Consider the following 144179-nt stretch of genomic DNA (forward strand, 5'->3'; position numbering starts at 1 on the left):
CAAAGGGGGGGAGACCACACACGCCAGCCTGCCTGAGACCCAGCTAAGGGAGAGACCCCACGCCTACTTCGGACTCCAACAGGTACCTGTGTCATACTATCCTACCCCAGGGAGACCGGACACCCTGTCGGATCCGTGAGTATATGCTTTCCACTGTTTTGCCTGAACTGCTCCTGAGCTGCCCCCTACCCCCCCGTTGGATTACAATCTTCTGCAGAGACTTTACCTTTGCACCATGGGGCAGGACTACAAGTGTTTTGACCCTCTACCTGCTGTTCCACTATTGGCGAGGTCACGCTCCCTGCAATTTCCCCATTGAGTGACTGTGAGTTTGTCTCAATAAAGCTTTGTGTGTTTGTCATCTGCTCCGTGTGTTCTGTCCTGCCTAGCCTCCGTCACAGGCGACAACTGAAAAGACCCTTATTAGTAGATTTTGTATTCTTATGTTTCTATAAAGAGTGCAATATTCCTAGGCAATGTGCATCAGCACATAAGCTTAATATTTAATATTTTCCTTATGAAAGCAAAGAGGCAGGAGATTGTGGGAGGCAGGAGCAGAGTTTTGTCACCTCATAACACAAAGTGCCCAAACAAGGACCTTTTTATTAGTATCACGAGCAGTAGCTTATATTACATTTTAGTGGTTGGGTTTATATCTACAAACTATGCATGATTTCTTTGAATTGCAATGCTTGAGAACATTTCCTTTTGTGTCCTGCCTCTGTGACCAGATCTGTACACCTAAAATCCTTTTTATCTGTCTGTATCAACTGATTGATAGCTAGCTCTTACCTTTACCATTATTTTTCTCTGTTTAAATTTTTGTTTAAATTATAACTTTAAGTTTAGGGTGGTTAAATTACATCATGCAGTTGATGCTGACACTCTGTTCAGGAGTTTTTGGGGGTTTTTTTTGCATTGTTTGAAAGAAAACAAAATAAGGGCAAGTGCACTTAAAACTCTTCACATGCTATCACTCACATTCACTACACTCCCCATCCCCATAATAAAATAAACGTTAGGCATACACTGGTTAGTCCTATTGTTCCTGTTTAAAACTGTCCTGCTGCTGGCCAGTTTTACATGCTTGTATTCTGTATTGCTGTATTTTCATGTTTTTAAATATATAAACATTATGCTATTTCTAATAGGTGAATGAGACTTATTTAGTAGCTGCCTAAACATACTTAGGCCTTCCACAATAAGCTACATAAGCAGAGAAAATATTTTTCCACAACAAAAAAAATGATGCTGCCTTAAGGATTGGATTATTTAACCACTTTCCCTCTATCATTTTTTTAATCTTTCACACATATGTAAAAAATCTGCACTTTTGGCTATAAAATTACTTAAAATCCCCATATTTTGTAAAAACAGGGGTCCTGTAGAATAAAAGAATGGTGGGGTTTTTTTTACGTCGCAATGTTGCACAATATTTGCGCAACTGTTTATCAAATCTATATTTTTAGGAAAAAATACACTAAAATTTTTTTTAGTACAAACAATCACAATTGAATCCCCTTTTTTGTATGAAATAAATTACGAGGTAGTGTCAAGTAATCATAGACCCAATGTAGGCCAAGCCTTAAATCGCATGCTCCTTGAAAATAGCAAAAAATTATGGTACTCACTTTACACTGGAGATAACCATAAAAGAAGAATTATTTCTGTCACTCCAATGTGCACGGCGATACCCAATATGTGTTGGGCAATCATATACACGCATGCGCTCCCTGCATTTGCCTTTATCATAGTTGCCAACTGTCACGGATTGCCCAGGACAGTCACAGATTTTAAAGCAATGTCCTGAAAAATCTTTGTCCTGGAAATGACACTGGGTCCTGACCAGTCACACAACTGTGGGGGTGCAGTATGGTGGCACATACAGTAATATTTATGGTGGCGCATCCTGTGATATTTATGGTGGAGCATCCTGTCATATTTATAGTGGAGCATGCTGTGATATTTATGGTGGAGCATACTGTACTCTGACTATCTCTTGTGCCATGTCTTCAGTCTCTGGCCATCTCTTGGACTATGTCTGCAGTCTCTGACCATGTCCTGTACTACTCCTGCAGTCTCTGACCCTCCCCTGTACTAATGGTAGTAACCTCTAGCAACCAATCAGTGATAGGTAACGTGCTGTAACCTCTAGCAACCAATCAGTGAATGTGGACCAGTTCTTTATGTTTAAATTATTAAAGTTTTTTTTTTTTTAGATAAGTCTATGTGTGTTTATTTGTTTTTTGGGCTGTTGGGGTAGAGAGCAAAATTGTATGGGGGAGCCCAAAAAATATCAGACTCAATTTAACTACACCACCTTTAACATTTAAGCCACGCCCAACATTTAGAGAAATTTAGGCCACACCCACTTTTTGACCCTCCACGCACCACCATATTTTTATCTGCTAGCCACACCCACAATTTATTTCCCCACCCCTAATTTACATATTGCTCCACCTCCACTGCCTTTCTGGGCATACAATATAAAAAAATGTCCCTAAAATTTTTTTTTTAAACGTTGGCAATTATGATTTATGTATGTGTGTGTATGGGAGGGTGGTGACTGGTTGTTTTGAACTTTTCTGTTATTTTATTTTACTTTAACAGTTTTTATTTACTTTATTGTTATTACAGGGAAGCTATCAAGTTCCAGGAGCTGTGCTTGATCCACTATTTACTCAGGTTTTCAGCTTTGAATCCAGAAATGCTCGGAGAGGAACACGTTTGGGTCCATACTGAACAAAGGAGATTAGAGAACAGATGTTCCCTGATCTCCTCATGTTCACCATCCTGACACTGTTTGTAGTGGTCCTGGGTTCCTGGGAGGTGCAGGAGAGCAAGGCAACATGAAACGGGTTGGGTGCAGCCACATGAGTCATGTATGCATGATTGGGAAACTACACAGCATTCCAGATCACTTTTTCAGTGAAGCCCAGAGCCTGCTGCAAAAAAAAAACAAAACAAATTTGTATCTTCTACTGCATCCTTGAGTTTGTTTTAAGCTTCTCCAGGCTCTAGCTGTTCTAGATATGTCCAACAAGCTGCAGAGGTTAAGCAAAGCCAGCTGGTGCATTCTCATCAAACTTTTCAACTTTGTCCTCAGTGTGTCCTCCACTTAGCCTCCTTGCAATCACCACTACAAAGTAACCAGGATAGGAGACCTTTAGCTTTGACATTAACATCAATACTCTTTAGAACACGAGTTCTATTTGGTTTGAGTAGAAAATCTTACTGATGTAGAGCCATAGCAAAATAATTTCATCAGTATACACATCTGTGGCAGCAGAATTAAATTATTGAATTTAATTTGTGGCTTTGCAGTCCCTTTCCATCATGTTTTATTAAAAAAGACAGGGGCAGCCTTATGAATAAAAAAATATAATTGATAAAAGGACAGTATTAATTAAAAAAATAAGAAATGTTATATTGTAAAGTGTAAAAAAATAAACATAAAAACGTAGTAGTGGAGGGTGGGAAAATGGCTAGGTCTGGACCCCTTTGACTCTCGTCACAATCAAAATTCTGTTTCTGCCCTTTCTATTATATTTAAAAGACTGTTGGCCTTTCACTTCTTTTATTAGGACCTAATCTGTGTCACAGACCAGCAGTAAAGCAGATATGCTACTTGTGGTTCTATTAGTATTACCTCTGCTTGATATGAATCCCGTAATGAGTATGAGGATGGAGAAGGAAAGGGCACAATTGTAACACTTGCAGGCAAGTGGCTGTCTGCACTTTGAAGGAACCCTCTTCCTGCTGTACAGTTTTATTTATTTGTTTTTCTTTTTTTTCATTGGTACATATCCCAATGCAGGGACCAGCTGTCCTTCATTTGATTATCCCTTGCCTATTTGACTTTAAAATGGCCTAAATTGATTTTCAAGATTCACCCCTTCTCCCCCCACCCTGAAGAAATCAGTGAGGTTCAGATTTAAAACAGGCCATATACCAGTGGAAATTTGTTAGAACATCTGTACAGGAACTCTGAAAAATAATTTGACGGAGCTTTTGATCTTGCCATAGATGAGTCAACTAATTTTGTACAAAGGCACTAAAATTACACCCAGAAGTGCTGCTTCGAAGGAATACCACTTATAATGTAAAACATATTTATTTGATTCTTTAAGTATGCAATTTTAAGACTTTAGAATGGGTATGATGAATTGTTCCTTGACTGCAAAGCAAAGCTTCACACCTGCAGCATCACACCTGTAGTGTACAACTTCCTCCAGTGGCCATGTTATTTCAAGGTCTGGCGGCAGTAAAACCAAGGTTCAAACACTTATTTTTATGGGCCTTTGAGCCCAAGAGTAAACAAGCTTGAGGGAAAAAGATGTTATTTCAAACTATATCTTTCTAAATAAAGCTCCATATGGCTTGGCTGTACAGAATAAAAACTGCTCTGACTCATTTACCATGTGCATACATTTTAACTTCAGTTATAGAGTTCTATATACAACACCAAGAACAAATACACAAAAGTGTATAGATTGCTGTATGTGTTCTGCTGGGGAGAATCACCCCTCTGATTATCACTGAGAGAGAAAGTAAGCAGAAGTCCTAAATTTTAGAGTCATGACAGCAAAAAGTGAGAAAAAATTCTCCAATAGGGACATTTGTCCCTATGACAATTCTCTTAAGACAAGATTTCCCCTCTTCTTGTTATGTTTTCAGAAAAGAAAGTAAAGGGAAACCTGCTCAGCAGTACACAAGCAGAGAAAAAATAAATGATAGGGGTTTAGTTCTTATCTAAGCTATCTAAAATCAAAAAAGTTCTTTTAGCTTTATAAACACTTCAAAGTTACTGCTAAAACTTTCAAAATAAACAAACCAATAATTATACAATGCAGCACTTCAAATGTCCACTGGTGCAGGCAGTGCAATCTCCACCTTTTACCTGAACCTCACACTCCCCAGGTCAAAGACATTAAAGCGGCCAATATACACGTATGAATATGGTTTGGCAGGATGTCTATAGATTCATTCACCATCCATCTGTTTGATCTTTGAACCCAGTATTAGCTACCAAGGTGTCAATGGAGAGAAGAATAGTAGAAAGAGAAAAAAAAAATTCTAATGTGCTGCCACCCAACGTGCAAAAACACTTAAATTAAAACGCAACTTAATATAAGCTGCTACAAGCACCAAAATGTGTTCCCACATCAAACACAAATGTAAATAATAAAAACAGTGCTGTGCTGCTAATACATTGAAAATTTGGTCAGAAATAATAATAAATACAAGCACTGGTATAATGTACCAAAACATCCAACTATAATTAATCAAAGTGCCACCTAATCCCACAACAGAATTAGTAAACATACCACAACATTAAAAATAAATTATGAAAATATAATGACTAAAAATTTAATGACTAAAGACAAAAGTGGCTTTTAAAGTATCCTACTGCACTAAACTCTGATAATAAACAATAACACAATACTGCCCTACTAACACAGTGTTCATATACTGTACTGTCTATGTTATATATATATATATATATATATATATATATATATATATATATATATATATATATATATATATACAGTTGTGTCCAAAATTATTCAACCCCCAATGCTGTAAAGGGGTTTAGGGACTATAGTGTACATTTGGAATTGTATTCAGAATCAAATCCTACAAGGACGTTGTAACTACCCAAATGCAACTAAAATGACATCAATTGTTTATGTAATACAGTAGTAAATGGTTCTTATGTGGTTTCTTCATTGCCACAATTATTCAACCCCTTAAAGACTACCACTCTGAAGAACAGAGGTTCATACAGGTGCTTTCCATCAGGTATTGAAAACACCTGTGGATGTCACCGAGCAGCAATCAAGCATAATAAGCACCAATTAGGCAGCTTTAAAATGACTGTGATACTCAGCTCCTTCTAGACATTTACTGGTGTGGTTACAAACATGGTGAAGGCAAGAGAATGGTCCAGGAAGACAAGAGAAGAGGTGATTTCTCTTCACAGGAAGGGCAATGGCTATAAGAAGATTGCAAAGATGTTAAACATACCAAGAGACACCTTAGGAAGCATCATTCGCAAATTCAAGGCAAAGGGCACTGTTGAAACGCTACCTGGTCGTGGCAGAAAGAAGATGCTGACTTCGACTGCTGTGCGCTACCTGAAGCGTAGAGTGGAGAGAAGTCCCCGTGTGACTGCTGAGGAACTGAGAAAAGATTTGTCAGATGTGGGTACAGAAGTTTCAGCCCAGACAATAAGACGCACACTGCGTAATGAAGGCCTCCGTGCCAGAACTCCCAGGCGTACCCCCTTGCTGTCTCCAAAGAATAAGAAGAGTCGACTGCAGTATGCCAAAAGCCATGTGGACAAACCACAAAAGTTGTGGGATAGTGTTCTGTGGACTGATGAAACAAAATTAGAACTGTTTGGGCCCATGGATCAACGCTATGTTTGGAGGAGGAAGAACAAGGCCTATGATGAAAAGAACACCTTGCCTACTGTGAAGCATGGTGGAGGGTCAATCATGCTTTGGGGCTGTTTTGCTTCTGCAGGTACAGGGAAGCTTCAGCGTGTGCAAGGTACCATGAATTCTCTTCAGTACCAGGAGATATTGGATGGAAACGTGATGCAGTCCGTCACACACCTGAGGCTTGGGAGACGTTGGACCTTTCAACAGGACAATGATCCCAAGCATACCTCCAAGTCCACTAGAGCATGGTTGCAGAGGAAAGGCTGGAACATTTTGGAGTGGCCATCGCAGTCACCAGACTTAAATCCGATTGAGAACCTCTGGTGGGACTTAAAGAAAGCAGTTGCAGTGCGCAAGCCTAAGAATGTGACTGAACTGGAGGCCTTTGCCCATGAAGAATGGGCGAAGATACCCGTAGATCGCTGCAAGACACTTGTGTCAAGCTATGCTTCACGTTTAAAAGCTGTTATAACTGTAAAAGGATGCTGTACTAAGTACTAAGATTGAATGTCACTTGGGGGTTGAATAAAACTGATAATGCTGTGAGCACAGAAAAGACATTTGTGGTTATTTCATTATAACTGTTATGTTATATTTGTCTGACCTACAAGTGCCTCTTTAATGTAAATGTAAGCAAGATGACTGAATGATCAAAAGCAATGTCAAACTGGCCAAAACACTCAATTTCAGTGGGGGTTGAATAATTTTGGACACAACTGTATATAGTTATAGTAAGTATATAATGAATAAAGACAAAAGTATCTCACAAAGTCTCCTACTGCAATAATTACTGCTAATAAATACAATACTGTCCTGTTAACAGAGTGTGCATGTATTGTATATTGTATATCATCTAATACCAAAATTGTGCTAACCTCGAATGAATAATCAGTGCATAAATAAATAAAAGTGTAAATTTTGCTTTTTTTGTTTAAAAGTCCAAAAATAGGTCCAGTCAGAAAGTGCTGTATAGTAGTGCAAACAAAATGTCCCACTTCACTCTATTAGGCACTTGGAACATGTATAGACACCTTTGCGCCTCAATTAATAACAAAAACAAAGAAAACAAATGGTACAAGTAAAAATACAGGCCAAAAAGCCACTGGCCACCATAATAGTGGAGACTACAGACCCTGCTATATTGTATTCAAATAAAGCGCATCCAATGATATAAAGAAAGGGGGAAAATTATACTGCACCAATAAAAAGAAAAGAAAAACAATAACCATATATTTACCAAAAATTTAAAAAAGAACCAAGGGGCAAGAGTAATGAAAATAGCATAAAAACATAAGGATAAAAATAGAAAATAGCTGCAAACAAACAAGGAAATAGATAACATTAAAAACACACAAGAAGGAACAGCGGTCACCATCAAAACGTGGCATTTTGGGATAGTCCCAACAAAAGTGCTAGTGACCATCGTAGAGATAGGTGGTTATGGGATGACGGTGAGTGTACATCCATGTGGGGCACCAGTCGGAGCACAGTGGAGCTCCTGTACCTTTAATACAGAGTTCACAATCAAGAATCCAGCACAATTGCACTTTAATTTCACGTATTGGGATTGCACCCTAAACCAGTTTATAGATGTGTGTTGTTTAATACTATAACTCTGGATATAGATTTTTATTGTTTATATCATTTATGCGCGGTCTAAATGGTATTTTGTTTTAAGGGGTGATTATGATCCCAGGACAGGAACCCGCACATTTTCTGGTACGAAAATTTGTTCACCCTTCCACAGTAGACCATCTTTGACTTGCAATGTGACCCCGGGAGGGCTGGGTGTTCCTGCTGAGGCTTGTTGTAATCGTGACAAGAGGCTGGTTCATAGAAGCAGAAAGTTTCCTGCTGGTGGTGTCCAATGCTGGAGTGTCTTTAGGATTCTCAAACATGTGTGGCAATGCGTTAGGTTTGGTATTCTTGAACCCAGGCCTATAGGTGATATGGAAGGCAAATCTTGAAAAGAACAGTGCCCATCGGGCCTGACGTGGCTTGAGACATTTTGCGGTCCTAAATATTCGAGATTCTTATGGTCCGTATATATCAAAATTAGGTGTGTGGCTCCTTCCAACAGATTTCTCCATTCTTCCAGGGCTGTTTTAATTGCAAATATTTCCCAGTCACCTACATCATAATTTCTTTCGGCTGAGACAATTGAGTACTGTCCGTGATACTTTTTTTATTTGCACTAACATACAATTTTGAGGACAAGCTTTCGGGGTATGTCCCCTTCTTCAAGGTCTAAGCAGTACTATTACAGATCACAAAGTTTAGGCAGAATGTTAGAAGGGATTGAGAGAAAAAAAAAAGGCTACAGATAAGATACATCAAAAGCGAGGGGGGGAGGGGGGATACAACACTCACACAGAGGGGGTCAAGTTTTAGCTAATAGATAGTCATAAAGCTGTCGGATAATGATTGAGGAATCCCATGTCCAAATTAAGACCGTTATCTTTTGTGTCAAATAGAATTATCATTCTTAGTTCAAATGTTTTTCTTTCCTGGATGGATTTAAATTTTCCTTTCAGAACTAAAATATTGAGGTCTTCCATATTGTGGCCTGGTTGTGAGAAATGGTGTCCTACAGGTGTGCAGAGGTCATCTTCTTTATGTTCCTTGATGGTATGTCTATGCAAATTCATCTGTGTTTGCAACCTCTGTCCTGTTTCCCCAACATAAGATCCTTTGCTGCATTTTCTGCACTGGATAAGGTATACAACATTACTGGAGGTGCAGCTGTATGATCCGGAAATATTGAAGATTCCTTTTGAGTGTCTGACACTTTTTGATGGATTGATTTGGTTGCACAGCTTGCAGCGTTTCTTATTGCAGGGTTTGCTTCCATTATTTGTGGCATCATAATCAGAAGGGAGTTTCCTACTGATTAGTTTATTTCTGAGGTTGGGGGTTGTCTGAAAGCCAGTATTGGGGGTTGCTGGAATATTTCTTTCAGAGTTCCATCCTCTGTTATGATGGGTTGTAAATCTTTGATTATTTTTCTTATCCCTTCTAGTGCTGGGTTGTATGTAGTTACTAGAGGTACACGGTTGTTTGTTTTTTTCTCTTTGTACTGAAGCAGATTTTCCCTTCGGGTTCTCAAGGCTGTGTTTATGCTGGTGTTGATAGTTTTGTCCTTGTAACCTTTCTTATGGAAGGCGTCTGCTAGTGTCCCAAGATGTTTATCTCTGTCTCTTGGGTCAGAACATACTCGGTGGTATCTGATGGCCTGACTGTGTATGATGGCACGTTTCGTGTGTTGGGGGTGGAAGCTAGAACTGTGGAGGTAGCTGCATCTGTCAGTGGGTTTCCTGTATATTGAGGTGTGAAGCGTATCATCCCTGATGTATACTGTGGTGTCTAGGAAGTTGACGTGTGTGTTTGAGTATTCCATTTTTAGTTTGATTGATGGATGAAAAGTGTTCATCAATGAGTAAAATTGTTTTAGATTTTCTTCACCTTCTGTCCATATGATGAAAATATCATCAATATAGCAAAAGTATCTGTATGGTTTTTGTTCCATGCTGTTCAGGAATTGTTCCTCCAGGTCAGCCATAAATAAATTGGCATATTGGGGTGCCATTTTACTTCCCATCGCAGTGCCCATACATTGAAGATAGATGTCCTTATTGAAAGCAAAGTAGTTGTGTGTAAGTATGAATTCAATGAGCTGTGTAACATCCTCAGCAGTGTATTTGTTGTTTGGTGAGGATGATAAGGATCTGTGACATGCAGCTAATCCATCCTTGTGAGGGATATTACTATACAGGGATACTACATCCATAGTCACTAGAAGTGTATTAGATGGTAATTTCTGGATGTTGTTGATCTTGTTCAGAAAGTCAGTTGTGTCTTGCAGGAAACTAGCAGTATTCATGACTAACGGTTTTAAAAATTTTTCTACAAAGCCTGAGATTTGTTCAGTGAGTGTATTCATACCTGTTATGATGGGTCTGCCTGGATTTCCTGGCTTGTGGACTTTGGGCAGCATGTAGAAGTCCCCGATTTCTGGATGATCCGGAATCGCATTTATAAGTTCTGAATGTAGGTGGGCTGGAAGTGTTTTAATGAGACCTTTTAATTGCTTTGTAAAGTCCTGGGTTGGATCATAATCCAGTTTATTATAGTAAATGGCATTTTCCAGCTGCCTCTGGCCTTCTTGTATGTATTTTTTTGTATCCATCACAACAACTGCTCCCCCTTTGTCCGCTGGTTTGATGGTGATGGCCTGATTGTTGCGCAAATCGTGTATAGCCCTTCGCTCTAGTGGTGAAAGATTGTACAGAATTTTCTTTTGCTGGATGGATATCAGGGATGTAGCTCGCAATCTAAAGCTATCAATATAGGTGTCCAGTTTGGGGTTGCGTCCTTGTGGAGGTGTGAAGCAGCTGTTCTTTTTCTTTGTGTAGCACTCCATTGTCCTAGGATTCCTTTCATTATTGTGGAAATATGCTTTGAGCCTTAGTCTCCTGAAGAAATCCTCCATATCTGACAATACTTGTAAATGATCCAATTTGGTGGTTGGGCAGAATGTAAGGCCTTTGGAGAGGATAGTTAATTCTGGTTCGGAAAGTTTATGATTTGACAAGTTGATGATTCCAAGTTCCTCTGTTATATCCACATTTTCAGTCGGGTCAGCATTTACACAAGGGATCCCAGGTCACTGATGGTAAGAGGTATAGATGTTGGGTTGCTTTTATGTTTAGGTTGTATCCAAAAGGTCTGCTCTTGGTGCAGCTTCTGAAGTTTTTTTTGTTTCCCATTCATGGCAAGTTTTTGTGTTTGTCTTTGTAAAGTTTCCAATTCATTCTTGATTTGGTTAATGTTGGTAGGGTCCAATGATGTTAGGGTTTCAAACAAAGACTGCTTCTGTATCTTGATAGTTACCCTTTTTCCATACAGTTTGTGAATGAGGTGATTCCTTAATCTCTCACTGGTGCGTCTGCAAAGTCCTTCTGCATAAGGAGAGTTGATTGTATTTACGCAAGGATTTTTAATCCGCAGGCCTTGTGGTATGAGATTCCTCTTTTTGCATCTTGAGAGAAAGAAAATATCACTGTTGATCCGTGTTTCCTTTGTGATTAGGTTGGTTAACTGCTTCTTTATGCGGCTATATGCAGTATCTTCCATTTTGCTTGAGGTGATTGTAGCCGTATTAGTGCATTTGCGACAGAAACAATTGAGTACTGTCCGTGATACTTTTTTTATTTGCACTAACATACAATTTTGAGGACAAGCTTTCGGGGTATGTCCCCTTCTTCAAGGTCTAAGCAGTACTATTACAGATCACAAAGTTTAGGCAGAATGTTAGAAGGGATTGAGAGAAAAAAAAAAGGCTACAGATAAGATACATCAAAAGCGAGGGGGGGAGGGGGGATACAACACTCACACAGAGGGGGTCAAGTTTTAGCTAATAGATAGTCATAAAGCTGTCGGATAATGATTGAGGAATCCCATGTCCAAATTAAGACCGTTATCTTTTGTGTCAAATAGAATTATCATTCTTAGTTCAAATGTTTTTCTTTCCTGGATGGATTAAAATTTTCCTTTCAGAACTAAAATATTGAGGTCTTCCATATTGTGGCCTGGTTTCGGCTGAGGAAAGTTTTCGTGAGAAGAATGCGAGTGGATGGATCAGGTCCTTGAGTCCTTGGTGTTGGGAGAGGACTCCCCCAGCTGCTTTTTCTGATGAACCTACTTCTAGAATGTAGGGTAGAGTAGGATCTAGATGGCTTAAGAAAGGAGCAGCTGTAAATAGCTTATTCAGTTTCAAAAGTGGACTGAGCCTCAGAAGTGCAGTGGAAATGGAAACCTTGCTTGGTGAGTTGCATGCTGGGCGTGATGATAGCTGAGAAATTCTTAATAAACTTGCAGTGAAAATTAGCGAATCCCACAAATCACTGAATTCCTTTCTTATCTGTGGGAGTTGGCCATTCCAGAATTGCTGATACTTTCTGTGGATCCATTCTAATCCCGGCTGTGGAAATGATCAAGAAATGGAATGCTCTGTTGCTCGAAATCGCATTTTTCAGCCTTGGTATTGAGTCCGTACTGACGGAGCCTTCTCAGAGCACTTTTATCATGCTCCCAATGTGTCTCTAATGATATGGAAAATATCAAAATATCATCTAGATACACTATGACAAAAATATCTAGAAAGTCTCTAAAGATGTCATTGATGAAATGCTGAATGGTGGCTGGCGCATTACATAATCCAAAGGGCATGACCAAATACTCGAAATGGCCAAATTGAGTATGAAAGGCCATCTTTCATTCATCCCCTTCCTAGATACGGACCAAAGGAAATCTCAGCTCCAGGCAGAAGTTCAATGGGGCAGTCGTACGGTCTGTGAGGGGGAAGGGTATCTGCTCCCCATTTTCTGAAGACATCCAAGTATTCATGGCAAGCCTGTGGGATGGCTTGAGCAAGCTCAACATCTGAGTCCATGCATAGGAAAGTGGTGGGTGGCAGAGATGACACTGGAAGGCAATGTTTCTGGCAGTAGGCAGATAGGAACTGAATTTCTCCAGAGTTCCAGTCAATTTGTGGATTATGGGCCTGTAACCGTGGTAGGCCCAAGATGACAGGAAATAAGGGTGAGGCAATTGTGTCTAAACGCAGCAGTTCTTGGTGGTGAGTAGATGTAGTAGTCAGGAGAGAAGGGGTCTCTTTAGTTACAAGTCCAGATTTGATACATGACCCAACAGCCAGAAAAACTTTAAGTCCTTGTTCCTTGAGTTGTAGTGGGATGTGTTGCTGGGCTGTGAAGTACAGATCGATGAAACAGCTACAGGCCCTGTAATCAATAATTGTGGTCACTGATACAACTGGAAGGAAACAGGTATAGCCATATGAGCGAAGTTGGCAGACAAGGGTGACTGGTTGGCTGAAGAAAGAGAGACACTTACGCAGCTTGACCAGCTTCAATACAGGCATAGGTTGTTCAGATGACGGCGTTGACGTTCCTCTGGAATCAGTGATGGGCAAAGTAGTCCAAGTTGCATAAGCTCAGGCGCTTCTGGTGGAAGGCAGATGCAAAGTCAGACGAGCCAGGTCGGTAACAGATCAAGCAGATGGCAGAGAAGTCAGGTCACAGGCCAAGTCAGCAGCAGAGGTTCAATCGGACAAGATCAGGAGGCAGAAGAGTAGTCAAGACAATCTGGGGTTGGGGCAGGTAGCAGACAAGTGAAGATCAGGAACAAGCCGGGTAATATCAGGGGTCGGGCACAAGGATCAGGAACACACTCAGAAGCTGCAGACCAAACAGCAATGAGACAAGACTGCAGCTAGTTTAAATAGCCCTTTTGGCACCAGCATTAGTGACAGGCATGCGCCTGGATGTGCATACGCTTTTGCCCAAATCCATGCACATCTGTGTGGCCCGTTATTGTTCTGCACATGCGCATATTTATGCACCGCGAACCCTCACTTGCACTATGGAAAAGCCTTTCCTGACAAGCACTGTATAATCCCTGGCATGTCTCACCTTGTTTCCTCTTCCTGAAGGGGGATGATGCCATGCATGAAAATGGAAGCCGAGTGATGTCACTTCTGGTCTGGAGCCATTACCGGAGGTGGTGCTCTCTACATATACTGAATGCTGTTTAAGAATCTGTGATGCTCCACATTATTGGGAGTTCAATATTTATACATTTTATTGTTGTTTATTAAATGTATTACACTATGGGAAGCATATTTTTCTTTTGGGCAAACACTTTAGCCCAGGCTTTTATAATGGTTGGCATTTAAATCGAACATACACCTTATTCTTCCGAGTGACTAACACTTATCAGGAGATTGACGGATGACACTGGATGATTGGCGATATCAAGTGTATATAGACCTGTATTTGACATAAGTGTAACAGGAAGGTGAGCACTCATTACTGGAAGTGGAAGTGCATGGTGTGACTGAACCAGGATCCACAGATATAAAGAGAAAAAAAACTTGCAGTGCACACCACCATGGTATGCTTAAAAAAAATTAAAATTATATAAATATATATATATATATATATATATATATATATATATATATATATATACAGTTTTTAATATATACACTATATTGGAAAAAGTATTGGGAAGCCTGCCTTTACGCATACATGAACTTTAATGGCATCTCAGTCTTAGTTTGTGGGGTTCAATATTGCATTAGCCCATTTTTTGCAGCTATAATCAACTGAGAAGGCTGTCCACAAGGTTTAGGAGTGTGTCTGTGGGAATGCTTGACCACTCTTCCAGAAGCGTATTTGTGAGGTCAGGCACTGATGTCAGATGAAAAGGCCTGGCTTGCAGTCTCCGCTCTAATTCACCTCAAAGATGTTCCATCGGGTTGAGGTCAGGACTCTGCGCAGGCCAGTCAAGTTCCTCCACCCCAAACCTGCTCATCCATGTCTTTATGGACCTTGCTTTGTGCACTGGTGTGCAGTCCTGTTGGAACAGGAAGGGGCCATGCCCAAACTGTTCCCGCAAAGTTGAGAAATGATCCAAAATGTCTTTGTATGCTGAAGCTTTAAGAGATCCCTTCACTGGAACTATTGGGCCAAGCCCAACCCCTGAAAAACAACCCCAAACCATAATCCCCCCTCCACCAAACTTTACACTTTGCACAATGCAGTTAGGCAAGTATCATTCTCCCGTCAACCGCCAAACCCAGACACGTTCATCGGAATGTCAGGCAGAGAACCGTGATAACATCACTCCAGAGAACACGTCTCCACCTCTCTAAAGTGCAATGGCTGTGTGTTTTACACCACTGCATCCGGCGCTTTGCATTGCACTTGCTGATGTGAGGCTTGGATGCAGCTGCTTGGCCATAGAAACCCATTCCATGAAGCTCTCTACACACTGTTGTGCTAATCTGAAGGCCACATGAAGTTTGGAGGTCTTTAGCTATTGACTCTGCAGACAGTTGGCGACACTGCGCACTGTGCGCTTCAGCATACGCTGACCCCGCTCTGTCATTTTACATGGCCTACCACTTGGTGACTGAGTTTCTGTTGTTCCCAGTTGCTTCCACTTTGTTATAATACAACCTTTCTTTAACAAATGTATTGTAGAACTATATATATATCTAAATATACTGTATATATATACAGTATATATTTACACATACACTGCTCAAAACATTAAAGGAACACTTTTTAATCAGAGTATAGCAAGCCAGTTAAACTCTTGGGATATTGATCTGGTCAGTTAAGTAGCAGAGGGGGTTGCTAATCAATTTCAGCTGCTTTGGTTTTTAATAAAATAACAACAGGTGCTCTAGATGGGCAGTAATGAGACAACCTCTAAAACAGAAATGGTTTTACAGGTGCAGGCCATTGCCATTCTTTTCCTTACTCATCTTTTCTGACTGTTTTTCACTAGTTTTGCATTTGGCTAGGGTCAGTGTCACCACTGGTAGCATAAGGCAATACCTGGATCCTTCAGAGGTTGCACAGGCAGTCCAACTCCTCCAGGATGGCATATCAATATGTGCCATTGCCAGAAGGTTTGCTTTGTCTCCCAGCATAGTCTCAAGTGCATGGAGGAGATTCCAGGAGAAAGAATATATATATATATATTTATTTATTATAGTAGCAAACTCACAGAGAAGAAGCCAACACAAACACAAATGAAGTTGCACTGAATATTGCTTGCCCTTGTGAAAATTCGATTGTATTCAGCTTTCCAAATAAGAGTTATAGATGCTTAGAGGGTTTCCAGGATGTTTCCTTACACTTTTTGAAATATTTGTAAATTTTTTTCAAATGATGATCACAAATGTCCTGCATAGATTACAAATGTCCATATGTATTGGACCTTAGAGGCAATGGGGACATGCAAATAATGTTTTTTTTTACAGTTTGAGGCTATATAAAAAAATTAAATTGTGGTTAGTGGCAATAGTTATTCAAGAGCCACTCAAGGAATACTTGGCAGCTGAAAACATCTGATAAATGCTCTTATAGCTATAGCTCCCTTAGATCCACACCAAGTAATTAAATATGATCAATTTATTTTTGGTAGTACCCTGTACAACAATCATGATTAGGAATTGAATTGGTCTGTAAGAGTTTTAATTAAACAAAAATAAATATTTTAATGCAACAAGAAAAGACTACTGAATGCATTACATTTGTAGAAGACAAGAAAGATATAATTTAAACATTCAAATACTTTGCAGCTAATGCTTTATGTTCAAGGATCAACAGAAGATATTAGGATGAACAAATATATTACTATTTTAATAAGATTTGCAGATGTGTGTGTTTTTTTTTATTATATGTAAGCTGTTCCAAATTTGCCCACAATGATACTTAAATTTTGATATCTAAAGTGAGTTTAGGAAGCTGATCGGGAAAATAGCAAGCAGTTACAACTACAAGCATAAAAAGCTGCGTGATTCAACATAGATTTTACCACCTAGCTAAGTAAACAAAATAATATAGCCTAGTGATAGTATACTACTGAGATTAGAAAAAAAAAACAGTAGGAGAAAGCACAACAAGCTTTTATGCACAAAGTATTTTAAAGTTATAAAGTGTTTAGAAGAAATTTGGTTCTATGTTTATTAAATGAAGTTAATTAAAATATATTGTAGAATGACTTTGTTTTCATGCCAAAACATTATAGCTCATATCTGTTTGGTAAACCTAGTAGTTTCTTATCATGTAACATTGTTTTCTGCTCTTGTAGAAAGCTTCTGAAGTATGTTTTACTTGTGTCACTTGCCAACTGCTTTACAAGTATTCTCTATTGTATGAATGCATTCTCCTCACTAATTTACATATAAATTAAAACTGTAGTGTATAATATATTATTATAATGTATTATTATAACATTTATACTATTTAATCATATATTTTTTCATTGCATTTTATTTTTTAACCACTAGCTGGAGGTATGCCAGAAAACCTATTTACTACAGTATTAATTTATATGTAAATCGTCCGGTTTATAGCAGTTTTTAATAACGGTATTTTATATGGTATATTTATTAAAGCATAAAGTAGTGGAATGTTTTCATATGAAATATTGATTACGGGGTGCATGTGTGGCCTTTGAAGATGTCGGATGTGTAATCCCGGGGCTCTGGTCTCCATCCGCCTTCCAAAGCTACCACTTCTCTTCCACAACTGAACACCTGGACACTCTCAGACACCCCATGGGAAAGATCGGGCATCAGAAGCACCCCTCTCTCCCTCCAGCTAAGGTGCAGCCTCCCCAACACTGGACTGCTTTCTGTTTAGGCCTGAATCCCCAGCCTCAAGTATGCAGGAGGAGCTGCTCAAGTCCACAGACCCCTTCACAGCTATGGGGAGCCTACACTCAGTGATATCCCCCCGCTTCATTGGTGGAGCCCACCTCAGCAGTTACAGTATAGGTACTGGATTTAAGAGTACAGTCTCTATTGCAAAACCTAACCCATAATGTTACTAAAGAAATGGGGAAAATTGTTCAGAAGCTGAGGGGAAATATCTAATTTAGGGGAATGCACCGACACTCTGGAAACTAAATTTGACAAACTGCTGTAGTATGTACATGTTCTGGAGGAAGATAACGCTACCCTCAAGCATACTGTCTCCCAACTCCAGTCGCAACAAGAGGATCTGGAAAATAGGGAACAGTGCCAAAATCTGCACATTTGACGGGTACCAGAGTCTATAAATAATCATGATCTCCGCTCTTATCTTTTGGGCCTATTCATTACACTGGCGCCACACATTGATTGGTGAATGGACAGTGCCCACAGATCTTTGGCACCTTGATCTCTGACCACAGATCTCTGTCTCAGAGGATAAGACTATGGAGGAGTATGTTGCGAATTCTTTATCTTGGGGGTTCATCCGCAAATCCTCTTCTCCTGGGGTTTTTTTGTGAAAACGAATGGTGAACTGAGACCCTGTATCAATTATAGGGATCTCAATCATATTACTATTAAAAATGCTTATCCAATCCCATTAATAACAGAATTATTTGACTGCCTCAAGGGAGCAACGATCTTCACTAAGCTCAGTTTGAGAGGGGCATACAATCTTGTGAGAATTAAAGAGGGCCACGAATGGAAAACTGCATTTAAACTAGGAGTGGACACTATGAATACCTTGTAATGCCCTTTGGTCTCTGCAATGCTCCCGCAGTTTTCCAGGAATTTATTAACGATGTCCACTGATATATGCTGCAGCAATTTGTGGTGGTTTACCTTGATGATATTCTCATATATTCTAAATCCCTAGAGAACCACCACACAGACGTTTCCCGTGTGCTACAGAGATTGAGAGAGAACAACCTGTACTGCAAGTTGAAAAAGTGCGAGTTTCATCCTGTACAGGCTAAATTTTTAGGTTATGTTATACAGTATCTGCGGCCAGGCCTTGGATGGACCCAGAGAAACTATCTGCAGTCTTACAGTGGCTTCGACCCATAGGGCTACACACTCTACAACGTTTTCTTGGATTCGCCAATTTTTATCAGATATTTATTCGTAATTTCTCTTTTCTGGTTAAACCCCTGACTGATATGACCAGAAAAGAGGGCAACCCACAGAATCGGTCTCCGGATTCCATTAAAGCCTGTGAATCCCTCAAGGCCGATTTTGCTGCAGCCCCAGTGCTGGCACATTGTCTCCAACAGAATGCTGCAATTACAAAATGTATTAAAGGAAAATTATTAGCGATCATTTTAGCTCTTAAAGAATGGAGGCATCTCCTTGAGGGTACTACTGTGCCGGTCCTCATTTTGACTGACCATATGAATCTCACATTCTTGTCTGATGCTAAACACTTATCTCCTAGAAGGGCTCGGTGGGCCCTTTTTCTTTCAAGCTTCAATTACATAGTCTCATTCTTACCCAGTACGAAGAAAATAAGGGCAGATGCATTATCCCGGCAGTTTTCCTCCTTCTCCAAAATGGAGTCTGTTCCTACTCCTGTGATTCCCCAGGACCACATTTTGGCCACTATTCCACTAGTTTCACTTCACCTTTGGGTGACAGAATTCTGGCTTCTCAGATCCATTCTCCTTCTGCAAAACCTTATGACTGCTGCTTTGTCCCTGAGAATCTCTGCACTGCTTTGCTCCAGACCTGCCACTCTCCCAAAACATGTTCTATGTCTCAAGAATTCTTGTGGCCTAGTCTCCATGCTGATGTAACCGCCTTTGTAGCCACTTGTCCCATGTGTGAATAAAATACCCCAACACCTTCCAGTAGGCCTTCTACAACCCATACCCAGTGGAGAGAGGCCTTGGACCCACATATCTATTGATTTTATTGTGGACTTACCTAACTCCCAATACAATACAGTTATTCTTATGGTGGTTGACTGGTTTTCGAAAATGTCACATTGCATTCCACTAGAAGTTGCCTAGAAGTTGCCTATGTCCAAAGAACTGGCATCAATTTTTGCTTGGAAGGTCTTTTGGTTACATGAGTTACCTAAAGTTATTATCTTGGACAGGGGTAGCCAGTTTGTATCCAGGTTTTGGTGAGCCTTTTGTGCACAGTTGGGACTTAAGCTTTCCTTCTCCTCAGCATATCACCCACAGTCCAATGGGGCCACATAATGGGCTAACCAAGCCTTGGAACAGTTCCTATGTTGCTATATTTCTGACCACCATAACGACTGGTCGGACCTTTTACCTTGGACAGAGTTTTCTCACAATAACTTCATCAATGTCACCTGCTGATTATCTCCTGTTGTGGTGAACTATGGGTTCCAGCCATCCACGTTGCCTGATACATTCATTCCACAGGGAATTCCTGCATTAGAGGAACATCTTCGGGAACTCCATTCCACTTGGGTGCAGGTCCAAGAATCCTTGCAATGCTCCAGAGAAAGATACAAACTCCATGCTGACCACCTATCTGTTACCTCCTACCAAGTTGGGGAGAGGGTCTGCCTGTCTTCCCATTACCTCCGACTCCATGTTCCCTCACTAAGACTGGTGCCTCAATATATTAGGCCTTTCTGCATACTCCGTATGGTTAACCCAGTAGCACACACATTAGATCTTCCTGTCAACATATGTATTTCCAACGTATTCCATGTTTCCTTATTGAAACCTTTGGTGTGTAACTGCTGTAGCATCTCGGTATCATGCCCTCATCCGGCTCAGGTTGACAACCATGAGGAATATGAGATACAATTTATCATTGACTCCCATAGGTTTCGTGGACACATACAATATTGGTCCGGAGGAACACTCTACGGTCTCATCCTTGGACGTACATGCTCCTGCCGTCCTCTCTGCTTTCTATATACATTTTCCCCTCAAGCACGGTGCTCCCCCAAGGGGGAGGGGTTGTTAAGGAGGCGGTACTGTTAGGGCTGGGCTTCTTCTACTTAACAAACAGCTCTTTTCTTTCAGTGCTCTGAAGCTGCTCAGCTTTCAGTTAATTACCAGCCACTCATCTCCACAGTGACTCACCTGGATTCCATTGCCTGCCTCATTAGTCCAGCCTACAGCCAGATTTTTGGCTTTTTTAGCAGTTTAGCTCATTTCCTCCTTGCCCTTGCATGGTCTATGATCTCCAGTGTGTTCCTGCCTGTGTTCCTGTGTACAACTTTGTCTGGCTGACTTCTCTTCCGATTCCTATTCCTTATTTTTGGTTACTGATTATGCTGACTTCTGGTTTCCTGACTCCAATTACTTGCTCTGCCATCCAAACCCTGGCTTCTCTTTTTACTACGTTCCTGAACTGTGTTATTTTTGCTATTTCATTAAAGGTGTGATTTTAACTGCACTTTCTGTCTCTGCCGGGTTTATGGTTCCTGACAACATGCTCCCCCTTAACCAGAGTACATGGTCAATCCACCTCTTTCTGTAAACTCATAAGAGCTAATAACCTTTATGACATTTTGGAGAGTGAAATATTGATTACGTTTTGAAGAATATTTTGTTTGCCAGCATATGCTATAGGTTCTTGTAATTGTTGCAATTCACATGTTGTCCAAGAAAATAGTAGGGGAAATGCCCTGACACACGTAGCTTACATATAATGCTATATAATTGGTCTCATAACACTGTATTTATTGCCACTGGTTACCGTAATTCTAAGTGAGCTAATCAGGGTAAAACCATTTATAAATAGGGCTTCAGTAAGATGGTGGTGACCTAGCTCCCTGATAAAATTCATTGAGGCTTGAGTCACTGACATCACATCCGGTTCCTACATCCACGTCATATCCAATCTATGGAATGCATGCCCGCACTCTGTACCTAAAAGTGGCAGTGTGAGGATCCCACTAGTGAGTTGTTTGTGTTTGGTGCCCCCTTCAGCACTTATATCATGTGAGTGTATAGCAATCTTTGCCTTTTGCTCTCACAATTTTAAGTAAAACTGCTGCACTTTGTTATACTGTTTTGTTTTTTTTCCCTCATTTATATTTGAGCTTATGAGGATCTTCCGTTTATGACATCTATGTGTGGAGTGGTTTTGGTATCCCACGGAGAAGAGATAACCCTCTAGACACAGGACTTCATTCATATTGTTTGTTGGCTGCTTTTGCTGACGTGCCGATCTGAGTTGGCATTTCAGCTGATCACGTGGTGGAGCACATTTTGTTCATTTTTTAAGAACAATTGGCCACTCTTATTGTTTTTCTTTACACAAGATATTGGTGATTTGGGACTCTTTTTCACATTTGATATGGACATTTTATTCAGATACAGTATGTTATCAAATTAATGACTGTAATTGATGTGCTGCACTTAACTGTATATATTTTTGCACATTTAGCTTATTGCAGAGAGATTTAAAAGGACAGTTCCTTCTTTTTAATATAAATGTTCCTACATACAGTTGTGTCCAAAATTATTCAACCCCCACTGAAATTGAGTGTTTTGGCCAGTTTGACATTGCTTTTGATCATTCAGTCATCTTGCTTACATTTACATTAAAGAGGCACTTGTAGGTCAGACAAATATAACATAACAGTTATAATGAAATAACCACAAATGTCTTTTCTGTGCTCACAGCATTATCAGTTTTATTCAACCCCCAAGTGACATTCAATCTTAGTACTTAGTACAGCATCCTTTTACAGTTATAACAGCTTTTAAACGTGAAGCATAGCTTGACACAAGTGTCTTGCAGCGATCTACGGGTATCTTCGCCCATTCTTCATGGGCAAAGGCCTCCAGTTCAGTCACATTCTTAGGCTTGCGCACTGCAACTGCTTTCTTTAAGTCCCACCAGAGGTTCTCAATCGGATTTAAGTCTGGTGACTGCGATGGCCACTCCAAAATGTTCCAGCCTTTCCTCTGCAACCATGCTCTAGTGGACTTGGAGGTATGCTTGGGATCATTGTCCTGTTGAAAGGTCCAACGTCTCCCAAGCCTCAGGTGTGTGACGGACTGCATCACGTTTCCATCCAATATCTCCTGGTACTGAAGAGAATTCATGGTACCTTGCACACGCTGAAGCTTCCCTGTACCTGCAGAAGCAAAACAGCCCCAAAGCATGATTGACCCTCCACCATGCTTCACAGTAGGCAAGGTGTTCTTTTCATCATAGGCCTTGTTCTTCCTCCTCCAAACATAGCGTTGATCCATGGGCCCAAACAGTTCTAATTTTGTTTCATCAGTCCACAGAACACTATCCCACAACTTTTGTGGTTTGTCCACATGGCTTTTGGCATACTGCAGTCGACTCTTCTTATTCTTTGGAGACAGCAAGGGGGTACGCCTGGGAGTTCTGGCACGGAGGCCTTCATTACGCAGTGTGCGTCTTATTGTCTGGGCTGAAACTTCTGTACCCACATCTGACAAATCTTTTCTCAGTTCCTCAGCAGTCACACGGGGACTTCTCTCCACTCTACGCTTCAGGTAGCGCACAGCAGTCGAAGTCAGCATCTTCTTTCTGCCACGACCAGGTAGCGTTTCAACAGTGCCCTTTGCCTTGAATTTGCGAATGATGCTTCCTAAGGTGTCTCTTGGTATGTTTAACATCTTTGCAATCTTCTTATAGCCATTGCCCTTCCTGTGAAGAGAAATCACCTCTTCTCTTGTCTTCCTGGACCATTCTCTTGCCTTCACCATGTTTGTAACCACACCAGTAAATGTCTAGAAGGAGCTGAGTATCACAGTCATTTTAAAGCTGCCTAATTGGTGCTTATTATGCTTGATTGCTGCTCGGTGACATCCACAGGTGTTTTCAATACCTGATGGAAAGCACCTGTATGAACCTCTGTTCTTCAGAGTGGTAGTCTTTAAGGGGTTGAATAATTGTGGCAATGAAGAAACCACATAAGAACCATTTACTACTGTATTACATAAACAATTGATGTCATTTTAGTTGCATTTGGGTAGTTACAACGTCCTTGTAGGATTTGATTCTGAATACAATTCCAAATGTACACTATAGTCCCTAAACCCCTTTACAGCATTGGGGGTTGAATAATTTTGGACACAACTGTAAGTGTTGCTTACGCTTTAAAGGGGCATCTACCTTAATTTATACATTTTGTATCACATACTGTATCACAATATTGTCATATTTATTTTGCACATTTAGAGGTTGGCGCTATCTCACTTAATTTTTTTTTTATTAGTTCAGCTTGACTACTCCTGCCCATATATATATATATATATATATATATATATAAAAATAAAGGCACTGCTCCTGAAACATTACTAAACACAAAATGCAGAATGAGGTCTGTGCCATTAAAGACAATGACACATTACCGTCCCTGTACTTTGATATATTCCCTATGCCATTACTTCAAATGGCACAACACTTATCACTCATTTTGTATGCAGTTTCATGTGAAATTACCAGCATCAAAAATGCCCAAGAATAAAAAGAGCCTAAGGAATTAAGTCCATAACCACACCAGATGCCACATGACATCTCAAAACAACAAATTAAAATTAAGGAGTCACCATTTTGAAAAACTGTTGGCCACAATTGCTGGTTAAAAAAAAAACAAATTAGTAAAATCACTACAAATAGTATTTGAAATAGTGATTTGAGATAGTGATTTGAAATAGTATTGTTTACCGGGCTTTCGTAACAGGAGACATGCATATCTTCTGTCTATATCTGTTTCTAGTGCCCATATTTACTGGCCATATTTCACTTTAATGAAATAAAATGTAAAGGATGACTTAATATAGGCATTAAAGGTAAGGATTGCCATAGCACTAGTTTTGAATTTTCAACTGTATTTCTGATTAATGTGTACAGAAGCAGGGACATGATAAATTTCTGGTCAGATGCATGCGACCCAGAAGAAAACTGAGAGTTTGTTTAGGAATGATCAGAGCCTTATTATTAATCAAAAAATAAAGAGGAGGAATGGCTGTTTAGAGAATGACATTTTAAAAGGCTGTGCATGTTCCAGACTCAGTTGATACCTTTGTCATTATTAATGTTAGCACATGATAATCTTCAGAGTGACATTGTCATCTAGGCTTACCTGTTGTATGTATTGAGTTGAAATGCTATTTTGAACCAGTTGAAAGCAATGTGTGACCTTGTCTGTGTAATACAATAAGTCATTATGAAAATATATTAACATCAGTCTTGAACACATATTTAGCAAGTATACAGGCTTTCAAAACCATCTTTGGAAGTGCAGCCCTTAGCAGAAAGACTCATGGTGCATGTAAATGAGCTTGATAAAATTATGTGAATGTAGTTGGTAAATTGAGCTTGACAAATACACGCAAACCTTCAATTTAATTAAAGAATTTGTGCTTCTGGTGTCCTTTGCTTGTTCTTGATATACACGCTTTTTATTTTTAGACCTGATCTTCAGCTCTAGGAGACGTACTTCCTTAGAATTATCATTACTTGTGAGCAAAAAGGCACAGTTAGTAAATGTATCCATAGTTGTGTGAATGCATTATTAACCATTTGTATAATTTCTTTTTTTATGGATTACATTTAACTTGCTGTTAAAATCTAAAGCAAGAGTAGCTCTTTTTCTACTTCTGTAGATCTGTAATACATTTTCATATTGATTGTGATGACACTACTGCATGTCATCTTTGGGATGGTCTGCTTTTCAATTTTTTTGTGACAGGAAAACTTTTGATGATTTAAATATTACAAGGGACCTACTCAAGCTTACGAATTAGCACAGGAAATGCTCATTTTATTTAGTGACAAAGATCTTGACCTTACCTCAATCCAGTCATGGGCCAAGGAGAGTCTGCGCTCCTGCTGACTCATTTATCTTAGGCATCATTGTGGTTGAGTCTCATTGAACACATTCAGTAAAAGGACAATGGGAATGTACAATGCCCGGACTATACTTGCATATATTTTTATTTTCTATGAAATTTATTTAATACCTGTCATATGCACATTTTTTTTGTTTTTGTCACATGCAAACACTGATAATATGAAGAGTTGGTGCCAATTTGGCATAATACCGGGGAGAGTTAAAATGTGTCAGTAGTATAAAAGGCACAATAACTGCTCAAAATTAAACTATACCATTAGCACCTAATTCCACGTGTGTTTGTATAGTCTCTTCTGTGTGAGTGTGATATGAGTCATATTTGACTTTTGGCAATTATATGGTCCACTGCTCTAGGCACCATGTCTGGTATGCTTAACACCCTTCTCCATTCAATTTTTTTTTTCCATAGAATTTATCAATAGTTTTTTTTTCCCAAGAGTTTTTCTTGAGGTAGGCTGCAAGGTCTTTTCTCAACCCTCCCCGTTTATGTAGGCTGGGACCAGCATGCAGAATCAGACACATGTGCTTAGCCAACTTATATACACATACTAGATCTATTTAGACAGAGGCCAATTCCAAGTAACTGGAGTACCCAAAGAAAATGCATCAAAGCACAGGAAGAACAAACTCCATGGAAATAGTGTCCTGAAAGGACCCCAGTACTGCAAGGCATAAGTGCTAACCTCTAAGCTTCTGTGCTATCCGTTGTCCCTCCCGAACAGACGTTACTTGCTGTTTAACTAAAATAATTGGCTTTTCACTTCCTTCAAATTATTTCAAGCAGACCTTCAGGTAAAAAAAAAAAACAACACACATATAGTCTAGTGATTGCTGCAGCGGTACAGCGGAGTTAACATACTCACAGTATGGAGCCTAATACTGACACAGGATCTGACACACAGTGGCTGTGGCAGAAGTAAATAGTGGTATACAGAAGTTGGAAAACTGTTTGCTTCTTTCTTGGTTTGGTTACTGGAGTTCTACTGGTAATTGTAGGAAATTTATCAGGCTGCTTTATTGACAGCTGGAACATCAGTGTAAAACTGAGGTTGCATGGTAACAATGTCAGGATAAGATGTCTTAGTGGTTTCCATAGGTAACCAGGTTGTGGAAAGAGAATTCTGATGACTAATTAGAGGGATTGTATAATAAGTGTGAACAGAACCAGAAGGCTGTGGATTAGAGTACAGATGTTATATAAATGGGAGTAAGGTGTACTGAGTTGTGGCTGTGGTTGCTATGTTTAACTGAGATGAAGACATTAGAGAATACTGGTGTCTGGAGGCAGGAAAGAGAGACTTGGAAGCTGATGGTCTACATACATTTTAACCTCTTATGGTATGAAAATGTGGAATGCACAAGCTGGTCACTCCACAGCTGCAACTTGAGCAAGAAATGCTTTATGTGATTTCTCAACTGAAAATTGAAAAAAAAGACAAGATTTCAAGCTTGTGATAATCTTGCTTCTTGGTACTAAGAGTATTTGAATTTGGGTTATTCACATAAAGGCACATCTAATGTGGAAAAAAATGTTTCTGGAGTGTGGTAATGTCCTCACTCCTTTTCTTTTTGGAGCTTCCACTTTGGTCCCCCCTGTTTACACAGGGTACAACAAAATGCATATATGTTGCAGTGGTCCACCCAGAGTATGTGGCCAGATGTTGACTAGAAACTATTTAGAGTGACAGGGTAATAAAGATTTTCTTGTACACCTAATGTAACTCAGCTTGGGCCTGTCCCACTAATGGATGGAAGGCATTACTGAATGAGGAAGACCTAGGACAACTCATAAAGTCATCAAATTTGTCTTAAAATCTCAACAAAACTTGAGAAATCTTGACAGTTGAGTTATCTCAAGGAGTCTAATCAGCCCTTCCTGAACTACAGAACCCCCTTCCCCATCCCTTTGTGGTAATGAGGTCACAGAAAAGTATTTTGTGGTTCAGAAAGAGAAAACTGAGAAAGGTCAGCACTATTTGTTTGTGGTTTCAGGCTGAAAATTCACCGTGTTGTCAGCCCACAACAGAAAATTAGTAGCTAGGTGCATTTTTTAATTGACAGGTATTTTTCTGTTCCTTCTTAAAATGGATAAACCATGGGGAGATGTGCACATTTTGAAAAAATGAAGATGTGCATGTTTTGAAGAAATTCACCACATATGTTTTATTTTTTTCTTTCACATTGCCATGGCATGTTAACATTTGCAATTTAAGCCAAATATATGATGACAAAAAGCAAAGGTTACCTTCAATGAAAACTGCATGCCATTGTGGAAGCAGATACACAGGTAACTTGCATTAGATGCTAATTTTGATTTTGCCAGTAAAAGATTAACTGTCCTCTCCACCTGATCCTCCCTAATGTTCCTTACTGACCAACAGAAAGGACCAATGAGGTAAAGGATACAGGGCCCAGCTTTTACAGGGAAAGTAAAAATTTAGTGATCAATATGCTCTGAAGCAGTGGTCATGCATATTTTACTAAAGGTAGATTTTTTCATCAAATGCTTACTTTGAAATGTTGCCCTAGCAGATCTTAAGAGAAAATACACCAAGAACATTTGTTTCTAAGAAAACATAGCCTAAGAACATTTGATCTGAAGAGATGATGCTCTAAGAACATTCCATCAGAAAAAAAAGAAAATTTAATTTTTTTTCCCATGTACATGTGCATTCTTATCAGCTTTTGGATCCTCAGATTTCTTCGAATCCAACAGGAAGGCTGAGTGATGTCACCTTGGTCTAGAAGAAGGCTGACTGGAAATTTGAGTCTGGGTATTGCAGAATTTTTTTTAATTTAGTTAGCATTTTAGCTGGAGGTAAAGGGTAATAGGTGTTCATTCTCTTTTAAAAAATATATATTAGCTAAATAAAAGAGTCTTGTATATTTCTAAATTTATGAATTTGCATAGGCTTTTGGTGTACACAGAATGTCTAAAAATATATGGGGCTATGGACTTGGCTAATTTTGTATACCTGTTTATCAGTCTATTAGAAGTTCTACATATAAAGCAGGCAGCACGCTGCCTCCAGTTCCAGATCTTGGTTTGAACTTTTTTTGTAATAACACACATGACACTCGCATAACATAAATGTGGTATAAAAGAGCAACATAATGCACATGTGCCTATGGCAGCATGACACTTAGCTATAACCCTGTCTAAACATAACTTTTTTTTTATCAGGTTTTACTTTACAGTGAATAATATACAATGCACACAACAGCTAGAGACCTTGATCCACATTCAGATTGAGTAATCAGTTCAGAAATAATTAATTATGCAGTTATGTTAATAAGCTTTAGGGCCAGTGTACAATGTCACGGTCAAGGCACAGGAACAGGTTTACATTTACTTCTTGATTAAGCGCAACCTTGCTGTTACTATATGTGTCAATTGAATTTGCTACATAAATTAGTTATGGAACACTGTGTACATATTAATAAACTTGGTGGGGGGGAGACGCATTTGTAGAGGGTAATATTGCTTAAATAAATCTGATCAGCAGTGTAAACCAAGCTGTAAAACAATATCAAGACAAATTGGCTTGTTCAATGAACAATGATGATGTGCACTGTGTATTAACTGCCAGTAAATAATCAGGTTTCTGTTTGATTAAACCTGTGTGTCTGTGCTGAGTTGTGTAGCTCAGCAAAGTCAGTCAGGGAAGAGCAATGCAGGAACTATTCAGATAGACAGACATGAAGTATTACAGCTTATGTTTGTCTACAAGTCAAATTGAGCCCTGGGCAAACTGTAATAGCCAATCATTTCATAGACTGGTTTAAAACTAAAAAAGGCTGAGCAACACAAAATAATGGTAAATCCATTGGTAAAATGAGTGGCAGCATAACAAATATTCTTTTAAGAGAAGGTCAGCTCTAACCCCTGGACCATAGGCCTATTAAATGTTGCTACCACTGAATCCCTCGTACCTCTGTGTTTTTATGTTACCACTAAGTTTTTTGTATGTATGATTTGTTTGGCTTCACTGTTACATTTTAATGGGGCTTTAAGTTCATTACCCTTTTATTAAGAAATGTACATTTAATACACTTTAAGACTCATTTAAAGTATATCTTAGGCCGAAACAGTTTTTTTTTGCTTAGAGCAAAATGTGGTAAAACTGTATTTTTGGCTTTTCGTGTCCCATTGAAGAGGTGTCCCATCACTTCCCTTCCTGCAGAAGCAACAAGAACCTATTACAGAACATGTCAGTGCTTTACAAATGGCTGAATAAATGGAGAAAAAAATAATTATATAAATAGAGTAAAGCAATTCAGTTTACCACATTTGTGATCAACCTGGATACAAGCTAGTTCACAGCTAGAAAACATCCACCATGGATTCAGCTCTGACTGGCCTTTTTCCTTTCAATTAGCTTTTTTTAAAAAAAAAACTTTGATGTTTCTTGTTCAGTGCTAGATTCCTTTTCTTTGAAAAATCCTAAGAGATGGTGATCCATTAAGGGTGCTAGAATTGGAACTACAGTCTGAGTAAATTATTTCTTCTATTAGTAAGAAACACGTCTGTTAAAATGTCAAAAATATATATCCCTGAAAGTATTGGGATGTCTGTCTTTACACGCACATGAACTTTAAGGCATCCAAGTCTTAATCTGTAGGGTTCAATATTGAGTTGGCCCACTCTTTGCAGCTATAACAGCTTCAGCTCTTCTGGGAAGGCTGTCCACAAGGTTTAGGAGTGTGTCTATGGGAATGTTTGACCATTCTTCCACAAGTGCATTTGTGAAATGTCAGATGAGAAGGCCTGGCTTGCAGCCTCCACTCACTCTAATTCATTCCAAAGGTGTTCTATTAGGTTGAAGTCAGGCCAGTCAAGTTTTTTCTTTAGAGTGTGGGAGGAAATGCACACAGGCACAGGGAGAATATGCAAACTCCAGGCAGGTGGTGCTGTGGTTGGGATTTGAACCCTTGTACTGCCAGGTGGAAGTGCTAACCATTTAGCCACTGTGCTGCCCATATCATATGGATATGTTCTAGAATTAAATTAACACACCTGCAAATATTTTATAATCTGATTTTACTAGAAACAGGATTGCATAAATCATCAGACAACAACGTGTAAAATGTCCTAATCGAGTTAATTGTTTGCTTTCTGTCAATATTTCAACCATAAAAAAACATACCATTGCAAAAAAAAAAATCCCTTAACATTGGGATAGAATGACTCCTTTTATGCATCGTATGGTTTTGAGCTTTTTCTTTAATCCATAGGAGCACATGATTAATTCATGTCTTCTTTTATGCTCCCCTTCAGAGACATTCAGCTGTAAGTGCTTGTCTGAAGTATATTTGTAAAAGGTATTTGTAAAGCATCTTGTAGGCTTTGAGCATGTTTTTGAACCCTTCAAGCACCTCCTGAGCTCCAGTGTGGAAATGTTGAATGCATACACAATATTGTCAAAAGTATTGGGGTGCCTGCCTTTACACGCACATACACTTTAATGGCATCCCAGTCTTAGTCCGTAGGGTTCAATATTGAGTTGGCCCACCCTTTGCAGCTATAACAGCTTCAACTCTTCTGGGAAGGCTGTTCACAAGGTTTAGGAGTGTGTCTATGGGAATGCTTTACCATTGTTCCTGTAGCGCATTTGTGAGGTCAGGCATTGATGTCGGACAAGATGGCCTGGATCACTGTCTCCACTCTAATTAATTTCAAAGGTGTTCTATTGGGTTGATGTCAGGACTCTGTGAAGGCCAGTCAAGTTCTACAACCCTAAAATCTCTCATCCATGTCTTTATGGACCTTCCTTTGTGCACTGGTGCGCAGTCATGTTGGAACAGGAAGGGTCCATCCCCAAATTGTTCCCACAAACTTGGGAGCATGAAATTGTCCAAAATGTCTTGGTATGCTGATACCTTAAGAGTACCCTTCCCTGGAACTAAGGGGTCAAGCCCAACCCCTTAAAAACAACCCCACACCATAATCCCCTCTCCACCAAACTTTACACTTGCACAATGCAGTCAGACAAGTACCGTTCTCCTGGCAACTGCCAAAGCCAGACACATCCATCGGATTGCCAGACAGAAAAGCGTGATTCGTCTCTCCAGAGAAACATTTCAAGGGGTATGAATAATTTTTCAAGACACTGTGTATAGATTTGGAGGGACATTGGATTCAGGAGTTCCAATCACCTCCATGGGCACAGGTGTATAATAATAATAAAATAATAATAAAATAATAAGTCCATCCGTGAATATATATATATATATATATATATATATATATATATAAAATTTAGTAGGAAGAACAGGTAAGAGCCTTCACTTTTTTAACCAGGGTAAGAAGTAGCAACTGTGAGGACAGGTAACTTGCACATGCAGCACTGGTTTAGAGCAGACCCATTCTGAAAGACTTGAAGGGAATCTGCTTTTAGAAACGGTTTCCACCCTTTTTATAGGCCACACAGTTTGAAAAACCCTCTTGCTTCTGATTTTATTAATAACATAGTATGGCGTTTGCATACTTGAAGGCCACTTGCTTCAGGCTCATATAACTATCAGCTGGGCTAGTATCAATGAGGAAGGAGCAAACACAATTAACTAAAATATTTTGTGAAGAAAAAAAAAGACATATTAACTATAAAATACAAATCGCCAAATGTTAATCTGATGAATTTACATTGTGGTATCAATTTGTTAAACTAAAACCTGAATGTAGTTTTATATAATTACTCAAATCTATAAACGAATAAAGCATTAAACCTTTTTTTTCCAAAGTTTGCACTGAAACTGACGGAGCACTGCCACTAATCACAAACAATTGAACAACCAAACAATTTGTTCAGGGTTTCTATTATCCAGTATAATAAAAATGTGAATCACATACCAATTTCCAGTCATTTTTAATTTCATGTCTCTTTTCAAGACAAACCTAATGTAGCATTACTGTACTTGACTGTAAAAACCAAAGAAAACTTGGAAGGAAATTAAGCATCTATTCATCCATTCTTCAGACTCTGAAGTCTTTGCTTGTAAACTTTGTGGCCTCTGTTCTTCTTGAAAAAAAAAATGTCTGACAGACAAATGCTGTAAAGTTTTGTGAAAAGATATAGCTGTAATAAGCTAAACCACAGATGATGATCCTTCATCTTTAATATTTAAAAAGAAAAAAATACAGCTGCCTTTTATATGTCTTATTGTATAATGGATATGTTTGTGTGAAGCTGAATGAACATTGGGACACAATGTACAGTGATAGTTTCTTTGTTAGTCCATGTGGACTCATCCACATCTTTCCAGATGTCTTTTCAGATCATCAGAATATTGTTGCAGCAAATACATTGCACATTTTTATATTTATATCGCCCATAATTTACTTTGAGATGAAAATGCACTGAATATAATTTCAGAGTATCTCAGGATTCATATAACAAGACAGTGCTATGATGTTACTTGCCTATGATAGGCAAGGTACATATGATACAAAGCTTGTACCACCATGGAACAAGGTCTTTGACCCACTTGCTTCTTACTTTTAATCTTTGTTAAGTATTCTGAAGTGGGTGGACCAGAATCCAATTATTTTTCCAGTATATCCCTAATGTACCTTCTATAAAATGCCTAATCTAAGTAAATATATTCTTGCAGTAACTAAGTGACAAAGTATTTGATCTTCTGCAAGTATTTAAGTCCCTAATTATTATGTCCGTCGTAATGAGTTGACAGACCAGCATGCTATTTTTATCTCTTGAAAAATTGTAGAGAGGCAAGCAATGAGAAAGTCAGGTCATACAATTTAATGCTGTTTCTGAGAAGAGAAACACTGTTATAAATGAACTGTAATAATTTCTCAATACTGTAATCAGATCACACATTTTATATCTAGCATAAACACTCAAGAAAGTGGCTCTTAATTAAAATATTTATTGCAATAAGTCTCAGTTCACGATGTTCATAGCATGTGGAAACCCAGTGTTTGCAGTTAAACTACAGTAATGCTTTTTGAAGGCTCAATTTATTAATGATTGTCCTTAAAATATATCAAGGATAATGCAGTGATTAAATCATTACTCCAGCTAAAGATTAAAATGCAATTTTTTAAAAATTAGAAAAGTAAAAGCGATACATGCATTTAAACATTAATTCCACTGAAAACATAATTCTTGTGTTGTTTTGGAACATCGGTGAAATTAGGGATGCCACATGCCTGGTAAACAAGATTTCATGCTTGTAGTGAAATAAAATTATGATCCCAAGGCTTACTTGCCCTCCAGAGGATTTAACAGATCATGGCAACCAAGAATTACTAAATTTACAACCTATACCATTTTATTCATGCTTTTAACCACTTGCCCTCCAGAGGATTTACCTCTCTTCCTGACCAGGCAATTTTTTGCGATATAATGCTGCGTTACTAACTGACAACTGAGCGGTCATGCAACGCTGAACACAAATTTAATTTAAGTTCTTTTTTTGACACAAATAGAGCTTTCTTTCGGTGGTATTTGATCGCCTGCGTGGTATTAATTTTTTGCGCTATAAACAAAAAAAGACAGACAATTTTGAGAAAAAAACAATATTATTGACTTTTTCAAGTCTAATAAGAAAAGTCTAATAACAAAAATTTTAAAAATCTAATTTCGTCATAAATTTAGAGCAAAATGTATTCTGCTACATGTCTTTGTTAGAAAAAATCCCAATATTATACGTGTAAATGAATTGGTTTACATGAAAGTTATATAGTTTGCAAATGGCGGTATATACTGGAATTTTTTTTCTTTTTTACTAGTAATGGAGACGATCAGTGACTTATAGAGGTCTTCTGGGTGTTCTGACAGTGGGGGGGAACTGACTTGGTGTCACTGACATTCCCAGTGACTCCAATATAGTGATCAGTGCTAATAAAAAGCACTGACACTGTACTAATCACACTAGGCAGGAAGGGGTTAACATCTGGGGCGATCAAAGGGTTAACTGTGTGCTGTGTGTGTTTTACTATGAGGCTGTGTCTGTACTTTTCATTGTAAACACACTGCTTAGTATTTTAACACAATATCTAAAAACACAGTGACAAAAAGAAATATTGTCTACTTCTAAAACCAATGGATGTATCACAGCTCTTACTGTAAGTGCAATCAACCCCAAACCACTTTCCTTGAAAATATAGAATGATGAGATGACTGTAGACCTGATAAGCTGACTGATGTATTAGGATGGTGGTAGGTCCCAAATATGGGGAAAGAAGGAGCACTGCAGGTATACAAAAACCCATGAGAATACTTATAACAGCATATGATTGTTGTGTATCTTTCACCACAAAACAATTCATTTCAATACGTGTGATAACCATAGTTCATCATTATAACTGCAAATTACCTAGGCTGGTAGCTGTCCACCTAATGTAGGTAACCCACAGGGAAAGGAACCAAAAGATGAGATAAGAGCAATGGATTCTCAGTTCAGACCACAACAGGAAGCTATGAGAAGCCATCTGAAAAAGTTTTCCTACGAAAAGTATGTGAACACACTAAATACTACCACTTAATAGTAACAATTGAAAGACTGATTAACATATACTTTCCCCATTTACTCATAATAAAGTACCATAGCTAAAAAGACCTTAATGAACTCATACAAAAGATGTAATACCTGGAAAGGGAGACAGTGCTGCTGATAGATGTCCATTCAATCAGAGGAGGAAAATTGGCCCTCCCGGATGTAAGTCAGAAGAATTCAGTCTCATTGAATTAAATTCAGACAACAGGATAATGGTAAGTCCAAACAAGATTCACATATGGCCGCACATGCAATCTCCTCTGAAAGAAATTTAAGTGTCACTCATCCAGGAAACCTATAAATAAGGGTTATAAATATACCAAAGACACTCAAATATTGGCAACGGGCCCCTTAAGACAGCAGTATAGGGGGATAGACATACCTCCCAGCCCCTCATCAAGAAAAACCGCCAAAAGGCGGCATTCCTACTCTGGAATCAGCTGGGGTGAGGAGATGTGCATGCCGTGCATGCACCAAGTCCAACGGCACCCGCCACGATAGAAATGCCACTGTGCATGAACCAAACGCAGCAGTATGTCATGACTGTACTTGGAGTAAGAGGGAGCCACTAGAGACTGACGTAGGTACCATGGAGCATTATGCTCTGTTGATCATGGATTTCTCTAGGTTCCCACTGCCAATATTTATGAGTGTCTTTGGTATATTTATAACCCTTATATATAGGTCTCCTGGGCTACTAACACTTAAACCTCTCTTAGAGGAGCTTGCATGTGCGGTCATATGTGAATCTTGTTTGGGCTTATCATTATCCTGTTGTCTGAAATTTTAATTCAATGAGACTGAATTCTGCTGACTCTTACATCTGGGAGGGCCATTTTTCCTTCTCAGATTGAATGGACATCTATCTTCTCATGGGTTTTTGTATACTTACTGTGCTCTTTCTTTCCCCATATTTGAATCCCTGAAGAAGCCTACCGGGTGAAACGAGTTGGGATCTACCACTTTCCTAATACATCAGTCAGCTTATCAAGTCTACAGTTATCTCATCATTCTATACTTTCAAGGAAGGTGGTTTGGGGTTGATCACACTTAAGAGCTGTGATGCCTCCATTGCTTTTATAAGTAGACAAAATGTATTTGTGTCACTGTGTTTTTAGATATTGTGCAATAAAGCCTTATCATCTTTTACATTAGTATATTCGTGTGTGTTTATCCTGAGAGAAAATTTGCACCTTAAAAATTCCACATACATTTTCTTCTTTATATTTTGACACACTGATAGGGCTAATTATATTGCATTGATTAATTAACTCACATACAGTATATTGGAAATGTGCTACAATGACAATAGATTACTGTTAAGCCTCACATTTTGTTGATCTGGTCATAGCTAGAATGAGTGGGACTCATAAATATTCAGCAGGAATCTTTATGCAGTATAAATGCAAAGTTGATATGCTAATTGGTCTATTTATGTATGAGAATATTAGAAAATTGAGTTTTAATTATTTATTTGTGGTTACATTATTTATTGACCTCTTAGGAAAGGGGGTTTAAAAACCCCAACATAGCTTGATTAACAGGAGAGATGTGAGTTACTCTTCTAAATAGGTTTCAGATGTTTAAATGCAAATTGTTTGATTGATTTACTGAGAAGTCCTAAATGTAAAGTCTATTTTATATATCTGAGCTCTAGTGCTGGAATGTGTGGACATGGAAGACCTATGGGGTGTAGTTTGCAGCTCCGAGCATCAAGAACTGGAGTACATATTTAGCTGTCCATTGTTTCACTAACTACTAAAGAGTCTACGATATTAAAACCCCACGAGACTGTTGTAAATGCTTTTCCTGCTGCATCTGCTGTGCCAATGAGAACATACAAAGATCTTAGAAAAGAGGAGTTACAGGTAAATATTTTCTAATACAACTCAGCTTTAAAATGAATGTAAAGGCTAGTATAATTCTGGTTAAAATGTTGTTTCCCTTGTTTTCATAGCTATGTTGGTAGTAGCCAAAGTAGTTTATTGTAATTCATAATAGAAATAGAAAGAGGAGCGGCAAACAAGTCACACTTTCACAACACAAAACAGGAAAAAAGTTGTAACTACTTGAATATCCTTGTGTAGATTGTGGTGGCTTATCCTTGCAAAGACTTGACATTACGTTTAACTTTGTAAAATACACTCATGCAATTATGTCAGAACAAAAGGACAGAAAAAATTTACTTCACATCTCAAAAACCATCTATCAGAAAAACTACACACACTTAAACTATACATCTAACCACAACTAAACACATCTTTCTAATTGAGCTCCTATATAGAAGAAACAACCAGAGAAAATGACGTTAAAGGTATAGTTTAGCCAAATGTTAAAAATGAGCATTTATACTTTTAATTTGAATGCTTGGTGTCTCTGTCAAAAAACGAGTAACTCTGGTGCACAGGAGTAAAGTAGTGTAAGGGTGAAAAACGATAAAAATTCTACAATTTATAAAGTAAGAAGTAAAAGATGATAATGCCAATAAGTGGTGGTCTTTAGGATCCCCAAAACTAGTTTTCCTGAGATGATACTGAAATATATATTTTTATTTCTTTCTTTCAGTAAGGTCATAGTGAGTAATCATGATACCAAATATATTAATCTCAAGACAGTGCCCCTTTCAATCAATAAGGCATATTTAGGGCATTGCACACCATCCTGAAATCTCAAAAAGTATTGATCTCCTGTTCCTCCCCTATCTGCATGCACATCAGCAGGTAGGTTTGCATTAAAAAATATATCTCAGAAAGCCCTTAAAAGAGAAACTTCAAAACCATTTGAGGTTTTGAGTGGTTAATGAAATTGAAAATGGAAGATGAATTAAATGTTATAACAGCAGAGAATGGAGCTGTACATTTCTGACCTAATCTAAAAAGAGCTGATGAAAAGAAACAAGTAAATCATGCTTAGTCATCTTCATTAGATCATTTTTTAATTTCTGATTGGATGGACATACCGTACTTGGGAGTTTTGGAGTTTTGACTGGTAAAAGAATGGGATGTTCCAAAACTGCAGTGTGAGGTGTTGTTGAGTGTACATTTTGTTCAGTGTCAAGTATCTGATTTATCTGATTGAAGGTCTAAGAAGGCTGATGAGTCTTCTGTATCCCCACTGATTTCTGGATGATATGCAGAAAAGTTCTATAGCTACTGGCTGCTAAAAGGCCCTTTGGAAATAAATTATGTTCTGCCTACGCCTTTTTTTTTTTACAGTATTCCATATTATTTAAAAACATGGCCTGTAAAAAGTTGTGAAAGCTGCATGGTCAAGAGACAATAAGAAAGGACATTTTAATCAGATGTTTTTCTGTTCATAATCTACACAAATCAGACCTGGAATTTGTGTAGATAAGATAGTGAGCGCACTCCAGTGTGCGGCAAATGCACTAAAAGGAACCACAAACCCTTCCAGCTAGAATTGACAAAATAGAAGTGCAGCGCTACAAACAGTGTCCTTATGGAAATAAACAATAGGAAAATATGATTGTCCAGTGCGGTAATATCAGATATGGTAAGCAGTTCGATTATGAAGAACTTCCAAAAAAAAGTTAATGTAATCCAATCCAATATCGAAGGGTAGATAGATTGCCCACTTACCAGAAGCGCAATCTTAATGCGCATGTACAGATCTCATGTAGCCGCGGTCTCATATAAGTACTGCTTGGTAATACCCAGGTGGTCCGTCAATGATAGGGAGATATTGGTCTGGCCGAATCACACTGCTCCTTGGATCCACGCAGAGAGCCTAAAAAGTGCTGGGGCTGAGGTATGGGGACTCAGTGCCAGATCAGTGAGAAACATGGGTGGGCCGCCAGACCTCCTGACCCGGCGGCGTAACGTCAAGGCGTGCGAAGGCTCCTCCTAGACGCGTTTCGTGTCAATACACGTCTACCGTAGGGGTGATGCCATGCATGCCTGACGTCTGTTTGCTCCTTAATAAACTCAAAAATCGCACCAAAATGCGCTGGCGCCGTCTTGCTAGAGGACGGCGCAACTGCGCATGCGCGGGCGCCATTTTCCTGGTGTTTGGGAGTCAAGAAAATAGCCGCCGCGTGTCCAACTGCGCATGCGCGAACGATCCGATCGCCATTTTCTCGGTTGGATAGTTAGATTCAGCCTCTCTCAAGTGCGCTTGCGCGGACTGTTTAGTGGCCAGTGGTTCAGTGGGTAAGTCCCATTGACCACTGAATGTATATTTATGGATTTTTTAGTGTTTCATCATGCGTTGCTAGTTTATATAGCAACGACAGTTATATTTCACACAATTTAAGTCGCTCTTTACTTGATTGAGGCTGACAAGGTCATGACATGTGCTTGTGTTGTCTCAGTCTCTATTCCTCTATCATACTTTGTTTCACAACATGCGTTTACATAGCAACAGTAGTTGTATTTTATGCAACTTAAGTTGCTCTATTGGACTGGGACTGACACGGTTATATTATATTATTTGCTTCTGTCAAAATATTTATTTTTCTTATCATGCGTTTATGTGGGCTGACTAAGAGATTATAGCATCTTGCAGATGCCGCCCCTTCTGTCTTCTTTACCTTTAATTTAGATCCTTTGTGTTTCTATACCCTGACGGATTTACATTCATACCATTGGGTTCACATGCGTTAGTATTCGTGTGTTGCATATGTAGGATGTATTATTTTTACAGCATATGTAATTTTCATATGAATTTTTATATTATATTTAGACATGAGTATGATTTTATTTTGTATTATTCCTTTGGTTTTATATTTTTAGTTGCCATGGATTTAATTCCATACTGATATATATATGTATGCGGAATCACCGGAGGATGAACGCCCGTGTCCCCTGCGTATGCATTAAGAACATGCATTAGACATAGTTATAAGAGGGCCATACTCCCCTCTGTTTCTTCTAGGTAAAAGGGCTTCATATAGTCCCTGGGAGGCCCATTATTTGAGGCGTGTAGCCCGTTATTGATGAATGCATTTTTGATGGATTGTTTCTCTGTATGCAGCAGTTGAAGTAGTCCCTTTCTATTGAAAATCCATAGGAAAATGGCGGCCGCTCCGGTCCGCGCAAGCGCACTTGAGAGAGGCTGAATCTAACTATCCAACCGAGAAAATGGCGATCGGATCGTTCGCGCATGCGCAGTTGGACACGCGGCGGCTATTTTCTTGACTCCCAAACACCAGGAAAATGGCGCCCGCGCATGCGCAGTTGCGCCGTCCTCTAGCGAGACGGCGCCAGCGCATTTTGGTGCGATTTTTGAGTTTATTAAGGAGCAAACAGACGTCAGGCATGCATGGCATCACCCCTACGGTAGACGTGTATTGACATGAAACGCGTCTAGGAGGAGCCTTCGCACACCTTGACGTTACGCCGCCGGGTCAGGAGGTCTGGCGGCCCACCCATGTTTCTCACTGGTCTGGCACTGAGTCCCCATACCTCAGCCCCAGCACTTTTTAGGCTCTCTGCGTGGATCCAAGGAGCAGTGTGATTCGGCCAGACCAATATCTCCCTATCATTGACGGACCACCTGGGTATTACCAAGCAGTACTTATATGAGACCGCGGCTACATGAGATCTGTACATGCGAATTAAGATTGTGCTTCTGGTAAGTGGGCAATCTATCTACCCTTCGATATTGGATTAGATTACATTAACTTTTTTTTGGAAGTTCTTCATAATCGAACTGCTTACCATATCTGATATTACCGCACTGGACAATCATATTTTCCTATTGTTTATTTCCATAAGGACACTGTTTGTAGCGCTGCACTTCTATTTTGTCAAGACCTGGAATTTGGTTTACTAGAAAATATCTGTCCAGCAAATTAGGAGATCACCAAAAATAGGTATTACTGTGTTTTAAGTTGTGTGTGGCGGGGTAGTGCTGTAGGTTGACAAAAGATCACCTGTATAGCAAACTGCACAAGTTTGGGCCAATCTCCTGACCTAGTAATTCTTGGTGTAATTGCTTATACATGGAAGAGATGAGATAAAGCTTTACCAGCCATGCTGGTAGAGCCATGCTGTTGCTCTGGGGGTACTAGGCAGGAGGGAGGGGCCAGGAGTGCCTGTATGGGACCTGAGAAGTGGAGGATCAGGCTGCTCTGTGTAGCTGAAAAGCAGCTGAAAAGAACTGACACTTTACCAGAGAATTTTACATAAATTTGGTCATGCATGTACAGAGCAGCAAGTAAGGACTCCAGAGACAAAGAAAAAACTCACTGTATTTCAGTATTTAAAGAGTGGGTCCTGCAAAAAAAAAAAACTGGGCAAGCCAGGACTCCATTGCAGAAAGAAAAGAACTGACACTTTTTCTGTAAAATTTAAAAAGTGAGTCAAGCCAAAGGAGAACAGTAAAGCTGACCATACACTAGTAGATTTTCGAAAAAACATTTGTATGAACATTTGTAGAAAAATTTGCAGTACATTCGATGGCTTGATGAATGTTGCTTGAAACATTTAATTTAGACTTAAAACAAATGAATACCATATACACTGTTTGAATATTTGTTCAAGAAAGAATTTCCACCCTGCTTCTTCAAATTTTCTTGTTACTGCAGTTGAAAACAAATGTCAATTTGACCCCACTTACTGTTAGAAAATCAAATGAACATTCTTTAAAGGAAACATTTCAAACAAAATTCTGCTAGTGTTCAGCGAGCTGAAAGTGTTTGTAAAGGCTCAAAGTTTTTTATCTTCATACATTCTATGCATGAAGGTATACAAACTTTTTGTGTGCAGCAGCCCCCCTAATACTTACTTGAGCCCCCTCTGGATCCAGCAATGTGCACGAGAGCAGTGAGGCGGGACTCGCCCTCCTTATTGGCTGAGACAGCAGCAGGAGCCATTGGCTCCTGCTACTGTCAATTACAGCCAGTACGCCAAGGAGGAGAAAGTGGGGGCAGGACAGAGCCATGCTGTTGCTCTGGGGGTACTAGGCAGGAGGGAGGGGCCAGGAGTGCCTGTATGGGACCTGAGAAGTGGAGGATCAGGCTGCTCTGTGTAAAACTATTGCACAGAGCAAGTAAGTATGACATATTTGTTATTAAAAAAAAGTAAAATTGCCTTTACTATCACTATAAGTCAGAAATTGAAGCTAAATGTAGGTAAGCTCTTATTTCAAACTCTCTACGCATTTGCTAATAATTTATCCAACTCAATCTACTTTACATTCCATATGGAGTATTCACTGGTTAAGTCATCTAAGCTGCAGCCTCAACATCCAGCACCAGAGATTTTTATGGGGGGCTTTTTTGGAACACACAAGAGGCTCTTAATTAGAGTGTGAATTTGTAAAACTACACAGTGGTAAATGAGATATAATCCTTTGGAGAACAATAATAATTTTACTGGTGTATAACATAAAACATAGCCATTTCAGAGCATGAAGGTGTATGACACTTCTGGACAGTACTTTTTTCTGTAGCCTTTCCACCAGTATTTGCCAGAGCCCAGTACTGGCAACAGATTGCTATATGTACGATCACCATGTGCCTTTTGAACAAACTTAGGCAGACCCAAGAGGCCAACTGTCTGATTAACAAAGTGTTTTGTTACTGAGCAACATACATTTTTGTCCAATTCCTGCATTCATCAAAAGCGTCAAAATATAATAGGTCATAATACTTCTAATATTATTATTATTATTATTATTATACAGTATTTATAAAGCACCAATAGTTCGCTCAGCGCTGTACATTACAAAGGGGGACAGAACATGTGACAGAACAATACCAATACAATGCAAAACATGAGGGGATTGAGGGCCCTGCTCTTTCGAGCTTACAATCTAGGAGGGAGGGGATGGTGGTACAGGAGGAGAAAGCTGTGGGGGATGGAGTGGTAGGAAGAGTGGAGGAGGTTGGCAAGTTAGCAGGGGGTGGGGTAGGCTTCCCTGAAGAGATGGGTTTTCAGGGTGCACCTAAAGGAGAGGAGAGTAGGGGATAATCTGATGGGTTGGGGCAGGGAGTTCCAGAGGATGGGTGATAATAGAACTAATAGAATTTTAAGACAAGAATAAACCACAAAAGTTAAAATCACAGAATTATACTTCAAACCACATTATGTTAACACTCGGTGGTATAATGTTTTGAATGCCCTAACAAGTAATTCATTAAGCTAAGAACACATAGGGATGTTTTCCCTTTACATATACCGTATGGGATAAATATGTATTTCTTTAAAGCGGAGCTCCAGACAATAAAAAAAAAAATAAGTCAGCAGCTACAAAAACTGTAGTTGCTGACTGTTAAAAAATAGGCACTCATCTGTCCCTCGATCCAGCGGTGTCCTCACCCCAGCCGAGTTCACTGGCCTTCTTCACTCCCCGGCGCCAGCATCTTTAGTGTGGGCACCCCACTGTGCATGTAAGAATAGTGCTGCACTTTGTGAATTGTCCCATAGTTTCCTGGAACCTGTCATGTCCCAGAATACTACAGGGAGGGAGGAGAACTTCCGCTTCCAATCACCTAGGTGATTGCAGCGGAAGTGGGAGCTGGTACCTGTCCAATTCGGGTACCCCCCCCCCCCACTCCCCAAAGGTGCCAATCCTTAACTGGGAGTGGGGGATAAAGCCTTAAAGCTTAACTTCCCTTTTTGGGGGAGCTCCGCTTTCATTTCTTTTCTTTGTGTTCAAGCACGTTGTGCTGCAGCTAGATTTAACAAACATGCAGCATTTTGCACATTTAAAACTGTGGAGCACTGGCTTAAAACACACTGACTAAAACACAGTGGGATGCAAGAACCTAACAAATACAGCAATAATTTAGACATTAGAAAAACATATATTTCTTTAATGCCTTATTAGGGCAATTTTACATTTCAATACCAACACTCTCGAACAATCTGCAGCACACCCCCAGAACAAAGTTTCTAATCCACCAATACTTATCTTTAGCCACAATACCGTAATCTCTCCTTCCCCTCCGCTGGTTCTAATAACCAATCAGCTAAAGCTGTTCTGCATGCCAGTACATAGTCTGTTCTGTTGCCACCCTTCTCATTGGCATCATGACGCCTGCACTCTAATCAGTGTCATAAAGATGGGACATGGCTATTACTAAAGGTACCCACCCATTATATAGCTTTGAAGATCAGGGAACATGGATGCTGGCTGTCATGGAACCATAGATTAAGTTGAGTATTAGTGAGAGTCAGAAAATATATTCAAAAAGCAAAAAACAGAAAACAAAACAAGGCCCAGGTTAGTCATACAGGTTTACATTACATTATTCAGGTGATAGGGTCTTGCACACAGGGGCCTGGTATCTGGGAAGTTGGTAATAAGAGTTTTTTGAAATATGGTTGGTGCAGAAATTTTCAACAGGGTTCAGCAAGCCCCTTTGAATAACACAAAGCGCACAAAAGCAAGAATCAAAAAAAGTGGAAGGACTCTTTATGACCTTTGACTTGCACAGATCAATTTGGTCATCTCTTGAAATGACTAATAGGTGGGTGTGATCCTGTTCATAATGTGAAGTCATTTTTAGAACACTTTGTTATCATTAATAATATATCTAATTCCAAATTGGAAGTTTAATAATATTAATGTCTTTGTTACGTTGTTATTTATTTTCTGACCTTCACTGATAAACTAACACAAAGTTCCTCTATCTGCATCATTCATAGCCTTTGCCTTATTTTCTTATATTATCTAATAAACCAACTTAAGCAATGTGTATAAGGTAATAAATAACACTGTGCTAATATTGTACAACAACAGATTATTTAAACTGGGAAGAAAATAGATCTTGGAAAAAAAAGTCTAAACATTTACATTTCAGGGAGTTAGAGTTGCCTGATGTCATTAGCAAGTGATTCATGACACAGAAAAATGTATAATTGATGTTTGAGGCTGCCCTGATGGTAAAATAACAATACTTTCTATTACAGATGAGAATTTTGATAGCTCATACAGTGAGACTGAATTAATTTTATGGGTCATTTGGGTTCCATTCAGGTCTCCAGGTCGTTCTCACTGCTTCTTACTTTAATGGATTGCAGTAACAGAACAAAGAATATGCAATAGATGGGTAGATGGAGCCAAATCTGTTTAAGTATATTGTGTTTTCACCATGGGCGGATTGACAACTCATAGGGCCCCTGGGCAATAGGGGATCATGGGGCACCCAAAAAAGCCTATAAAAAGGTACCAGGGGCATCTCATGGGGCCCCCTACTGACCCCGGGCCCTCGGGCAGTGCCCGAGTGCTCAAATGTTCAGTTTTCACATCATCTCACAGTTGACTGTTTTCATATTCTGGAAGATGGATGACTGCGTTCGTAAAAATAGTGGTTCTTGTGGCACTTTACTTGTGCTTTTTACTGCTGAACGTTAATCATCTAATTAGCTATATTCTGGAGCTCTTATTATGTTATAGGGGTTAATAACTTTGTGTTTTATTCTTAGTGAAAGAAAATTAAAGAATAAGTGCACTTTTTTTACAAAAAATAATAAATGCACAATTTTTACAGGTACAAAAATGTGCATTTCTTATTTTTTGTTTCTGGAGCTTCTAAACATATTGCTGGTGTCATGCAGGTCTCCTGCAGACCTGTCAGTGTATCTGTGTGCCTGTACATCCCGTATGAGCAAGCAGATACCTACTGATAGGAAGACTTAGTGAACTACCACGGCACTCCACAGCACCATGGTAGTTCATTGAGAACTACAAGCCGATAGCAACAAAGGCTTTCAGAACCTGTAGTGTTCTCATTCACAGAATACTGAATGAGTGAAGCGGCCGGGTGGGTTGAGCCCCGCACGGCCACATTTTTTTATAAATTGTGACAGCCAGCGGGGAGGAGAAGATTTCCCAACTAACTGTCACAACAGGGAGTGGGGAGAAGCAGGGTCTGGTCCGTTGGTAACATGTTACATGTTACACCATGAATATGAGTGTAACATGAAATATGTTACGAAAAGTGAACTTATCCTTTAAATACATTAGTTTGACCTTTTTAGTACAGAGTGGCTGCAGAAAATAATATATACTGCACTGTAAAGAACAGTATAACAAAGTCTGATAGCTGTCAATAATATTTTATAGTTAAAAACAAAACCAATGGTTTACTGTCCATGATACTTACCGTATTTAATATTATTATACAAGATTTATATAGCACCAACAGTTTACACAGTGCTTTTCAACAGAAGGGAAGACAGTACAATTACAATACAAATTAATACAGGAGGGATCAGAGGATCCTGTTTGTTACAGCTTACAATCAAAGTGGGAGGATCAATTGATACAAAAGGTAATAACTGTGGCAGGTGGGCTGAGTTTTTAGGGATCATCTAAAGGTGGACAGAGTAAGAGATAGTTGGACACATTGGGGAAGGGAATTCCAGTGGATAGGAGAGGCTTGGGATGGATCCTGGAGGTGAGCATGGGAGGAGCTGACAGGGGGGTTAGAGAGCAGGAGGTCTTGGGAGGAACAAAGAGAATGATTTGATCGATATTTTGAGACCAGGTTAGTGATGTAGCTGGGGCTGAGTTGTGGATTGCTTTATAGGTTGTTGTAAGTACCTTGAATTTAATTCATTGGGTGAGCGGGAGCCAATGCAGGGATTGGCAGAAGGGGGTAGCAGACACTGACTTGGTAGGGTGGATGAGCCAGGTAGCAGCATTCATGATGGTCTGGAGGGGGATAGCCTATGTAAAGGTAAGCCAGTGAGGAGAGAGTTGCAGTAGTCAAGGTGGGAGATGACCAGGAAGTGAGTTAGAAACTTTGTGGTGTTATTGGTTAGGAAGGGGCGTATCTTGGAGATGTTGTGGAGGTTGAGGCAGCAAACGTTGGATAGAGATTTGATGTGGGACTGAAAGGATAGTTCGGAGTCCAGGATTACACCTAAAACTTTGGCATGCGGGGACAGGTTGATGGATGAGCTGTTGATTTTGACAGAGAAGTTGGGGGAAGGGGCACATAGCGGAGGAAAGATTATGAGCTTAATTTTGGATAGATTGATTTTCAGTAAGTCTTGTGACATCCAGTCTGATATACCTGTTAGTAGATTAGTGATACATGTGGAGATTGATGGAGTGAGCTGAGGGGTAGAGAAATAGATTTCTAGATAGAGGCTGTCAACTGACTCAAGGAGGAGGTGTAGGTTGAGTATAGGAGGGGTCCAAGAACAGAAACCTTGGGAACCCCAACGGAGAAAGGTAGAGGAAGTAGAATTGTGGCACTGAAGCTGTGGTGGGATAGGTAGGATGAGAACCAGCGAAGAGTACAGTCATGAAGACCAAAGGAGTAGAGTTTTTTGAGGAAGTGGGAGTGGCCAACAGTGTCAAAGGCTGCTGAGAGGTCCAGGACTAGGAGTACAGAATAGTGTCCATTGGTTTTAGCCATTAGTAGATCACTTGTGAGTTTAAGGAGAGCAGTTTCCATGGAGTGTTGAGGGTTAAATCCGGACTGAAGGGGTTCAGGAAGGCTATTCTCAGATGGTTGCTCAGTTGGTTGTAGACTTGACTTTCAAGGGGTTTGGAGGAAAATGGGAGTAAGGAGAAGGGTCATAGGTTGTTAAGATTGGTGGGGTCTAATGTGGGCTTTTTAAGTGTGGGGGTAACTAGTGCATGTTTTAGAGAGTTGGGGGCACACCCCAAAAGAGTGTCCTGTAAAACTGAATGTTAGTGCAAATAATAAAAGTATCATGGACAGTACTAAATTGTTGCAAATGCACTAACATGGCTATAATCACTTCAAGCATAGTCCAAAATGTAAGTCTCATTGTGCAACATAACTTTTAGGCCAGACTAACATGTCCTCACCATGAAGCAAGGTGAGATAGGAGAGAAAGGAAGGACAGTTTCACTACCTGCTGATGTTGCATTCTTTCAGGAGGTCTGGGGGAGGCTGCACAGTTGGGCATCAGGGGTGGCATTAATTTCCTGTTATAAAGCATACTTGTGAACACTGCTCCAGGCTGATCTAGTGCTTCTCTGTTACTGTTGGGGGTGATATTGTAGACTGCTAAGAGGCTCTCTCTCCAAACCAAACTCCATCTTACAGCGTAATAAGGTTTTATTGTACTTAAAATTAAAGTCCCCTCAATGACCTCACTTCCTGAGGCATTTCACCCAATGTAGTTAATCATAGGTATCCCATGTGACCTAGCGGCAAAAATTGCCCTGCACATCATTGTTCCTGGCTGCCAGATTAAAATGTGGACTATGAGGTAATAACTGGTGATTGTATAAACTGTATACCAATATTGTGGGAATAAATTGTGGCACCAGATGAAATGAAGGGGTTGATTTACTAAGTTCACTTTGTAAGGGAAATTGCACATTACAAGAGAATTTGCCCCAGACTTACTGAATGTGGTAAAGCTTCACTTTGCAAAGAACACAGAATCAGATGCAAGGAAAAAAAAGAAGATTTTTTTCTTGCACATGATTGGATGATGGAAGTCAACACAACTTTACCTAATTCAATAAGCTCTGGCAGTAATGCCCTTGCAAAGTGCAACTTGCCTTGCAAAGTGAACAGCTCAATTGCCTTTAGTAAATCAGCCCAAAAATTTTTCATATTCCAAAGAGCATGACCAATCTGCCCTGTGTTAGTGTAATCAGGGCCACTGATAAGGGGTAACACTGGTCCAGCAGGGGGACCTGAGCAGCAGGGGGAATCGGATGTGGACAGGGAAGGCGATCGGCGTGACTGGGGGGCAATTTCTGGAACTGATCCCCTGTATGGCTCTCTCTAAAAAATGAAGGGCTCACTCACCCAGGTTCTCTGGCCCATACAGTGTGAATGAATGTTTTCTTGCTGCTGGAGCCTTTTACTCTATGTGGCTATACAAACACAGTCACACATCCTAAATTGACAAGTGTGCAGGTGTTCAGGGCCTTACACCTGCATCCTCATGTCTGTCAAATAAAGACCTGCGGCTGTGTTCATACAGCTACTGTGTCCTCATAGCGTAACAAAGCCTGCCTACACACAGCTCCAACTACATAGAAAACACTGATTCACACTGCACGCCACCTCTGTGAATGAGTCCCAAGACCTCATTTATTTATTTACTCAATGCAGTTTTATCTTTCATATTTGGCAGGAATTTTATAATTTATGTTATGTTTGTGTCCACTAATAATGATTTAGTGTATTTTTAATAAAAATATAATTTTGATATTTTGCGGGGGACTGGGGCCCTGTAAGGTAGGCTGTATGGGGCCTAATGATTTCTAACAGCAGCCCCGAGTATAATGAATGTATATGGTTTCTTGTTGTAGTAGGAATTTCAGCAGAAAAAAACAATTGCAAAGGGACATCACTTCAAATGTAAGAGAATAGTAAAGAGAGGTGTAGACAGACATTAAGAAATATGGCATAAATTATTGCCTACAATTCATGCTGCTGCATCTATTTTTCCAATTTCCCTATATCTATTCATCCAGTACATGTTTGTAGTTCTGTAAGCCTGTTGTACAGAATACAGCAAAATGTGGAGCCCCAAAGTGCTCCACATTGTGATCACTAGAATCCCTATTGGGTTTTACTGCTCTTTGAGAAAGAATTTTCACTCATTTTCAATGACAATGGTTTCACTAGACAAGAAGTGAGGGAATATCTCCAACAGCAACACAGAGAAGAATAAAAATTATTTTTATTAGAAGAGTAAGGGCAAGAAACTCTGTCAACTTTTCATAGTTGTCTCTGCCCCTGATGTAGATTTCCCTCACTTACTGTCAATAGGTTCACCAGACATTAAGTGAGAAATCTCTTTATCGGAGATCAGAATAGAATTCAAATCTGATAGGGACTCTGATCCTTCCTACTCTATCAAAAAAGATAATGGGTCAGCTGATTCATAGACTTGCAATATGAGATGGAGCAGTATACAGGTGAAACTCGAAAAATTAGAATATCTTGCAAAAGTTTGTTTATTTCAGTAATGCAACTTAAAAGGTGAAACTAATATATGAGATAGACTCATTACATGCAAAGCAAGATAGTTCAAGCTGTGATTTGTCATAATTGTGATGATTATGGCTACAGCTCATGAAAACCCCAAATCAACAATCTCAGAAAATTAGAATATTACATGCAATCAATAAAACAAGGATTGTACATAGAACAATATCGGACCTCTGAAAAGTATAAGCATGCATATGTACTCAGTACTTGGTTTGGGCCCTTTTGCAGCAATTACTGCCTCAATGCGGCGTGGCATGGAAGCTATCAGCCAGGATGCTTCAATAGCGGCCTTCAGCTCTTCTGCATTGTTCGGTCTCATGTCTCTCATCTTTCTCTTGGCAATGCCCCATAGATTCTCTATGGGATTCAGGTCACGCGAGTTTGCTGGCCAATCAAGCACAGTAATCCCACGGTCATTGAGCCTGGTTTTGGTGCTTTTAGCAGTGTGGGCAGGTGCCAAGTCCTGCTGGAAAATTAAGTCAGCATCCCCATAAAGCTCGTCTGCAGAAGGAAGCTTGAAGTGCTCTAAAATCTCCTGGTAGGCGGCTGCATTGACCCTGGACTTAATGAAGCACAGTGGACCAACACCAGCAGATGACATGGCTCCCCAAACCAACACAGACTGTAGAAACTTCACACTGGACTTCAAGCATCTTGCAGTGTGTGCCTCTCCATTCTTCCTCCATACTTGGGGTCCTTGGTTTCCAAAGGAGATGCAAAAGTTGCTCTCATCAGAAAAGGGGACTTTGGACCACTGAGCAACAGACCAGGTCTGTTTTTCTTTAGCCCAGGTAAGACGCTTCTGATGTTGTTTGCTGTTCAGGAGAAATACGACATTTGAAGCCCATGTCCAGGATCCGTCTGTGTGTGGTAGCTCTTGATGCACGGACTCCAGCCTCAGTCCACTCCTTGTGAAAATCCCCAACACTTTTGAATGGCCTATTCCTGACAATCCTCTCCAGGCTGCGGTCATCCCTGCTGCTTGTGCACCTTTTTCTTCCACACTTTTCCCTTCCACATAACTTTCTATTAATGTGCTTTGATACAGCACTTTGGGAACATCCAACTTCTTTTGCGATTACCTTTTGAGGCTTTCCCTCCTTATGAAGGGTGTCAATGATGGTTTTCTGCACAACTGTCAGGTCAGTAGTCTTTCCCATGATTGTGATTCCTACTGAACCAGACTGAGAGACCATTTAAAGGCACAGGAAACCTTTGCAGGTGTTATGGCTTAATTAGCTGATTAGAGTGGGACACTTTGAGCCTAGAATATTGCACCTTTTCACAATATTCTAATTCTCTGAGATTGTGGATTTGGGGTTTTCATGAGCTGTAAGCCATAATCATCACAATTATGACAAATCACGGCTTGAACTATCTTGCTTTGCATGTACTGAGTCTATCTCATATATTAGTTTCACCTTTTAAGTTGCATTACTGAAATAAATGAACTTTTGCACGATATTCGAATTTTTTGAGTTTCACCTGTAGTGCAACCACTGTGTAGCACTGAAAAGCTGAAACAGAGCCTGCAAATGTAAAGCCTAAGTTTAGGTTAAAAAAAAAAACAAAAAAAACGGTATAAGGGACACTGCTTAATTTTAGTTTGTTGTGTCCCTCATGCTGCTGTCTGCTCTTTTAGTTAAAGCCTTCATGTTCCAACACCCCACCCCTCCCAGACTGATCTTCCAGTGCAGAGGTGGTTAGGAGAGCTGAGAGAGCTGTGACAGGCACTCATCAAGAGTGCTCAACTAGGCCCGACCACCTGCTCTATTCATAAAGGCTATCATTGAAGGATGGGTGGGTTATTATCAATAATATACAGATTTTTATAGCGCCAACCATATAAAGAGAGATAGTACAGTTACATAACAATACAATGGTGTTAGGAGGGACCAGCTCATGTGTGCTTACAATTTCATATGGTGGGGCAAGAGGTACAAAATAATAACTGTGAGGGCTGAGCTGATGTAGGAATGAAAAGTTCAGTTGTTAGGTGGAGGTGAGATAGGCTTCACTGAAGAGAAGAGTTTCTGGGATCAAGTAGAGATGGATGGAGTAGGAGATAGGTGGACAGATTAATGTAGAGAGTTCCAGAAAATGGGAGTGGCTCTGGAGAAGTCCTGGAGGCAAGCATGAGAGGAGGAGACAAGGGAGCTAGAGAGAGTAGGAGGTCTTGGGAGGAGCAGAGAGGATGGTTTGGTTGATATTTGAGACAAGATTGGTGATGTAGCTTGTGACAGAGTTGTGAATGGCTTTGTATGTTTTATTTTATTTTATTTGTTGGGTAATCAGAAGCCAGTAGAGAGATTGGCAGAGAAGGATTAGAGACACTGGTGGTTGGAAAGGTAGACAATTGAAAGGTCTGCCTCCTTCATTCATGGATCATGTTTCATTCGTAGAAGTTATATCTGACCCCCCCCTTTTTTTTTCTTCTGTCTCTGGCTCTCCATCACTCCTCCATCACTCCTCCATCCCTACTTCCCTTCTGACTCTGTTCTTATCATTCCCTTTACCTTCCCTTTTTTCCTTTGTATTTTGCATGTCTTACCTTACTCTCCTCCTCCTACCCTTCCACTCTTTTCTCTGCCCATAGGCGACATACTCCCATACCCATATGTAATTTGCAAATATGTGTCTCCCGATTCACAAAGACTTCTTCTCACACACGGGTAACCACTACTCGCAGCCCTCCTTTTACCTCAAGGATAGTTTAGAGCTCCCTACACCTCTGTACCAGCCTCTATAGGATGTACTGAACCTCTACTCACATCCTCTGCCCCCCCCCCACTCTGCCTTTACACGATATTAGACATACGGGGGAATAAATAACTGTACTTGCCCATTTTGTGGATTTCTTATGCCTTACTATGGTTTTGGGTATTAATTGCCTTCACCCTTAATGTGACCGTTTGTTGCCTCCTCTAGTCGAATATTATTAATATCATTAATAGTATGTGTGACATGAGATCTTTCTCTCTGTCTGTTTACCTGATCATCTCTCTATGTATGGTATTTGTTATTTGTTTTACATTGCGATTTTCATTATCACATTGTATCTCTTTGTATTCATTTTATTTTTTGTATGCTCTGTGCTCTCTTAATAAGCTTTATGGAAAAAAAAAAAAGAAGTTATAGTACAACTTTTATCAATGGAGGAGATGGGTGGGAAGGGCAGGCATAGTCAGGCACTCTTGATGGGTACCTGTCACAGTTTCCACCGCTCTATTAATCCTCATCACATAAGAAGATGAGGGTGGGGTGGGATTGGAAGAAGAAGATTTCAGGAGAAAACAACACAAGGGACACATCACACATATAGTAAGTAATGTTTCTTGGGCTGATTTTTTTTTTAGCTAAACTTAGGCTTTAATGAGCATATATGGCTGACCCTATGCATATTTTATTATAAACTATATTTCGAAACAAAGTTCTTAATATAATAACACATGCTGATGAGTTTACATTGAGCTGACCTCTTTACCATATATATCTGAAATCACTATTATTACCATTCTCATTTTGTTAGGTACAGTGAAGGAAGAAAATTATTACCATTGTCATTTCTGTATATATTACAAGGTTGAACACATAGGATTACATAAAAATATTCATTCTACCCCTCCTCGTGCTGACCTTCAAAGATTTTCTTTATTTTTCCTTTTTGTTTATCTTTCCCAAACCCGTGTGAAACTATCCCTGGCACGGATGAAAGAATCATGTCTCCATTCATTTCCTATCTGGCAGAATTGCTTTCACATTTCATATCATTGGTACATAATCCTATTATCTCCATTATTTTCTTAATATCAAGTACAGCGGAAGATAATGGATAGACGCTGTAATAACAGTGTGGCCTGCAGGAGACCCTCCAGGGAAATAGCTTTGATGCCAGTGGAATATTAAAGTTTCTCTGGTCTCTGCTCTTCCTTTTTCACTTTATCTCCTGTTTTCTAAACTATGTAATGGTTTTTATACACTCTACATGACAATAGCATTACTATAAAAAAGAAAAACCACTGAAAAGCAGGGGCACACTTTGTCTTGTGCACTTTTTCAATTACATTCTCTGACAGCGTAATCAATGTCCGATAAGAGCAATGGAAACCCCATGTATCATAAAATTCAGAATCAGTAAAAAATCTTCTGAAATTAAAAGGTATTAAATGCTGCATTATGAACCAAAGTAATTAAAAAGTAATTAAAGTAGAATTATGACCTCCCATTAAAAAATATGTGCTGCAGCACTTAATTAAAGTTAATCTGCAGTTTTCTCTTAGCCCCCCTGCAGAGTCCCACAAACACCTACTGAGCATACAAAAGAAGACCATCTAATGCAGCTTCCTCTGATGGTTTGACAACATTGATGCATTGTTCCTAAATTCAGAGTAGCATTACCATTCTCATATAGACTATGCTTGCTTGAATGGCATGAAAAAATGTTGCTGGGGGTATGGCTAACAGTATTGTCACTGCTGAGTCACTGGCCTGTATCTTGTCAAACAGCACCTGGCCACACCTAGACCTGGTCACTGCTTTCTGTATAGGCTGCACCACTAATCTTGCTGAAACCATCCCTCTGTGATCTGCAGTGTCTTGGAAGGTGAGCATGTGAGACACAAATCAAAGATGATTTGGCTGAGCCAGGGAAGAAAGGTTTTTGTTTGCTTTATGAGGGTTTTGCATCACATATTGTAGTAATTGGATTTGTAACTTGTTTAGAGTGTCATAGGGGAGCCTTTAGTTATACTTTAAAACAGATCTCAAGCTATAAAAAAATCTATTTCCCCAGTCCCATTCAGATTTAACAGCTAGAGACTGCTTGGCATTGGCCATCATGCTGCAAGGAGTCTACCTTTAGCAATTCCGGAAGTAAACACTTTGGAAGATCAATGCATAGAGAAGCTGAAATTTCACAGCCCAGAAGATAGATAATTTGAACCATGTTACTCTCAACTACTGAAGGCAAAAAAAGGACTCTCCTGTCTACAGTGAGGACACAGTTGGCTAGTGATTATCCTGATTTTCATCCAGATATTCCAGTAATGCTCCAGGCCATTGCTTAAAGAGACCCTACCAACAACCTACAAATTGCAGGTAACAGCACCGAAAAATCATGTATTGTTAATGCTTATTTGTTGTGCTTGCTTTATTTGCTATACATGCATCATTTGTATTCACTTGCAATATGCCTTTGCAAGAAGAAATTACTTTCTGGAAAATTTGACTACTTTGGGAAGTTTAATTCCTTTTGCATATGATGGGTGGGAGGAGCTGCACGGATCAGCAGCCGCCACCCATCACAGCAAAGCATTAGGAATTTCACTGCAGCTACTAGGGGCATAGGTAAAGGGGGGGGGGGTCAGGGGGTTGAAACCAGAGCATCTGTCAATGGTGATGTCACAAGTTAACCTGCAGTTTCTTGTTTGTGTCTTCTCACCTCCTGATCCTGATCCCTTCACATGTGTGGTTTGTCTGTGCTCACCTATGGGTGTTGTCTGCTGTCCTCTGGGTTTTATTTCCTTCCCTTCCATCACTTCCTGGCCCATCTCCTTGATTGCCTGCCTATATAAGACATGCTGAGTCTAGGCCACTTTGCCTGAGCAACTTCCTAGTTGTCTGATCTCCTGTGTGTTGCTATCTCCTGTATCCTGCATTGACTACTCGTGTACGGACCCCGGCTTTGTTCTCTGCCTGTGCTTGTTTTCCGCCCGTCATGACCTTGGCTAGTCTATCAGATTTTTGTTTGTCTCCTCCCATTGTACTCTTCCCCTGTGAGCAGTCTCCTCATCCTCAGCTGGGCATACCCAGGGGCCGCGACTTGGTCCCAGCTTGCTGCAAGTCCATCCCCACCATCAGGGGCTCTGGTGAAGAAGCAGGCTGGGGCTTAGACTCCGCATCCTGGGGAACCCCAAGTTGACTATCTATAAGGGCTCACTACCACAGATGCTGACAGGTGAAGCACTAGGCTAGTGTAGCCTTTCAGGTGCAGGATTGGGATGGGAGCCGCACAGTCACTCTTTCCCTGATCATAATAAATGTCAGTCCAAGTTAAAGCCTGTTTGTTTAGTATGCAGGCATGTCAGGACTCAGGAGAGTGCAGGGTGATATCATGAGGGAGGGACTTAAAAGGCAGCTCCAGCTCCCCATTGGCTGAGGAGGCAGCAGGGGGTGGTGCAGACTGTAGCCTATAAGCTGCACCGCCACCCACTGCCTCTTTAGCCATTTAGCAAAGGGTGCTGTCCATCACTGCAGTTTAATTAACATCCTGTGGGCTTCTTGTACATGCATATGCGGGATGGAGCAGTGGCGCTGATGCATGGAGTAGCCTGCCTGCACACAAGCTACTGACCTGAATTGCAAGCAGTGAGGCTCTCCCCTCCTGTAATGATCGATAAGGTGAGGGCGAAGAGAACAAGCATTTTTCAGCAGTAGGAAATGAAGGGGAAAGGGGAGCTGCTAGAAGTGCCTCCTGTACACTGCATAGCCTGTGTCCCATTTAACAACAGTGGCTTAGCTGCCACTTATGTCGAAATGGAGACACCCTCCCCTCCCCCTCCAAGGGGGCCCTGAGGCTGGTAGACAGTGAACACACTGAGACAGTGAAAGCACAGGAGGGGGCAATGTCTTCCTGAGTGCTGTGCTCTCTGCCCCCCCTATAGTACAGTACCCTGCTGTGTGCATTGTAATTTTTAAAGTGTGTGTTCCCAAATGTGTGTCCACCCATCTCATGGCACTGCAGAGCATTCCACCCATCCCATAGCACTGCAGAGCACTCCACCCATCCTATGGCACTGCAGAGCATTCTACCTATCCTATAGCACTGCAGAACATTCCATCCATCCCATGGCACTGAAGAGCAATCCTCCCATCCCATGGCATTAAAGAGCATTCCACCCATCCCAAGGCACTGCAGAGTGTTCCACCCATCCCATGGTACTGCATAGTGTTCCACCCATCCAATGGCACTACAGAGCATTCCGCCCATCCAATGGCACTGCAGATCGTTCCACCCATCCTATGGAACTGCAGAACATTCCACCCATCCCATGGCACTGCACAGTGTTCCACCCATCCCATGGCACTGCAGAGTGTTCCACCCATCCAATGGCACTACAGAATGTTTCACCCATCCTATGGCACTGCAGAGCATTCCACCCATCTTATGGTACTGCAGAGCATTCCACCCATCCAATGGCACTGCAGAACATTCCACCCATCCCATGACACTGCAGAGCGTTCCACCCATCCTATGGCACTGCAGAACATTCCACCCATCCCATGGCACTGCGCAGTGTTCCACCCATCCTATGGCACTGCAGAGTGTTCCACCCATCCAATGGCACTACAGAATGTTTCACCCATCCTATGGTACTGCAGAGCATTCCACCCATCCTATGGTACTGCAGAGCATTCCACCCATCCTATGGCACTGCAGAACATTCCACCCATCCCATGACACTGCAGAGCGTTCCACCCATCCTATGGCACTGCAGAACATTCCACCCATCCCATGGCACTGCATAGCATTCCACCCATCCCATGGCACTACGTAGTATTCCACCTATCCTATGGCACTGCAGAGCATTCCACCCATCCCATGGCACTGCATAGCATTCCACCTATCCCATAGCACTGCATAGCATTCCACCCATCCCATGGTACTACATAGCATTCCACCCATCCCATGGCACTACATAGCATTCCACCCATGCAATGGCACTGCAGAACATTCCACCCATCCCATGGCTCTGCAGAGCATTTCACTCATCCCATGGCACTACATAGCATTCCACCCATCTCATGGCACTGCAGAGCATTCCACTCATCCCATGGCACTGCAGAGCATTTCACTCATCCCATGACACACAGCAGAGCATTTCACCCATCCCAGGACTATGCAGAACATTCCACCCATCCCATGGCACTGCAGAACAATTCACCCATCCCATGACACTCTGGGTGGGTGGATAATGTCACAATTTCTACCTCAGCTAATCAGAGGAAGCCTTGTATTTGTTGATAAATTACAAAGCATCTTGTGAATGGCTGAGCACTCAACCCGACTCAGTTTTGTTCTGGAAGCAGGGCAGGAAATCCCCATCCTGCTGCTGGAACTCAGCACTGTATAATGTATGCAGCTGATACTACATACAGGTTATCCAGCTCTGACAGCGAGTGCATCTATTAGTTAAGGAAATAGTTCATTTGTGCCATATCCACAATTTGTCACAGCATGGCAGACGCGATTATTATTGTCCTCTGGGAACCTAAGGCTGACCCCCATCGGGAAAAAAAATGATCTACGGCCCTGGCAGCTACAATGCAGCACTGGAGAAGTGGTAGAAGTGCAAGGTGAGTATAAGTGTATCTGAGGGGGGAGCTTTAAAGAGACTTTGTCACTTTTCCCATTATGATCTGCCTAACCCTGTTGCTGTCACCAGCATATGTCATATATCCGCAGCAGCAGGGGATTTTACATGCACTTTTGGCTGCAACAGCAGCTGGCAGTATACAGTAATTTGGATAGGGTAATAGGGATTATGGGATGCCCAACTTGACTGAATCAATGCAAGGGGACAGTTTCCTCCCTGTTTGCAGAAACAGATCCTGGACTGTTCTTTTCATTGAAAGTGGTCAGTCATTATGGATCAGTAGCGACAGTCCTTTACAGGCTAGGGACGCTCAGCCCCTCTGAAAGTTAGCTTAGCTTGTTGCAATCTACATGCAGAAATGTCTCCTCTCCCCTTTAGAACTGCTCCCAGCTCCGCAGCCTGCAGACACTAACAGCCCTCCTGGCTGCTATGAAGATCTCACAGGACAAGGGTAAAGGAGTAAGCACAGCGCAGTCCTTTGAAAGCTTGCTACATGTGGCAGTCCTTCCTTTTGTGAATCCCTGGGTGTGCTGATGTACTCACGTTGTCTTCCTTGCTCCCAATGCTCCCAGACCTTGATCCTGTTCATACTGTGATGCTGTGTAAATCCTGCTGAGCCAGCCTGAGCCTGGCCTGGGGCCAGCCCCCCTGGATTTAGGGGGCCCATCCCAGGCCACCGAAAGTCTCCTCAGCATGCCATCTTCCACCCAAATCCCCTGCCAGCCTGACTCTCCCATATTTATAGGTTGGTCTCAGCACTCTACCAGGGCTTCCAACCTGGGATTGGTTAGACTCCCGTAAACATGCAGACTAGGTCTCCACTCCTCCGCCCACTAGCTTCTGGAAGGTTCCATGGTCTTCCAGAACCAGGTGGAGACTATAGAGTCCCAAACTTTTAAGCCATCCAGCCTGACCTCCATTAACCCAACTTAATTACAGACTCACACAGTAACCATGAGTCATACACAATAAATGTACCTACACTACTCTAGTAGTACACTAGAGGGTGCTTCATAACATTAGGTGAAAAAAGAGTAAAACCTGCTTGCTGTCTAGCATGTGTATATAAATGTCCTGGTCAGCAAGCAGTTATATCAGGATCATAACAGCAGCTGCAGCCATGATTATAGTATAATTGTGGCTTTTTTAGTAAAAGTGATGTATGCAACAATGGACCATCAGCTCCAGGATGGAAACCATTGCAACAGATGTGAGCGGTTTTCCCTTCTGAAAGCTCGTGTTAGAGATCTGGAGGAGCAAGTTGCAGCACTACTGCAGAACCAACAACCTTGAAAGGGGTCTTCTCTCTGAGCAGGTAGCTAATGGGATTGATGTGGAGGGGCTAGTCAGAATTATCAGGTAGTAAGATGGGTTACTGTATCAAGAGGGAGTGGTAGGGGCTCACAGAAAAGTAAGGCCAGCCCTGGGTTTGAGCACCCAAACAGATTTGACAAGTTGGGTGAAAATGTTGGGGTGGCAAGCTCAGGTGTGGCAGCCCTGGATGTCACTGCTATCCCTAAGAGCTGGGAGGGCAGACCATCTGTGAGGGGTGGTGAGGGTAGTGCAGGAAGGCTAGACAGTTGGTGGTAATAGGGGATTCTATAATCAGAAGGACTGATAGAATAATTTGTCACCAGAATCGCCTCAACCGAATGGTTTGCTGTCACCCTGTTGCCAGGGTTCGGTATGTGGTGGACCAGGTTGATAAATTACTGGGATGGGCTGGGCATGACCCAGCTGTCTTGGTCCATGTTGAAACCAATGACAGAATACATGGAAGGTGGAGGCTCCTTAAGAATCAATTTAAAGAACTAGGCTGCTAGTTATAGGGAAGGACCTCCAAGGTGATATTCTCTGAAATATTACCTGTGTCATGCGCAACTCAGAAAAGACAGGGAGAGATTAGAGAACTAAATGCATGGCTAAAGACCTGGTGTAAGAGGGAAGAATTTGGGTTTCTAGAGCACTGGGCCGACTTTTCATAGGGGTGCAACTTGTATGCTAGAGATGGTTTGTACTTAAATGAAGGGGGTCTGCTGTGCTGGGGGAGAGGTTTATGGGATGGCTGGAGGAGTATTTAAACTAGGATTGAGGGGGGAGGGAGAATTAGATTATAATGGGGCAGACAGATCAGACAGGGGCAGCCCTTATTGGTGGGTGGAATGGGGAAAGATGGGGGGAGGGCTATGGCAAGTGATAGGAAGGTGCCCATGTTACAAACAACCATTGGAATTGGTACCATTTGTACGAAAATAAAAAATATAAAAAATACATGTGCAAAGGTGTCTATAAATTAGTGTTTCTTCACCAATACCAGAAGTCTGCCAAGCAAAGTATGTGTTTTGGAAGCTTTGGTGCATGAAGAGAACTATGATTTAATTGGTATTTCTGAATCTTGGCTTCATTCTTCACATGACTGGGCCATTAATATTCCTGGCTATGTTCTCTTTCAGAGAGACAGGGTAAAAAGGTGGTGGTATCTGTCTCTATGTGGGAAGTGATCTCAGAGCAAGTGTGAAAGAGGACTTAGTTGATGGAGAGTGTGATGAGGCTGATTAATTTTGGGTGGAACTTCACATGGGGGAGCATACTACAAAGGTAATCTTTGGAGTTTGTTATAGGCCACCCAGTGTTAATGAGGAGGTGGAGACTCAGCTCCTTGCACAGATCAAAAGGGCTGCGACAGTGATAATAATGGGGGATTGTAAATACCCAGAAATTGACTGGAGTAATGGCACTGCAGGAACAGTTAAAGGGCAAAATATTATAAACCTACTACAGGACAATTTTATGGTACAGTTCATAGAGGTCCAAATAGGAATGAAGCTCTGCTGGACCTGGTAATCTAAAACCATGCAGAGTTTATTACGAATGTCCATATAAAAGAACATCTGGGTAGCAGTGACCATAACATGATTTCATTTATTGTTAGCTGTAAACAAGCACACATGGGACTGGTAAGAATTTGATAACCTATGTATACTTATTGCTGTTCATGAATCTGGCTACTATGGTAGTTTTAGGTTTACGGAGTGGATGGTGCTATACAACTGGCCTATCTACGGGACACATCTACCCAGATTTCTGAGGCAAGCCTCATTTTGCATAAATTATCAGACATTCAGACGCTCCTCATCCACTTACTGTACAGGCGAAACTCGAAAAATTAGAATATCGTGCAAAAGTTCATTTATTTCAGTAATGCAACTTAAAAGGTGAAACTAATATATGAGATAGACTCATTACATACAAAGCAAGATAGTTGAAGCTGTGATTTGTCATAATTGTGATGATTATGGCTTACAGCTCATGAAAACCCCAAATCCACAATCTCAGAAAATTAGAATATTACATGCAATCAGTAAAACAAGGATTGTACATAGAACAATATATAGACCTCTGAAAAGTATAAGCATGCATATGTACTCAGTACTTGGTTTGGGCCCCTTTTGCAGCAATTACTGCCTCAATGCGGCGTGGCATGGAAGCTATCATCCTGTGGCACTGCTGAGGTGTTATGGAAGACCAGGATGCTTCAGAAGTGGCCTTCAGCTCTTCTGCATTGTTCGGTCTCATGTCTCTCATCTTTCTCTTGGCAATGCCCCATAGATTCTCTATGGGGTTCAGGTCAGGCGAGTTTGCTGGCCAATCAAGGACAGTAATTCCACGGTCAGCATCCCCATAAAGCTCATCTGCGGAAGGAAGCATGAAATGCTCTAAAATCTCCTGGTAGACAGCTGTGTTGACCCTGGACTTAATGAAGCACAGTGGACCAAAACCAGCAGCTGACATGGCTCCCCAAATCAACACAGACTGTGGAAACTTCACACTGGACTTCAAGCATCTTGCAGTGTTTGCCACTCCATTCTTCCTCCATACTCTGGGTCCTTGGTTTCCAAATGAGATGCAAAAGTTGCTCTCATAAGAAAAGAGGACTTTGGACCACTGAGCAACAGACCAGGTCTGTTTTTCTTTAGCCCAGGTAAGACGCTTCTGACGTTGTTTGTTGTTCAGGAGCGGCTTGACAAGAGGAATACGACATTTGAAGCCCATGTCCAGGATCCGTCTGTGTGTGGTAGCTCTTGATGCACTGACTCTAGCCTCAGTCCACTCCTTGTGAAAGTCCCCAACATTTTTGAATGGCCTTTTCCTGACAATCCTCTCCAGGCTGCTGTCATCCCTGCTGCTTGTGCACCTTTTTCTTCCACACTTTTCCCTTCCACATAACTTTCTATTAATGTGCTTTGATACAGCACTTTGGGAACATCCAACTTCTTTTGCAATTACCTTTTGAGACTTTCCCTCCTTATGGAGGGTGTCAATGATGGTTTTCTGCACAACTGTCAGGTCAGTAGTCTTTCCCATGATTGTGATTCCTACTGCACCAGACTGAGTGACCATTTAAAGGCTCAGGAATCCTTTGCAGGTGTTATGGCTTAATTAGCTGATTAGAGTGGGACACTTTGAGCCTAGAATATTGCACCTTTTCACAATATTCTAATTTTCTGAGATTGTGGATTTGGGGTTTTCATGAGCTGTAAGCCATAATCATCACAATTATGACAAATCACGGCTTGAACTATCTTGCTTTGCATGTAATGAGTCTATCTCATATATTAGTTTCTCCTTTTAAGTTGCATTACTGAAATAAATGAACTTTTGCACGATATTCTAATTTTTCGAGTTTCACCTGTACATGGCTATAGGCCAACCGGTCTTCAATCTGACTCCTACCTCTATCACATGGGACATTATTGAGTGATAACTATTCCTACTCTTATATTCATTATATTGGTCTATCACCCTATGTGGTTCCACATTGTACCTGTAGCTCTTCTTGCCCCGTAAGTGTGTATGTCTGAGGATGTATGAGCAGCTGCTAAGGTGACTAGACAATGTTGTCTTTATAATTTGGTGAAGTGATGGTGGTAGTGTGCTCAGCTTCTGTGTGTATATTTGTGCAATGCAATGTTTTTTCTAATAAAGCCCTTTTTTGATAAAGCTGTATGGTCCCATATGAAACTATCTTTTACTATTTATTTATTTATTACAGGTACTTATATAGTGCTGTCAATTTACACAGCGCTTTACATACATATTGTACATTCACATCAGTTCCTAACCCTCAAGGGGCGTACAATCTAAGGTTTTGGGGGAACGTTTCCCCCTACGCACATATGTATTGAGCATTAATTTCAGTGATGACACCCACCTATTTCTTGCCACTTTTGGGGTGAGTCAGAAATCATATGGTAGGTACCAAGGTTTGTTGCCATTTCACAGGTGTGTGCAATTTTAAATCTTGACATGTTTGGTATCTGTTTACCAGACACATCATCATACTTTATATTTTACCAAAAATACAGTATTATGTTGCCTTTGTGTATACTAAAATTTATTTAAATGTATTTTTTCATGAAAATTTGTGTGTGATAAATGGCTGTGCAAACATTGAGTAACATAAAATATTGTAGTAGCCCCCATTTTATTTTCCAGGGCCTCTGCTTTCAGAAAATATATAATGTTTGGGTGGGGGTTTCAAACAATTTTTATAGCAAAAAAGGCATTTATTTAAATGAATGTGAAAAATGTCAAAATTGCCCAGTGGGCAAGTGGTTAAAGTAACTCTCAAGCATCCCCCCTGCTCCGAGAATTATTTTTGAACTCCCTACGCCATATAAACACATATATGAATGTAACACATGCATTGAAGTCACCTATGTACAAAAATGTTGATTGCACTGTACATTTTACATATCACCACACGCTCCATAGTGAGAGCAATAAGTGAGAGCAATAATTCTAGAGCCATCATTCATGGTTAAATCTAAATGAATGACTTGTAAGGGCTTTTTAAAGCATGGCCTATGGAAAATTTTGTCATTGTTCATTGTCATTTCACAAAAATGTGCAAGTTTAATGCTTGATATATTTGGTATCTATTTACTGGGCACCTCATCTTTTATATTGTACCAAAAACTGGGTAATACAGGTATATCACATTTGTGTGCCATAACGGTAAATTTGAGCTTAATAAACAATTTCACTAATATCGACATAACAGTTTTGAATTATGACCGTTTTTATTCTCCAGGGTCACTGATTTCAGAAAATATATAATATTTGGGGGGTTTTAACTAATCTTCAGGTCCGAAATGATTTTAAAACACGTGCAAAAAAACATAGAAAAGGCTCTGACCGCAAAAGGGTTAAATCTAGTTAACTTGATTGCCAGCATTTTTTTAACCTGATTCATTTTATGTATAGTATATTTGAAAAGACTAGATAAATACTGCAACTGAATATTAATTAATAAAATAGTTAAAGTGATTGTAAATGGTTTTTTTTTCCAAACAGAAGTTCTACCTACTCTGTGCAATGGTTTTGGTTTTTCTGAGGTCCCCCGCTGACACCCCTCCCCCGCCAGTGCCCCTATAGCAAGATCCCTTGCTATGGTGCACTTTTGCATGATCACTTGCAAGCCCTGCTCGCTGTGTCCATTGACCCCTCGGTCCCTCCTTACCGGCTGTGATTGACAGCAGCAGCAGCCTATTGCTCCTGCTGCTGTCTCTGAGCCAATGGGTAGGGAGAGAACTGAGAGAACCTCTGCTCTCATGCACATTGCTGGATCAAGATCAAGCTCAGGTGTGTAAAAGGCGGGTGCAGCATGAAGAAGGTTTTATACCTTAATGCATAAAATGCATTAAGCTAAAAATCCTTCTGACGTTAGAACCACTTTAAGTACAGTCTCTATATCTAGCTAGCAATGTTATTTTTATAATGGTTATTTATAATAAATAGGTTAATTTATCTGCCAAATGAAGAGATTTGCTGTCTTAACCTTAATTTCTATTACACTGTATGTATATTGCAGCTGAAACAGAATTTTAATTATTAACACAAGGGACCCATGCACAAAAAAGCTGTAAAATCACAAATGCTAGAATTACAGTTGGAAAAATATATCCAAACTCCTGCAAGTTTTACTATGCAGAATTAATAACTTAATACTGAAACCATTGGGAAACTAAATTTTTGAGTAGCTTTGCTGACTTGGAATTTCTTCAACCAGGCGTGTCTTTACAAGTGGTGCAACACGGCAGACACAATCTCAAGGGATGTTTCATATCCAAAATGGTTAGGGAGAAAGATTTCCAGCCTCTTTAATCATACAAGCATAGAAAATAGCTCTAGGGATAAAGAGAAAGCATGCAAATGTGTTAGTGAGCTTGTTGCTTTTTATTTGGTTCAAGACATTTTACAGGTTGCTAGTTATTTGCTTATGGTTGTTGAGGTGTTACTGACATGGATGAATCCTGGGAGTTGCAATAATTAGAATGACATACTGAAAAGCTCTGGGTTTATTTAACATGGATGCCCATTAATGGTGGCAAGTAATGCTACTGATTCAAGTGTAATTTGCAACTTTGGAAGATTGTGGTTTTAGTGTGTGGGTTTAAGATAACCTTTACTGAGCAAGTGGCAGAGCAGTTCTGATCATTTGTAGAGATTTTCCACCATGTTGGAAAATATGTTTACCTAATCAGAGATCATTCACTTTTACAATCATGTTATCAATCTTGCTAAGAATTTCAGCTACATTGGGAAGAAAATATTTGGCTGTTCCAGATATGGGCGATCTTAGGGATGGCAGGCAAATTACAAACTACTCAGTGTTTTCTTGAGGGATCTTCTCTTGACTATCTAGGTCTATGAAACATCTGGACATTTGGTAGCTCAATAAAACTATAAAATCAGAAATCAGTTCTGACCCCTCAAGATTTTAACATGACATTTTGACATTTTAAGGATTTTTTCAAGTCTGCATTAACCTCTTACCGTCCGCCTGCTGTTTATAAACGGCAGGGCGGTGGCAGTCCAGGGTCGGGTTGCCGTCTATAAACGGCACCCGCCTTTTCTAGCTGTGCGCGCTCCCTGGGACCGCGCACCACCGCGATCCGGTGCCTGCTGTGTCCTCCGGACACAGTGAAACACCGATCGTCGGATGGGACCTCTGTACGAGGTCCCGATCATGTGATCACTGATTGGCGAATCAGTGATCACATGCAAAGTAGTAAGCAAGATGTCACTTGTGACATCATTGCTTACTATGTGTGAAATCTGTGAATGATCACAGAGGTCACATGGTACAAGGCTATTCACAACAGCCTTGTACCATGTGACAAGCTGTGACCACTCACAGCTCACTCAGTAATTCTCAATGACTGCAGGAATGCAGACAGAGAGAAAGAGAAATGATTGCTTTTACATCCTATATGGGTGTAAAAGTAATCAGTGTACAAAAAAAAAAAAAAATATTCATCACCCTCCACAAGTAGTACAGTGTCACCATGGTGACAGTGTACTGCTAGGGTGACAGTATGTAAAAAAAAAAAATAAAAATAAAAAATAATAATATAAAAAAAATAAAATAAAATGTAAAAAAAAATGTTTAAAAATGATAATTTTTGGTTATAAACTAATTTGGATTTTTTTTTTTACTAAAAAAATAACGGAATAAATTTTGGCTAAGATTTATGATGAAATATTATTTATTTGCAAAATTTTATTTAAAAAAACACTTTTTTTCAAAATTTTTGAACTTTTTCATTTACATAGTAAAAAAATTAAAATCCCAGCGGTGAATAAATACCACCAAAATAAAGCTTTATCTGTCTCAAAAAAATGGTAAAAAATTCATATGGGTACAGTATTGCATGACCGCGCAATTGTCATTCAAAGTGTGATAGCGCTGAAAGCTAAAAATTGCCCTGGACAGGAAGGGGTAAAAGTGTCCGGACAGGAAGTGGTTAACAAATTCCTGCCATGCAACAAAATATAGTAAGGGTAGCAGTTTGCAGACAAAGTACTTTTATCCTTAAGATACAGTACAGTGAAAATATTGCACTCCCTTTGCAGCCGATATCTTATTTCAGCAGCTGCTAAAGTTTACAGCAAAACAAATATAATATAAATTATATATATATAAATATATATATATATACACACACACACTATAGTGCCAAAAGTATTAGGACAGCCCTCCAAATTATTGGAGCTAGGTGTTCCAATCATCTTCATGGCCTAAAGGATAAAAAATCAAGCACCTAGGCATGCAGACTGCTTCTACAGACATTTGTGAAAGAATGGGTTGCTCTCATGAGTTCAGTGAATTCAAGTGTGGTACCATAATAGGTTGCCACCTGTGCAGTAAGTCCATTTGTGAACTTTCCTTGATACTAAATATTCCACGGTCAACTGTTAGTGGTATTATAACAAAGTGGAAGCAATTGGGACAACAGCAACTCAGCCACAAAGTGTAGGGCAGGTAAAATGACAGAGTGGGGTCAGTGCATGCTGAAGCAGAAGTCACCAACTGTCTGCAGAGTCAATAGCATAAAACTTCATGTAGCCCTCAGATTAGCACAACAGTGCGTAGAGAGCTTCATGGACCCAACTGACCCTCCCCAGCCTAATCATTCACCCTGTCCCAGGGCACTCAGGTATGATAGTCAGGACATTAAACATTTTCAACACGATCAACATCTTGACTCCTAAAATGAGTGCTATCCTTGACAAAAACTATTTGGAAAAAGATACTTGTTACAAAAAAAAATGGACTTTATCGGAACAACAAGAGGCAGTTTAGCATAAAATCACATATTTTAGTAATACATAAATAAAAGTCTTCATAAAAGATCAAGAAAAACTGCAACACCACCAGACCACCATATGTCTGATAATAAATATTACCCGACCCTGATATGAAGCTTAGAAAAAGACACTGTGGCTTACACATATTATTTTGTGTGATTGAAAAACATAGCAGTAGCATCATATAGGCTTCAGTCCTCTATATCTGTGTTCATACGCTCTCCATACTCAATAAGTCAATGTGTTTTGCGAAGATTATAGCTTCCTCAGGACTGGTTGGGTGTTGCTGTAAAATGTAAAATACAAAGTTAATATGAATTTCACATATCAGAGTACATACTGTAAGTTACCATTAACTTTACACTTGAATTGTACTGAGCGTACACAACTGTTTCTCACATTTCCCCACACTGGTCTACAGCACTTAACTCAACAATAAAATACATCAGTGCAAAAATTACCCAACTACCCTTGACTGGCAGGTCAAAATCTTCAATTTGTGCCTCCTATATGGCCTCCAAATATTTTTCTACTACAATCCTGGCGCTAGTGTCTTCCCAAACAATAAAAAAAAAACAATAGTTGAGAAGGAATAAAATGTGAGTTGAAACAAGGGTTCCTCAATAGTGATGACACCACTGTCTCTATCTTGATTAGCAACATGGAGTGCTCAGTTTGTTCACTTCCAGAATCCTCACTGTGAGATTCAATGCATGGCCTCTTCTTCCACTTTACTTTTCTTGTGTCCACAATAAAATATTAATATAAAGAACTTTGATTATTTGCAATGTCAGCAATATAATTATATCTGTCAAATAAAATCATTTTGGTTTACCTACTGCAGCAGAGAGATATAAAGTATCAGATGATGTCTGTGCATGTACACCTTCCAGCTCCAATATTAAACCCGCCAGCCTTTCCTGAAGTCTGATGGCTTTTTTTTACTCCAGCTTTTTCCCTATGAAAAATATAATCAAAGATGGATTTATATACAATGCAGATAGCACAATAGGTACATTCACAGTTATACATCATATGACATAGGAAAGCAGAACAGCAACCAAGATACACCCAAAAAAGTGCATCAAACATCATATGAGTTAAGAACCCTACACGCCTTTTCTAATAGTCTCTTGAATTTTCCCACTGCTTTCTTAGTTAGTCTTTTCAACATTTCACACCATGCTTGCATCTGAGTACTTCAACCACCTTGTCCAGCATATGGTCCCTCCACATACTGGGCTTCTCATAATGTGCTAGCTTGCCATCGTAGTCATGCTTCTCTAGGAGGCTTACCATCTCAACCATCTTGCTTCTAGACATGGCTGTTGCCTCAACTTTTTGGTCCTGTCTCCCTCTATGCTTGTTGGCAGGCCTTCTGTGCTCCTCCATGTTGGACATTTTGTTCATCTTCATTGCCATTTCCTTTTTGTCGCTGACAACGGCCTGCGTGCATGTATACACAGGAATGCAAGACATCAGATATGGGCAGGGTGATGAACACATACCCAGTACAACAAACCCTGAACATTTGTGGTGTGGCAGACCTATTCACGGAAGGATTCACCTTGTGGCGTCTATCCTAGAATTCTACTGGACGAGTGTTTCAATCCATGACAGATCAATGCCAACAAAAGAAGGTAAATTACTATTTTTCATCTGAAAAGATGTTATGTTGCTACCTAGCACTTGATGATTTATGATAGCCCTGCATGTGTCTTCTGGCCTTGGTTTTTCTTGCAAAGAAATGTTGTGATGGTTTACAGAACCTCAGTAGATTTTTTCAAAGTAGATATCAAGATGTCTTATTTAATCTATCTGAATTCTTTTTTTCCTGCTGTCAGAAAGGGATGTCATTGTTGGGTCAGTGCAATGTGTGCATGCTTTCAACAGGCCTTGCATGCTACCACTGCCACATTGCTCAGTGCTTTGACAATTTTGGTTTTGCAGACTTTATTAAGTTTAATGATGTGCAACATAGCTGAACTTGCATTTTATTTTGCAGGAATTATGATGGAAAAAGTTACCGCCCCTGATTTCCCTCCGCAATTCATCAACATATATAGGCAGATGCCCTGCTTGTAGAAGATCAAATCAAAGGAATACTCCAACTGGACTAAAAAACATGAGGCCTACAGTAAACTGGCTGAACTATGCAAATCCATTTGCAGGGCTGCAGACATTAACTATGTTCAGAAAAAAAATTGCAAATCTGGAAACTGTATTTAAGAGGAAACTCAATAACATCTGTGAATCACAGAAGTCTGGAGCAGTAGCAGATGATGTCTACGTTCCAAGACTCTGGTATTTTGAAAGCCTGTGATTCCTCACAGAACAGGTGGATGCCAGAGCTTCAATCTGTACTCTTCCTTCAACCTCCTATACTGTGCCATCCACCTCAGCGGCTTCAGAAAACTCAGTATGTCACTTACCTGATGGGAGACTGAAATGACGAGGTCGGCCTCACTTGTGTCACTAGCCCTGACCCCGCTGGAGTTGGAGCAGAGGGAGTCTAGGACCCAGGGGAACAAGAGTGCCAGTAGTTGTTGTTTGCAGCTCTTGCAGATGAAGACCTTGGAAGGCTGATGACCCTCTGATTTTGGCACAGTAGTAGTAGGCAGCGCAGGTTTTGCAGATTGCCAGGCGTGCACCAGAGCAAGGCAGGTAGTGAGGACAAGAGACAGGAGCAATGTCATGGAATAGCCAGGGTCATCAACAGTCGGGCAGCACAGTAAAGAACCAGAAAGAAAAGCCAAGGTCAGGAGCAGAGCCGAAGTCAGGAACCAGTATCAGGAGAGCAATCAGAGTCAGGTGAGGAACAAACCGGGTCAGCAACAAAGGAATCACACAGGAACAAGCAGGACACAGGGGAGCTGAAGACCAGTCAGCACTGAACATGAGCAGAGGCACTCCTTAAGTGGACCGTCTGGCGCCAATCTTTGCCGTGCGTGTGCATGTGCGTGATCGCACATTCCTGCGCGCATGTGCACAACCGTCAATTCTTCTGCGGGAATTCCTATGCGCATGCGCGTTCCCGATCACGATCCTTCTTGCTGGAAATCCCTTACACAGTATCTTCTGAAATGCAGTTTGATGACACACAGGACATATCACTGACAGAGGTAATGACATTGTAGTAACCATATCATTTATTGTTGAGTTTAATATGTTACTTCCTCACAACTAGGCCATGCATGCTGTGTTTTTATGTAACATCTATTAACATTGATGTTTTGTTTATTACTGAGAATGTGAACTGCATTTTGTGTAATACACAACTTCATTTTTCATTTTTTCTTACAATCCGACAGGAAGCAGAGGCATCAGAGGAGTTAAATATGTCCACTCTTATGACACCTCGGATAGGCCTAAAAAAAGGAAGAACCTGGATAATGCAACTGCATCTTTTCTTACCAAGGCAACTGCTGCACTGCAAAAGAAGTCCAATTTTTCAGACGCTTTTGGCATTCTCACAGCTAACATGATGAGAAAAATATCAGATGAGCAAGGACAATTTGGCAAGATTTTACAGCTTAAGGTGCTGTACAAAGGGGTTATCAGAGAATTAACAAGCAATACACACATGGTAGTGTGTGATTCATCACCATCACAGCAATCACAACCATCTACACGGCCCTCACAACAAGCAGCTCAAAGTTCATTGCATCATGGTTCCCAATGGCAATACATGCAACATGAATAGCAACATTCTCCATGGTCCCAGGAGTTTCATTATAAGCGCTTGTAATTTTGTCCTAAAACTTTGTTGTTTTGTTTTAATATTGTTCATGCTGAACTTCCTCGCCACAAATTCTTTGGCACTTATGTTATGCAAATTCATAAAATTGCATTACTGCTATGGTTGACCTCCAGGCCTGCTGGACTGTAGATAGGCCCTTTTTTGTTCATTGTATGTTTCACAATATTTTGTGGAATCAGGGACCTTTGAGCTTTTCTTTTTTTTCATTAAAAACACTGGTTTAAGGAAGAAGAACTCAGCATGTACAGTATACCTTGTTTACATTGGTTTAAGTAAATACTTGATAGACTTGCTTATGTCTTTTTTTCCATAAAAATAGCTTTAGCAATATTCAATTTTATGTATTTAAGGTGATATTAAAATAAAACTAAATAAATGCATCTAGTTCTAAATAGCAGCTAGACAAAATGCAATTTCCATAAAGTGTTTATTCAGTCTTCCAGAAAAACATTGAACTAGTTCCATTGTTCTTGCATACTCAAACTGAGTGTCTGACAGGCACATTTCTATTGCATTAGCACATGATATATAAATTAATGATTTTACTTTGCAGTACACATTCAAGGTGTCATTAAAAATTTGCCTGTGGGGGGGCGCATGCGCGGCCGGCTACGCGATGGACGCGTATTGAGAACCGCTCCGTCCACCCGCCAGCAGTAACCCGGCACTCACCGGCTTCGGGGGTAGCAAACCACCCCATGATCTCCAGGACACCTGCCCGCACGTCAGCAGCCATGCCCCGCAGGAGGAGAACCCCGGATCACCCCGGGAAACTCACTAGTTTCTTCCTTGCCTTGGGAAGCCAAGATGGCGGCCGCAGCAGCAGTGGGAGAGGAGACGGCAGACACGAGGGGGAGGAACACAGAGCCCAGCACAGAGACCCGAGGCTCCAGGCATCGCTGTATCCAGCTGACCCTGGTGAGTTGTCACCCCCCTTGTCCCCTACATCTAGTAGCCCTGCCAAATCCAGACCCCGTTTGGACCAGGACCAGGACCCTCCCTGCCAGGCCATAAATTTCCTACCTCCATCCCCCACTATAGACCTCCCTGACATAGGGGCATTTCCTGCCACCGACCAACCGCTCACAGAGGTGACAATGAAGAACATGCTGACGTCCTTGCGCCAATCCCTGCAAAATGACATATTTATATCTTTAAACCAAATTTCTAATGCGGTACAGCACCAGGAGCGCAGAATAGGCCACATTGAAAACAGCTTGGGTGACATAATAACGGCCCACAACGATTTGCTTGACGCACATGCGGATCACTCGTCTGACATCGAACAAATTAACCTAAAATTAGCTGACCTGGAAGATCGCTCTCGATGCAACAACATTAAAATTAGAGGGATCCCTGAATCAGTAACGGGTGAGAACCTACTTCCCTACCTACAACAATACGTCAAACTACTCCTCCCAACGCTCCCGGACATAGAGCTTGCGATAGATCGAGCCCACCGGTTGCCCAAGCCAGCGTTTTTATCAGCTTCAATCCCCAGAGATGTACTAATCAGAGTACACTTCTACCACGTTAAAGAAAGAATAATGCAAGCAGTCAGAAACATGCCTCCTCTCCCACCATCTCACGCAAATCTCCGCCTATATGCGGACCTATCCAAAGCCACGCTCCTCAATAGGAAAAAAAAATGATTTCCATCACCAAGGCCCTAAGAAATCATGGTATACCATACCAATGGGGTTTCCCAACCAAACTAATCGTGCGGCGACAAGGCAGAATATTCACAGTTAAGAACCTAGAAGCAGGCATCGATCTGCTTAAAACATGGAACATTCTTCCTACAGATACACAGGATAATATTCCCAATTCTGTCCAACACATGGAAGCAACCTGAGAGATCACATGATACGTTCCAGGTGCATACACCTGTCCTACCCCCCAAGGGGCCTATGATTAATGTCCAAAAGTCTGGCGATCGGCCCTCATCTGAAAATGACTGTTCTACTTATTTTTGTTTGGCATGACCCTCTCCGTGGTCAAAGCCCATTCCTACCCCCCAAGTCTAAAGTAGCGCTGTTGGCTACTTGGCCTACCTGCTTTTTATGCAGAACTATTTTTATTACCTTGTTTGTCTTCACCTCCCCTCCTTTACGGCACCATCGACTACTCCTCCTTACCTCTACACTCGCATTTTTAGAGTCTACAAGGAACCACATTTCCATGACCGGAATTCGAGCCATACTGATATCACGAGTATACTACCCACTCTCGTTCTTGGGAAATCTTCATCCTCCTAAACAACATCCCGACGCTATACTCTCAACGCATAATTGCTTACAAATGATTAATATAACATCTCTCAATGTCAGAGGCCTAAACTCCCCTTTTAAGAGATCATTACTCCTTAAGGAAACCCGGAAGTCTCAAGCTGACATTTTCTTCATACAGGAAACCCATTTCGCCACTGAAAAAATACCCAAGCTACACCTCCACCACTTCTCACAAGTATTTATGTCAACCAACTCCAAGAAGAAAAACGGAGTCATCACAGCCATTAGCGATTCCCTCCCCTTTCGCCTTATCTCGCAAATAGCTGATCCACTTGGACGCTTTCACATCCTTATCTGTCAGATTAATGACATAACTAACACACTGGTGAATGTCTATGGCCCGAACATCAACCAAGTTCAATTTTATCGGAAACTATACAAAACTATCTCTTCCCAGAAACAAGGCAGACTCATAATTGGCGGAGATCTCAACATAATGAGCAACCCACTTGTTGATTCCTCCTCTAAGAAACAACCTACTAAATATACCTTTAATCAATTTCTACATGACCACGACTTATATGACATCTGGAGATGCCACCATGGCTCCGAAAGAGACTACACTTACTACTCCCCTGCACATCTCTCCTACTCAAGGATAGATATGTTTATCACCGATAAATGGACACTACAACAAGCGACCTCATCGAACATTGGCATCATTTCTTGGTCAGATCATGCTCCAATCAGCCTATCCTTAGATGATGATAGACGTTCGGCACTTCCGCCGATCTGGAGACTTAATTCGCCACTCCTAAAATTCCCGGATAACCAGAAGCATATTTTAGAAGATCACAATCAATTTTTTGATACCAACACCACTCCGGACATTTTCAATCACCACACTCTGGCAAACATATAAGGCCTACATGAGAGGTATCCTCATACAATTAAACTCGCGTATAAAAAAACGGCGCTCCCAACAAATTGACCAACTTTTAACTTCCATTAAACTTAATGAAGAACTCAACAAAAATAACCCTAATGCCACCACCTCCGCGACTCTAAACCGAGAAAGAAACGAACTGCGCAACCTTTTACTCCACTCACATGACACCAATCTCCAAAAAACGAAGACCAAATTTTATGCATTAGGTAATAAAGCAAGTTCTCTTCTTGCTAAGATCATTAAACAAAAACGACTCAAGACAAAAATTTCTACGCTACAACACCCGACCACGCGCTCACCTCTTACGAACCCACAAGATATAGCCAATGCTTTTGCAACATACTATCAAAAGTTATATAATATAAAAGACGACCCAAATACAACTCAACCCACAATTTCCACTATAGAAAGTTTCCTACATAACTCTAATCTCGCCCATATCACACCCTCTCAACTAGAATCTCTATCGGCGCCATTCTCATCGGCAGAAATTGAAAAAATTATCTCTACTTTACCTCTAAACAAATCGCCAGGAAATGACGGATTCACTAATGAATACTACAAAACATTTGCACCTGACCTTAAGACGCATCTATCTGCCCTGTATAATCATGCTGCATCTAACGGTAAATTTCCTTCTGACATGTTGCAGTCGATAATCACCACTATCCCGAAACCGGGTAAAGACCCACAACTCACTCAAAATTATAGGCCGATCTCACTAATCAACACAGACATTAAAATATACGCCAAATTAATTGCCCAACGACTGTTCCCTTATCTGCCTAAACTGATACACCCAGATCAAGTTGGTTTTATACCCGGAAGACAGGCCCCAGATGCTACCAGACGAATAATATCTCTTCTGCACCATCTAGAAACTGATAGACGTCCCTCTCTCCTTTTATCACTAGATGCGGAAAAGGCTTTCGATAGGATTCACTGGCAATTCATGACACTTACACTACAAAAATTTGGCATTACTGGTTGGATACTATCAGCGATTCTCGCCCTTTACTCTCAACCGTCTGCTAGAGTCTTAACTAATGGCACACTTTCAAAACCCTTCTCCATCTCCAATGGAACCAGACAAGGGTACCCCTTATCCCCCCTAATTTTCTCCTTACTAATAGAACCGCTAGCGACCAAGCTCAGAAACGACCCAAAGTTCACGGGAGTCAAATATCAATCTACTGAACATAAAATTAGTCTCTTTGCAGATGACATCATACTGATAGTCACGAATCCATATAAATCTCTTCAGACGATACGTACACATATTAGTGATTATTCCGCGGTTTCATACTATAAACTTAATGAACGTAAATCATCAATTTTAAATCTATTCACGCCACCTATAACCCAAGAATTACTTTCTAAACAGTTCCCCTTTACTTGGGAAAACTACAGTATCCCATATTTGGGGATTAAACTCACTGCCAACACTAGCCAACTCTACACGGTTAATTACAGACCGCTTCTTGAATCTATCCCACAAGAACTCAAAAGCCTTCGCACTACTACCCTATCGACACTAGGTAGAATAGCAACCCTAAAAATGTGTATACTTCCTAAAATACTTTACGTCTTTCGAACACTACCTATTCCAGTCCCCTACTCTTATTTCACCAAACTCCAGGCAATTTTAAATAAATTCTTATGGAACTTAAAAAAACCTAGATGCACTACGAATCTACTAATACGCCCTACCTCCAGAGGGGGAGCAGGCCTTCCACACGTGAAATCCTACTACCAAGCTGTCCTACTGGACCAGCTCTTCTTCTGGTGGCACCCTTCCCCTGAAAAAATATGGACCACCTTGGAAACATCTTTGTACCACCCACATGTTTTAACAGGCACCCTTCCCCTGAAAAAATATGGACCACCTTGGAAACATCTTTGTACCACCCACATGTTTTAACAGACACACTGTTTCTACCCCGTACTGTTTATACTCCAACGCACCACAAACATCCATGTATCAAGGCCTCCTTAACAGCCTGGTATGACTTTATTGAATATAACAAACCGGGGAACCATAATGTCCAAATTCTTACCCCACTATCATCTCTTCTCCACCTCATTCCCAACTTAAACTTAAAAATATGGACGGCCCTTGGCATACTCCATATTCAAGACATATACACCTCTAATACACTAGATTCCTTCCACGTCATGCAAAATAAATTCCACCTTCCGTACAACGAACAATTTACTTATATCCGCATAGCCCATGCGCTATGTAAAACTAATATCCCACTTATCTTGGAAATCCCTGCGCCGGTCAATCATTTCTTTCATAGAACCACCTACCCAAGGAAAGGAATTTCCGCATTCTACACCTTTATAATTGAAAAGCAATTCACAACATACACGTCTTCCTTAACCAACTGGGAGAGAAACTTACATCAATCCTTTTCCCCTGATTTATGGGAAAAAACATTCACTATTACCTACAAAGCCTCGAATTGTTCCTCCCACTGGGAAACTTATCTAAAAATCCTACACGAATGGTATCTGACCCCTACTAAACTATCATTATTTTACCCACAACACTCGCAAGCTTGCTGGAGACATTGTGGTGAGGCTGGTTCACTTTTTCATATACTTTGGAACTGTAAGTCAATTAAATCTTACTGGAACAAAGTCTTTACCATACTATCCTCAATTACAGATACGTCAATTACTCCAAACCCCGCTTTAGCTCCCCTACATATTGGCATAGATAAATTCCCCATAAATTCACGGACCATTATTCTACATACCTTAGCAGCTGCAAAAACCAACATTACCAGATTATGGCGCTCTAATACTACCCCCCTCCTGTCTCGCCTCTTTCTAGACCTATATCTCCAATGTGAAATGGAAAGAAGAATAGCCTCCCACAACTCATCTTCCCATAAATTTACAGCTCAATGGTCTCGATGGTTGAAACATCCAAACTGCTCCGTAAAATGATTACTACTTCGACCCAATCTTATATATAAAAAACGAGTATTCTTTCGTGCCGCCCCCTCCTGTTTCTTCCCCCCTATTCCAATTCATATCTCTTCTTTAATTAAACCTAGTTACCTCGAGAAAGTTCACTCGATAATGAGCATACCTCTCATGTAACACCTGGATTCTAAAAAATCCCCGGCCTATCGGTGGGATCCTTCATGCATATCTATGTTTGTGTGTACTATGCTTTCCTAAGTGAACTTGATATCCTCATTTACCCTGTTTATTCTTTTCTGTATGTTCAAAAACCTTTCAATAAATAATATTTGAAAAAAAAAAAAAAATTTGCCTGTGGCTACACATACTACAGTGATGTGTATTTTGGCTAATCAGATATTGTGTGCAAATAAAGGTGTGGCTTACATGACATGTGCTAGCGTCCAGATTTTAATAAACACGTTCTTTTTACATTTTTCATTGCAAAAATGATACAAACAGAGACAAAATTGGATTTCTTGGCATGCTTTGAAATTTATTAAGTTGCTCTCACAACATTCTATAATAAATACAATAATATCACACTTTCATGAAACCTGCAGATAAATATAGTACTGCAATAATATTATGAGTCAGTTTATTGGTGGGAAATATTTAGTTAGCCTGCAAACGATTTGATTGTCATATGTTGCAGCATTTTTGTGGTTTACAACCATTGTTTATGTTCCTCCATCTCCTTCGTTTTTTCGCGGACAAATACTGTACTGGTTAAGCAATAGTCCTTTGGTCTGCTATCATCCGAGAAAAAGTTTTGTACTTCTCCCTCCTGATATTATTGGATGAACTGTATTGATCGGCTGTCAAAAACTGTATACTAATGATCAGATTATCGTAAGATTGCAAATAAAGTGATTTTTATCATCCGATTATCTAATTGTGTGTACATAGCATAAGACAGGAAACATATTGCTGACAGGATCAAAAGAAAAATCTAAGGGAAACAAATAAAACACTAAACTAACATACTGTAGCTAAGGACTAGTAAACTGCAATATATTACATTTTTGTTTTGAAGTTTAGATGCACTTTAAGGATGGATTATTTTACTTTATCTTCCAAATAATGGCATAAATATTCATAATTACTAAAGTATAATAGTAAAATATTTTAAACCAACTAATTAGTAGAGCTGTCTTTGGGGTCAGAACAATCTTTGTTTCCTTCTGGGATAAAATAGTCAAAACAGAAGTTTTGTTTTGTCTTTTTTTAGACCAAATCTGTTGGAGTTTGTGAGAGGTTAAACCTGATTCACACTTGTGTTTCTTCAACCTATTTAACTATGTAATGGAGCGTTTCAAAAGTACATAATAATTTATTGAACTGTTATTAAAATATGTGCCCATATTGATTTCTGACAAAATGAAAGTTAAAAAAAACAAATTTACTCCTCTGTCATTTTCATTTTTATGTTTGCAAAATGTAATAAATGTGGAAATGAGTTGGTTGGAAATAGCAAATTTCATATCAACCAAATTTGGGACTTAACAAGCTGGAATACATTTATTTACCCAGACTCACTCTTTTTACAGAACATGGAAAATAGGATTATGTAAGGTACAAAAATGTATATATTATCTACATCATCTAATTAATTAAATGTTTCCTGAGTAGAAAAATCACAATTCTTATTAATAAGGTAATATTGAAATAAAAGCTGTTCTCTTGCATTGCCTTATCAGAAAAAATATTTGCATATTCCCACCTGTGATGGTTAGGTAATAACTACCTGCCACAAATCAAACTTATGAATTTTGTACGCTGAACAAAACCACAGGAGAAATTATACCTCAGACATTCCATAGTAATTGCAGCTAAGCTGTTTAGTGCTATCCACTTATTCTGCATGAAGTGTTTAAAGCAGCAACAGTTGTCAATAATCAAGATACAGAATTTAATTTTACATTTCTACCTATTTTTTACTATTTACCACAGTTTTTTTCTTTTTATGAAATACATTTACCTGAAAACAAATTCTTAGAGGTACAGAGGCATATGTAGTATGCCCTGTCATTCTGCACTGCTTCCATTCTGCCCTTACATTTGCCAGAAATCCCAGAGTGGTCAGTTCTTTTGAAAATACAGCAGCTGTAATAGCTGCTGCTGTCAGAAAACAGACTGTCTCACAGATACTAAGTTATATTGTTATTTTTTCACCTGCAGATCAAAGAAACAAGCTTTAATCTGTATATGACGTCAGTTAAAACAACTTGACAAATAAACCAAAAAAAGTTTTTTTTTTATTTAAAAAAAAACTTGTGCATATTTAATCCAATATTAACCTGCAGCTTAACCTAACCAGTCCTAACTAATTCCAACATTCACCTCTCCCCTAAAACTAATATTTGTCTTCCTGATTTTTTTTATTTCTATTTTTGCAATTATTTTTTTTTTTTCCAAAAATAATTTTATTGGAAGAGTTAAAGCAGATCAATATAAGTACAAATATGGGTTACAGTCCGAACATAGACACACTATACATCATCCCGTTTCGCAGACAGGCTATGGGTTTGAATTGTATTACAAATCATAGTGAGACATAAATGTGTATCCAAAAGTGTATATCAAACCAGCAGATACAAAGGTACAATAGGTAAATCATTATAGGTATATTAATTACTGACCTATCTACTTGTAAGCCCTTATGTTGGAGGAATGTAAAGTGCTGGGAAAAAATAGCACATGTTGGTATGTGCGTTATAATTTGTGCGCCCATTTCGGGGGAGTGTGATCTACGTAAGTCTAAGCACACCTGTATGAAAAATTACATGCTATATTTTATTGGAGACATATGGTTGACAAAATCGTAAAGAGAAATCAGAGAGCTGAAAGCTAGAAAAAAAGATGCAAGGTGAGGTAGAAGGGGGGAATATAAGGAGAGAAAGAAAAAAAAAAGGGGGTAGACAGTGGGGGGGGGGGGGGATGGGGGAGAATGGATATGGATTGGAGGGGATGTTGGAAGGGGTTAATGGAGGTAAAATAAATCACGTTGTTTATACGAGCCAGAAAGATAACTAGATAGCTTATGAGTTAATATGTGCGAGATCATTTAATGGGCTAATATGTGGGTCAAGAACCTGAAAGATAGGTTATGATGTTGAGTCTCAATCCGTCTGAATATGCATTAAGTACGTCACAGATGGAGAGGGTGTTGTATGACTTATTGTTGTGTCCAATTATTTAGTTGGGGGGTGTAGGCTGTTCATGCAGTAGTAGGTTATAGGTGGTAGTGGTATTGAAGTGACTCCAACAAGCCCATGTCTTCCTGAATCTCTCGGGATGGTCTTTTGCTACAGAAATACGTTCCTCCATTTCCTCAATTTTGTTGATCCTAGCAAATAATTCTTGAATAGTGGGAACATGGGCTACATTGTTTTGCCGCATTTACCATGTGCGTGGCGAGTGATTTACGGTATGTCCTAAATGGAAGTGTGGAATGGTGGAGCAAAAATTGTGCGGGGGAGAGGTCTAGGGAGTACGTAGTTACTTGCGTGATTATGGGTTGAATTATCCCCCAGAAAGGTTGCAGCAGTGGGCAGTCCCACCAGATATGTAATGGTGTACCCGTCACCTGATGGCATCTCCAGCATGAATCTGAAATGTTAGGGTTAAATTTGTGAAGCAGGGACGGAACTCTGTACCATCTAGAATATAGTTTAAAATTGTTTTCTTGTGTTGAGACACATATGGAGCCTTTATGTATATGGACGTAAATGTGATCCCAGTCTTCTGGCGATAGTTGGAGTTGTAAGTCAGAGCTCCAGGCCTTGCAAGCTTTCCCAGACGGAAGGTCAATAGTGTTTTTGAGGCATGTGTCTGGGGAGAGTCGGTTGAGCAAAGTTTTTCAAATGGGGTGAGTGGTCTAGTGTAATCTTTTAGGTGTGATGAGCTGTGTATAAAGTGATGGAGCTGTCTATACATCCATGGCGTCAGGGATAGGGATGGCCATTTGTTCAAAAGGTGGTCTCTGAGTAAGAATGTCCCATCTTTGAAGAGCTGATGCAGTCTCAAATTGTCTGGGGGGCTAGACCCGGCGAGAAAGGCATGAGACATTCCAGGGGGGATGTCAGGGTTCATTTTGATAGGAGTGAGTGGACCAAGGGTTGAAGAAAAACCTGTTGTCTGACTTAACAAATGATAACACGACAGAGTAGGGCCTATAAGAAGGTGTTCCCTGAACTCAGATGGGATGTGGGAATTTTTCAGCCATGGGGAAGCGGAGAGCGGGGTCCTCGAAAATGCAGCTTCCAAGTTTACCCAAGCCTTACGGTTGTAGTTCGTAGACCAATCTACTATTCTTGCCATGTGACAGGCTCTGTAATAACGAGTAATATCAGGCAGTCCAATACCTCCTCCCATCTTAGGCATGGTAAGTTGTTCAAAACCAATTCTGGGGCGTTTATTACACCATAGAAAAGAAGAACATAGTATTTTATAAGACTTAAAGAAAGAATTGGGTAGCTTTGTTGGAATCATTTGCATCAGGAATAGTAGTCTGGGAAGCACGTTCATCTTAAGAATAGCTGCTCTTCCAAACCAAGAAAAAATGGTTTGTCCCATGTCTGTAGATCTTTGGTGATGCTACGTAAATTGGATAAAAACTTTTTGGCATAGAGTTCTGTAAGGTGAGTCGGTAATTAGATTCCTAAGTACGTGATGGCCTCAGACTGCCAAGCAAAAGGAAAGTTCGTCTTCACCTGCCTGACCGTACCTTGGGTTAGGGAAACATTGAGTGCCTGGGATTTATTGAAGTTAATTTTAAAATTGGCCAAATACTGGAAAAATTTTAAATCGTGTAGTAAGTTAGGTAGTGTAACATGTGGGTCTGTCAGGAAAAGTAAGATGTCGTCAGCAAAGCTATTTTGTGTGTTTTGCCATTGATTAAAATTCCTTTGATATTGTCATACCGTTTAATGTAATTCAAAAAAGGTTCCAAAGTAAGAATGAATAGAAGGGGGGATGTAACGGAACTGGACCCAGACCGCACTTGGGTATTTCCGTTAGACTCCAACTTTCCTGCCCGAACACAAATCCCCGGACACCACCACTGATCATGCAGGCAATAAGACAGCACGAGACTCTCTTAAGACAGGGAGTAGACTGCTTTATTTTAACAAAAACACAAGATATATACACAGGGCGGGGAAATACAACCAGGAACAGGAAACACATCACAGGCCATCCCATCAGGGATACACCACTTGGCAGTAGACAATAGGGGAACACATGCATTCCATAATAGTTTGCTAGAACAATGGGATGCAGCCACATGGCAGAGAACAATGAACAACCCAACCTATACATGTCTACACAATATCAGGACAGAGAACCTGCACCCCTACCAGGGACAGGGTGCCTTTACACATAAGAGGGATTTGGGAAGCTGATACAAGGGTTCCCCCACACCCAAACGTCACTCCCGTCACAGGGGATAATGGACATCCCTGTCTGGTCCCATTGCTAATAGAGAAGGCATCTGATAGGAGGCCATTGACTCTATTGCAATTATTAATTCAACTTTTTGTTGTAATAATTTCCTTCCTACATTTTTTTATTAACTTGAATTTAATTTTACATAATAGCAATGCACAAGGTACAGGTAAGATCAATACACATGCAATTTAGTTGTGATGGAATCCTATAAAAGGTCAAAGTTAACCACCAAAAATTAGGCCTGAAGACTGAGCAAGTAAAGAAATAATATTGCATTGATGGAAAATTCCTTCAGAGAATTTACTCAAGCAAAGGGTCAAGACAAGCCATAAGGAATCCTGTCAATAATAGTACAACCAAACCTAGTACAAGGAAGAATGAAGGGGGAGAGGGAAAAGGGAGGGAAACCTTTAGAAGGAGGGAAGAAGGGAAAGGGGAGAGGATGGAAAAAGCAGTGAGTGATAAGAGCAAAAATAAAGACAACACTGAGGGATGATACAAACTGTAACAGGAGAAGCACTGCAGTCCTCTATAAGCTTAAAAAAGTGTAAGAATCATGGGGTTCAGAGATTCAGAGAGTCTAGATATTGAAGTTAGACATTGTGTTGAGGTTGAAAGATGCATTCAGCATGTTGGTATGGATGGTTGATGCCAAGTGGAGAAGTGAAAAGAGGATGCCAATGCTGATGTCTCTGCAGCTGACATAGTGAATGCTAAATAAGCTTGCCATCTGGAGATGAAACGCTTTGGTGTGATGCCATGGAACTATTCCAAGTCAAGCTTTTCTCTGTAGAGAAGGATATTTAGCTCATGTTTAACATCAGTGATAGTAGACACAGTAGAAGAGGTTCAATTCTTTAATATAGCTCTACGGCTAGTCAGCAAGCAGATGTGGGTATATTGTGGGGATACAAAAGAGTGCCCTGACCATTGGAGGGTAAGATGAATGAATGGTTCATAACTAAACAAGTATAGGATCGGGGTTCTTGGAGATGGGACAGCTTGTAACTCCATGCATTTAGGTGGTTACCTGATCCCAAGAGATGGAGATTGGAGGGCATGACCATAAATGATAAGTAAGTGATGGTTTTTTAGCACCACATAATTGGCATAGTGAGAACTGAGAATCATCTTTCATCTTACAAAATGGTATAAATGCTTTATGTAAATTTCGTTGGTAGTCAATTTCAAAATTGTATTGTAACCATCGGTTATTTTGTCAGTAAGGTCATCAGCTGGGAATTCCTTCAACCACTTGGCTACAGATGAGGAAGAAAGAAGTTTTGTGAAGTGAGTGTTTAGGGGTTGGTAATATCGGAATTGGAGTAGGCACATTATTGAGTCAAGTGGTTGAGGATGGAGAGTTGAAAATGTTTTGCCTTATTTGAAAAACAGGATTTAGCATATGCTGAGCATTGAAGTTAGTAATAGTAGTGGTTGGCTGGAAGATCAAAGGTGGAAGCTAGATCCTGGAAGGGTTTTAGGTCATGTAGCAGGATTTTTATCCTTTTTTGTGACAGCATAGCTCCTTAACATTCTAGGAATTATTTTCATGGATTAAGCAGGAAAAAGGAAAAATATAAAAATGGGCATATGAGCAGGACTAAAACTGACAAAAGGCATCAGCTGAGATGTGAAGTTGCCTAGGTTCAATAGAACTGTAGTGTGCAAAAAAACGATAGCCAGAGTCAGGTACTCACTTGCAGAAATGCGTGGCATTTTCCGCAGAAGAGTGACCAGGCACATGCATGTGCGTTGGAATGGCGACACAGGCTTGGGAACAAGCACAGTGCATGTTGGTGACAGATGGACTATTTAGGATAAATCTGCCTTTATTCAAGTGCTAACTGATGTTACAGCTGTTCCCCATATCCTGCTATTACTCTGTGTGTTCTTTTACTGACCCAGCTTGCCTCTGACCTAAACTTAGATCCTGTTTCTGCCTTGTTGTCAGTTCCTGACCCCTGCTCTGTTCCTGACAACATTCCTGCCTTGTGATTCTGTGATTGCTGCCTGCCTGCTGCTGGCCTCGGCTATCCCTGTGACCACTTTTCTGATCCTGATTTTGTTCCCACATCCTGTTCGAGTGCTTACCTGGGTGTCATCTGTACCAGCACAGCTCAACACAGTGTGTTCCTGCCTCAAGTCCGCTGGGAGCTCTGACAAGATACTTATCTAGAACCAGCAGCACATGTGGAGGACCCCTTTAAGCTCAGCTGAATGTCCATGTACAGCTACTGTTCCTGACCTGATGTTCTACCAGTCTGGCCAGGACCGCATCATCTATCAATACCTGCCAGCACTTGGCACCTCCTCTCCCTTGGTACCCTCTGTTCCACCTTAAGTGGGACCTGGGCTGGAGATACAAGAGAGGTCAACCTTGTAATTTCAGTCTCCAATCAGGTATGTGACAACAACATTAAACTAAACCAGGGTAATAACCAAATCTTAACAATAAACCAAAACGACGGAAAAAGCATGGACTCTTTTTTCCGAATGGAGACTAGATGCACCAATGACTCCTATAAGCTTGTGCGAGGAAAGACAGCCTCCAAGGGATGACAAAGGAAAACCCAAGCTGGGTATAAACCAAGACATAAGAAAAACATTTCCCTGTCACAAGGTCATGGTAGTGCATACATTAAGGTGCATAGTATAAAAAGACTTTGCTGGCAATATGGCCATCAATAGCATAGATATACAACAGATATACAAATAAACCCAAGCATAAGAGAAACATACTGCTCTACAGATGTGAGGGTTATATGGAATACCTCCCTGAAAGAAGGTCAGCAGTATCAGGAGAGGAATCTCTTGATTATTATCGGTCATGGCGATGCTTAATCCTCAGAACAGCGCTTAAGCAATGAGCTCTTTTAACCATGCAGGGAGAATGGTGACCAAGGACTTCGATATATGTGGGATTCCCAAAAATCAATAACATAACTCATATATGACTCAGGGAAACTGATCACCCTTAAATTACTTTGCCTCTATTGATTATCCAGGTCTTCCACTTTGTCCAACAAAGATTGCTGGAGTTTGGAATAACACTAAATAGTGTCACTGGCTTGCTGCAGCTCATCTTCCAGAATTGAGACTCTTTGTTCCGCTTCTAAAAGCCTCTGTGTATGCTCTCCCAGCTCTTGTTTCAGCTGAGCAATGCCAGCCTGCTCCACTGTGCAGTGATCGTTGGAGAGAGCAGGGAAGCCACAGTCTGTGCAATCTTTTCATACAAGGAGTCATCCCCAGAACAGATAGATGCAGGAGTGCTGGGGGTGGTAGTGCTCTGTCCTGCTTCCTCTGTGTTCACCATGATGGCCTCAGGGGCAGATTCTGCAGGGCTGGATTGGCAGGATGGGGGCAGGGAGCAGGACTTGCTCTTTTCTAAGGAGTGCTCTATAGCCAGGGGCCAGGAACCAGGGACCAGGGAGAACCGGGTGCTGACAGGCTGTATGCGGGCTTTGTATGCTGGCTTCTATGAGTTCAGCAGGAGCCTCCTGTTTTCACATCCACTCCACTTGGCACTGAAACCAGAAGCCCCTCAATGTCAAATGGTAAAAAAAAAGTCCATGTTAAAATAAGCACAATTTTTAAGTCTTTTACATTTTTTTTTTTAATTTTAGTCTTTTCATTTATTTTGCTATAGATTGTATTAAAATGATCAGTTTTGCAAGACAATATCACCAAAACCCCCCACTTTCTCATTGTTTGAAAACATATATATATATATATATATATATATATATATATAGTTTTTGTTATTTTAAGTAATGGCAAAGTTATTCCTGAACCAATAGGTCAATAGCAGAAAAATAACATTTGCTTTGGTCTGGGGTGTACAGGTATGAGAGCTGGAATGGGTACAAATATATGCACAGAAGATGTATATGATGTTTTTAGTTATTTCTTTTCTTTCTAATTATAATCATTTGAACAGGGCAAGCACTCTGCAGCTAACTTTTGTCAAAATGGAGTCTGAAAAGTGCCCTACATGGAATCCAATGTCTAAAGGTCACTTACAGGCTATTCCTGCAATGTCCAGTCCAGCGGGGTGCACAGTACTCCAAAAGCCAGACTTAAGACGGAGTTGTTACAAATAGTTATAATTAAAAAAGAAAAAAAAAAAGCTTGCGTAGAAAGTAGAGTGGAATGAATGTCCATCCTCCTAGGACACTAGCAAAACCTTGAGACATGTTGGCGATGGGAGTGGTTGTTCTGGACTTGCCTACAATGTTTTTGTTTGCCAGAGTCCAGGCCTCCTGTAAACAGTAGTATAAACAAACTATACCTATAAGTGACCAGAAATTACAAAAATGTGCACTTTTACAACCTGGATATTTTTATGAAAAAGATTCAGCATTTCAAATCTGTTTAATGAAAGTGAAATAATATGATAATCTATTCCATTTGTTATGTGAAGTGGAATTGATCCTACACATTATTACATTTTTACCATTTCATCAATTACATAAAAAATGTGAGTATGAGGCAATGCATTTATTTTCTCACCTTGCGATGTTTTGCTAATGGGTTCCCCATAGTTTTATGCTTTTTCCATTCACATTATGGAATATTCAGTCTTACATCATTATCTCATCTCATTCATTAGCATAATTAGTCTCTATTATTGTTTTTGTTAGATATCCTTTATTTATCCCAATGAAATGTAAATGTTAATGTCTTGTCATTATCAATTCATTATTTATATTCCCGAATTATTATTTTTCTTTCCAGTTAGGATTCATTCATTTCAAAGAGCCACTTGTAAATAATATAAGACTTCCATTTTATAACTACTTGAGCTCTGGAAGATTTTACCCCCTTTATGACCAGGCCATTTTTTACTATTCAGCACTGAGCTACTTTAACTGGCAAGTGTGCGGTCATGCAACACTACGCAAATTAAATTTATATAATATTTTTCACACAAATAGAGCTTTCTTTTGGTGGTATTTAATCAACCCTATTTCTCAACATAGAGGGCTATATTGATGAGGACAAAGGCCTCTTTGCCACAACACTGCCTGGTCATTCGGGGGTTCAGGGGGACTTAAAAGATAAGGGGTCCCAGATATCCACCCCAGATTTACTGTATGAAGTACATAATATCTCTTCTCATTCACAAAAAAAGTCAATTGTAAATAAACACATACAAGTTTTTGACACGTCCTTTATAAAAAATAAAAAAAAAACCCTAAAAAATCCAGCATTGTAAATCCAGCATCAAACACAATGAATATCACCTTCCACTTATTTCTCGCTGAACTTCAAAAGAAAAGACCCATTGATACACAGACCTGCCTTCCCACACTGCATTGCACTGCACTCCCATGCTAGTGACTGCTCTCCAAAGCTGTCACTAAGTTGTTATGCAAGGAGGCAGGGATATTGTGATATCACCAGTCAAATATGAACATGGCCACATTTGGCCTATGTCCATAGCCATATCTGGTCAGTGCTGTTACTATTGACCTGCTCTTTTGCTTACCGTACTTGTAAGTAGTGTATGTAAGCAGTGATGTCACTGATTGTTAAGGACCTGGAAGTTCCTGCACACTCTCAACAACTATTGACAGTGGGAAACTGTCATGCATATTGCAATAGTAATATTCACTCAACAGGTAAATAAACAGCCAAGGTTTGGTCTGAACTGTTTGGTTAAACATTAAGCCCATCTATAATAGTGGTAGTAATACTTCTATTATACATGATGTTTAGCTCCTGTCAAATGGGTAAACTTTTGGAAGCTTTGTTCAGACCAAACCTTAAGCTACTGTTGTGAAACAATAAAGGGCATATTTATAAAATAGTGAATGTGACATTCACCGAGTTTTTAGTACAGGTGATTCATCCTGGCACATGTGTTTGCATTGCAGTGATTTCTTTACCTGCAGTAAATGATTGGTGAACTTCACATTTACTTATTTATAAATATGCCCCTAAACTTAAATGGTATGATGTAAAGCAGGGGCAAGTGACCTAAGACATGTGTGCATCTGTGGGCATGCAAAGCCATTTTTATTGGCACCCAGAAGATAAAATGTATTTGTTATTTCTCAATAAAAAAAATAACTAGTAAAGTTTGTTTCAGTGTTATCTAGCCTGTAGAGTACTGTATTTCCCAAACAATTTCTTATGTTTGAAAAGGTGGCCTTTGTAATATTCTCATGCATTTGGATCCATATATTTGTGCAAACAGATATTTTTCACACATTAGGACAATGGTAAAGAGATTCTAAACCTTCAATTTTTAAAAATATCAAACATCCTATGTTTACTGATTTGCACAGAGCATCACTGATCCTCCTCTTCTGGGGTCCCCTGGTTCCTCCTTCCTTCTGAGTCCCCTCCAGCAAGCATGATGGCTCACTCCAAAGCCCTGATGCCTGTGTCTATAGACACAGACAGCAGTGCTTCGCCCCACCCCCTGCTCCCTCATCATAGGATTTGATTGACAGCTATCAATCTACCTGTCAGGGACCCCAGTGTTGGCCGCGATCGTGCACGAGTCTGCGCATGCGCGGTGTGCCCGGCCGCACTACCGTGCGAGCATTGGGACCAGGGCACCCGCGATTGCAGCGGCACTCGCACATGTGCATTCGCGATCGCGGACCATAGCCTGGCACCAATCAGGGCGCAGGGCGCCCTATTTAAAACAGGTTAGGACTGTGTTTAGTTGCCATATGGTCTTACCTGTATCCTGAGTTCCTGCATAGTAGATTGTCTTGTTGCCGACCCTGCCTGACCCCGATTTGCTGTCTGTCTCCTGTTCTGATCCCTGGCTTGTCTGACCATTCTCCTGCTTAACCCTGCACGTTCTGATCTCCTGTTACTGAACCCGGCTTGTGACCTGTTTACCCCTCTGCCTGCTGATTTTGTACCACGCCGCCACCTCCGTTACCGACCCGGCCTGTCTGACGCTGCTCTTGTTACCTCCTCACATCAGACTCTCACCTGCAACACACCTCCAGCGGTGCTTCTACCACAGCTGGGTGAACCCAGGGGCCGTGACTTGGTCTCGGCCTGCTCCAAGTCCATCCCTACCATCAGGGGCCCTGGTGAAAAAGCAGGTTGGGGCTTAGATTCCACGCCTTGGGGAATTCCGGTCTGTGGCGCGCTAGAGGCTACCGCTGTAAGATCCCTAACACTACCTGTGAGGAGGGAGGGCACAGTGCAGGATAGAGATCGGGCTGATGGCGGGGGTTCCTGGACACAGAAGGTTTTAAATTAATGAAGAGAATGCATTAAGGAAAAACTTCCTTAAGGCTTTAGAACCACTTTAAGTAAATTTTGAAGCTGACATGCAACAGATAATTCAGTAGCATGTTTGCAGCTGTATTTAACATCCTAAAGGCCAGAAATAACAAAAGAGATAGGCGCAACCTGTAATTAATCTGATGGGGGCACTATAACTGTGGGTAAAATGCAAGGAAACATCAATTTATAAATATCTGTCAGTCAATTGCATGTCTTGAACCAGCAGGATGGGCAGAATCCTGTTCACGTATGGCTGCCTTTCACTGGATACAAGCTTAGTCCAAAGAGGTACATGTAAGAGAAAAGAAGGGAAATGCGCCTCTAAGTGTAAACTGGAAACATCAATATTCCATCAATGGGAGTCTGCCATGGTGAACAGCATAGTGTGCAGTAATAGATGATGATCAGTCAAAAATCTGAAGAATATTTATTTTAAATATATTCTTCAGCTTTTTTTAACATATAAAAAAGTAATTTAAACATATATTTTTACATATATTTGTAAACGCATTCCAAAAATTTAGATTTGTATGTTTAAAGACATACAGTATATTTGAAATTTATTTAAAAAAATATTTTTCATATATTTTGTAATAAAAATGCATTTCAACATGCAGTATATATATATATATATATATATATATTTATTTATTTATTTATTTATTGAAATATATTTTAAAATCTATTGAAAATGGCCAAAATTGTAGTATTTCAAATATATGTCAATATATTTGGGAAGAATATTTTTAAAATATATTTCAAATATATTTTTCTTCCATATGGGGGTCCACAGACCCGATTCATCATATGCCCATGTTCTCTGTTCAGGCATAGATATGAGATTTTAATGTGTTTTATACATTTCAACGACAATACACTCTGTCGTCCTTGGGGTGACCCTGAATTTGACCGGCTCCACAAAATTAGGCCCCTTGTAAATCACCCTAACCAAAAATTTGCAGATGTCTATACTCCCCAGCAAAACATCTGCGTTTATGAGTCCCTCATTCATTTTTCTGGCCACCTTGCATTCAAACAATTTCTCCCCAGCAAGTGTGCTGGGGTCAAGATGTATAATACCTGTAAGAGGACAACATGCTATACATATAAGTTTCAGATTTACAAGGGAAAAGATAGTCATGTGGAGCCTCCAGGATGTCCAGACTACATGGGGAGCAAGATAGTTTGAGACTTGGTATCATAATATTTCCATATGGGGTACCACTTATACATGGACAATTTTTATTCAAACATGCCACTATTTAGATATTTGTATAATCTTGGAATTGGTGCATGTGGCACTGTGCGACCTAATCACCGGGGCTTCCCCCAACAGCTTGTAAATACTCATCTTAGAAAGGGGGAAAAAGCCTGCTTGAGAAATGAGGAGTTGCTCAAAGTGAAGTGGAAGGACAAATGGGATGTTTTCGTCCTGTCTTCCACTCGCACAGACACGACCATCTAAATTGACACGGCAGCTGGTGTTGTTGAGAAACCCCTCTGTGTCCACGACTATAACCTTAACATGGGAGGGGTGGACTTCAACGAGCAGATGATGTAGCCGTACTTAGTTTCCCAAAAAGCCAAACTCTGGTACAAAAAAGTGTCTATTTATTTCAATTAGCTATTGGAGATATCTAGAGTCTGATAAACCCCAGATTTCTAAAAAAAAAAAAAAAAATATGATAATGCCCATTAAAGTTATAGGGGATATTTGCATTCCCTGTGATAGCATTAAAATGTGATTTAAAAAAAAAATGAAATGGACAGTGTAAAAATAATTTAAAAAATCAAAATAACTTTAAAAAAGCACCCTCACCCCCTACATGAGTGTGCACCTGCATGCGCGAGCATTGACCCCATGCCCAGGGGCGGACTGACCATTTGGAAACTCGGGCACTGCCCAAGGGCCCGGGGTCAGTAGAGGCCCCATGAGATGCCCCTGGTACCTTTTTTCATAGGCTTTTTTGAGTTTTAGCAAGGACACAGGGGCCCCATGATCCCCTATTGCCCGGGGGCCCTATGAGTTGTCAGTCCGCCCCTGATCGTGCCAGTATGTAAACATTGGTTGCATCATGCATGGGAGGTATCGCCGTAAACATCAGATCAAGGGCAGTAATTCTAGCACTAGACCTCCTCTGCAAATCTAAAGTGGCAGCTTGTAAAGGCTTTTAAAGCATTGCCTATGGATATTAAAAATGTATGCAGTTTGTCACCATTGAATGGGGCATGTGCAGTTTAAAAGCATGTTTGGTATCTATTAACTCGTCATACCATCATCTTTTATATTTTACCAAATAATTGGCCAAAATGTGTTTTTGTGCATTAAAATTACAAAAGTGTATTTTTTACAAAAAATTTGCGTTTGGAAAATCGCTGCGAGAGTACTATGTGACATAAAAAATTGCAGCGCCCACCATTTTATTCACTAGGGTGTCTGTTTTAAAACATATATAATGTTTAGGGGTTCAAAGTAATTTCTTAGCAAAAAATACAGATTTTTTTAATGTGAACAAAAGTGTCAGAAAAGGCTTGGCCTTCAGGTGGTTAGAAGAGTGAGTGATGTGTGGCATAAACTTCTAATACTGGGCATAAAATGCCCCCCCCCCAAAATGACTTGTTTTTGGAAAGCAGACACCCCAAACTATTTGCTGAGAGGCATGTTGAGTCAATAGAAGAATTTATTTTTTTACCACAAGTTTTGGGAAAATTACAAAAAAAAAATGTTTTTTTTCACAAAATTGTCGTCATTTAAATGATTTATTGCTCACATATGCCATGGGTATAGGTGGAATTACTCCCCAAAATACATTCTGCTACTTCTCCCGAATATGGGGATACCACATGTGAGAGACTTTTTGGCAGTCTAGCCAAGTACAGGACCCCAAAATCCAATAAGCACCTTCAGGCTTTTAAAGGGCTTTATTTCCTCATTACACTTCCTGACTACCTATCACAGTTTCGGAGGCCCTGAAATGCCAGGATAGCACCAACCCCCCCCCCCCCCCACTCAAATGACCCCTTTTTGGAAAGTAGAGACCTCAAGAAATATAATAAGCATGGTGAGTATTTTGCAGATCTTGTTTGTTGCCACAAGTTTTTGGAAAATGAAGAAAGAAAACAAAAACATATTTTTTCTTTTCTTTTTTTATATTTAAAAACCTTGTGAGAAACAATGAGATCTGCAAAATACTCACCATGCCTCTTTTTAAATTCCCTGGGGAGTCTACTTTCCAAAAAGGGGTCATTTGGGGGGGGGGGGGGGGGGTTGGTGCTATCCTGGCATTTCAAGGCCTTTGAAACTGTGATAGGTAGTGAGGGAGTGAAAAGAGGAAGTTACGCACCTTCAGGCTTTCAAAGTGGTCATTGGATTTCAGGCTCCTGTATGTGGCTAGGCTCCCAAAAAGTCTCACACATGTGGTATCCCCATACTCGGTAGGAGTAATGGGTCATTTGGGTGTGTTTGTACTGTCCTTGTATTTTAGCACCTCAAGAAATGTAGTCAGAAAGTAAAAGCTGTGTAAATTCCATTATCTATACCATAGTTTGTAGATGCTATAACTTTCACAAAAAGCAATCAATATGCACTTATTGGGATTGTTTATCAAAAACATGTAGCAGAATACATTTTGGCCTAAATTTATGATGAAATTTGAGTTTTTTATGACAGAAATGAGAAAATATTGTTTTTTTTCACAATTTTCAGTCTTTTTTTGTTTACAGCGCAAAAAATAAAAAGCGCACAAGTGATAAAATACTACCAAAAGAAAGCTCTATTTATGTGAAAAAAAAAAAATAAACATCATTTATGTACAGTATTGCATGACCGTGCAACTGTCAGTTAAACTAGTGCAGCGCTGTATAGCAAAAAATGGCGTAAATTGCAGTATCATGCCTGTCCCAGGTGTGCAGGTGGGCATGCAGAGCCCTGGAAACATAGCAGAGACATACTTGGAGGGAAGGCTTTACCTGGGTGTGTGAAAGTGATCTGCCAGCTGCAGAGCTGCCGGATCATGTCTAACTGAAAGCTGCAATTTACACCCACTGCCACTGATTTACTACGTGCATTGTGGGTGTAAAACGGTTAAAGCAACACCTATACACAATTATGAGCTACGGAAGTTTGTTATCACATCTTGGGGACATGCAATGTTGGCCCTTGACATGTTTGGTATCTATTTATTTGGCACAAGCTTATCTTTTATATCTTATAAAAAAACCGGGAAAACATTGTGTTTGTGTGCACTAAAGTTAACCTTAGTGTTTTTTTTTTTTTTACTGAACATATACGTGGTACCATTATTTGATAAAGCTGGTACCATGTTATTATCCAGGTTCCCTGTTTTCAGAAAATATATAATGTGTTGGGATTTTAACTAATCTTCAGGCCTAAGATTTGCATTTTACCATGTGTGCAAAAACCTGAAAAAGCAGCTCTGGCAGAGAAAGGATTAAACTTAAACTTTAGCTATTGAACATTATACAAAAATGGCACCTAGATCATTTGCTGCTATTCCTTACAAATGTTCCTTACAAACTGGTAAAACTGAGTTGTACAAATAATACTCTTGTCATGGATCAAGGCTATATGTTTGGCATGTTTTTCTTTAAAACTGAATGTTTTACCAGAAGCACTGTGATATTTTCCTAAGTATGAAAGGCCTAGAGAGTTATCATTAGTTTACTCTGGGAAAAGCAGAGATCTTAAAAATGTAAAACATATTCATCATATTTAGAAATTGCTCTGCAATCAATGTATTTCACTGTTAGACACTTTTTTTTGAAGAGAATAATCAGTATTTGTGAACAGCAGGTAACACTGTATATTTAGCAATGCATGCTTGTATGTGCAGCCATTCATCCATCAGAGTCTAGGTGGTAGTAGTATGGGGTCTGTGTAGTGTGCTGTTGTAGTGTTATTGTACAATATATGTGCTCATGACGTTTCTAAACGTTGCTTGTCTATTGGTTATTTTGAACTATTTTATTATTTTTTTCTTTCATTCTGTAGAACAACTTTTTTTTGTACCAGTGACCTAGCTTAAAGTGGAACTTTACCCATAACAATTAATATTATTTAACAAAATAACATACTGTACATTCCACATTAATAATTAGGCTACCAAAATTAGTGTGTACTGTAAATTTCCTACAGCATTGCTCCTGTTTCTTCTTACAGGAGGCTGCCATTTTGTTGAAGCCCAGAGCAGTCACGTCCTTTCTAAGAACTTTTCCCATCTCTTTGGTCTCAAAAGCTATATGTCACTTTCTGTACTTAAAACGTGTGCGTTTCCAGCCTTGACTGTATGTCTTGACTTAGCCAGAGGGAAAGGCTGCAGAAGCTTTAGTGCTGAAGTTCATAGACTGCTGCTGTTGAGAGAGAAAGAAGAGAAAATACGGGAGATAAAATAAGACACTATCCTTGTAAGTTTAACTCCTTTGTGTCTCCCTGGTAGCAGAGTTTTTCCTGTCATCCTCGTCACAGTCTTTGTCATTCCTGTTGTTCCTTCCCCCTCAGCAGCAGTGAATCTTTTAGGCTGTCAGCTGATCGACCTCTACTGACTCACTGTAGTGTTGAGGACAACTGAGGCTGTGAAGAGCAGGGTGAGACAGTGCCTTAATATTAAACAGTATAGGCACTTATTTTTAATATTTTAAATAGCTGTGCCTGCAAAAGATACAATAATGAAGTGATCTATTAGGACTTAATTATTTGACTTAAGCTCCACTTTTAAGACAACATTACAAATTCTTGGTCCAGCTCGCACCCTTTTCTTCCAAGTCCTACAAACAAGCTTCTACTTCTCACAGCTCTCCCCAATTTCTCTTTTTTGTTTATTCTCTGACTATAAAAAAAAATATTAATAAACCAGTTTACTGAACCTTTATTCCAGAACATAAAACCATATCTCAAAGCATATACAGTAGGCTTAGACCTTAGAGAAAAGAGCCCCATATGCAACTCTCATAGGTTTAAGTGCAACAGTCTGACGTAAAGGCTGTCCGACACATTTCAAGTATCACTCTTCCTCGAGGGCATAAGTATACCTGGTTTTACAAGAATAAATAATAATAATAATAATTTGTAGATAGTTCTGAACACATAGCATGTAGCTATCGGAACATTGCATCGGCAGTGAGTCAGTAGTTTGTCAAGAGTATTTTGTAGGTTTGTGACAAGTGGTTGGTAGAAGTATCTCATGAACAGATTATGTGGTCAAATAAGTTTAAGTCAGCAGAGGCATGCTTCATTTATGTAAGAGTTCATTTAGTGATTAAGGGGTATTGTCCTCAAAAACATGGAAAATTAAATAGTGAGCGTATGCTACAGGCTCCTTAACTTGAACAACGAGGAGGAATGTGATCTCCTATCATAGTTAGGAATGGTGGCAAGGCAGGGCAATGTTATTATAATGGGGGACTTCAGTTATCCAGATATTGACTGGACAGATGGAACTACTCACTCATTTAAGGCTCATCATCTCTTTCATTGCAAATGTCTTGCAGGACAACTTCATGTGTCAATAGCTGGATGCCCCAACTAGAAATAAGGCTGTGCTAGATTTACTAATTGTGAACAACACAGATCTGATCACATATGTAGAAATAAGGAATAACTTAGGAAACAGCATTTACAGAATAATTATATTTAGTATGAATCATAGGAAAAGGAGGCGCAATGGTAGTGCAAAAATTTTTTAAACTGTACTGATATTACAAGATATTAAATGGGATCAAATTCTAGAAACATTGAACAATAAGGAAAAATGGGAGTGCTTAAAGAACATATTAAATAGTGGTAATAGCCAGTGCAGGGCAATAAATATAAAAAAAGATAAGGTTAAAGCTGAGTGTCTAAACATTAGTGTAAAAAGGCAAATTAAAGAGAAAAAAAATGTAAGGCTGAGGTGTCACCATCGGCATTTCAACACTACAAGGAATGCAATAATTCGATCAGGGCAGTTAAAATAGATAATGAGAGACACATAGTGGAGAAGAGTAACCCCCCCCCACCAAAAAAAAGAAAAAATGTATATTTTAATAGTAACAAAGCTAGGTCAGAGCATATTGGTCCCATAAAGGATGATAAGGGGAAGTTGGTTACAAATGACAAGGAGAAGGCAACTCTATTAAATGCATTCTTCTGTTCATGTTTTCACAAAGGAAAAGGAGGGGTATAATAATCAAGACTGTATTTTTAATAACACAAAATGGAATGTACCCTTGTGGCGAACAGAAGCCAGTGTCCAAAAAGAATTCATGAAAATAAATTACTGGGAAGAGATGGTTACAACTAAGAGACCTCAAAGAACTTAGCCAGGTTATAGCCAAACCATTATTCATCATTTTTAAGGGCCAATATATATATCTGGTAACTACAGGCCAGCCAGTCCAACTATTCCTCTACCTCTTTTCTTCTCCCCTCTGGTTTCTTACTTTACTTCTCTCTGCACACCAGCTCTGTATCAGTTTTACTGCTATGATATATACACTTTCATTAAAATGTTCCAGAATGTTTGGAGAACTCTTGCCATTTTTCTGCTTATTCAATTATCTTTTTACCAACTTGGACTGGTTTGGACTCTCCTACTGTATAACCATGTCAATCCTTGGGTTACACTTTCATTGCGTCCACAATATCAGTATTCAGTACTGAAAGTTATAAATAAAAAAAGCAGAAACCTAATGCAGCTATGGGTGGCTAATCTGCAATATATTACATTTTTGATTTTGGGTTTAGATACACTTTAAGCTGTAGGGTAGAAACTATACCGAGATATTAGAGGTGGTTAACTTGCAATGTTAACGGAAACACATGCGACTTGGACTTCTCTTTGAGCTAGTGCCAAATTTCATAATTTTGGATTTCATCAAATTAAAGGATATGTTCACCTTTCTAAAAAGAACATCTTTTTGCAGGTAAAAAAAATGTATTATTTTTTATTAGCAGGCAGTTACACAATCTGGAGAAGAATCAATGAACTACCTTAAGCGCTCGCCAGCGCCCTGGTAGTTCATTGAGAACTACAAGCTGTCAGGCTCAAAGGACGATGGTAGTTGTAGTTCTCTCATTCACAGAACCCTGTTAATAAATGACATGTCTGGATGGGCGAAACCCCGCACGGATGCTCATTTTTTAAAATGCGACTGCGGTTCCAGGGAAAAGACCCCTGGCCTGCTGTAACAGAGAGGGGGATCGGAGCTGAGAGCTGCAGAAGTAGGAATACGTTACATATTCCACCCTAAAAATGGGTGGGATATATAACATGTTCCCAAAGATAAACTTACCCTTTAAGTTTGAAATTAAAGATAATACCATCTGTGATAATTTCTTCAAAAATAATGGGCAGAGGAAGTATAAGGTTGGTTACATACAAAAAGATATCATCAATGTATGCAGCCCATTTTTTGTTCTCTGTGACTGTCCCAACGTTTCTGGGCCTTAGACAAGTGTATTAAGGACATGGTTTGAAGAGCATTGTCTGTGGCTTCTCTACCTGATACAATGCCCACCTGATCAGGTGGGTACCATTTTAGGAGTAAAGGCTGAAGTCTAGTAACAAATATCTTTCATATTTACAGTATTAGTGAGATGGGCTTGTAACTATTACATGAAGCTGGGTCTTTATCCTCTTTGGGACATATGTACCATAGAGGCATGAATATCCTTATTTTTGCTATGAAAGAAGCTTATTTCTTAGCATATAAGGCTCTGGCTTATGGCCATAGACATAGAATGTGTTGACCAGCATACTGATAGCATGTCTAGTTTGATGGGCTAAGATTTAAGGGCCTCAAAATTAGCTGTTAAATCTATTAAAAGCTGAGGTTTAAGGTGTTGTTTGTTTATTTTTTCCAAGTGTACAATTTCTCCTAACAGGTTATTGTAGCTGAGCTCATCTGACTTTTTTTTAAGGTGAGAACCCATGGTTATTAATTTTATACTAGTTACAGCCCTGTGGGCTTCTCAAGTGGCTTCTGAAATTAGTGATAAAATAGTAGTGCATCTATAACTGAATCATTAATTCTATATGAAAAGCCCTTTGCAAAGTTGGAGGAAAGAAATGGTCAGTGATAGTTGAAGGCATTATGTTAGAGCATTTTCTCATAAATAAAGACCTAAAGGAGTTTGCCAGTTCTGGAGTTTGAATCATGTACTTGTAGGCAGTGGGAATAGTATCTGTCTTTGGGAAGTACCATACATCTGCTAATTGGGCACTATGGAGGATGAGCTTGGCTTGTGACAATTGCTTATCAGAAAGTGTAGTACTTTAGAGTAAAATAAAGTAGGATCTATGCAAAAATTAAAATCATCTTCAATAAGTAAAATGCCTTCTCTAAAATCAGACAGTGTATCCATAAAGAGCTTCAGAAAAAGAATAGTCTGTTGATTAGGGTAATACATTCTAACCAATATACATAGGGTATTGGTTAAAGTACCTTTTAAGACCTTGTATTGTGACTGATAACCTAACGGTTGATTAATTGGCATGGTTGCCTTGAGGTGCTGTGAGTTCTTGGTTCTTTATGTTCTGACTGTTTCCTTGTATACTTTGATTATATACCAATGCCATACTGGTGATTTGTGAGTTTTGTTGCATTTTCATAATGTATTATCATTGAATACAAATTTTGAATTTTTTTTCTAAAATCACTGCCTACAAACTTGGATTTATTGTTTGAGAAAATACTATAGAGCCACTTGGGTGGTATACTGAATTTATTTTAGTATCATGCAATAGATGAGTCTCCTGTAAGAAGACAAGGTGTGACTGTGATATAGTTTGCACAGAAACAGATATTCTTTTTTTTAAAGAATTTAGGACACAAACTTTGTAGATTATAGTAGTCTATGCCATGGGTTTAGAAATTAGAGAGACTCCATACTCTGTACCAGTAGGGGAATTGTCTGTGAGAATATAGGGAGATTAGTCACATAAGGAGAGCAGGGAACAACACAATACTGTATAAGACATATTAAACAAGACGAAAGGAGCAAACGCATAAAAATTGCTTGTTGCACATGTTGAAATTTTAAAGAACTAGAGTGCCTAAAAGTGAAACCATTATGGGTGTAGCACAGGTGGGAAACACCAGTTTAGTGAGCCCAAAGGCTTAGTTGGGAGTCATCACTGCACCATACAGAGTGAAGGAGCATAAGACATGTGGTGACATACTCCCATGAACCCAGCACAACATTATGATAGCTAACGCTAAACCAGGGGCGGACTGACCATTCGAGCACTCGGGCACTGCCCGAGGGCCCGGGGGCAGTAGGGGGCCCCATGAAAAGTCCCTGTTACCTTTTATAGGCTTCTTTGGGTGTGCTTTGAGTGTGGGTAATGACACAGGGGCCCCATGATCCCCTATTGCCTGGGGGCCCCATGAGTTGTCAGTCCGCCCCTGCACTAAACACAACATAAATACAATTAGAGAATATAATGCCAAAACTGACAAAATAACCTCTCTTAAGAAACAATATAACAGCCACGAGACAAGCCCATAAGAGGAAAGCTGTGAAATGATCACACATAATTACCTTCTGCTAGATATCCAACTCGGCTAAGAGTTGTCACCACCAATACTGAGTTGCCAGTAACAAGGGGCCCAAAATATATTTATGGCTCTCTGTGAGAAAAACATATGGTAAGATGTTTTAAAGTTGTTATACTCTTTTATTAGCCTCTCCAAGAAGGACCCAGGGGTCTTGAGAGCAAGATTTAGGACAGTGTTTCAAGGATATTCAATAAAGTTCCTTGAGTAGGGTAAAACTAAGTGTGTGGAGAAATGTTCAATTCCATAGTGTAAAGAACAAAAGACAAATCAGAACAACCATGTCAACCAAAAAGGAAAACAGGAAATGGCTTGGGAGTAGATGTTCCTAGGATGCATAGCCTAAAGAACCCTGTCAAACTGCAATGGGTGTGTGGCATCTCTACCAAGAATGCAATTGAAGATGCTTCATAGAGTATCAGCAAGATCTGCATCTTGGATGGCTTCTGGAAGATCCCAACTGTGGTTTTTTAGTTCTTGATTCATATACAGAGCCATCTTGACCATGATCTAAATCTAAGTGTAACTTTACTTATCTTGATGATCTGAGATTACTTTAGAATGAACATCTATGCAATCCTCAATCTGTTTTACTATTTTGAGGACTTTGGATAGTCTCCTTTTAAGAGAAGAAATTTCAGGCTTCATGGATTAGTCAAGATGAGCAAGCATTTTTGATATTTCTAACTTAGCGGGCAGAGTTTTTGCTAGGGTGGCTACCAACATAACAAAACACTGGTCAGAATCTATAGGAATGAGAATTAGATGTAAAAAGGCTTCACTGTGGGAGTGTGTCAGAGCATTGTAGCCTAGGATCAGTATAGAGGCATTGCAGGCCGCCCATGTGTGGGGTTGAGCTGTCTCCTGAGCCTTTCTCCAAAGCAATAAAGCTGGTAATATAATTTACTGATGATGGCTTGCCACAAAGTACACTCTGAGGATTGTTAGTAGCTGTAGTGGTAGCCAATGTAAGAAGTGCAGGTCAGGTCTAAAGTTGCTTGTGGTTTTCCTCCACCATGGCCAGGTCACACCGCCACCCCCAATCTCTTGATTAGTTACTGTAGCTTATCCCTAGTTTGTAGTGTCCTTTTCTGCCTGGGCTTGCCCTTTTGGGTCATAAGGAGACATGAAAAAATGTGGGATCCTAATTCAGGCTGGTTGCAAATATTGGTATCGTGTTGAGGAGTGAGATGCACGGTGGTAGGAATTTTTTGTGACATCGTGTCAGTGACATTCTGTGGTCTGCTGGAATTGTTTCAGAACCTTCATCGACATGCCACTGCAGATTTACAGGCCCTAACCTGAATTTGATTGCATATGTGTGTAAAATGGATTATTGATTCTACAACTGACTTGTTGTATAACTATAGACACTTGTTTTTTACCATTGAATAGTTTTTATCTAGATACATGGATTGATATATCAGAAGTGGAGAACTTCACATAGGAAAAACAATAGAATGCACATGTAACATTGAGATGGAAGTACCTGTAGACCTGCAATCAACAACATGTAAAAAAAATAATTTGTCTCCAGACTATTTATTTTAAAAAAATCTTGCGACAAGATTATGTTATTTTCCTGTAGAAGCCATCCTTGTGTAGACACCCAAAAGCCCTGAAAATGCTGCTGGATGTCCTAATCCTGAGAGTGAAATCAGCAGCTCCAGTAGAATGAGAGCTATTACTCATGTGCCATTCCATGGTATTCCAGTTGGCTTCTTCCTTGGCAGCTACAAAAAAAGTTATGTAGGGACGTAATGGGCGGAGGATGCTGCTCACTTGGTAAAGTCAATTTCCACTTTGAAACATGCATTTTCACTTTACAAAATGAATTATTTAAATAAGGATAGCAGCACAGTGGGTAAGTGGTTTGTACTTCTGCCTAGCAACACTAGGGTCGTTGGTTCAAATCCAAACCATGGCACTACCTGCCTGAAGTTTGCATGTTCTCCCTGTTCCTGCTTGAGTTTCCTCCCACACTTCAAATATATTCTTGTAGGTTAATTGGCTCCTGTCTAAATTGGCCCCAGTATGTGTATGCATGAATGTGAGTTAGGGACTGTGGATGGTAAGCTCCTTAAGGGTAGGAACTGATGTGAATGTACAATATACATGTAAAATAAATTGACCTGAGCCATATACTGTAGGTACCTGTAATACATAAATAATGTAGGACTCGTAATCACTTTGAATACCTAAGTGAATTATAATGCATCAGTAGTAATGGTGTGTCCCACCCTATATTGTCATAAAGGAACATATCATTGGTGCCAATATACTTGAGAAGCCTACACATGAAGTATATTTTCCAAATGTAACTGTGCCCCTAAATGTTAGCCCTCCATAGTGGATTCCCCTTTAACCATATTAAATATCAATTGGCAAGACAAAATTGATCTGTACAGACTGCCTCAAAGACTAATACAAATATTATTTTATATTACACCTAATGAAAACCTGCATATATAAAAATGCCAGAAGTATGCAATGCTGATATGGCATCTGTTAAAATCTCAGTAGAACTATGCAGGATCCTGCATCACCAATGGTTCAGAAATAATGAGAACCATATTTCCTTCATCACTTGATCTCATTGTAATCAGCAAATACAAATCTACCTATTTTTTAACTGGCACCTACATCAGCTCATCAAAGCCAGATATCAGAAGGAGGGGCAATGCACAACAACCACATGTACTGCAAGGGGTTAGTAGAATTAATGTGTATCATAACAATTTACCATTCTTATGAATTCAGGTGCATGGGTAATAAGGTAGCTTAAGAATATTACCTTTCAATAGACACAAGGATGCACACTATTCATGGGCAAAAATGATAGCAAAGAGGTGTTAACCCTTTAGATGCTGAAGCATTTTTTCATGTGCTAAATGTGCATTTTTGACTTGAAAATTACTTAAAACCCCCAAAACATTATACATATCATTTCTGAATGAAAAGGCCTGTAGAATAAAAAGATAGTAGTTGCAATTGTTTATACTGTATAATTTTTGCATAACTGTTTATTGAACAGTAACAAATGCACTTTTATTTTAAGTGCACTCATGCATGATATAAGTAAATACACTGGTCAAAAAAATTAAAGGAACACTTTTTAATCAGAGTATAGCATCAAGTCAATTAACTCCTGGGATATTGATGTGGTCAGTTAAGTAGCAGAGGGGGTTGTTAATCAGTTTCAGCTGCTTTGGTTTAATTGAAATTAACAGCAGGTGCACTAGATAGGCAAGAATGAGATGACCCCCAAAACAGAAATGTTTTTACAGGTGGAGGCCACTGACATTTTTTTCCCTACTCATTGTTTCCGACTGTTTTCACTAGTTTTGCATTTGGCTAGGGTCAGTGTCAGTACTTGTAGCATGAGGCGATACTTGGACCTTACAAAGGTTGCACAGGCAGTCCAACTCCTCCAGGATGGCACATCAATATGTGCCATTGCCAGAAGGTTTGCTGTGTCTCCCAGCAAAGTCTCAATAGCATGGAGGAGATTCCAGAAGACAGGCAGTTACTCTAGGAGAGCTAGACAGGCCCATAGAAGGTCCTCAACCCATCAGCAGGACCGGTATCTGCTCCTTTTTGCAAGGAGGAACAGGATGAGCATTCCCAGAACCCTTTAAAATGACCTCCTGCAGGCCACTGTGTGAATGTCTATAACCAAACAATCAGAAACAGACTTCATGAGGGTGGCCTGAAAGCCCAATGTGCTTTAGTGGGCCCTGTGCTCACTGCCCGGCACCATAGAGCTCGACTGGCATTTGCCATTGAACACCAGAGTTGGCAGGTACATCACTAGCACCCTGTGCTTTTCACAGATGAGAGCAGGTTCACCCTGAGCACATGTCACAGATGTGAAAGGGTCCGGAGAAGCTGTGAAGAATGTTATGTTGCATGACTGTTTTGGTGGTGGGTCAGTGATGGTCTGGGAATGAATATCCATGGAGGTACACATAGACCTCTACAGGCTAAACAATGGCACCCTGCCTGAAATTATTTATCAGGATGAAATCATTGGACCTATTTTCAGACCCTATGCTGGTGCAGTGGGTCCTGGGTTCCTCCTGGTGCACGGCAAAGCCCTGCATCATGTGGCGAGAGTATGCAGGCAGTCCCTAGAGGATGAAGTAATTGATACCATTGAATGGCCCCCTGGCCTAAATTCAATAGAACACCTCTGGGATATCATGTTTCGGTCCATCTGATGGTGCCAGGTTGCACCTCAGATTTTCCAGGAGCTCAGTGATGCCCTGGTCCAGATCTGGGAGGAAATAACCCAGGACACCATCCGTCGTTTCATTAGGAGTATGCCCTGATGTTGTCAGGCATGCTTACAAGCATGTGGAGGCCATACAATCTACTGAGTACCATTTTGAGTTGCTGCAATGAAAATTCAGCAAATGGACTAGCTTGCTGCATAATTTTTTCACTTTGATTTTCGGGGTGCATTGAATTCAGTCCTCTTTAGGTTGATAATTTTCATTTCCATGTGGCATCCTTAGTTCCTAACATATTATCCAGTCCATATCAGTATAGATATCCAGCATGATATTTTTCCCCATTGAGATCTGAAGTGTTTCCAAAGGGTTCCTTTAATTTTTATCAGCAGTGTAGATACCAAACATGTCAAGCTAAAAATCTATGTCCATTAAACGTTGTGGGAGAATATGACACCCAATTTTGTCCATTTTGTTTAGATTTAAACATAAATAATGCTGTAGAATTATGAATCTCATTTTGGTATGCACAGCGAATTCTAATGTGCACCCTAAATATTATTTTTTTGCTCATATTTGCATGCATGAAGTGGTTAAGGGGTGGTTACATTTTATTTTGTTTCAATAAATTTTATTTTTCTAAAATCTTTTCATGTTTATTAAACTATATTGTTATCACAAGGGGGATACAAAGCTGCATATATGCAGATTAGGAGTTCTGACTTTCCTGATCTGCATACTTGGTCCAAGCCAGTGTCTCACAGTACTGAAGCGTGAGACAGTCAGGCAATTAGCATTTTCAGAACAGGCTCAGCAATGGCAACCTAGGTATTTATTTTAGTTCATGTTTCATATAGCATGATGGCATCTCAGACTGTGAGCTCTGATAGTCAGGATACATCTGGAGTCCACTGGACACACTGTGTGACACCTCTGGCTTGTATTGTTTGCAGTAGCTGCTTTGGCTTCAATGAAATCCTTCCACTTTATCGGGCTCAGTTTTAGAGCCACTTGGTATGCTTACAAACAGGTTGCAGGATGTTAAACTACTTTATATTCTGATGTGGTTAATGTTTCATTTGCATGGTACCTTGCTAAGTAGAAGTGAAAATGATTAACAACATATTGTGCTACAATAAATATTTTATTGAAGGTATTATCTGTGTAATTTGCAAGTTTGATTTTCTCCAGGAATTAGTTTAAAGCCTGGAAGCTAGAATTTTTTCTCATTTGGAAATTGCATATATTTTTAATAATGTGCGACGTGCTCTCCATGCAACAAATCAATAGCTTTTTGCAGAAACTATGTTTAGCGTTCCCTTTTGCTTAATGACTGTAAATCAGCATATGCATTTTTGAAAGGTTGCAATTGGGTTCTATTGTCTAAGCCATAAAAATGTTAGAGCATGTGTCCCCTTTTAAAAAATTATAGCCCATCACACACCAGGGTTTTGTAATAAGAATGTGGGTTTTATTTACATTTTTCTCCATTATGGCTAATGATGTCACTTATCTGAATTTGTATTTACCACATACTCTACCAGTCAGTTTTTTTTTGTTTTCCATTCCGGCATGCTACGGTAATGAAGAAATATAACAGCAATTTTTCTCCTCCCCAGTGCTCCAATTCAAGTGCTCACTAAACTCACAGTGAATTAAAAGTGATAAATTATAAACTCCCTTAAGACCATGGAGTGATTTACAGGATAGATTTTTGCCAGTCTCCTGTCTTAACAATCACTGCTTTGTGTATTTTTTGCTCCCTGAATTTTCGTTTTGGTCATAGCCAAGTTCATTGTTTACTATGGAATTAGTCACACTGCCTCTTGGAAATTAAGTTATGTTAATACAAAATGAAGAAAAATATAGGCATCATTATTTTGAATTTTATGACCAACAAATTTGCAATTATCATAAGCATTTCAAAACACAACAATAGCGAAATATGCACCATATGGTAATAAATATATCTTGCAGGGATATCCAATGTTGCATTTATTTCTGAGAGTTATTTCTTAGACTGTAACCTTTTTTTCTTTGTTGAGAATGCAAGTTATGATGACGAAGAATGATTATTGGCGCAAAGTAAGTGAAAAAGATGTTGCATCAAACTAAGCATTTACATTTGGCATCTGAGTAATTATTGTAAAGTTTACTTGACAGTAATACTTTATGTGAGTTTTACATATTTACATTGCTACTTTACTATATTTTTAATTATTGCATTTCCTAGGAGGAGTTGTAGATTCTGTAGCGACTGTCAAATCAGTAAGTACCATCAGAAGGATTGTTTATAGACCACTGGGAAAAAGCGAATACAGGAAAGGTCACATGAAAAGCACAGAAAGCGGCAAGAGTAGTAGTCAGAATTTCACTGCACCATGCTACTAAACATTAGGCAAGAGCAGAAATGCTAATATATAGCAGCTTAGAAAGCTTAGAGGGCACCTAGAGATGAAGATTTATTTAAGTAATTAGAACTGGAGATACAAAGTTACTGATTCCTTCCATTAAGAAACGCAACACATGCCAGTGTAGCACTCTCCTAGGTAGGTTGCTAGGAAGTACACTGTTCAAAAGAATTAAGCCTGGGTTCATACTGATGTGGTGTGTAATTTGCAGCGATTTTTGTGTGAATTCCGCACCACATCACAATCCCCCCCCCCTTTCATGCAAACCACTACGGGTGTGTATGTTAAGTTAACAACACCCCAAATTTGGTACGCAAACCATGGTGAGATGTGCAGAATCGGATCACATAGGTGTGAATACCCATGCAATCTGATTCTAGTGCTGACCAAAAGAGGGTCCTGCACCACAGAATTTGCATGTGATTTCCAGAGGAATGCGGTACGGTTCCTGTGCGAATCACATGTGATATGCCTCACCACATAATTGTGAACCCAGACTAAAGGAACATTTTGAAAACACATCAGAACTCAATGGGGAAAAATATCATGCTGGATATCTATATTGATTTGGACTGGGTAATGTGTTAGGAACATAAGGATGCCCCAACGTTTGATGGGTATGAAAATTATCAACCTACAGAGGACTGAATTCAAAGACACCCTGAAAATCAAAGTGAAAAAATGATACAGTAGGCTAGTACATTTTGCTGAAATTTCATTGCAGCAACTCAGAATGGTACTCAGTAGATTGTATGGCCCCCACATGCTTGCCCCATTGGGGCATGCTCCTAATGAGACAACAGATAGTGTCCTGGGTTATTTCCTACCAGATCTGGCCCAGGGCACCACTGAGCTCTTGGATAATCTGAGGTGCAACCTAGCGGCTGGATGGACCGAAACATGATATCCCAGAGGTGTGCTATTGGATTTAGGTCAGGCGAGCATGGGGGACCATCACTGACCCACCACTAAAACGGTCATGCTGAATGATGTTACAGGCAGCATAACGCTCGCCATGGCCCTTTCATGTTTGTCACATGTGCTTAGGGTGAACCTGCTCTCATCTGTGAAAAGCACAGGGCCCCAGTGGTGGACCTGCCAATCCTGGTGTACAATGGTAAATGCCAATCAAGCTCTACGGTGCTGGGCAGTGAGCACAGGGCCCACTAGAGGATGTCAGGCCCTCAGGCCACCCTCATTAAGTCTGTTTCTGATTGTTTGGTCACAGACATTCACACCAGTGGCCTGCTGGATGTAATCTTGTAGGGCCCTGGCAGTCATCATCCTGTTCTTCCTTGCACAAAGTAGCAGATACCGGTCCTGCTGATTTGTTAAGGACCTGCTATGGCCCTGTCCAGCTCTCCTAGAGTAACTGCCTGTCTCCTGGAATATCCTCCATGCTCTTGAAACTGTGCTGGGAGACACAGTAAACCTTCTGCCAATGGCATGTATTGATGTGCCATCCTAGAGGAGTTGGACTGCCTGCCTGAGGTATCGCCTCATGCTACCAGTACTGACACTGACCCTACTGAAACGCAACACTAGTGAAAAACAGTCAGAAAAGATGTGTAGTGAAAAAATGTCAGTGGCCTCCACCTGTTAAACCATTCCTGTTTTGGGAGTCGTCTCATTGTTGCCCATCAAGTGCACCTGTTATTAATTTCATTAACACCAAAGCAGCTGAAAATGATTAACAAGCATGTTGCTGCTTAACAGATAAGATCAATATCCCAGGAGTTTAATTGACTTGATGCTATACTCTGATTAAAAAGTGATCCTTTAATTTTTTTGAGCAGTGTACATAGTCTAGTATAGTATAGTGTGGTCCCCTGCTTAACAGGAGGCTGATAGGTAAAACATAGCAGTTTCTCTGCTTAATAAGAAGCTACAATTGCTTAGTTAGTGAGAGATCCTGTGTGGCTCACAGTGCTCCTGCTGTGATTGACTCCTCTGTATCCAGGAGACCTTGGAAGGTTCTAGGTGAACAGGAGTGACCCATGCAGATCAGCAGCATGAATATGCAGATACAGTTCCAGCCAATTACAGGGAGTGATGCCCCTGAGAATGCTGGGTACTAGTATTTATATTCAGTGAGCACACGTGATCTGTGTCGTTCTTCTTCCTCCTACCTATAGAAGGGAGTTCCAGCCAAGCTGCCAGGAGGCCTCGTGTAGGCGATCCAAAGGCTAGAATGCTGAAACCCAGGGTGCTTCTGAGAGCTGATTGAGGGCGATGTCTACAGATCCTTTCTGGTATCATGGAGGAAGGTGACCTGCAGCAGGAGCCTTGGGAGTACAGACTGTTCTACATGGATGCTGGGACTTGTGCTGTTTAACCCCCCTCAGGATCTATATAGTCAGTGAAAGGATCTAGATAACCTCCATTTTGTTAATGTACGCCATTTTAAGTATTAAGTTAGCTTTTTGCAGATATATTAGAAGCTTAATGAAACTGTTTTAGTTGTTCAAGGATGTATCAACAGAAGCTAACATGACCCTGACAATGTCTTTGTCTGGTTGTTTCTCAGAAAGTTAGCCAAAACAATTTGTACCAAGAAATGTATATGTCATGTTTCATGTAGTTAGCTCATGATGGAAATTTACAAGTTACAGTTTTGAAACTCGCTCCCCCCTCCCTTATTATTTCTGTATCCTATATAATCTTAGTAATGTCTAATAAACTTTGAACATCTCTGAACATAAGCTGCCGTTTTTTCCGTGTTCAAGGGGTGTTCCCAGAATTCTGCTGATAAACCAGGAATCTCTCCACAGACCGGGGGTCTCTGAGGGGATAAAGAAAATCATCCTTTCAGCCAGCTGCTGGGTGTCCACTAAGTCTGCATATCTACAAAGAGACTTTGCTCCAATCTTGCACAGCCTGCTACACAGTTCCACTTCGAGAAAGCTGTCCTTAATTGTGCATAGTATATCCCTTCCCTACCCCAGTTCCAAAAACTACAACCCCTAGACCGGGTGTCGGCAACCCGCGGCTCTTTTTCATCTTTGCTGCGGCTCCGGAGCACACTGCCCACCAGGTGGTCGGCAAGCCGCAGATCGCGAGCCACATGCGGCTCTTCTGTGTGCCGGGCGCCCGCTCCCCTCCCTCCTCAAAAATCCGGCCCGCGGAGCGTGGAACATTGGCTGTCAGGATGTAGGTGGGGCAGCCAGGATGTAGGCGGGGCAGAGTGACGAACTCCTCTCTCAGTCCGCCCTGAAGACCAGAACGGCGCGGGAACACAGCGAGAGGAACGCGCGGAGCAAAGGTAAGTGAATTGAGACAATATGGGGGATGAATTACTATGTGGGGGATGAATTACTGTGTGGGGGATGAATTACTATGTGGGGGATGAATTACTATGTGGGGGATGAATTACTATGGGGGATGAATTACTATGGGGGATGAATTACTATGGGGAATGAATTACTATGTGGGGGATGAATTACTATGGGGGAAGAATTACTATATGGGGGATGAATTACTATGGGGGAAGAATTACTATATGGGGGATGAATTACTATGGGGGAAGAATTACTATATGGGGGATGAATTACTATATGGGGGATGAATTACTATGGGGATGAATTACTATGGGGGATGAATTACTATGTGGGGGATGAATTACTATGGGGGATGAATTACTATATGGGGGATGAATTACTATATGGGGGATGAATTACTATGGGGGATGAATTACTATATGGGGGATGAATTACTATGGGGGAAGAATTACTATATGGGGGATGAATTACTATATGGGGGATGAATTACTATGGGGGAAGAATTACTATATGGGGGATGAATTACTATATGGGGGATGAATTACTATGGGGGATGAATTACTATGTGGGGGATGAATTACTATGGGGGATAAATTACTATATGGGGGATGAATTACTATATGGGGGATGAATTACTATGGGGGATGAATTACTATATGGGGGATGAATTACTATGGGGGATGAATTACTATATGGGGGATGTATTTTCAGTTTTAAAAATGTGGCTGTCAAAATAAATTTCAATCGTGGTTTTGGCGAGATTTGGCTCAGTTGAAAAAAAAGGTTGCCCACCACTGACCTAAGGCTATGATTGTGATTATGAAGATACACTGTGGCCCTGATTAACCCTTTGCTTACTGGGCCCTTAAACCCCCTTCATGACCAGAGTGCTTTTTGCAATATATGCAGTGTCGGATTTGTTATAAATGTTGCAATGGTTTTGCGGCTCCCAGTCTTTTTTTTCCCTTCGGAAACGGGTCCAAGTGGCTCTTTATGTCTTAAAGGTTGCAGACCCCTGCCCTAGACTGATCATTGAAGTAGCAAGTGGAAGTTGTGTGTACCTGACTAAGGAAATGTGGTGTGCTTGGCTGCGGGAGGAAATCTAGGGGAAAGCCTGAGCAAGACAAAAGTGGCTCCTGCGGGGGCAGCGCTATACCTATTACAATGTCTGACATCATCTTGTTTAATTCAATAATTATTGAATTAAACTGGAAAGAGGAGTCTAAAGGGGTCTTCACATTGTTTTTCTTTTTAAATGAGCAGGAAGTAGCAATAGGGCAAGTAATTTGCACATACAGTGATGGTATAGAGCAGCCACATGCTATTGGGTGCATAAGGTATATCTAAACCCAAGAAAAAAAAAAGGGAAAATAATACAGTTTACCAATCTGAAGATGTGATGGATGCATTTGTTTTTTTAATTCTTTAAAGGCTTTTTCTTTTATTGTCACCTGGTGTTCCTGCCAGCAACACATTTCCTGTTCTATGATGACTACATCTACACACTGTACTGAAAATTTGGAGGGGCGGAGTTGTCACTCTAGGACAGAAAATGTGCTAGGACTACAAGACACACATCCTTCCCTCAACACGATATCATAGGGTGAGGTGTCCTGCAATTCACAGAGGTTCCATAGGTAGGGCTGTTAACACTGCTTTTGCGAATACTGGTGAATGTCAGTACAGTACTGCATTTCTGGCAGGACCAATAAGTATTGTTTTGCTCTTATTAAACAGATATAACAAAACACTTGCGTTGCTATATTTAACAGAGCAAAAAAGAGAAGTTCATCGTTAGGGTTTTCATACACCTACAGTATACATATATACACAGTATTAAACCCAAAACAAACATTTATTATATTGAAGCGTACCAATTCCTAGATGTGCTGGCTGTATAGGTTTCCTTTTTTAGGCTTTCTTCTATTTTCATGTGGTGATCCAGACAGTAAGTCTGTTATTTTTCTACAAAACAGCTCTCTTGCGGTTACAAGGATGAAACAAACCATTTAATACTGACAGGAGTGCTTACAATGATCAGCTTTTATTTATTTATGTAAAGCCTTTTTTATGAAAAAAACCCTTTTTATGTAAAAGAAAGAAATGTTTGCTTAACTGATTATAGCGTATTAGCTTCAGCTTCAATGTGTTACTGTATTTAAATTTGTTATTACTTCTAACACTCCCCTCAGTCTGACAATGCTGCTGTCAAAATTTGCTCCCTGTGCTCCTTCATCCAGAGTGGTGTCTGTATAATACAGGAGGTGTGTTACTGGCCAGATCACCAGGTCAAAACAGAGGGAAAAAACTAATACAGCCACTACATCTAATAATTGGTAAACTATAATATATTACATTTGCTGTATTATATTTTTGGTGTTAATACCATTTTAAATGTTGTGTATTGTAAGCCATTTTGCCTTCTCCATAACATTGGTTATATATTTACTTTCTATGCACTGTAAAGTATCCATTCCATTTACAGATCCTGCTGCATAAACAACCATTGACAGCAGCATTGTTTGCTACTAGCTAACATGTTTCCCTTAAGACTTGATCAAGTTGTTATGTATACTCCTAACTTGCCCATAAACCCATAAACATATTTTATCTCATGTCTTTTTTGTGGCTGGTTGGTGCCATGCTGCATTTCAGGATGAGTCCAGGAGTTGTACGTTTAATGAAAATAAATTTAGAGTGAGAAGCTTCACTTCCAGTTTCAATAATACTTTTTGTTTCTAAGGTCCCCTGGTAGTTTTTATGATTATGTACTATCTTGCAAAACAATAATGCTGTCAAAGTATAATTCTATATTTCATGAAAATCTAAGTTGGAATAGATCACCTGCGTAGACCCATACAGCAATTGTATCTTTTCTTTGCAGAAACAAGTTTGTACTTCCCCTCAAACAAATGTATGTCCTCAAGTAATAATCAGTGCTCTTTACAATAACATAAAACATATAATACATATGGTATACAGTATTTGAAAAACAATACCAGCGTTGAAATATCACAGATTTTTCTTGTATTTTTCTTTATGTTTTTATAATGTATAATTTATTTATTGTACAATATTTTATTCATTGCAAATAATTATTTTTATTATGTTTTATAAGTGTTAAGAATTTATTGTGTAGATATAATGTGATCAGCAAATGTAAGTAAATACATTAATTGATTAAAAATGTAGTTGAATATGAGGACAACCATTTTTGCAGTATATTTTATTTATTGTGCTAGTTTAGACAGGTCACATGCTGCATATTAGAATGGGATGCTCTTTTTTATTAATGATATGTTATAGTAGTCTTTAAGGCTACAGTCACACTTGTTCACATGCCTTGCAGTGAGTGCATTTTTATGCATGTAAATGTGCATCACAACAGTGCATGGTGTATGGCATGCATTTAGTGGTATGGTGTTATTCATTTTCAATGCATAGACACAAAAATGCACTTTTCCCCCATCACACTGCAAAAATGGGTGGGTGATCTCGGCACGATCTCTTATGTACTCTGGCAGTACATGTAAGTTCCATCTATGTAAGTATGACATGGATATAACAAGACATAGCTGGATACAACAATTATTATTCATTTTCTGTTTATAGGTACCTCTCTCTTATTCCCCTTGATGAAGATTGTAAATTTGTTTGATCGAAATGTGTTGGGGATAGATTCCACTATAATTATCCGTTTGACATGTAACTGTGCTATTTGTCTCTTTGTGTGACAGCACAACTGTTATTCTGGAGGTACAGATTGTATACATTCATGCCAGAGATATGAAATAGTTTTTATCCTTTGCTTTTTAATTATGAGTTTTGTATCAATAACATTTATTATATTTTGAATATATTGGCATTTTCATGGCTGCATTAAAGTCCCATGGGAGGCAATTTTCTTTCTGGCTATAGTTCAGGGACGCGGCAGCCGCAGACCTGGGATTACCCACCCACTTTATCTGCTATTTGTTTGGGGTGCAGAATCACCCATTCTCCCAGTTTTTGGGGTAGCTTTTCCTAAGTCTAATAACAGGATCTATTCATTATTATTGTTCCATGCAGTGTTTTGTTCAAGTTAGGTTGTAATTGCAATGAGCACCTTTCAGGGACAAGGTTGGGTCAATTTAATGACCACATATCAAACAGGCTTTGGGGAAAGAGAACAGGTTGAAACTCAGATTTCCTCCCTATTCTTTAAAATGGGAAAAATTTTGGAAAAAAAAGTCATCCCTATTTTGGCATACAGAGACATTGGATAAATATTTAAAGGATAAAATTAACCCAATATGTTTAAATTTTTTCCAAATATTGAGAACATCAGTAATAAATGTAAAAAAGAATTGTAGGATATTTTGCATCATGGTTCCAATGAGATGATGCTAATTTTTAATAAAGAGTACAACAGACAATTGTAAGTGATAGATACTGGACTCACTATGGTTGAACAACAGTTAACTGCTTTTAAGTCACACCCCTTCTATAAGGAGTGTGAAGTCAAACTTAAAGACATTCTAGCCCACTATGATAGGGAAATTTTGAAAAAGAAAGAGAAAAAATATTAGTGTGACAAAATGGCTTTTGATGAAGACAAGGCATATAAATGGTCAATACAGGGGTTTCAACATCTTCCTTTTCTACCACTCAGGTTAGAGGTTCCTGTTGGCTCTGAGGAAGAGGTTGTGTCCTCAAAACGCGTTAGAAGGTTGGTCATCCAGGGTTCCATCGTATGGACTCAGATGTTGTTTGGATCATACATCTTGTTCAGTTTGACATGCCTGTGTTATTATGTCCATTGTGTGTATGATACCTATTTTGTTTCTTCAATAAACTATTTTAAACGATAATGCACTAGCTTGGTGCGCCCTTTTTCTGTTTTTCCATTTGTATCCAGAGGTTCCTCGAGACAGGGGACCATTGGCTCAAAAGATGTTATTATAGTGATGGTACAGTAACACAGGAGCATAAAAAATGGTTAGCTTCTCCGCAATTTGAGCAAGTACATGATTCACATGATGTTTCTCACTATTCACACATAGATGATCACACACAAGATGAGGTGACGGGTGACTCTGACTCTTATCATTCAGGCGTGTTTAGTATTATCACTCAGGATGCATTCAGATATTTTGGAGGGCATTCCTCCTCTTCGAATGCAAATTTTTTATCCACGCAGGGAGGGTCCTTTCCCCCTCGAGGAATGAGTCGAGGAATGAAACCTTCTGTAGTGAAAATATGGAAAGAGAGAACCAATTCAATGTAGTTACCTGTCTTCTTATGAATTAACAACAACTGAATAGGATGTACTTGCCCGAGGCCTCAATTTTTGTCCACAACAAAATTCAAATAAGTTTCAATTGATTAAGGATGTTCAGTTGTTTGTTCGGAAAATATTGTTCAAATGCCCACACTCTAAATCCAATATTGATTCATTTGATTGGTCATCTTATACCGCGGTGGACTTAAAAGCCATTAGGGATTTGTCATCTCTACTGGACGAGAACAAACCCGTGGATTTGATTGACCAAAACCATCTGGATTCTATTTTGAAGTAAGTAGATGAGGACACTAATATTTAGCCTTGTTTCTTAAAAGTGTTGCTCAGAATATAGAAAAATGATCTTTTAGAACCTCTAATACTTCCAATTTATCTGATACCAAAAAACAGGCCTTATCCTCTCTCCAAAGTATTCACTCTATCACAAAAAAACCCTCAGATAAAGAGGGGAATGTTATCATTAGAGATGAGCGAATCGAAGTAGCCGAAGTGGAATTCGAGTCGAATATCGGAAAAATTTCGATTCACGCCGAATCCGAAAAATAGCCTAATTCGGACGCGCGAATCGAAATTTTTCAGAAAATGGCGGCTGACATGTGCGGCGACGGAGCGGGGATGTCTGGGAAGGTGCGCAGACAAGGCGCGCTGACCCATAATGCATTCCTCAACGACATGTGATCGCATCAGCCAATCAGCAGCCAGCCAGCTAGCACTGTGTAATGGTCGAGCTATAAATAGCGGCCATTTTGGAATTCTTCATTTGCCTGCAGTCATTGAACAGAGGCAGACCGCTCTGTATTAGGGACAGGGACAGAGTTAGGGCCACAGAAACGATACTTGGGGACAGAGAAACGATACTTAGGGACAGAGAACTATTACTCAGGGACACAGAATTGTTAATTAGGGCCACAGAATCGTTACTTAGGGACAAAGAAATGCTAGTTAGGGCCACAGAATTCATACTCAGGGACAGACAGAATTGTTACTGAGTGCCAGAGAATTGTTACTTAGGGCCACAGAAACTTTAGTTAGGGCCACAGAATTGTTACTCAGGGACAGACACAGAATTGTTACTGAAGGCCACAGAACTGTTACTTAGGGCCACAGAATTGTTACTCGCACAGACACAGAATTGTTACTCAGGGCCACAGAACTGATACTTAGGGCCACAGAATTGTTACTCGCACAGACACAGAATTGTTACACAGGGACACAGAACTGTTACTTAGGGCCACAGAATTGTTACTCGCACAGACACAGAATTGTTACTCGCACAGACACAGAATTGTTACAGAGGGCCACAGAACTGTTACTTAGGGCCACAGAATTGTTACTCGCACAGACACAGAATTGTTACTGAGGGACACAGAACTGTTATTTAGGGCCACAGAATTGTTACTCGCACAGACACAGAATTGTTACTCAGGGACACAGAATTGTTACTGAGGGCCATAGAACTGTTACTTAGGGCCACAGAATTGTTACTCGCACAGACACAGAATTGTTACTCAGGGACACAGAATTGTTACTGAGGGCCACAGAACTGTTACTTAGGGCCACAGAATTGTTACTCGCACAGACACAGAATTGTTACACAGGGACACAGAACTGTTACTTAGGGCCACAGAATAGTTACTCGCACAGACACAGAATTGTTACTCAGGGACACAGAATTGTTACTGAGGGCCACAGAACTGTTACTTAGGGCCACAGAATTGTTACTCGCACAGACACAGAATTGTTACTCGCACAGACACAGAATTGTTACTGAGGGCCACAGAACTGTTACTTAGGGCCACAGAATTGTTACTCGCACAGACACAGAATTGTTACTCAGGGACACAGAATTGTTACTGAGGGCCACAGAACCGTTACTTAGGGCCACATAAACGTTAATCAGGGACACATAATTGTTACTGAGGGCCACAGAACCGTTACTTGGGGCCACATAAACGTTAATCAGGGACACAGAATTGTTACTGAGGGCCACAGAACTGTTACTTAGGGCCACAGAATTGTTACTCGCACAGACACAGAATTGTTACTCAGGGACACAGAACTGTTACTGAGGGCCACAGAACTGTTACTTAGGGCCACAGAATTGTTACTTGCACAGACACAGAATTGTTACTCAGGGACACAGAACTGTTACTGAGGGCCACAGAACTGTTACTTAGGGCCACAGAATTGTTACTCGCACAGACACAGAATTGTTACTCGCACAGACACAGAATTGTTACTGAGGGCCACAGAACTGTTACTTAGGGCCACAGAATTGTTACTCGCACAGACACAGAATTGTTACTCGCACAGACACAGAATTGTTACTGAGGGCCACAGAACTGTTACTTAGGGCCACAGAATTGTTACTCGCACAGACACAGAATTGTTACTGAGGGACACAGAATTTTTACTGAGGGACACAGAATTGTTACTGAGGGACACAGAATTGTTACTCAGGGACAGACACAGAATTGTTACTCAGGGACAGACAGAATTGTTACTGAGGGCCACAGAACTGTTACTGAGGGCCACAGAACTGTTACTTAGGGCCACAGAATTGTTACTCGCACAGACACAGAATTGTTACTCGCACAGACACAGAATTGTTACTGAGGGCCACAGAACTGTTACTTAGGGCCACAGAATTGTTACTCGCACAGACACAGAATTGTTACTCGCACAGACACAGAATTGTTACTGAGGGCCACAGAACTGTTACTTAGGGCCACAGAATTGTTACTCGCACAGACACAGAATTGTTACTGAGGGACACAGAATTTTTACTGAGGGACACAGAATTGTTACTGAGGGACACAGAATTGTTACTCGCACAGACACAGAATTGTTACACAGGGACACAGAATTGTTACTGAGGGCCACAGAACCGTTACTTAGGGCCACAGAATTGTTACTCGCACAGACACAGAATTGTTACTCGCACAGACACAGAATTGTTACTGAGGGCCACAGAATTGTTACTCGCACAGACACAGAATTGTTACTCAGGGACACAGAATTGTTACTGAGGGCCACAGAACCGTTACTTAGGGCCACATAAACGTTAATCAGGGACACATAATTGTTACTGAGGGCCACAGAACCGTTACTTGGGGCCACAGAAACGTTAATCAGGGACACAGAATTGTTACTGAGGGCCACAGAACTGTTACTTAGGGCCACAGAATTGTTACTCGCACGGACACAGAATTGTTACTCAGGGACACAGAACTGTTACTGAGGGCCACAGAACTGTTACTTAGGGCCACAGAATTGTTACTCGCACAGACACAGAATTGTTACTCGCACAGACACAGAATTGTTACTGAGGGCAACAGAACTGTTACTTAGGGCCACAGAATTGTTACTCGCACAGACACAGAATTGTTACTCGCACAGACACAGAATTGTTACTGAGGGCCACAGAACTGTTACTTAGGGCCACAGAATTGTTACTCGCACAGACACAGAATTGTTACTGAGGGACACAGAATTTTTACTGAGGGACACAGAATTGTTACTGAGGGACACAGAATTGTTACTCAGGGACAGACACAGAATTGTTACTCAGGGACAGACAGAATTGTTACTGAGGGCCACAGAAATGTTACTTAGGGCCACAGAAACGTTACTCAGGGACACAGAATTGTTACTCAGGGACACAGAATCGTTTAATTAAAGAGTATGTCAGACAACATGCAGAGGAGTGGCAGAGGAGGCAATGTTTTAGGAGCGAGCAGACGTGGCAGCAGAGGAAGGGGTAGAGGCAGCACTATTCGCAGCCAGAGGCTAGTGCTCCCGGTGTCATCCAGTACAGTGAGGAAGAGCTAACAGAGGGCGGTCAGGAACGGGGGGAGACATCCGCCTCTTCAGCAGCCAGGCGAAGAAGTAGTGGCGAGGAGAGTGGCTCGGTAGCCGGTCTAGAGACAGGTCTGTCTCCTGACCCACACGCAGCCGAGGGGGCTAGTAGTGAGGCGGAGACCCTAATTGATGATGATGAGGCTGATCGCACTTGGCAGCCTCGTCGTCATCAGGCTATTGCTTCCGCATCATCAGGAGAAGAGGGTGGCAGCTTGGCAGCGAGCAAAACAGTCGGTGGGTTGTCTCCATTGCCACACTCTGCCATGTGCCACTTTCAGGTCTCCTCACACACTGCTGGTGTGTTGAATTTTTTGACATAGGGTGCTGGCAGATTACGGGCCTCCCATAGCTGCTGCCAGGCCCCTAATCTGCCATGGGTCCCTATATACCGCCTCCTCATGCTGCTGCCAGGTCCAGAGTCTGTCATGGGTCCCTGTACGGCCTCCCATTGCTGCTGTCTCCATCGCCACACTCTGCCATGTGCCACTTTCAGGTCTCCTCACACACTGCTGGTGTGTTGAATTTTTTGACATAGGGTGCTGGCAGATTACGGGCCTCCCATAGATGCTGCCAGGCCCCTAATCTGCCATGGGCCCCTATATACCGCCTCCTCATGCTGCTGCCAGGTCCAGAGTCTGTCATGGGTCCCTGTACAGCCTCCCATTGCTGCTGTCTCCATCGCCACACTCTGCCATGTGCCACTTTCAGGTCTCCTCACACACTGCTGGTGTGTTGAATTTTTTGACATAGGGTGCTGGCAGATTACGGGCCTCCTATAGATGCTGCCAGGCCCCTAATCTGCCATGGGCCCCTATATACCGCCTCCTCATGCTGCTGCCAGGTCCAGAGTCTGTCATGGGTCCCTGTACGGCCTCCCATTGCGGGTTGTCTCCATCGCCACACTCTGCCATGTGCCACTTTCAGGTCTCCTCACACACTGCTGGTGAGTTGAATTTTTTGACATAGGGTGCTGGCAGATTACGGGCCTCCCATAGCTGCTGCCAGGCCCCTAATCTGCCATGGGCCCCTATATACCGCCTCCTCATGCTGCTGCCAGGTCCAGAGTCTGTCATGGGTCCCTGTACGGCCTCCCATTGCTGCTGTCTCCATCGCCACACTCTGCCATGTGCCACTTTCAGGTCTCCTCACACACTGCTGGTGTGTTGAATTTTTTGACATAGGGTGCTGGCAGATTACGGGCCTCCCATAGATGCTGCCAGGCCCCTAATCTGCCATGGGTCCCTATATACCGCCTCCTCATGCTGCTGCCAGGTCCAGAGTCTCTCATGGGTCCCTGTACGGCTTCCCATTGCTGCTGTCTCCATCGCCACACTCTGCCATGTGCCACTTTCAGGTCTCCTCACACACTGCTGGTGTGTTGAATTTTTTGACATAGGGTGCTGGCAGATTACGGGCCTCCCATAGATGCTGCCAGGCCCCTAATCTGCCATGGGTCCCTATATACCGCCTCCTCATGCTGCTGCCAGGTCCAGAGTCTCTCATGGGTCCCTGTACGGCCTCCCATTGCTGCTGTCTCCATCGCCACACTCTGCCATGTGCCACTTTCAGGTCTCCTCACACTGCTGGTGTGTTCAATTTTTTGACATAGGGTGCTGGCAGATTACGGGCCTCCTATAGCTGCTGCCAGGCCCCTAATACTGCCATAGGCCCCTATATACCGCCTCCTCATGCTGCTGCCAGGTCCAGAGTCTCTCATGGGTCCCTGTACGGCCTCCCATTGCTGCTGTCTCCATCGCCACACTCTGCCATGTGCCACTTTCAGGTCTCCTCACACTGCTGGTGTGTTCAATTTTTTGACATAGGGTGCTGGCAGATTACGGGCCTCCTATAGCTGCTGCCAGGCCCCTAATCTGCCATGGGCCCCTATACCGCCTCCTCATGCTGCTGCCAGGTCCAGAGTCTCTCATGGGTCCCTGTACGGCCTCCCATTGCTGCTGTCTCCATCGCCACACTCTGCCATGTGCCACTTTCAGGTCTCCTCACACACTGCTGGTGTGTTGAATTTTTTGACATAGGGTGCTGGCAGATTACGGGCCTCCCATAGATGCTGCCAGGCCCCTAATCTGCCATGGGCCCCTATATACCGCCTCCTCATGCTGCTGCCAGGTCCAGAGTCTGTCATGGGTCCCTGTACGGCCTCCCATTGCTGCTGTCTCCATCGCCACACTCTGCCATGTGCCACTTTCAGGTCTCCTCACACACTGCTGGTGTGTTGAATTTTTTGACATAGGGTGCTGGCAGATTACGGGCCTCCCATAGATGCTGCCAGGCCCCTAATCTGCCATGGGCCCCTATATACCGCCTCCTCATGCTGCTGCCAGGTCCAGAGTCTGTCATGGGTCCCTGTACGGCCTCCCATTGCGGGTTGTCTCCATCGCCACACTCTGCCATATGCCACTTTCAGGTCTCCTCACACACTGCTGGTGTGTTGAATTTTTTGACATAGGGTGCTGGCAGATTACGGGCCTCCCATAGCTGCTGCCAGGCCCCTAATCTGCCATGGGCCCCTATATACCGCCTCCTCATGCTGCTGCCAGGTCCAGAGTCTGTCATGGGTCCCTGTACGGCCTCCCATTGCTGCTGTCTCCATCGCCACACTCTGCCATGTGCCACTTTCAGGTCTCCTCACACACTGCTGGTGTGTTGAATTTTTTGACATAGGGTGCTGGCAGATTACGGGCCTCCCATAGATGCTGCCAGGCCCCTAATCTGCCATGGGCCCCTATATACCGCCTCCTCATGCTGCTGCCAGGTCCAGAGTCTCTCATGGGTCCCTGTACGGCCTCCCATTGCTGCTGTCTCCATCGCCACACTCTGCCATGTGCCACTTTCAGGTCTCCTCACACTGCTGGTGTGTTCAATTTTTTGACATAGGGTGCTGGCAGATTACGGGCCTCCTATAGCTGCTGCCAGGCCCCTAATCTGCCATAGGCCCCTATATACCACCTCCTCATGCTGCTGCCAGGTCCAGAGTCTCTCATGGGTCCCTGTACGGCCTCCCATTGCTGCTGTCTCCATCGCCACACTCTGCCATGTGCCACTTTCAGATCTCCTCACACTGCTGGTGTGTTCAATTTTTTGACATAGGGTGCTGGCAGATTACGGGCCTCCTATAGCTGCTGCCAGGCCCCTAATCTGCCATGGGCCCCTATACCGCCTCCTCATGCTGCTGCCAGGTCCAGAGTCTCTCATGGGTCCCTGTACGGCCTCCCATTGCTGATGTCTCCATCGCCACACTCTGCCATGTGCCACTTTCAGGTCTCCTCACACACTGCTGGTGAGTTGAATTTTTTGACATAGGGTGCTGGCAGATTACGGGCCTCCCATAGATGCTGCCAGGCCCCTAATCTGCCATGGGCCCCTATATACCGCCTCCTCATGCTGCTGCCAGGTCCAGAGTCTGTCATGGGTCCCTGTACGGCCTCCCATTGCTGCTGTCTCCATCGCCACACTCTGCCATGTGCCACTTTCAGGTCTCCTCACACACTGCTGGTGTGTTGAATTTTTTGACATAGGGTGCTGGCAGATTACGGGCCTCCCATAGATGCTGCCAGGCCCCTAATCTGCCATGGGCCCCTATATACCGCCTCCTCATGCTGCTGCCAGGTCCAGAGTCTGTCATGGGTCCCTGTACGGCCTCCCATTGCTGCTGTCTCCATCGCCACACTCTGCCATGTGCCACTTTCAGGTCTCCTCACACACTGCTGGTGTGTTGAATTTTTTGACATAGGGTGCTGGCAGATTACGGGCCTCCCATAGATGCTGCCAGGCCCCTAAATCTGCCATGGGCCCCTATATACCGCCTCCTCATGCTGCTGCCAGGTCCAGAGTCTGTCATGGGTCCCTGTACGGCCTCCCATTGCTGCTGTCTCCATCGCCACACTCTGCCATGTGCCACTTTCAGGTCTCCTCACACACTGCTGGTGTGTAGAATTTTTTGACATAGGGTGCTGGCAGATTACGGGCCTCCCATAGATGCTGCCAGGCCCCTAATCTGCCATGGGCCCCTATATACCGCCTCCTCATGCTGCTGCCAGGTCCAGAGTCTGTCATGGGTCCCTGTACGGCCTCCCATTGCTGCTGTCTCCATCGCCACACTCTGCCATGTGCCACTTTCAGGTCTCCTCACACACTGCTGGTGTGTTGAATTTTTTGACATAGGGTGCTGGCAGATTACGGGCCTCCCATAGATGCTGCCAGGCCCCTAATCTGCCATGGGCCCCTATATACCGCCTCCTCATGCTGCTGCCAGGTCCACAGTGTCTCATGCCATGTGCCACTTTCAGGTCTCCTCACACTGCTGGTGTGTTGAATTTTTTGACATAGGGTGCTGGCAGATTATGGGCCTCCTATAGCTGCTGCCAGGCCCCTAATCTGCCATGGGCCCCTATACCACCTCCTCATGCTGCTGCCAGGTCCAGGCGAACGTAGTCACACAGGGGAGGAACTTCTCAGTGTAATGAACAGAGAAATCGACAGATGGCTGTCTCCGCGCAAACTGAAAATGGGAACCATGTTGACCGACAACGGAAAGAACATGGTGTCTGCTCTGCGTCAAGTAAGGTTGTGCCATGTGCCATGCATGGCTCACGTGTTCAATCTGGTTGTCAAGCGGTTCCTAAAATCCACCATTCCACTGCAAGACATCCTTAAAATGTCACGTAAACTTTGCATGCATTTCAGCCATTCCTACACCGCAAAGCACACCCTCCTTGAGCTGCAGCGGCAGAACGGAATTCCACAGCATCGCCTGATCTGCGACGTTGCAACAAGGTGGAATTCAACCCTACACATGGTAGACCGCCTTTACGAACAGCGAAAGGCCATCACCGATTTCCTGATGTTACAAGCGGATAAAGGTACTCCCCTGTGTAACTTCGATGTCAGCCATTGGCAGCTCATGCGTGACACCTGCCGCTTGCTCAGGCCCTTTGAGGAGGCCACGCTATTCGTGAGTCGGCAGGACTATGGGATGAACGACATCATTCCTCTGTTGCACGTCCTGGAACAAATGCTGTTAACAATGGCTGGTCAGGGTGCGGTAGACGTGGCGCACCGATCTCAACGCCACATGACCCCTGTGGGGGCAGGACAGGAAGAAGAGGAGGAAGTAGAGGAGGACATTTGTGCTCAGGAATTATTGAGTGAAATGGGTGGTTTTTCCACTCAGCGGACAGGAGTGGAGGAGCAGGAGCATCTGGTAGAGGAGGAGCAGGAGGAGACAGAGGACCCAGACGCACCGTGGCAGTATGCTGTGGAGATGGAGACAGGGAGTCCCTCGCATTCCTTGGCACAAATGGCCCAAAGCATGCTCGCTTGCTTGCGTAGCGACAGCCGAATAATAACCATCAGACAGAGGGATGACTTTTGGCTGTCCACCTTGTTGGACCCTCGCTACCGTTCAAAAATGGTGGCCTTTTTCACACCTGCTGAGAGGGAGGCCAAAATAACGTACTATAAAAACCACCTATGTAGTCAGCTGGTCTCTGCCTTTCTGCGCCAACGTCCATCCTCAGACACTGTGGGCCCTGTGCGCTCGCGTTCCGCTGCCATGGCAGCAGGGGAGGGGTGGGGTGGTAGGAGCAGTGGCAGCTCCACCAGCAGCGGCTGCCTCAGTCTGCAGTCGATGATGAGTAGCTTTCTTCACCAGCGCAGTGAGGAAACTACTAACCAGCCGCAGCAGCAGCAGCATCAGGTGGACCTGGAGCAGGACCTCAAACAACAGGCTTAGGCCTACTTGGACAGCACCCTGCCAACCGAGGTAGACAATCCCCTTGACTACTGGGCAACGAAACTTGACCTTTGGCCCCAACTACCTGAATTTGCCCTTGAAAGGCTGTCATGCCCGGCCAGTAGCGTGGCATCGGAGCGCGTGTTTAGTGCGGCAGGAGGTATTGTAACTCCGCGGAGGACACGACTGTCCACCCAAAGTGTGGAGAGACTCACGTTTGTGAAAATGAATCAGGCGTGGATTAGTCTGGATTTCAAACCACCAGTTCCTGACACAACTGACTAAATCCGCCATGAATCATGCCCCAAACATGTGCCACTTTCAGGTCTCCTCACACTGCTGGTGTGTTACATTTTTTGTCATAGGGTGCTGGCAGATTACGGGCCTCCCATAGCTGCTGCCAGGCCCCTAATCTGCCATGGGCCCCTATACCGCCTCCTCATGCTGCTGCCAGGTCCACAGTCTCTCATGCCATGTGCCACTTTCAGGTCTCCTCACACTGCTGGTGTGTTCAATTTTTTGACATAGGGTGCTGGCAGATTACGGGCCTCCAATAGCTGCTGCCAGGCCCCTAATCTGCCATGGGCCCCTATACCGCCTCCTCATGCTGCTGCCAGGTCCAGAGTCTCTCATGGGTCCCTGTACGGCCTCCCATTGCTGCTGTCTCCATCGCCACACTCTGCCATGTGCCACATTCAGGTCTCTTCACACTGCTTGTGTTTTCAATTTTTTGACATAGGGTGCTGGCAGATTACGGGCCTCTCATAGCTGCTGCCAGGCCCCTAATCTGCCATGGGCCCCTATATACCGCCTCCTCATGCTGCTGCCAGGTCCAGAGTCTCTCATGGGTCCCTGTACGGCCTCCCATTGCTGCTGTCTCCATCGCCACACTCTGCCATGTGCCACTTTCAGGTCTCCTCACACTGCTGGTGTGTAGAATTTTTTGACATAGGGTGCTGGCAGATTACGGGCCTCCTATAGCTGCTGCCAGGCCCCTAATCTGCCATAGGCCCCTATATACCGCCTCCTCATGCTGCTGCCAGGTCCAGAGTCTCTCATGGGTCCCTGTACGGCCTCCCATTGCTGCTGTCTCCATCGCCACACTCTGCCATGTGCCACTTTCAGGTCTCCTCACACTGCTGGTGTGTAGAATTTTTTGACATAGGGTGCTGGCAGATTACGGGCCTCCTATAGCTGCTGCCAGGCCCCTAATCTGCCATAGGCCCCTATATACCGCCTCCTCATGCTGCTGCCAGGTCCAGAGTCTGTCATGGGTCCCTGTACGGCCTCCCATTGCTGCTGTCTCCATCGCCACACTCTGCCATGTGCCACTTTCAGGTCTCCTCACACTGCTGGTGTGTAGAATTTTTTGACATAGGGTGCTGGCAGATTACGGGCCTCCTATAGCTGCTGCCAGGCCCCTAATCTGCCATGGGCCCCTATATACCGCCTCCTCATGCTGCTGCCAGGTCCAGAGTCTCTCATGGGTCCCTGTACGGCCTCCCATTGCTGCTGTCTCCATCGCCACACTCTGCCATGTGCCACTTTCAGGTCTCCTCACACTGCTGGTGTGTAGAATTTTTTGACATAGGGTGCTGGCAGATTACGGGCCTCCTATAGCTGCTGCCAGGCCCCTAATCTGCCATAGGCCCCTATATACCGCCTCCTCATGCTGCTGCCAGGTCCAGAGTCTCTCATGGGTCCCTGTACGGCCTCCCATTGCTGCTGTCTCCATCGCCACACTCTGCCATGTGCCACTTTCAGGTCTCCTCACACTGCTGGTGTGTTCAATTTTTTGACATAGGGTGCTGGCAGATTACGGGCCTCCTATAGCTGCTGCCAGGCCCCTAATACTGCCATAGGCCCCTATATACCGCCTCCTCATGCTGCTGCCAGGTCCAGAGTCTCTCATGGGTCCCTGTACGGCCTCCCATTGCTGCTGTCTCCATCGCCACACTCTGCCATGTGCCACTTTCAGGTCTCCTCACACTGCTGGTGTGTTCAATTTTTTGACATAGGGTGCTGGCAGATTACGGGCCTCCTATAGCTGCTGCCAGGCCCCTAATCTGCCATGGGCCCCTATACCGCCTCCTCATGCTGCTGCCAGGTCCAGAGTCTCTCATGGGTCCCTGTACGGCCTCCCATTGCTGCTGTCTCCATCGCCACACTCTGCCATGTGCCACTTTCAGGTCTCCTCACACACTGCTGGTGTGTTGAATTTTTTGACATAGGGTGCTGGCAGATTACGGGCCTCCCATAGATGCTGCCAGGCCCCTAATCTGCCATGGGCCCCTATATACCGCCTCCTCATGCTGCTGCCAGGTCCAGAGTCTGTCATGGGTCCCTGTACGGCCTCCCATTGCTGCTGTCTCCATCGCCACACTCTGCCATGTGCCACTTTCAGGTCTCCTCACACACTGCTGGTGTGTTGAATTTTTTGACATAGGGTGCTGGCAGATTACGGGCCTCCCATAGATGCTGCCAGGCCCCTAATCTGCCATGGGCCCCTATATACCGCCTCCTCATGCTGCTGCCAGGTCCAGAGTCTGTCATGGGTCCCTGTACGGCCTCCCATTGCGGGTTGTCTCCATCGCCACACTCTGCCATATGCCACTTTCAGGTCTCCTCACACACTGCTGGTGTGTTGAATTTTTTGACATAGGGTGCTGGCAGATTACGGGCCTCCCATAGCTGCTGCCAGGCCCCTAATCTGCCATGGGCCCCTATATACCGCCTCCTCATGCTGCTGCCAGGTCCAGAGTCTGTCATGGGTCCCTGTACGGCCTCCCATTGCTGCTGTCTCCATCGCCACACTCTGCCATGTGCCACTTTCAGGTCTCCTCACACACTGCTGGTGTGTTGAATTTTTTGACATAGGGTGCTGGCAGATTACGGGCCTCCCATAGATGCTGCCAGGCCCCTAATCTGCCATGGGCCCCTATATACCGCCTCCTCATGCTGCTGCCAGGTCCAGAGTCTCTCATGGGTCCCTGTACGGCCTCCCATTGCTGCTGTCTCCATCGCCACACTCTGCCATGTGCCACTTTCAGGTCTCCTCACACTGCTGGTGTGTTCAATTTTTTGACATAGGGTGCTGGCAGATTACGGGCCTCCTATAGCTGCTGCCAGGCCCCTAATCTGCCATAGGCCCCTATATACCACCTCCTCATGCTGCTGCCAGGTCCAGAGTCTCTCATGGGTCCCTGTACGGCCTCCCATTGCTGCTGTCTCCATCGCCACACTCTGCCATGTGCCACTTTCAGATCTCCTCACACTGCTGGTGTGTTCAATTTTTTGACATAGGGTGCTGGCAGATTACGGGCCTCCTATAGCTGCTGCCAGGCCCCTAATCTGCCATGGGCCCCTATACCGCCTCCTCATGCTGCTGCCAGGTCCAGAGTCTCTCATGGGTCCCTGTACGGCCTCCCATTGCTGATGTCTCCATCGCCACACTCTGCCATGTGCCACTTTCAGGTCTCCTCACACACTGCTGGTGAGTTGAATTTTTTGACATAGGGTGCTGGCAGATTACGGGCCTCCCATAGATGCTGCCAGGCCCCTAATCTGCCATGGGCCCCTATATACCGCCTCCTCATGCTGCTGCCAGGTCCAGAGTCTGTCATGGGTCCCTGTACGGCCTCCCATTGCTGCTGTCTCCATCGCCACACTCTGCCATGTGCCACTTTCAGGTCTCCTCACACACTGCTGGTGTGTTGAATTTTTTGACATAGGGTGCTGGCAGATTACGGGCCTCCCATAGATGCTGCCAGGCCCCTAATCTGCCATGGGCCCCTATATACCGCCTCCTCATGCTGCTGCCAGGTCCAGAGTCTGTCATGGGTCCCTGTACGGCCTCCCATTGCTGCTGTCTCCATCGCCACACTCTGCCATGTGCCACTTTCAGGTCTCCTCACACACTGCTGGTGTGTTGAATTTTTTGACATAGGGTGCTGGCAGATTACGGGCCTCCCATAGATGCTGCCAGGCCCCTAAATCTGCCATGGGCCCCTATATACCGCCTCCTCATGCTGCTGCCAGGTCCAGAGTCTGTCATGGGTCCCTGTACGGCCTCCCATTGCTGCTGTCTCCATCGCCACACTCTGCCATGTGCCACTTTCAGGTCTCCTCACACACTGCTGGTGTGTAGAATTTTTTGACATAGGGTGCTGGCAGATTACGGGCCTCCCATAGATGCTGCCAGGCCCCTAATCTGCCATGGGCCCCTATATACCGCCTCCTCATGCTGCTGCCAGGTCCAGAGTCTGTCATGGGTCCCTGTACGGCCTCCCATTGCTGCTGTCTCCATCGCCACACTCTGCCATGTGCCACTTTCAGGTCTCCTCACACACTGCTGGTGTGTTGAATTTTTTGACATAGGGTGCTGGCAGATTACGGGCCTCCCATAGATGCTGCCAGGCCCCTAATCTGCCATGGGCCCCTATATACCGCCTCCTCATGCTGCTGCCAGGTCCACAGTGTCTCATGCCATGTGCCACTTTCAGGTCTCCTCACACTGCTGGTGTGTTGAATTTTTTGACATAGGGTGCTGGCAGATTATGGGCCTCCTATAGCTGCTGCCAGGCCCCTAATCTGCCATGGGCCCCTATACCACCTCCTCATGCTGCTGCCAGGTCCAGGCGAACGTAGTCACACAGGGGAGGAACTTCTCAGTGTAATGAACAGAGAAATCGACAGATGGCTGTCTCCGCGCAAACTGAAAATGGGAACCATGTTGACCGACAACGGAAAGAACATGGTGTCTGCTCTGCGTCAAGTAAGGTTGTGCCATGTGCCATGCATGGCTCACGTGTTCAATCTGGTTGTCAAGCGGTTCCTAAAATCCACCATTCCACTGCAAGACATCCTTAAAATGTCACGTAAACTTTGCATGCATTTCAGCCATTCCTACACCGCAAAGCACACCCTCCTTGAGCTGCAGCGGCAGAACGGAATTCCACAGCATCGCCTGATCTGCGACGTTGCAACAAGGTGGAATTCAACCCTACACATGGTAGACCGCCTTTACGAACAGCGAAAGGCCATCACCGATTTCCTGATGTTACAAGCGGATAAAGGTACTCCCCTGTGTAACTTCGATGTCAGCCATTGGCAGCTCATGCGTGACACCTGCCGCTTGCTCAGGCCCTTTGAGGAGGCCACGCTATTCGTGAGTCGGCAGGACTATGGGATGAACGACATCATTCCTCTGTTGCACGTCCTGGAACAAATGCTGTTAACAATGGCTGGTCAGGGTGCGGTAGACGTGGCGCACCGATCTCAACGCCACATGACCCCTGTGGGGGCAGGACAGGAAGAAGAGGAGGAAGTAGAGGAGGACATTTGTGCTCAGGAATTATTGAGTGAAATGGGTGGTTTTTCCACTCAGCGGACAGGAGTGGAGGAGCAGGAGCATCTGGTAGAGGAGGAGCAGGAGGAGACAGAGGACCCAGACGCACCGTGGCAGTATGCTGTGGAGATGGAGACAGGGAGTCCCTCGCATTCCTTGGCACAAATGGCCCAAAGCATGCTCGCTTGCTTGCGTAGCGACAGCCGAATAATAACCATCAGACAGAGGGATGACTTTTGGCTGTCCACCTTGTTGGACCCTCGCTACCGTTCAAAAATGGTGGCCTTTTTCACACCTGCTGAGAGGGAGGCCAAAATAACGTACTATAAAAACCACCTATGTAGTCAGCTGGTCTCTGCCTTTCTGCGCCAACGTCCATCCTCAGACACTGTGGGCCCTGTGCGCTCGCGTTCCGCTGCCATGGCAGCAGGGGAGGGGTGGGGTGGTAGGAGCAGTGGCAGCTCCACCAGCAGCGGCTGCCTCAGTCTGCAGTCGATGATGAGTAGCTTTCTTCACCAGCGCAGTGAGGAAACTACTAACCAGCCGCAGCAGCAGCAGCATCAGGTGGACCTGGAGCAGGACCTCAAACAACAGGCTTAGGCCTACTTGGACAGCACCCTGCCAACCGAGGTAGACAATCCCCTTGACTACTGGGCAACGAAACTTGACCTTTGGCCCCAACTACCTGAATTTGCCCTTGAAAGGCTGTCATGCCCGGCCAGTAGCGTGGCATCGGAGCGCGTGTTTAGTGCGGCAGGAGGTATTGTAACTCCGCGGAGGACACGACTGTCCACCCAAAGTGTGGAGAGACTCACGTTTGTGAAAATGAATCAGGCGTGGATTAGTCTGGATTTCAAACCACCAGTTCCTGACACAACTGACTAAATCCGCCATGAATCATGCCCCAAACATGTGCCACTTTCAGGTCTCCTCACACTGCTGGTGTGTTACATTTTTTGTCATAGGGTGCTGGCAGATTACGGGCCTCCCATAGCTGCTGCCAGGCCCCTAATCTGCCATGGGCCCCTATACCGCCTCCTCATGCTGCTGCCAGGTCCACAGTCTCTCATGCCATGTGCCACTTTCAGGTCTCCTCACACTGCTGGTGTGTTCAATTTTTTGACATAGGGTGCTGGCAGATTACGGGCCTCCAATAGCTGCTGCCAGGCCCCTAATCTGCCATGGGCCCCTATACCGCCTCCTCATGCTGCTGCCAGGTCCAGAGTCTCTCATGGGTCCCTGTACGGCCTCCCATTGCTGCTGTCTCCATCGCCACACTCTGCCATGTGCCACATTCAGGTCTCTTCACACTGCTTGTGTTTTCAATTTTTTGACATAGGGTGCTGGCAGATTACGGGCCTCTCATAGCTGCTGCCAGGCCCCTAATCTGCCATGGGCCCCTATATACCGCCTCCTCATGCTGCTGCCAGGTCCAGAGTCTCTCATGGGTCCCTGTACGGCCTCCCATTGCTGCTGTCTCCATCGCCACACTCTGCCATGTGCCACTTTCAGGTCTCCTCACACTGCTGGTGTGTAGAATTTTTTGACATAGGGTGCTGGCAGATTACGGGCCTCCTATAGCTGCTGCCAGGCCCCTAATCTGCCATAGGCCCCTATATACCGCCTCCTCATGCTGCTGCCAGGTCCAGAGTCTCTCATGGGTCCCTGTACGGCCTCCCATTGCTGCTGTCTCCATCGCCACACTCTGCCATGTGCCACTTTCAGGTCTCCTCACACTGCTGGTGTGTAGAATTTTTTGACATAGGGTGCTGGCAGATTACGGGCCTCCTATAGCTGCTGCCAGGCCCCTAATCTGCCATAGGCCCCTATATACCGCCTCCTCATGCTGCTGCCAGGTCCAGAGTCTCTCATGGGTCCCTGTACGGCCTCCCATTGCTGCTGTCTCCATCGCCACACTCTGCCATGTGCCACTTTCAGGTCTCCTCACACTGCTGGTGTGTAGAATTTTTTGACATAGGGTGCTGGCAGATTACGGGCCTCCTATAGCTGCTGCCAGGCCCCTAATCTGCCATAGGCCCCTATATACCGCCTCCTCATGCTGCTGCCAGGTCCAGAGTCTCTCATGGGTCCCTGTACGGCCTCCCATTGCTGCTGTCTCCATCGCCACACTCTGCCATGTGCCACTTTCAGGTCTCCTCACACTGCTGGTGTGTAGAATTTTTTGACATAGGGTGCTGGCAGATTACGGGCCTCCTATAGCTGCTGCCAGGCCCCTAATCTGCCATAGGCCCCTATATACCGCCTCCTCATGCTGCTGCCAGGTCCAGAGTCTCTCATGGGTCCCTGTACGGCCTCCCATTGCTGCTGTCTCCATCGCCACACTCTGCCATGTGCCACTTTCTGGTCTCCTCACACTGCTGGTGTGTTCAATTTTTTGACATAGGGTGCTGGCAGATTACGGGCCTCCTATAGCTGCTGCCAGGCCCCTAATACTGCCATAGGCCCCTATATACCGCCTCCTCATGCTGCTGCCAGGTCCAGAGTCTCTCATGGGTCCCTGTACGGCCTCCCATTGCTGCTGTCTCCATCGCCACACTCTGCCATGTGCCACTTTCAGGTCTCCTCACACTGCTGGTGTGTTCAATTTTTTGACATAGGGTGCTGGCAGATTACGGGCCTCCTATAGCTGCTGCCAGGCCCCTAATCTGCCATGGGCCCCTATACCGCCTCCTCATGCTGCTGCCAGGTCCAGAGTCTCTCATGGGTCCCTGTACGGCCTCCCATTGCTGCTGTCTCCATCGCCACACTCTGCCATGTGCCACTTTCAGGTCTCCTCACACACTGCTGGTGTGTTGAATTTTTTGACATAGGGTGCTGGCAGATTACGGGCCTCCCATAGATGCTGCCAGGCCCCTAATCTGCCATGGGCCCCTATATACCGCCTCCTCATGCTGCTGCCAGGTCCAGAGTCTGTCATGGGTCCCTGTACGGCCTCCCATTGCTGCTGTCTCCATCGCCACACTCTGCCATGTGCCACTTTCAGGTCTCCTCACACACTGCTGGTGTGTTGAATTTTTTGACATAGGGTGCTGGCAGATTACGGGCCTCCCATAGATGCTGCCAGGCCCCTAATCTGCCATGGGCCCCTATATACCGCCTCCTCATGCTGCTGCCAGGTCCAGAGTCTGTCATGGGTCCCTGTACGGCCTCCCATTGCGGGTTGTCTCCATCGCCACACTCTGCCATATGCCACTTTCAGGTCTCCTCACACACTGCTGGTGTGTTGAATTTTTTGACATAGGGTGCTGGCAGATTACGGGCCTCCCATAGCTGCTGCCAGGCCCCTAATCTGCCATGGGCCCCTATATACCGCCTCCTCATGCTGCTGCCAGGTCCAGAGTCTGTCATGGGTCCCTGTACGGCCTCCCATTGCTGCTGTCTCCATCGCCACACTCTGCCATGTGCCACTTTCAGGTCTCCTCACACACTGCTGGTGTGTTGAATTTTTTGACATAGGGTGCTGGCAGATTACGGGCCTCCCATAGATGCTGCCAGGCCCCTAATCTGCCATGGGCCCCTATATACCGCCTCCTCATGCTGCTGCCAGGTCCAGAGTCTCTCATGGGTCCCTGTACGGCCTCCCATTGCTGCTGTCTCCATCGCCACACTCTGCCATGTGCCACTTTCAGGTCTCCTCACACTGCTGGTGTGTTCAATTTTTTGACATAGGGTGCTGGCAGATTACGGGCCTCCTATAGCTGCTGCCAGGCCCCTAATCTGCCATAGGCCCCTATATACCACCTCCTCATGCTGCTGCCAGGTCCAGAGTCTCTCATGGGTCCCTGTACGGCCTCCCATTGCTGCTGTCTCCATCGCCACACTCTGCCATGTGCCACTTTCAGATCTCCTCACACTGCTGGTGTGTTCAATTTTTTGACATAGGGTGCTGGCAGATTACGGGCCTCCTATAGCTGCTGCCAGGCCCCTAATCTGCCATGGGCCCCTATACCGCCTCCTCATGCTGCTGCCAGGTCCAGAGTCTCTCATGGGTCCCTGTACGGCCTCCCATTGCTGATGTCTCCATCGCCACACTCTGCCATGTGCCACTTTCAGGTCTCCTCACACACTGCTGGTGAGTTGAATTTTTTGACATAGGGTGCTGGCAGATTACGGGCCTCCCATAGATGCTGCCAGGCCCCTAATCTGCCATGGGCCCCTATATACCGCCTCCTCATGCTGCTGCCAGGTCCAGAGTCTGTCATGGGTCCCTGTACGGCCTCCCATTGCTGCTGTCTCCATCGCCACACTCTGCCATGTGCCACTTTCAGGTCTCCTCACACACTGCTGGTGTGTTGAATTTTTTGACATAGGGTGCTGGCAGATTACGGGCCTCCCATAGATGCTGCCAGGCCCCTAATCTGCCATGGGCCCCTATATACCGCCTCCTCATGCTGCTGCCAGGTCCAGAGTCTGTCATGGGTCCCTGTACGGCCTCCCATTGCTGCTGTCTCCATCGCCACACTCTGCCATGTGCCACTTTCAGGTCTCCTCACACACTGCTGGTGTGTTGAATTTTTTGACATAGGGTGCTGGCAGATTACGGGCCTCCCATAGATGCTGCCAGGCCCCTAAATCTGCCATGGGCCCCTATATACCGCCTCCTCATGCTGCTGCCAGGTCCAGAGTCTGTCATGGGTCCCTGTACGGCCTCCCATTGCTGCTGTCTCCATCGCCACACTCTGCCATGTGCCACTTTCAGGTCTCCTCACACACTGCTGGTGTGTAGAATTTTTTGACATAGGGTGCTGGCAGATTACGGGCCTCCCATAGATGCTGCCAGGCCCCTAATCTGCCATGGGCCCCTATATACCGCCTCCTCATGCTGCTGCCAGGTCCAGAGTCTGTCATGGGTCCCTGTACGGCCTCCCATTGCTGCTGTCTCCATCGCCACACTCTGCCATGTGCCACTTTCAGGTCTCCTCACACACTGCTGGTGTGTTGAATTTTTTGACATAGGGTGCTGGCAGATTACGGGCCTCCCATAGATGCTGCCAGGCCCCTAATCTGCCATGGGCCCCTATATACCGCCTCCTCATGCTGCTGCCAGGTCCACAGTGTCTCATGCCATGTGCCACTTTCAGGTCTCCTCACACTGCTGGTGTGTTGAATTTTTTGACATAGGGTGCTGGCAGATTATGGGCCTCCTATAGCTGCTGCCAGGCCCCTAATCTGCCATGGGCCCCTATACCACCTCCTCATGCTGCTGCCAGGTCCAGGCGAACGTAGTCACACAGGGGAGGAACTTCTCAGTGTAATGAACAGAGAAATCGACAGATGGCTGTCTCCGCGCAAACTGAAAATGGGAACCATGTTGACCGACAACGGAAAGAACATGGTGTCTGCTCTGCGTCAAGTAAGGTTGTGCCATGTGCCATGCATGGCTCACGTGTTCAATCTGGTTGTCAAGCGGTTCCTAAAATCCACCATTCCACTGCAAGACATCCTTAAAATGTCACGTAAACTTTGCATGCATTTCAGCCATTCCTACACCGCAAAGCACACCCTCCTTGAGCTGCAGCGGCAGAACGGAATTCCACAGCATCGCCTGATCTGCGACGTTGCAACAAGGTGGAATTCAACCCTACACATGGTAGACCGCCTTTACGAACAGCGAAAGGCCATCACCGATTTCCTGATGTTACAAGCGGATAAAGGTACTCCCCTGTGTAACTTCGATGTCAGCCATTGGCAGCTCATGCGTGACACCTGCCGCTTGCTCAGGCCCTTTGAGGAGGCCACGCTATTCGTGAGTCGGCAGGACTATGGGATGAACGACATCATTCCTCTGTTGCACGTCCTGGAACAAATGCTGTTAACAATGGCTGGTCAGGGTGCGGTAGACGTGGCGCACCGATCTCAACGCCACATGACCCCTGTGGGGGCAGGACAGGAAGAAGAGGAGGAAGTAGAGGAGGACATTTGTGCTCAGGAATTATTGAGTGAAATGGGTGGTTTTTCCACTCAGCGGACAGGAGTGGAGGAGCAGGAGCATCTGGTAGAGGAGGAGGAGGAGGAGACAGAGGACCCAGACGCACCGTGGCAGTATGCTGTGGAGATGGAGACAGGGAGTCCCTCGCATTCCTTGGCACAAATGGCCCAAAGCATGCTCGCTTGCTTGCGTAGCGACAGCCGAATAATAACCATCAGACAGAGGGATGACTTTTGGCTGTCCACCTTGTTGGACCCTCGCTACCGTTCAAAAATGGTGGCCTTTTTCACACCTGCTGAGAGGGAGGCCAAAATAACGTACTATAAAAACCACCTATGTAGTCAGCTGGTCTCTGCCTTTCTGCGCCAACGTCCATCCTCAGACACTGTGGGCCCTGTGCGCTCGCGTTCCGCTGCCATGGCAGCAGGGGAGGGGTGGGGTGGTAGGAGCAGTGGCAGCTCCACCAGCAGCGGCTGCCTCAGTCTGCAGTCGATGATGAGTAGCTTTCTTCACCAGCGCAGTGAGGAAACTACTAACCAGCCGCAGCAGCAGCAGCATCAGGTGGACCTGGAGCAGGACCTCAAACAACAGGCTTAGGCCTACTTGGACAGCACCCTGCCAACCGAGGTAGACAATCCCCTTGACTACTGGGCAACGAAACTTGACCTTTGGCCCCAACTACCTGAATTTGCCCTTGAAAGGCTGTCATGCCCGGCCAGTAGCGTGGCATCGGAGCGCGTGTTTAGTGCGGCAGGAGGTATTGTAACTCCGCGGAGGACACGACTGTCCACCCAAAGTGTGGAGAGACTCACGTTTGTGAAAATGAATCAGGCGTGGATTAGTCTGGATTTCAAACCACCAGTTCCTGACACAACTGACTAAATCCGCCATGAATCATGCCCCAAACATGTGCCACTTTCAGGTCTCCTCACACTGCTGGTGTGTTACATTTTTTGTCATAGGGTGCTGGCAGATTACGGGCCTCCCATAGCTGCTGCCAGGCCCCTAATCTGCCATGGGCCCCTATACCGCCTCCTCATGCTGCTGCCAGGTCCACAGTCTCTCATGCCATGTGCCACTTTCAGGTCTCCTCACACTGCTGGTGTGTTCAATTTTTTGACATAGGGTGCTGGCAGATTACGGGCCTCCAATAGCTGCTGCCAGGCCCCTAATCTGCCATGGGCCCCTATACCGCCTCCTCATGCTGCTGCCAGGTCCAGAGTCTCTCATGGGTCCCTGTACGGCCTCCCATTGCTGCTGTCTCCATCGCCACACTCTGCCATGTGCCACATTCAGGTCTCTTCACACTGCTTGTGTTTTCAATTTTTTGACATAGGGTGCTGGCAGATTACGGGCCTCTCATAGCTGCTGCCAGGCCCCTAATCTGCCATGGGCCCCTATATACCGCCTCCTCATGCTGCTGCCAGGTCCAGAGTCTCTCATGGGTCCCTGTACGGCCTCCCATTGCTGCTGTCTCCATCGCCACACTCTGCCATGTGCCACTTTCAGGTCTCCTCACACTGCTGGTGTGTAGAATTTTTTGACATAGGGTGCTGGCAGATTACGGGCCTCCTATAGCTGCTGCCAGGCCCCTAATCTGCCATAGGCCCCTATATACCGCCTCCTCATGCTGCTGCCAGGTCCAGAGTCTCTCATGGGTCCCTGTACGGCCTCCCATTGCTGCTGTCTCCATCGCCACACTCTGCCATGTGCCACTTTCAGGTCTCCTCACACTGCTGGTGTGTAGAATTTTTTGACATAGGGTGCTGGCAGATTACGGGCCTCCTATAGCTGCTGCCAGGCCCCTAATCTGCCATAGGCCCCTATATACCGCCTCCTCATGCTGCTGCCAGGTCCAGAGTCTCTCATGGGTCCCTGTACGGCCTCCCATTGCTGCTGTCTCCATCGCCACACTCTGCCATGTGCCACTTTCAGGTCTCCTCACACTGCTGGTGTGTAGAATTTTTTGACATAGGGTGCTGGCAGATTACGGGCCTCCTATAGCTGCTGCCAGGCCCCTAATCTGCCATAGGCCCCTATATACCGCCTCCTCATGCTGCTGCCAGGTCCAGAGTCTCTCATGGGTCCCTGTACGGCCTCCCATTGCTGCTGTCTCCATCGCCACACTCTGCCATGTGCCACTTTCAGGTCTCCTCACACTGCTGGTGTGTAGAATTTTTTGACATAGGGTGCTGGCAGATTACGGGCCTCCTATAGCTGCTGCCAGGCCCCTAATCTGCCATAGGCCCCTATATACCGCCTCCTCATGCTGCTGCCAGGTCCAGAGTCTCTCATGGGTCCCTGTACGGCCTCCCATTGCTGCTGTCTCCATCGCCACACTCTGCCATGTGCCACTTTCAGGTCTCCTCACACTGCTGGTGTGTTCAATTTTTTGACATAGGGTGCTGGCAGATTACGGGCCTCCTATAGCTGCTGCCAGGCCCCTAATACTGCCATAGGCCCCTATATACCGCCTCCTCATGCTGCTGCCAGGTCCAGAGTCTCTCATGGGTCCCTGTACGGCCTCCCATTGCTGCTGTCTCCATCGCCACACTCTGCCATGTGCCACTTTCAGGTCTCCTCACACTGCTGGTGTGTTCAATTTTTTGACATAGGGTGCTGGCAGATTACGGGCCTCCTATAGCTGCTGCCAGGCCCCTAATCTGCCATGGGCCCCTATACCGCCTCCTCATGCTGCTGCCAGGTCCAGAGTCTCTCATGGGTCCCTGTACGGCCTCCCATTGCTGCTGTCTCCATCGCCACACTCTGCCATGTGCCACTTTCAGGTCTCCTCACACACTGCTGGTGTGTTGAATTTTTTGACATAGGGTGCTGGCAGATTACGGGCCTCCCATAGATGCTGCCAGGCCCCTAATCTGCCATGGGCCCCTATATACCGCCTCCTCATGCTGCTGCCAGGTCCAGAGTCTGTCATGGGTCCCTGTACGGCCTCCCATTGCTGCTGTCTCCATCGCCACACTCTGCCATGTGCCACTTTCAGGTCTCCTCACACACTGCTGGTGTGTTGAATTTTTTGACATAGGGTGCTGGCAGATTACGGGCCTCCCATAGATGCTGCCAGGCCCCTAATCTGCCATGGGCCCCTATATACCGCCTCCTCATGCTGCTGCCAGGTCCAGAGTCTGTCATGGGTCCCTGTACGGCCTCCCATTGCGGGTTGTCTCCATCGCCACACTCTGCCATATGCCACTTTCAGGTCTCCTCACACACTGCTGGTGTGTTGAATTTTTTGACATAGGGTGCTGGCAGATTACGGGCCTCCCATAGCTGCTGCCAGGCCCCTAATCTGCCATGGGCCCCTATATACCGCCTCCTCATGCTGCTGCCAGGTCCAGAGTCTGTCATGGGTCCCTGTACGGCCTCCCATTGCTGCTGTCTCCATCGCCACACTCTGCCATGTGCCACTTTCAGGTCTCCTCACACACTGCTGGTGTGTTGAATTTTTTGACATAGGGTGCTGGCAGATTACGGGCCTCCCATAGATGCTGCCAGGCCCCTAATCTGCCATGGGCCCCTATATACCGCCTCCTCATGCTGCTGCCAGGTCCAGAGTCTCTCATGGGTCCCTGTACGGCCTCCCATTGCTGCTGTCTCCATCGCCACACTCTGCCATGTGCCACTTTCAGGTCTCCTCACACTGCTGGTGTGTTCAATTTTTTGACATAGGGTGCTGGCAGATTACGGGCCTCCTATAGCTGCTGCCAGGCCCCTAATCTGCCATAGGCCCCTATATACCACCTCCTCATGCTGCTGCCAGGTCCAGAGTCTCTCATGGGTCCCTGTACGGCCTCCCATTGCTGCTGTCTCCATCGCCACACTCTGCCATGTGCCACTTTCAGATCTCCTCACACTGCTGGTGTGTTCAATTTTTTGACATAGGGTGCTGGCAGATTACGGGCCTCCTATAGCTGCTGCCAGGCCCCTAATCTGCCATGGGCCCCTATACCGCCTCCTCATGCTGCTGCCAGGTCCAGAGTCTCTCATGGGTCCCTGTACGGCCTCCCATTGCTGATGTCTCCATCGCCACACTCTGCCATGTGCCACTTTCAGGTCTCCTCACACACTGCTGGTGAGTTGAATTTTTTGACATAGGGTGCTGGCAGATTACGGGCCTCCCATAGATGCTGCCAGGCCCCTAATCTGCCATGGGCCCCTATATACCGCCTCCTCATGCTGCTGCCAGGTCCAGAGTCTGTCATGGGTCCCTGTACGGCCTCCCATTGCTGCTGTCTCCATCGCCACACTCTGCCATGTGCCACTTTCAGGTCTCCTCACACACTGCTGGTGTGTTGAATTTTTTGACATAGGGTGCTGGCAGATTACGGGCCTCCCATAGATGCTGCCAGGCCCCTAATCTGCCATGGGCCCCTATATACCGCCTCCTCATGCTGCTGCCAGGTCCAGAGTCTGTCATGGGTCCCTGTACGGCCTCCCATTGCTGCTGTCTCCATCGCCACACTCTGCCATGTGCCACTTTCAGGTCTCCTCACACACTGCTGGTGTGTTGAATTTTTTGACATAGGGTGCTGGCAGATTACGGGCCTCCCATAGATGCTGCCAGGCCCCTAAATCTGCCATGGGCCCCTATATACCGCCTCCTCATGCTGCTGCCAGGTCCAGAGTCTGTCATGGGTCCCTGTACGGCCTCCCATTGCTGCTGTCTCCATCGCCACACTCTGCCATGTGCCACTTTCAGGTCTCCTCACACACTGCTGGTGTGTAGAATTTTTTGACATAGGGTGCTGGCAGATTACGGGCCTCCCATAGATGCTGCCAGGCCCCTAATCTGCCATGGGCCCCTATATACCGCCTCCTCATGCTGCTGCCAGGTCCAGAGTCTGTCATGGGTCCCTGTACGGCCTCCCATTGCTGCTGTCTCCATCGCCACACTCTGCCATGTGCCACTTTCAGGTCTCCTCACACACTGCTGGTGTGTTGAATTTTTTGACATAGGGTGCTGGCAGATTACGGGCCTCCCATAGATGCTGCCAGGCCCCTAATCTGCCATGGGCCCCTATATACCGCCTCCTCATGCTGCTGCCAGGTCCACAGTGTCTCATGCCATGTGCCACTTTCAGGTCTCCTCACACTGCTGGTGTGTTGAATTTTTTGACATAGGGTGCTGGCAGATTATGGGCCTCCTATAGCTGCTGCCAGGCCCCTAATCTGCCATGGGCCCCTATACCACCTCCTCATGCTGCTGCCAGGTCCAGGCGAACGTAGTCACACAGGGGAGGAACTTCTCAGTGTAATGAACAGAGAAATCGACAGATGGCTGTCTCCGCGCAAACTGAAAATGGGAACCATGTTGACCGACAACGGAAAGAACATGGTGTCTGCTCTGCGTCAAGTAAGGTTGTGCCATGTGCCATGCATGGCTCACGTGTTCAATCTGGTTGTCAAGCGGTTCCTAAAATCCACCATTCCACTGCAAGACATCCTTAAAATGTCACGTAAACTTTGCATGCATTTCAGCCATTCCTACACCGCAAAGCACACCCTCCTTGAGCTGCAGCGGCAGAACGGAATTCCACAGCATCGCCTGATCTGCGACGTTGCAACAAGGTGGAATTCAACCCTACACATGGTAGACCGCCTTTACGAACAGCGAAAGGCCATCACCGATTTCCTGATGTTACAAGCGGATAAAGGTACTCCCCTGTGTAACTTCGATGTCAGCCATTGGCAGCTCATGCGTGACACCTGCCGCTTGCTCAGGCCCTTTGAGGAGGCCACGCTATTCGTGAGTCGGCAGGACTATGGGATGAACGACATCATTCCTCTGTTGCACGTCCTGGAACAAATGCTGTTAACAATGGCTGGTCAGGGTGCGGTAGACGTGGCGCACCGATCTCAACGCCACATGACCCCTGTGGGGGCAGGACAGGAAGAAGAGGAGGAAGTAGAGGAGGACATTTGTGCTCAGGAATTATTGAGTGAAATGGGTGGTTTTTCCACTCAGCGGACAGGAGTGGAGGAGCAGGAGCATCTGGTAGAGGAGGAGCAGGAGGAGACAGAGGACCCAGACGCACCGTGGCAGTATGCTGTGGAGATGGAGACAGGGAGTCCCTCGCATTCCTTGGCACAAATGGCCCAAAGCATGCTCGCTTGCTTGCGTAGCGACAGCCGAATAATAACCATCAGACAGAGGGATGACTTTTGGCTGTCCACCTTGTTGGACCCTCGCTACCGTTCAAAAATGGTGGCCTTTTTCACACCTGCTGAGAGGGAGGCCAAAATAACGTACTATAAAAACCACCTATGTAGTCAGCTGGTCTCTGCCTTTCTGCGCCAACGTCCATCCTCAGACACTGTGGGCCCTGTGCGCTCGCGTTCCGCTGCCATGGCAGCAGGGGAGGGGTGGGGTGGTAGGAGCAGTGGCAGCTCCACCAGCAGCGGCTGCCTCAGTCTGCAGTCGATGATGAGTAGCTTTCTTCACCAGCGCAGTGAGGAAACTACTAACCAGCCGCAGCAGCAGCAGCATCAGGTGGACCTGGAGCAGGACCTCAAACAACAGGCTTAGGCCTACTTGGACAGCACCCTGCCAACCGAGGTAGACAATCCCCTTGACTACTGGGCAACGAAACTTGACCTTTGGCCCCAACTACCTGAATTTGCCCTTGAAAGGCTGTCATGCCCGGCCAGTAGCGTGGCATCGGAGCGCGTGTTTAGTGCGGCAGGAGGTATTGTAACTCCGCGGAGGACACGACTGTCCACCCAAAGTGTGGAGAGACTCACGTTTGTGAAAATGAATCAGGCGTGGATTAGTCTGGATT

Source organism: Staurois parvus, unplaced genomic scaffold (assembly GCF_062004578.1).
Source record: "Staurois parvus isolate SC_StPar_1 unplaced genomic scaffold, SC_StPar_1.0 ptg000183l, whole genome shotgun sequence".
Lineage (NCBI taxonomy): Eukaryota > Metazoa > Chordata > Amphibia > Anura > Ranidae > Staurois > Staurois parvus.